This window comes from Lagenorhynchus albirostris, chromosome 3 (assembly GCF_949774975.1).
Source record: "Lagenorhynchus albirostris chromosome 3, mLagAlb1.1, whole genome shotgun sequence".
Classification (NCBI taxonomy): Eukaryota; Metazoa; Chordata; class Mammalia; order Artiodactyla; family Delphinidae; genus Lagenorhynchus; species Lagenorhynchus albirostris.
In genome coordinates, this window is record NC_083097.1 from 163,671,201 (window position 1) to 163,809,248 (window position 138,048).

At 49.2% G+C, this 138,048-nt stretch overlaps 1 protein-coding gene across 22 annotated transcripts; it reads right to left on the bottom strand.

The window, feature by feature from the left end:
- Positions 1-2,927: 2,927 nt before the first annotated feature.
- Positions 2,928-90,328, bottom strand: SMARCA4 (SWI/SNF related, matrix associated, actin dependent regulator of chromatin, subfamily a, member 4). Of its 22 annotated transcripts, none has more exons than XM_060145128.1 (37): positions 90,172-90,322; positions 75,115-75,364; positions 73,163-73,295; positions 71,773-72,165; positions 71,386-71,484; positions 70,516-70,774; positions 68,222-68,348; positions 66,980-67,312; positions 65,603-65,776; positions 64,219-64,386; positions 64,077-64,127; positions 59,123-59,253; positions 58,879-58,936; positions 50,860-50,981; positions 48,533-48,683; positions 47,026-47,189; positions 41,263-41,329; positions 40,132-40,242; positions 38,136-38,378; positions 37,603-37,725; positions 36,621-36,734; positions 35,798-35,905; positions 34,598-34,684; positions 33,769-33,815; positions 32,515-32,681; positions 29,635-29,798; positions 26,385-26,612; positions 26,035-26,133; positions 25,700-25,777; positions 24,700-24,918; positions 20,284-20,340; positions 19,526-19,779; positions 7,056-7,164; positions 6,688-6,789; positions 5,878-6,010; positions 5,544-5,686; positions 2,928-3,439 (listed from the first exon to the last, which is right to left on the bottom strand). In XM_060145128.1, exons 2-37 carry the CDS (start codon positions 75,334-75,336, stop codon positions 3,407-3,409), a joined length of 5,271 nt encoding a protein of 1,756 aa, XP_060001111.1. In that variant the 5' UTR covers positions 75,337-75,364; positions 90,172-90,322; the 3' UTR covers positions 2,928-3,406. The 22 variants fall into 22 exon arrangements, 21 of the variants coding, with proteins under 21 accessions (XP_060001111.1, XP_060001112.1, XP_060001118.1 ...); XM_060145129.1 differs by having other exon boundaries at positions 7,056-7,161; positions 75,115-75,367; positions 90,172-90,321; XM_060145135.1 differs by having other exon boundaries at positions 67,139-67,312; positions 75,115-75,367; positions 90,172-90,320.
- Positions 90,329-138,048: the final 47,720 nt, after the last annotated feature.

The following is a 138,048-nucleotide window of genomic DNA, read 5'->3' on the forward strand; positions in this document are numbered from 1 at the left end:
GAAAAAACAGAAATGCCCAAAGAAATAAGAAACCTCCGTGAGCATCGTTTGGCTTCTCATCTCCTAGTGGGCTCAGAGAGGTGCAGAGAACTGCCCAAAGTCACATAGCCTGGACGTGGCAGGCTATGGATTCAAACCCACGACCACCCAATGTGGGAGGAAGGCAAGTGGGGCTTGACAACCACTGGTTCTAGGACTGGCTGTGCAGGCTTGGGCAAATGTTTCCCTTCCCTGTGCCTCAGTTTTCTCATCTGAAAACTGGGGCTAACCACCTCAAAGTATGCAGTGAGCGAGTGGTGTGCCCACAACTTTAGCTGGGCACATAGGCACCAGAAGATAGGCTGCATTTCTCAGCTTCCTGTGCAGCTAGGTGTGGCCACTTGACTATGTTGTAGCCAACGAGCACTTAAGAGAGAGTGAAGTGTCAGTTTCCAGAGAGGATCTCCCTCCCCTTGCCTCCTTGTTGATGGCTGGAATGTGGAATGGATAGATGGAGCACCAGCACCCATCTTGGGCCATGAGGTGATGCTGGACATAGGGGTGGCAAGTACTAAAGCAACAAGACAGAGAAGGAGCTGTTCTCCAACACTGAGGCACCAACTCCAGACTTTGACATGAGAGCGGTATGAACTCATGGCAAATATTATTTTGGATTTTGCTGCCATCTATTCACCAACAAACTATGTCAGACAAACACTTTTCTCCTACTCAAATTTCACATATACTTTTTGCCCCCTCAAGGGACACATTTTTAAATTGGCCTCAGTCTAAATACCGTGAAATCAAGGTGAGCTGCTTTTCTGTAAACATTAAAATAAATTCAAATTTGTTAAAATGAAGTCAAAGCCATTCACACACAAAAATGTGGACTTTCAAAATGACATGAGTATCTTGGCAAATCCACTCCATAAAAGCAACCTTAAAACTAGACAGAGTTGTCAAAAACAACCATTTCAGGATTCTGGAGATTAATCAAAGGCATTTGACAAATTAAGAAGAATTTACTCAAAAATAATTACTGAATGGCAAGGTACGAGCAGTGGGAGGTAATGGTTTTTTTTGGCCTCCCAGCTCCTATTGGACTGGACAAGCCATGAATATCACTGCTGGAGGGGGCTGACTAGGAGCCAAGTAACACCTCAGGCCACTGGGCAAATTGGAAACAGCAGGGATCTCAGGGTGGAATGAATGGGGAAGGCCAAGGCCTCCTAACTAGCTGAGGTTGAGATGCTGGCTGCAGATGGGTAACGTGCACACCAGGCTGCACAAGAGACGGAGGGAGCCCCGTCAACCCAGCTGCTCAGCAGGAGGCCGTGTGCACATGCTGAGAAGATGCAAGAGGGACGGCAGGAAGCAAAGGCAGGTCTGGCTTGCAAACTGCCCGAGCACGGGCCCCTGGCACAGGGCCTCACTGACTCAGGGGTTTGAGCACAACCTCTGTGCCATCACTGGCTGACCCGAAGCTAGGCCGACCCAGGGGTGACTCCAACAGGGAGTCAGCTTAAAGATAATGAAAAACAATAACTTTCAAACATGGAGCAGAGACATAAACAGCTGCACACAGTGGGGGAGAGAGACCCTACAGAGTCAGCTCAGCAATAACTAAAACAAAACAAAACAAAAATGCCACCAGGGGCTTCCCTGGTGGCGCAGTGGTTGAGTCCGCCTGCCGATGCAGGGGATAGGGCTTCGTGCCCCGGTCTGGGAAGATCCCACATGCCGCGGAGCGGCTGGGCCTGTGAGCCATGGCCGCTGAGCCTGCGCGTCCGGAGCCTGTGCTCCGCAACGGGAGAGGCCGCAACAGCGAGAGGCCCGCATACCGCAAAAAAAAAAAAAAAAAAGAAAAAGAAAAAAAAATGTTCAAAGAATTAAAGTGAACAGTGTTTGAAGAATTAAAGGCAAATATGATGACAATGACTCGCAAATACAAGATCTTAATGAAGAGACAAAAACTACAGAACCCAAAGTAAGTTCTGGACTTGGGAGCTCTCCTTGATCACCTGGGCTCCCACAATGCCCTGGGATTCCCGTGTCATGGCTCTGACTGCTGTGTGGCACCTGCCGTTTTTTTCCAAAATATATTTATTTATGGCTGCTTTGGGTCTTTGTTGCTGCACGCGGGCTTTCTCTAGTTGCGGCGAGCGGGGGCTACTCTTCGTTGTGGTGCACGGGCTTCTCATTGTGGTGGCTTCTCTTGTTGCGGAGCACGGGCTCTAGGCGTGTGGGCTTCAGTAGTTGCAGCACGTGGGCTCAGTAGTTGTGGCTTGCAGGCTCTAGAGCACAGGCTCAGTAGCTGTGGTGCATGGGCTTAGCTGCTCCACGGCATGTGGGATCTTCCCGGACCAGGGCTCAAACCCGTGTCCCTGGCATTGGCAGGTGGATTTTTTCTTTTTTTCTTTAAGTGTCTTTTTTTTAACATCTTTATTGGAGTATAATTGCTTTACATTGTTGTGTTAGTTTCTGCTGTATAACAAAGTGAATCAGCCATACGTATACATATATCCCCATATCCCCTCCCTCTGGCAGGTGGATTCTTAACCACTGCGCCACCAGGGAAGTCCTGCACCTGCCTGTTTATGTGACTGTCTCCCCAACCCCACCTTAGCTGCAGAGGGGAAGGGACTGAGCTGTTTGCTCCCTGCATGACAGGGTAGGCTTGAACACATGATGGAGAATGGCAGTGGTAAGGGAGCCAGAGCCCAGGCTTGCAGTCAGATGGTGTGAGGCCTGGGCAAGGTGTTTGCCTTTGCGTGGGCTTCAGTGTCCTCCCCTGTGAAATGGGACCCCTGGGATCTGGTGATGGGAGGACAGGGGCCCGGATATGGTGAGGCCCCACACGGGGCCCCAGGGCCTCACAGCGCTTGGAGTGGCAGCGGACATTCACCACCACCCCAGGAGCCGGGAATGAGTCCACCAGAAGGCAAGACTTTTGTTGTAGGTTTAATTTATTACTGTTTGACATCCAGTGACACTGACATACCCCCGCCGGGCCTATGGACCCCTGGCCCTGGCGAGTCTGACCTGTCCAATAAAATACAGTACGAGGAGTGGACGGCTACACACATGCATCCACAGCTTAAACTACAGTGATTCCAAACTGCGGCCGAAACAGTACTGCCAGGGAAGGAAAAGAAAAACAGGTGTCGCGTGTTCCCCAATTCATAATTCTTTTTTTTTTTTTTCTCATTTTAAACAGTTAATGCTGTTACCAACGCTACTGATGCCAGGACAGGGCCAGACACAAACAGTCCTACATCTTCTTTGCTGTATAAATATGGAAGATTTTTGTTTATACAGTTTATCCCAAGTCTGAAACTACATCTGCTGCTACCCGTTACTGCTAAGGGCTACACCATCTCAGATCTGGAACGAGCGGCTCGGGGTTGAGACTCTGGAATGTCGGGACTCAGTCTTCCTCGCTGCCACTTCCTGAGCGGTCCTGGAGGGGGGACAGGAGGAGAAAGCGTGAGTCAGCCCCGCCCTCAGGAGCACCCCGACTGGCGCTGACCTCAGCTTTAGATGCACTCAACCACCAGTGCAGGCAGCAGAACCGCTCTGCCCTGCAGGGAGCGGGCAGCACTGGCTCCACGAGGCTGGGTGCGGACTGGCCTTTGCCCTCATCCCCTGCTGCCATGGCCACACCGTGACGTCACCGTTCTCCCACAGACTGTCCCCTGTGTCCACATCGACTCTTCCTCGGGACGTGGGAGGCTTGCTGGGCCTTCCCTGCTCTGTCCCACTGCTGTCTGCCTGTCCCTGTGCCCTTGACTTGCGGCTTTATTTTTGTGGGCATGCCACGCAGCTTGCGGGATCTTAGTTCTCTGACCAGGGATGGAACCCGGGCCCACAGCAGTTACAGCGCCAAGTCTTCACCACTGGACCGACAGGGAATTCCCCTGACCTGTGGCTTTAAAACCACCTTGGCGATTCCTGACCACGTAAAATCTCTGCTCTCCTGTATAAACGTTTTAAACAGCTTGGCAAGGGCCACAGAAGCCCTGCTGGGTCCAGACGGGCAGATGGGGAGCTTTACAGCTCAGACCCTCCTCTCCAGAAACAAGGGCCGCCACTCCCGTGTTCACAATGTCATTAACGTCCCCATAAGACCATGGATGTCTATGGTCAGATTTATTCTGAGGCACCTGGGTTTTTTTTTCCTAATTAATTCATTTATTTATTTTTGGCTGTGTTGGGTCTTCATTGCTGCACGCGGGCTTTCTCTGGTCGCAGTGAACAGGGGCTTCTCATCGCAGTGGCTTCTCTTGTGGCAGGGCACAGGCTCTAGGCACGCGGGCTTCAGTAGTTGTGGCTCGTGGGCTCTAGAGCGCAGGCTCAGCACTTGTGACGCATGGGCTTAGTTGCTCTGCGGCACGTGGGATCTTCCCAGACCACGGCTCGAACCCGTGTCCCCTGCACTGACAGGCGGATTCTTCACCACTGCACCACCAGGGAAGTCCGAAGGCACCTGGTTTTGCTGCTATTGCAAATAGCTACACAAGAAAACTAACGAGGGACTTTCCTGGTGGTCCAGTGGTTAAGACTCCTCATTTCCAGTGCGGGGGGCCCAGGTTCCATCCCTGGTCGGGGAACTAGATCCCACATGCATGCTGCAACCAAGAGTTCGCATGCTACAACTAAGGAGGCTGCGTGCTGCAACTAAGACCTGGTGCAACCAAATAAATAAATATTTTAAAAAAGAGAAAAAGACTAACAACAACAAAATGGTGCTTGTCAGGCTGTTCTGGGAGCCAGGCCCCGTGTAATCGACTTGACCTCCGTGCTTTGTAGAAGTGGAGACAGGCTCATAAGTGAAGTGAAATGCCCAGGCCCTACAGCAGGGAAGGGCCTGGCATCCGGGCTAGAGCCAGAGGGCAAAGCTTATTTAAACCCAGCCAGTGGGTCTGCTCGTGCCCCCACGCCCATGAAAGTGTCCAGGCTTGATGCTCCTGTGGCTCTTCCCTGGTGTGCGAGGGACTGCAGCCTGTGCCAGGGGGACCATCACCGAGGCACCGCTCACAGCCCCGTTCACAGGGTCTGCTGCACAATGTTTTTATGACTGTGGATTATGGGAACTTTTGTTTTTTGCTTGCTTTTTCTTAACCCACTACCATGGTTTAGAAATCCTTCTAGACAGGCCGGAACAGAGCCACAAGCAGAGACCTGGGGTGCAGGGCGTGTGCCCCGTGCAGTGAGGACACCACGGCAGTCCTGGTGGCTGGAGGGCCCTGTGCTGTGGGCATGGGGACCCGCTGGCGGCACCTCCGATCTCACCGCCTCCCGCCCCAACACTGCCGGCCCGAGCTCGGCAGCCCTGGTGCCCTGGGTTGGCAGCTCTGCAGGCTGCTGCAGCAGGAACAGGCTGGGATGCCCCACCTGAAGCTCACCAGCTCCAAGAGCACTGCTTGTAGGGCTGCGTGGGCTTGGACTTGAGTCCCAGGCCATATAAGGCTGAGCCTCGGTCTCCGCATCTGGGGACCAGGGGCCAGCACGTGGCACGGCGCAGACGTGCAGCGACCCGCCTGCCCGGGCCCCGCAGGCTTTACCTCGTCCTGCTCCTCCTCACTGTCGTCGTCGCTCACCACCGGCTTGGCCCTGGAGCCACGGCTCGGCCGCCGCCGGCCGCCCTTGAGCCGGTCCTGGGCCTTCTCCTTCCGGCCCAGCTTGATCTTCACTTTGACCGAGCGAGCTGGGGTGGGCACCAGGAGGAAAGAAGATGTGAGCGCGGGAGAGCATGGCACCTCGGAGCCAGGGGCGTCTGGGAGCCGTGCGGGCTTCGGGTCCCCTCAGGTGGGTGTGACCCCATCCCCGCCTTCCCCCACCCCGGGGATGGGCTGCAGCCCCGCCCCAACGCGCCCCCCCTCCCCCGCCCAGACTCACACTCCGACTCCGAGCCTTCCTCCTCGCCCTCCTCTTCTTCCTCACTCTCCTCCCCTTCACTGTCTTCCTCCTTCTCGATTTTCTGCCGCACGCTGGTGAAGACCGACTGGAGGACGATGGAGTCTTCGTAGATCTGGGCGGAAACACACGGGGCTCAGGTGTGGGGCCTGCTGGGGAGCTCCCCACCCGCTGGGCCCCAGTCCTGGCAGAGGGACAGCTCAATAATCCTTTCTCAGCTGGTGCCCCAGAGACCACCGGGTTGATGAAGGGGCCCCAGACAAAAGGTCCGGTGTGTTCGTTCAGAAATAACCACACGTTCCTCCCTCCCTTTGAAGAATTGCACCGAGCGCGTTTTTAAAGGCTCTGAGGGGGTCTGCCGTAACATTAGAAACGCGTACCCCTCGCTGAAGCCAGCATCTCCCCCAAATACATGACTATCAGGCCTCTTTTCCGAGAGGCACCCATCCCGACACTTAAGGAAACTGCTAGGCTAATAAGGCTGTGTGTGTACACGAATTGCATCCCAGGATGGGACACAGCACAGGATTCCTTTCAAGAGAGTCCCCGAGGGAATTCAAAACAGATTCCGAGATGTACGCAGACTGTTCCCAGGGTCACCGTGGATGGATGGCACCGAGTCTACTTCCTCTTTTTAGTTTGTTTTTATTTTCTGCTATTTTTTCAGTAATACACACACATTGCTTCTGTAATGAGTAAAACAGCCCAAGTTGGAGGGAGTCTTTTTTAAAACCAGTCACTTCCCGGGCGGGGGGCTGAGGGGCGTGTCACCCGGGGCTGGGGGCTGCTCACCAGGGAGCCCTCCAGGTTGAAGGTCTGCGCGTTCTGGCACAGCAGCATCACGTCCTTCTCTAGGTCGTTGAGGCTGCGGTACTTGTGGCTGCGGATGCGCTCCTGTGGGCGGGAGAAGCGGCCTTACCTCTGGACCCCCTCGCACCCGGCGTCCCTCTGCCTGACGAGGTCATGGCTGAACCCCCAGGCTCTGTGCAGACGGGGAGGCCCAGCTGTGGCTGCCGGGGGCGGGGGGCGCCCGTCACATCCTCAGGACCCCTACGTCCAACGCCTGGCTCCCTGCCTGGGGGGGCCCGAGGCCCAGGCTCGGAATCCCCCAAACGCCGACGTGGCACGTCCTTCTCCCCGCACACTCGACACGGGGTTACCTTTATCTTCTTGAAGTCCACAGGCTTGCGGATGAGCTCGTAGTACTCAGGCAGCTCCTTGCGGGACGGCAGCTGGATGAACACCTCGCTGAGCTGACGTCCACTACTACTGCAAGGAGGGACACGGGGGCGTCACTCACAGGCCCTGCCTGCCGGGGAGCCCTCACCCCCTGCCCGGCGCCCCCCCACCAGGTCACTCCCCCATTGCTTGAGGACAGAGCCGGTGAGAAATTCAAAGCTGACTTGGGAATTATTTCCCGTACCTGTGCTGTCTTGTGAGTTCTGGAACATTCCTGAGGGGCAGCCATGCAGAGAGGCCCCTGATGCATTTGAATCGAGGCTCCGAACTCACCCAACTTCCTCCCATCTCCCCTCCCCCACCCCAGCCCTGGAGGAAACAGCATCACGTGCCACATGCAGCGAAAGCCTTGGCACTTGAAAGAGGGAGAAGAGCCCTGATTATTTGTTTACGACGCAAAAACCAGTTTGCTCACGTTGGGAGCATCAAGTGCCCGCACCTTCAGACGCCAGTTTCCCAAGCACACTGTGCACCTCTCACAGGCGGCACTTACGAGCGGCGAACTTCAGAGAATCTGGCCAAAACCCAAGGAGAGATGCCCCCCCGGCAAGATGCTAATGGATGACAAAAGCTGTTTTCTAGTCTTTTCCAACGAGAAGGTGCTTGCTTTGCACAAGGGAGCAGAGGAAAGACGTGCCGTGAGTGGCCATGAGATGAGGAACCCGAGCACTGGGACGCCAGGCTGTGCCACCCCCGTGCCCGGCTATGCTGGGGCCAGGAGCTCCGAGGTAACATCCTCCCAGTGCCTGGACGAGGAGGGGGCGAACAGAGAGACATCCACCCTCAGCCTCCCTTCAGCCTCCAGCGTGGCGACGCTGTCTCCTGGCAACGCCAGTTTTAGACCCGCTAAATTAACGCTGCAGCCCACAAACAGGCTTGTATGTGGTGCTAGGGCCATGGGCTCCGTGCTCACCCGTGGCATCCACACAGGTGGCCTGGCCTCGGGGTGTGCGTGGCCCTTCAGGGAGCTCAGGAAGCGGGACTCCAGCGCCATGATATAGAGGGAAATTCCAGAGCAAAACCCTCACAAACCTCTGGGGAAATCGCGTCCTTGAGGAATAAAAGGCCCACCTGGCCCGAGAACTGTTGTCTGGTGCCACGTGCTGAGGGCAGAGGGCCTGGCACTGGTCGTGTGTGAGGGAGGGGCAGGGCGCCAGGGTCACGGGGGACTTTTAAAACCGCCCTCTCTGACGGTGAAGACCTCTTGAAAAGCCACTGCCATAAGATTTTCGTTGCCAAAGTGCTGAGAAGTCATTTTTAATCCTTAGAAGTCCCCTGGAGAGCGCCCCCCTCCGCCCCCCCGACCAGGGGCTGGTGCGGCCTTCCAGGCTCGCTCACCGGCGCCCCCCTCCTCGGGGCTGCTTGGCTCTCCAGGATGGGCTGCCCGTGACCTCCGACGTCAGCGCCCCTCTCCACCTGCTCAGTCACCTCAGAATCACCGAAGCGGCTGCTCCCCCAGGGAACCCCGGCTCCCACCCTCACCTCCGCATAAATGTCATCTTCCCGATACCTCGTAATAACACGGACGACTGAGATGACACGTAAAGGCACAAACCTTCAGTGCTTGCTCCTGTGAGCCTCCCTGACCTCCAGCACCTGGCCGAGCTTGGCCTCCTCTTGAATTTGAGGTTACGGGATCCCACAGGGTGAGCCCCCAGGCCTGGCCTCCCCGCTCACCACTGTCGGTGAGACATGCCTCCTGCCTTGTGAGACTTGCTCTGAAGAAGTTTCTGCCAGGCAGAATTGCTGGAACTCCACCTCTGGCTCTGCTCTGCGTCCGGCCGCCTGGCAGCGGTGGGCACGCGAATGAAGGAGCCTGAGAGAATCCTGCTGCCGTCAGGATCGGCCCTGTGACCCCAATTCAGACACAAAGAAAGGAAGCACCCACCATGGCCCTAGTGCCTCCAGCCTGGCCTGTCACCTGGTTTTTGGTAACACTAGCAGTGGTGGCTGCTGTTACATACGACAGTGACGTTATTTTCCAGCCTCTAGATGTCAGTTCCCACAGCAGGGATTTTCTTCTACCTCGTTCACTGCCCTGTCCCCATCACATCGGGACACGAGACACAGAGGGGCTCAGAGTGACTAGGGCCTTGCCTGGAGCTCCAATTCCTCCCACATCTAGCCCAGAGGTCATTTCTTACTGAACGAGGTTTGTGACCATGCGGTGGGGGAGGCCTTATCTAGTTTTCTAAGTCCTTCTCCTTAGAGCCCGAAGAGCCCTGGTTGGGACCCTTATTATTTAACCTGCCCAGATGGTCTCCTCCCTACGGGAATGTGCCCTCCGCCACACCAACTCAGGGTTCTGGTGGGGCTGCCCGTCACTGAGTCCCCACCTCTCCCCACAAGACTATGGCGCGACCAAGCACAGCTCCTCAGCCGTCTGGTCTCAGTGACTGGTCCAGGCAAGAGCCTGGGACGCAGCCAGCCAATAAGAGCCCTTCCCTGGTCCTTTTTACCAGGAGCTGGGGAAGCAGAGGTCTTTTTTCTTGGTGTGTGAGGCCTTGAGGACGGTGCCCAGAGCTGTGTTTCACCACAGGGTTAAGGGGAGAGGTGGCAGGTGGCTCTGGGTCCTGAAAGCTAGACTTCACTAACTCCTCCATGGCCTCCAAGCCAAAGGAACCCCTGTTCTGCTTGCGGGGCTTACACCTGAGTTCCTGATACATAGAGCCCCAAAGTCTAAATGGACACATCCTTTGATGTGTCCTTGAAACAAAAAGATAACATGCGAAGGAGAAACAAAGAATCAGACGAGACAAAAAGCAAAACAAACAAAGCAAACAAAAAAACAGACCCAAACCCCTGAACAGGACAGAACCACAGACTCTCAGCATCTAAGAGGTCATCCGTCGATATCCCATTCGAACAGACGGAGAAACCAGAGAGGTTATGAGAGCTGGCCCAGACACAGAAAATTGGTGGCAGGCAGGACCTGAGCACAGGTGCCCTAGGCTAAGTCAGGGGTCTCTCTCATCCTTTCCCATATACTTCTAGAATCTTTTTGTTGTTGTTGTCGTCCTTTTTTTGGGGGGGGCGCACTGTGTGGTTTGCGGGATCTTAGTTCCCCAACCAGGTATCGAACCCGGGCCCTTGGCAGTGAGAGCGTGGAGCCCTAATCACTGGACCGCCAGGGAATTCCCCCCATGTACTGTTCTAAATCAAGGGTCAGCAAACTTCGTCTATGAACAGCGAGTATAAATGTTATAGGCTGGGCTTCCCTGGTGGCGCAGTGGTTGAGAGTCCGCCTGCCGATGCAGGGGACACAGGTTCGTGCCCCGGTCCGAGAAGATCCCACATGCTGCGGAGTGGCTGGGCCCGTGAACCGCGGCTGCTGAGCCTGTGCGTCCGGAGCCTGTGCTCCACAACGGGAGAGGCCACAACAGTGAGAGGCCCGCGTACCACACACACACACACAAAAAAAAAGTTATAGGCTTTGTGGGCCATACCACCTGTTACAACTACTCAACTCTGCCATCGTTGCACCAAAGTGGACACAGAGAACATGTAGGCCAACAGAGTTTGGCTGTATTCCTCATTTATAAGAAACAAAATCTGATTTTCATATAATTTTACATCATGAAATAGTATTCTTCTTTTGATTCTCTCAAACTCATCTAAAAAAAATTCTTAATTCACAGACTATACACATACAAGTCGTGGGCCATATCTATAGTTTTGCTAGTTTGCAAATTTGGTTTGTTGACCCCTGGTATGAATCCTGAAAATAACAGAAAGAATGTATTGGGGATGATAACATACTGCTTGATGCCTTCCATTCCTCACCCTTTGACCAGGGCAGACATTGCAAATGGATCAGAGCACTATCTCTTGAGCCCTGATAGCCTCAGGCAGGCAGAAGCAATCAACTGAAGATAGTACTCAAGACAGATCCTAGTTGCCTCCTCCCCAGTCCCTCAGCCCCCCTCTCCTTCCTAGAGTGCAGTTCAGACCCTCTTCCCATGACACCTCTTGATAACATCTTCTCACCCTGGGACTATTTTCTCTTTTGACTCTTAGTGAACTGAGCCAGCAAGGGTCCTGGATATGAGGTCAGGATTTTAAAAATTGACTTAGCAGCAGAACATTTATCTGAAACAGAATCTCAGATTATGTGTATGTACACCATTCATGAAATTTGAAAATGATACAATGAAACACATTAAAGAGGTATTAGTACAAAATTACTTTCCAGGTTCAATTTTTTGACCCATTACAAAGTCAAGGATATCTGGAGAATTAGAAAAGTGAGAAGTCTGGGGCAGATCCACTTACAAATATTTACTAAGAGCCTCCACCTGCCAGGCATCCACCCTTAAAAGATCAATCTCAGTGTCAGATTTATGGCTGTGTGGTACAGAAAAACTCCTGACTCATGCACGAGTGAAAGGAAATGATATTCACCAAGGAACCTGCCAACAAGGAAGGTCTGTAGGCTGCCTGCCCTGCACTCTCAGCACACTCTTCCAACAAAGAGGGAGGGTGGGGAAGCTTTACTGCAGGGTCCACATGCTGAGGGCTGGACTGGCTGTAGGTCACAAAGCTGATTAAGAATCTCATGAGCCAAAATTTCTAATGAACTGATTATTTTACAGAAGCCAATGACACACCTGGGGGCTCATGTTTCTTAATACAGTTCAATGATGAAATCCAAATCTCATTTTAAAGAAAACCTGACCACCCCACCCCCACCCCCGCTAAGCTGGATTTGAAACCCCTTAGTGTGAAACCCTCATTCTGGAGAAGAGGGTCACACGGCAAGCAGCAGAAGCCGGATCATAATCCAGCCTGGCTCTCAGGGGTGGCATCTACTCCAAGTGTACGTTCCAGCTTCCCCAGGCTGACCTGAACGCCACGAGAGCCAGTGCTGTGCTCTGCCGTGGCAGCTGCTCAGGGACGTTAGCTGCGGGTGACGAGCACCGTTCATGGCACTTCACAGAACATTTCTCAGGACCAGGGAGAAGATGAAAATGAGAGGCACAGCAAGCCCAGGAGCTGTGGCCAGGGGTGGGCGGAGCTGGTCATGTGAGTGCAGGGAGGCCCAAGGCCACTCTGCAGGGCTGAGTGACCTCGGTCTTGAGGAGCGTGCTTCCTGTTTGGAGCCCCCATGTTACCATCCGCTCTGAGCACCGAGCGGCGCCAAGGCAGAGAGGCCTCAAGCTCCTTCTCAGGTGGCAGGGTCTGCAGGATGGCCACCCTGGGAGCTACGGGTGCTGGGGATCCCTGGACTGCTGGGACCAAGGGGCTGCGGTGTGTCTGGGGGTCGGCGGGTGGGGAAACCGTGCTGCCACCGTCCGGGACCCACAGACCCACTTCCACACCTCCCCGGAGGCCCCCGCAGACACTCTCTCTTCCCTCCTCCTAAATTTTAATCTTAGTTAAATTACATTTTTAATTTAGTTTCTGAGTTTCACCTCAGAAGTTTGACACCTCTCTATCTGCCTTTCAATCCTTTTATCTAGCTGTCTCCTGGCTTCCTTTTAAATTTTACCTGTGTTTTGATAATTTCTCATTTATTTGACCTTGACTTTGGACCTTTTTATTCATCCTTTCCCCCTCATTTTTTTCCCCCGGTTGTCTGGAATTTTCCATTTTACACCTCCTGCCTTACCTGTTTATCCTATTCTGATATTTTCACGAATGTTCCTCTACTGCTTCCTGAGTACAGAAGAAACACATGCCTGCTGAAATGCTCTGAGCACTTCACAGGGTCTCACAGGGGATTCCGAGGTGGGCAGAGGAACGGGAGGGGCAGGCTGCCACCTGCTCACCCAAATCTACTTGTTTCTGGAGTCCAGGTATCTATCTGTACCTGTCCTGTTTTAAGCTTTTATGTAATTCTACTTTTAAGACCCTTAAAATTAGAACCCTGTTTTTTGTTGTTGTTTTGGCGTGCTCTGTCTCCACCATGGCGATTAGCAGCAGGGAGTGAAGCAGGGGGATGGAATCGGCTTGACTAACTGGGCAGGTGGGCTTCTTCCCGCAAATTCCGTGGCAGGCTCAGAACCTCAGCACGGCTCAGCGAGGCCACCTGGGCTAAGCCTCCCGTGGCTTTGAGCCCCACTCGGCTAGCAGCCTGGCCTGTGCCCACGCTCAGGCGGGCCCGGGGATTAATGATGGGGATCAGCACTGTTCTCAAGACATCTCACCTCGGCGCCTCTCACGCCAGGCTCTGGACTCGGGGCTGAGCAGACAGCGCTGACCCCACAGGCGGAGGGCCGCCTCTTGCCCTGCAGTGCCCATTCCAAGCTTGGGCTCCCGATGAAGGGCCAGTGCACCCTTCCAAAGGCCGAGGCAGGAGAAGCCTGAGGCCTCCCTGCCCTGTCAGGAAAGGGCTCCCAGACCCGCCCACCCTCCACCCTCTCCCTTCTCCCCAGAGGCCTGTTCTGAAGGGCCTGCAGCCAACCGAGGTGCCCTCTCCTAGAGAATGTTTCTGCCTGACAACCTGCCCTGGAGCCTGTTACACTGCCCCGGTTTTTCTTGCCAATCAAAGCACAACCTTGCAACTGAAGAGCCACCTGCTTTTTGATTCTAATCAAGGTGATGCAGGGTTCCTGCAAGGGCAGAGGGCAAGTGCTGATGGGGTTTGGGCAGTGGCCACCAGGCCTGGCTGAAGCTGCCACCGTGGATGTGGTGGGGCCCTTCGTCACTCACAGTGGATCTGGCATTGATCCCAGGTCTCTGTGACACTCAAACCCTATGGTCCTTACAGGGCTGCTGCCTCCTGGTAAGAGGACAGGAGAAGGGGACCCAGAGGGTCCACCTAGTGGGGCTCAGCCCTGGGAGGCTTAGCCTGGGCGGCCTGTACTCAACACCAACTTTCTGAACCATCTGGAAATAACTTATGAGTATCTCCTAAAAACAAAGATGTTCTCTTCCACCACCCAGGCTCGATGATCAAATTCAGGCAGCTTGGTGCCGATGGGCCTCCACTGTCCAACGCACAGTCTTTACAGCAGTGACAACTCTGCCCTGCAGCAGTTAACGGTCAAGCTCTACACATCAGCCAGCGGGGCACAGAAGGGGCTCTGTGGGGTCCTCTGGAGCCTGTCCCCCGAGGTGGCGCCTTCCAGAAGATGCACTTCTCTGAAGCCATCCTAAAGGCGCCACAGGATGCGCCCTGGAGCACACACCTGCTGACTGGCACTTGGAGACGGTGCCTAAATGCCTCGGCCACCAGCTGCTGAACCCCTCCGAAGGACCAGGGGAGAAGACAGCCACCGGCAGCACACGCAGCTCCGCGACAAATCCCAACCTGACCCTGCAGCCTAACTTACTGGTGCGCTTAGATATTTTAAAGTGAAAATCCCTACTTCCAGCTTAATTCCTTAATTCTGGTTTCACTTCTGGCTGTTAACCCGAGGGTTCCTCTGTGCAGCTTCGGGATTTCCAACCACCAAGGAGGAGGCACCCTGCGAGGCCCTGCGTGTGGGATTGGCCTCCGGGCCCCTGCATGCGCAGTTCCTTGGCCTGTGATGCTCCTTCCCCTCCTCTTCCCTGGTGGGCCCCTGCTTTTCCTCAGGCTCTGCTTATGTGGCACTCCTCCCGGAGGCCATGCTGGACCCCAAGGTTGCCTGTGCCAGCCCTCAGTTGCGTTAAACTGCAGACTCTTCCAGCGTTTTCCCACCGTGACCCCAAGGAAGGACATGTATTTTCACCGCCACCCAGCAGAGGGTCGCAGCTGCGAAGGCTGGAGACCTCACAACTTGAGGGAGGGCCACTCACAGGGTGCACTGGGGCCTCGGGAGGGGTGGGCCTGGCAGCCCTGAATCTGAACACACATGAAAGACGCAAAAGCTTCCAAATCAGGACATTACCTGCGTGCAGATCAGGATGTACATGCAAAGGTTCTATCAAACACGACGGCACTGGTATTTTAACACCACTGGGGTGGGGGGTGGGGGGGTAGGGATCTTGAAATCAACACTCAGTAGCAACATTTGGAGTGGTGCAAATTGGGGGCGGGACAGCCCTGCTCAGACTCAGCAGCAGAGGCATGGCCGAGCCGCTTCTCTCTGGAGTCACTGCTTCGAGGTGCAACCCCACTCCCACCATGGTCACTGGGGGCAGGAAGAGCAGCGCCACGGCCCCTGCTCAGCAAGGCGGGCTCCCCACTCCGAATCCAAACGCTGGCGATGTCCTGTAATCAGTCTTTGGTGTCCAGGAAGAACCAAGCTGTAACAATAAGTTCTCTCCTCAGGATCCACATTTAATTCAAGTACAGAGTTTAGCTAATCACAGGGTTCTAGCAAGCAAATGGGATTTTTAAATCCAAAGCTTCATTTTCTCTTCTGGAAAGGAGCAATCGGAAGTCTGAGACAAGAAAGTGCACGTCAAGCTACCTCTGGTTTTGTTCCAATCCTGTTCTCCTTGGCGTGGTGGCCAGTCCCTCAGAACCTTCCAGGTACGTGACAGCTGTGTCATAAAGAATTTAACCTGGCCCAAAGAAAGGTCTGGCCTTTGCCCTTGGCTCCTGGGAGGCCATGTCTCTGTCCTTGAATGTCCCGCCTGGTGGGGTACCTTTGTTTAGCTGGGGGCCTTTGGCACAGTCTAAGTGTGATTCCAGGCAGGGGCGTCGGGTCAAGCAGCATCGGTTCAACCACAGAGGGACTGGAGACTGGGCAGCCACGTGGGAGGTCGGCCGGGTATACTGACCAAGTTCAAGGCTAGACACCAAGGCTTCCCAGACTGGCAATGCTCTGTGCGCATCTTCTCGTAATGTTGCCAGGAAAGTCACTGTGGCCCGGTGATTCCACGGGGAGGACGCTGCTCCCTGCGCCTCTCCCCTCGGCTGGTTTTAATCTGTGTCCTTTCGCTGTAATAAACCATAACTGTGAGTACACCAGCTTTCAGAGAGTGCTGAGAGTCCTTCTAGGGAAATTATCGAGACTGAGGGTGGTCTTGGGGACCCTGAACTCTGCAGTTGTTGTCAGAAGACAGCGTGGTCTACAGACTGTGCCTAACCCTACAGCTGCATGAACCATATTGTAGTTTTCCCCATGGTTTCAAATTCTTATGTTTTGATAAGAATGTCAAAAATGTCCATTAAGTAGGTCAAGTTTGTACCCAAACATCATCTCTGAAAGCATTTTCCATGAAGCAACGTTTCAACCAGGATGATGTGACTATTTTCCTGAGTTTACGTGCCTTGTTTGATCTCTTCCTGTGTGGCCACCAGCAAACCAGCGAGTGGAAGGCCCTGCTCCAACTGAGAACCAAACGTTTCTCAAAGCCAGCGTGTAGGAGGCTTCCTGGAATGGTCATATTCTCCATCCCACTTGTAACTCCTTTGCAGTTCTCCCCAGTCTAACGTCGAACTCCCCGTCCAGTGGGGCCATTGTTCCAGGAGGACGTGAGGTTAAGCATACGCCATGCTTCAAGCCCTCCCCGGAGGCACCACCACGTGGGTCTGACAGACCTGGGAGCTCAGCTCTGTGACTGCAGTGTCAGGGCTCTCATCAGGCTGGATCTCAGAATCCCTACCAGGATCTTGGTGTCCTGACACAGGCCAGTCTTGACAAGATGTCCCTGAACCCTAAAAGCTAGTTTTAATTCATTGCCCGATTTATCACCCAATCTTGCATGGGCCTGGGAGAACAGCTGTTTGCAGCAGCCAGGGGAGCCAGCTTCTCTTCTGTCACGTGACCTTCAGCTAAGCACAGTGCCTTTTCTCTAAGTCATAGGATGACTAAGAAAGTGGACTGACACTTGACATACTTTTAGTTTGAAAATATCCAAGGCCTTATTGAGTGCAGGGTGCCGATTTCAAGTGTCTACTATTTTTAAACCGAGGTGTAACCTACTACAGGAAAGTCCGCACATCTTTATCTTAGGTGTACAGCCTGGCGAAGGTTTTCATGTGCAGACCAAGATCCCAACGTCCCAGGAGGCTCCCTGGCGTCCCATCCCTGTCAATTCCAACTTGGGGTAACCACTGATCCATGCTCATCACCGTCGGTCAGCTTAACTTCCTATAACTGGAAGCATACGACAGGTACTTTTCTGTGTCTGGCTTCTCTCACTCAACAGAGTGTAAGATTCTCCCAGGGAGTGGTAGCTTGTCTGTTCTCGTGGCTGTTAGAATTCTGTTCTTCGACTAGGCCACTGTGGACGTGTTCTCCTGTGGGTGGACACTGGGCTGTTTCCTTTAGGGGAGTCGTGATCAAAGCTGCTATGGATGCACCTGTACATGTCTTCTGGTGGATGTATGCATTCAGGACTAGGACGGGAGTGGCTGGGTCAGAAGCGTTATCTGTGTGTCGAGCTTCAGAAGATACTGCCCAGAGCCACATGCTCCCATGAGCAGGGTGTGAGGTGCTACTGCTCCACGTCCTTGGTGGTACTAAAAGGAACTTTTAACACTTCTGGTGTGTGTGAGGAGGCACCTCACGCTCATTTTATTGTGCATTTCCTTCTTGTTATGACGTCGATGTGGTGATCCCGAGCACCTTTTCACACGTTGATTGGTCACTGGGGTATCTTCTTCTGGGAGGTGTCTGTTCATGCCTTTTGCCCATTTTAAAATTGAATTTTCTTTTCCTAGTCTGTGGCAATTTTCACCATCTTCATGAGGGTGTCCTTCGATGAACAAATGTTCTTAATTTGAGTGAAGTCTAACTTGTGAGTCTTTTATGGCCAGTGGCGTTTCTGTCCTACTGAAGAAATCTATGCCTCCTTTAAGGACATGAAAATTTTTTCCCATGTTGTACCTTTCACATTTATGGGTTTTTAAAAAAAGATTTATTGAAATATAGTTGATTTACATCACGTTTATGTCTGTAATCCATTTCAAATTAATATATGTGTATGGCGTGAGGAGGGGTCAATATTCATCTTCTCCGTATGGATGGATATCCCAGTGATCAGCATGACTTTTTGGAAAGTCCATCCTTCCCCACTGACCTTCAAGGGTCTTCTTCATTTTGACAATGTTAAGGTTCCCTTGCAAGAATACTATTAGGAAGAAAACATCAGGGTCTATTATTTTCATTGGATTTTTGCACATTCCATATTACAAATAATTGTTGGTCTACTTTTTTCTTTGTGGAATTGGCCTCAAAGGTGAAGTTTGCAAATGAGTTCAATATTTTGTTCTCAATACTGACACAAGGAACTTCCCTTGTGGCGCAATGGTTAAGAATCCGCCTGCCAATGCAGGGGACACGGGTTTGAGCGCTGGTCGGGGAAGATCCCACATGCCGTGAAGCGACTAAGCCCATGTGCCACAACTACTGAGCCTGTGCTCTAGAGCCTGCGAGCCACAACTACTGAAGCCCGTGTGCAGCCAAAAATAAAATTAATTAATTAAAAAACCCCAATATACACTTAAAAAAACCCCAAAAAACACTGACACAAAATGTAATATTTTTAGGCCTAGCAGTTGAACTTAAATATGCCTCTTTTCCACTTCATCATTTGTTTCTCTTCCAATAATAAAGGATTCTTTTTAAAGAGCAATTTGTATCCTTTTTTGGGTACTATAACCATCACCACCCCCTGAAATCACAGGCTTGGTAACAGTTTCTCCAAATGATACACCATGGGCTCATGCCTTGACACTATTCCCTCAGACAGATTAAATTCTCCCCTACTTTGCTTGTGACTGACTGCAGAGCATTACTATGAATTCAAGTCGTAAAACCCTCCCGTTACGGGGACAGCCTCATCGATCTGCATATAGCAGAAAGTGGAACAAGACACTGGGGGGCGGAAGGATGCCCCTGGCTGCCCTGTGCAGCTCCACACGACCCACCCTGCGCTGGCAGGATGGGCACAAGTCTCCTAGGAGGGCCGCGGGAGAGCCATTATTTTCTTCTTCTTACTTACGTAGTACTCATGATCCACAAATGGATCTACAAAGCAGAAAGCATGCATTGTCCTGTGGTTGGCGTGTCTGTGAGGGCAGGGGCCCCAGTGCCTAGGGGGAGCCTGGTCTATGTCTTCTCCACAAGCGGCTGACCTGTGAATGGCCCAGGGAGACCATAGCCAGGCAGGGTGGGGGACTGTCTACAGAAGGAAAACCACTGGCTCTCTGCTCCAGCCACAGGCGCCTCCTCACCACGGTCCACCAGCCACGTGATCGGCCTCCATCACAGCACAGACCCCCTTCTCCCACACTCACTCTGCCACTCGCCTCGAACCCGCCGGCCACCTCCTGGACCCCTTGTCCCCAGATCTGCCCTTCACAGGGCCCCTCTTGAACGTCGCCTCCCCTGCCCTCTCACCACGGCTGACGCTGCCTGTCTGCCCTCTTCCAGGACGTTAATGTCACGTCCCACGAGGACAAAGGCTCCGAGACAGAGATTCGACCTGAGTTTGTGGAGTGACTGCCCGGGCAGCGGGCTCGCCGGCCCCTCCCAGACGCCCCCGCCCGCCCGCTCCGCCCCCCGCTTACCTGTCCTTGTACTTGATCACAGCGTCCACGATCTTCTTCATCTTCTTGGTGAGGTTGGGCGGGTTGGGGGAGAGCTTCTCGGCAGGCGGCCGGCCACGCTTCTTCTGCTTCTTGCTCTCGTCGTCCTTGTCGCGGCTGCGGGTGCTGGTGGTCGGGGTGGAGGGGCCGGCATCGCTGTCCCTCTTGCGCTTCCGCGATGATTTCTTCTGCCGGACCTCCTCTTCGATCTCCTCCAGCGTGCCCTCCTCGATGGCCTTCAGGGTCAATAGTGGTAAAAATAGGACAGCCAGCACCGAGGTCGACAAGCAGAGGCCGCGGCGCAAACCCGGGGGCCTGCCTGGGGTGGGACGCATGCTGGGGCTCTGGATGGGCTCCGAGGGCACGGGGGCCGTGAGGGCCAGCTCTGTCTCCCCGATGCCAGCCCACCCAAGCCAGTTCTTCGCAGATAAATGGCGTATGTTACAAATTTAAGTGTCACAGCCTCACTGTGCGAAGCCTGAAGAGTGGGCTCCTGTAAACCCTCCACCCAGAGTGACCCCGTCAACACTTCTGCTCTAGACCATGTTCCATGTTTTTAAAAAACTGTGGTAAGATACACATAACATAAAGTCAGCCGCTTCAAACACTGTCAAGTATGCAGTTCAGTGGCCCTGGGAACGCTCCTGCTGTGCAGCCGTCCCCACCCTCCACCTGTAGGATGTCCCACCTTCCCACGCACATGTGCACAATCGAGGCAGCACCGGGATCGAGCCACATACCACATCACGACTCATCTTTTTGCTTATTATGTCCTGGATATACTTCCTCTCGTTTTTCTGCAACATAATTTTTAATGCCTATTTAATAGTATTTCCTTGTAAAATGGGCCTTAACTTAACTTCCTCTGTAGTTGGGCATTTAGGTTCTTTCCAGTTTTGCAAGAATGGGTGGGTGGGCTATTCTAAGTACCGTCATAACTGACATTTGTCTTTCTTTTAGATAGATTCCTGAAAGTGAAACCGCTGGGTTGAAGAACACGAACGTGAGTGTTAACTTTAAAATAGTTCCGACGTATTAATTCTCAACGATAATAACTAACTTGCATGTTTTAGCCGTGAACACAAAGTGATGGGAAGCCAGGTTTCTACGGGGGCTTGGAATCAGAAACGGGAGTGGGGCCTGGACCCAAACGGATGCACTGGTTATTCATCTCAGTTACCAGCTGCATCTGAGTGCAGGTACAGGGCCAGGCACTGAACACAGCCCCTCATGGAGGGGAGACAGTAATACACAGCCCACAAACATGGTGACAAGTGTGCCGAGTGCCAAGAAGGAGGGTAAGAAGTGCTCTGAGAATGGTGGAGCAGATGTGTCCTGGTCAGGGTTTGGGAGAGCTTCCCAGAGGTGGGCACTTAAGATCTGAAGGGTCAGGGTGGTGGAAGGAGGCATCCACCATCCATGTCATCTTATGGGGTAATAGGGTTTTTGCAGATGTAATAGGTTAAGAATAGAGATGAGATCATACTACATTAGCATGGGCTCAAATCCAAGGAGTCAGAAAAGGCCGTAAGAGAGACACTGCGGACATCCATGTGAAGGCGGAGGCAGAGACTGGAGTGATGTGGCCACAAGCCAAGGAATACTGGGGCCACCGAAAGCTGGAAGAGGCAAGGAAGCAGCCTTCAGAGGGAACATGGTCCTGCTGACACATAGATTTCAGACTCCTAGCCTCCAGAACTGTGAGAGAATAAATTCCTATTGTGTTAAGCCACCAAGTTTGTGGTAATTGTTACAGCAGTCCCAGGAATCTAATACTGGGGTCTCTGGTCCTGTGCCCTAGACATGCAGGTCAGCCCAGAAGGGCAAGAGCCAAGTACATTCTACAGGGTTTGGGTACATATGGCATCAGAGTGGCTGCCAGAGAAGTGGTGCGAATTACATGTCCACCACTAAGACAGAGGAGTGCCTGATTTGAGTAAATATCTCTTTTATTAATGTAAATTTTATTGAGTATGATATATTAAAAAAATGGCAAGTGCTCAAATGGGAAAGAATAGACTTTTCAACAATGGTGCTGGGACAACCAGATAGCCACATGCAAAAGAATGAAGTTGGACCCTGACCTCACGCCATACGCAAAAATTAACTCAAAAACGATCAACGGTGGACTTCCCTGGTGGCGCAGTGGTTAAGATCCTCCTGCCAGTGCAGGGGACATGGGTTTGAGCCCTGGCCCGGGAAGATCCCACATGCCACGGAGCAACTAAGCCCGCGCACCACAATTACTGAGCCTGCGCTCTAGAGCCCAGGAGCCACAACTACTGAGCCTGTGTGCCACAACTACCGAAGCCCGCGTGCCTAGAGCCCATGCTCCACAACAGAGAAGCCACCGCAATGAGAAGCCCGCGCACCGTAAGAGTCCAACTAGAGAAAGCCCGTGAGCAGCAATGAAGACCCAACGCAGCCAAAAATAAATAAATAATTAAGAAAAAAAAAGGATCACGGATCTACATGTAAGAGCTGAGACTCTAAAACTCTTGAAAGGAAACACAGGGGTAAATCTTTGTGACCATCAATTGGCAATGGATTCTCAGGCATGCTACCAAGGCACAGGCGAAAAGAGACAAACAAATAAATTTGACTTCATCAAAATTTTAAAAATCTGTGCTTCAAAGGACAGTATCAAGAAAGTGAAAAACAGGGGCTTCCCTGGTGGTGCAGTGGTTAAGAATCCACCTGCCGATGCGGGGGACACAGGTTCGAGCCCTGGTTTGGGAAGATCCCACATGCCACGGAGCAACTAAGCCCGTGCGCCACAACTACTAAGCCTGAGCTCTAAAGCCCGCGAGCCATGACTACTGAGCCCGTGAGACACAACTACTGAAGCCCACGCACCTAGAGCCCGTGCTCTGCAACAAGAGAAGCCACTGCAATGAGAAGCCCACGCACCGCAAGGAAGAGTGGTCCCCGCTCACTGCAACTAGAGAAAGCCTGTGCGCAGCAACGAAGACCCGATGCAGCCAAAAAACAATGAATAAATAAAATAAATAAAATTTAAAAATATGTAAAAAAAAAGTGAAAAGCAAAGACAAAAACCACCCCACGGAATAGGAGAAAATATTTGCAAATCATATATCTGATAAAAGACTTTAAAGAAGATCTACAAATGGCCAAATAGTACGTGAAAAGGTGCCCAACACCATTAGCGCCACCACCACCCTCCCACCCCACCGGAAGCAATTCAAAACCACAATAAGATACCACTGCACACCCACTAGGATGGCTAGAATCAAAAGGCAAATAGAAAGTTATCAGCGAGGACCTGGAGAAACTGGAACCCTTCCGTGCTGCTGGTGGGAATGTAAAATAGTGCAGCCACTTTGGAAAACAGTTTTCGTTCCTCAAAAGGTTAAACAGAGAATTACCATTTGATCCACTCCTAGATACACACCCCAGAGAAATCAAAACATATGTCCTCACAAAACTTGTACACAAATGTTCACCACTGCATTATGCACAATAGCTAAAAAGTGGAAACAACTCCACGGTCCATCAACTAATGACTAGATAAACAAGTGTTGTATATTCTTATAATGGAACATTATCCAACCACAAAAAGAATGAAGTCCTGATATATGCTAGAACCTGGATGAATCTTGAAAATATTTTGCTAAGTGAAGAAACCCAGACATCAAAGGATCATATAATGCATTTCATTTATAGAAAAAAATTTTTAGGCAAAATTTTTTTTGCCTAAAAAATTTTAGGCAAAATTATTGAAACAGAAAAGTTGTTTAGCGGATGTCAAAGGCTAGGGGGAATAAAGGGATGGGAAGATAGCTAAAGAGAAAACAGTTTCTTTGGGGTGAGAATGTAGTAAGCTTCATTTGTGGTGATAGTTTCAGAACTCTGTGAATATACCAAAAATCACTGAACTGTACATCTTACACGGGTAAAGTTATTCCTCAAAGAAAGGGAGGAGGGAGAAAGAAATGCGCACCGACTATCATCATTAGCGTGTGGGCAGCTACTTTTTAAAGGGCACCCATTGTCTCAGTAATGCCGGGCTGGCAAAGGCCCCACGCGAGCCGTTTGGGACTGTGGTTGGTACGACGTTCCTTCATCCAAGGTTCTCTTCTGGGCCCTGGAGCCCTGGGCTGACGGCAGAGAATGAGACACACACATCCTCCCCCCCCCCCCCCCCGCCCCCGGCCCACCCGAGGTTCGGTGGTTCCTGGCATGTTTCAACAGCTCCCTCTGGTGCACAGCTCAGTGGGCGAGCTCGCAAGTCTGGGGTGTTCTGAGCTCCCAGGAGGGGACCAGGGCCACCTGGCCACATGGCTGAAAAAGCACTGGGGCTGCAGTTACTTAAGGGGAACCCCAGGGTGTGTGATAAGAGGCCTGGGGAGACAGCTGCTCATTCCAGGGTGTGGCGCTCAGCAGGGCGTAACCGAAAGCCGCCATCTGCCTTTCAGGAAGTGTTGTCTCAGGGACAACAACTCGAGGGTTGGACTCTTACTCATCACCTCTACACTCAGAACCCCTGGAGCAGGAATGGGGTCTGATTTGTCACTGTAACCCCAGTGCCAGGCCCCTGTGCAAATGTAGAGCGCCCTCGCTCGGGTGGGGTCGGGGGGCGGAATCAGGAGGACCAGCAGCCGCCCGCAGCCCTGACTCAGCTGTCGGCAGCTGCGAGGGCCGGGAGCCACCTGCTGAAAACAGGTGCTCGCATCACCTCCGTGAGCAGCTGGTGCCGGGAGCCTCGGGCGGGGGCTTCCTCCCTCTTCCCTCCCCACAGCTCCCAGGGGTGACGCAGGCAAAGGCGGGGCTGCCTGACCCCATCAGCAATCTCAACCATTTTGCAGGGTGACTTGACGATCCCCAATATATCCCTGGGTCCTCCGGTCAGCCCCATGCAAAGACTGGCAATATTTTGCTTAAACCTGACGCTGGAAGGGCCAACTCCACCCAGAAGTGGGTTTTGAGCAGCTCGGGAACCGCACAGGGGTGCCTTCCCGAGTTCCGTCAGGAGGAATTGAGTGAACCTGACCCCATGTGGGAAGGGTCGCTGTCGTGAGTGAAAACCGACCAAGAACGGCCGAAGGGTACTGCCCAGGATTCGGACGAAGGCCTCGATCCTGGCGGCCGAGCCCTGCGCTGCCCGAGCCCCGCCTGCGGCCCTCTCCGGCATGTACCTTGAGCCACTGCTTCTCGGTCAGCGAGTCGCTGTAGTCCACCTCCTTGCGATGGCGGGAGCCGCGGCCGAACATCTTCTCCTCCTCCTCCTCGCACGTCAGCCGCTCCACCTCTGCGTCGTCCTTGATGATCCACGAGGGGAGCTCATCCTCCTCCATCAGGCGTGGCTTCCGCTTGGGGTTGCGGGCCTCCTCGCGCCTGCGGTCCAGGTCCATGCGCTGTGGGGTGCGGGGCGGCAGGGACAGAGGGACAGGCGTCAGCACAGAGAGGACAGAGGAGATGGCCAGTGGGCACACGGAGGGGCACCCTGACCAGGGGCTGCTTCCCTGCCTCAGGACCATCGCTGCAGCGGTAGTTAAACAGCAACTTGGTCGTGCGGTGGCTGAGCTGGCTGGGCTGCCATGTCAGACCTTGGCTGGGGCTCTGCTTCAGGGGCAGAGAGAACTGGAAAGGACAGGAAGGTGGTGGAACGGGGGCTGAAATGGCGCAGCGGCTCCCCTGCCCCACTGAGGCGATACAGGCTCAGTGGAAGGCACAGGCCTGCTGGGGCCGAGGGCGCCCCCAATTCCCCCCGATTCCGTGCCCACGAGGGGCAACAGGGCATCTGAGACCGAGGCCCTCGCCAGTCCCTCAGTCTTGGACAGTGTGGCTCCCTCTGAAAGGGAGCCTCAAGGACAACAGGCATTGGCCAGACGGAGGGCCATAAACTGGAGCAGGGCTGGGCGTGTACGTGTGTCCTGCCATCCCTATGACACACTTAGGAGGCCACAGAACAAAAATGGGTCAGTTAGGAGCCATGGAGGGGCCACCCTGAGGGCTGCCCCCGGCCCCGTTACCCGCTGGGGATGCCACTGTCACAGACCTTTTGCTCTGTTCGGTGTCAGCAGGGAAGGGGGCGGTGTGTGTGTGTGTGTGTGTGAGCTCCACTGCACATGGTTCACACAGGCGGGGAACCAAGCCCCTGAGGGTGCGCGGGGCCCGAGTGCCTGCGGCGCTCACCATGAACAGGTCGAACTCTTCCTCATGCCGGGCAATCATCTGGTTCACCGTCTCGTCGTCAGGCACCTCGTCTTCTTCCTACAAGATGTCACACGTTTAGTTGGAGTGCGGGGAGGCCGGGGTGGGAGGCGGCCGGGCTCGGAGGCGAGCGGCGGCGGTCCATGGGAAATGAGCTGGCGGTCCCAGTCCGGCTGCGGTGGATGGGGACCCACACGGCAGCGAGAGACGCACACGCACACGCACACGCACGCTCCGTGGGATCAGGGCCCTTGCTGGCCATCTCAGCCGAGAAGCCGAGGATTGAATGGGCATGGAGACTGAACTACCCCTCTCACCTTTAGAGGTGGCTCCTCCAAGTCGGGGTTGACGCCCGCTGGCGGAGGGGCAGTGTGGGCGAAGCTGGCACTGCCGCTGCCCGTGCTGCAGTGTCTGCTCTGTGGATAAATAGAGGACTTCAGTCTCCAGGGCTGTCAATCCGGCATCTTTCACCAGCAGTTTAGAAAAAAAAAACCACTTCAAAGAAAAAGCAAGTACTCATCCTCTTTCCTTTCAGCCCACACTCCCTTTACTCCAAAGGGATGCAAAAAAAATAAGAGTGCAAAAAAGGTAAAAAAACAAAAATGAAAGCCGCTCATGCGTCCACCACTCACGCCGGGGAGGGGGTCGGGGCTGGCGCTGCCCTCACCTCGTCCTGCTCCTCGTGCTCGAGGATGGCCTGGAGGAAAGCGCGCCTCTCGTGGCTGGAGGACTTCTGGTCGAACATGCCGGCCTGGATCACCTTCTGGTCGACGTTGAGCTTGTACTTGGCCGCAGCCAGGATCTTCTCTTCCACGCTGTTGACCGTGCAGAGGCGGAGCACACGCACCTCGTTCTGCTGCCCGATGCGGTGGGCACGGTCCTGCGCTTGCAGGTCCTGGGGAGAGAGATGCCGGTCAGTCCCAAACAAGCTCTTTAAATCGTTAAGGGACGGTGGATCACTGGATGCCACTGGGAAAGGCAGGGGTCTTCCAATTCTCGGGCGCCCGCCTGGCTGTTCTGCCCGCCACAGCCAGAAGCTGCACAGGCCAGAAGCTCAGGAACAAGACCTGGAGCCCGTGCCAGGATGACTTGACCCCAAATTCCTGCAGAAGCGTCACTTTCTACCTTCACTGGGATTTGACGGATACTCAGGAAGAAACCGTGGTTGTAGAGGGCCACCCCAGGGGGTTATACCCCAGCAGCTCCTCTCACAGCTGCACAGGGCCCCTTGGATGCCCCGGGCAGGGCCTGGCTTGGCGTGGCTGTATCACAGCGAGGGCACTGTTCACAGAATGACGCCAAAGCTGGGCAGCACCACGTTGATGCCTGGTTTGATTGGAGGCCCTGCCACGCAAGCCAGGCCCAGGCCCCACCTCTCGGAGCCTCAGGATCCACTCTGCTGACACCAGCCCGTCTCGTGGCTATCGTGTGTGAGAGGAGCCAACGGGCATCGGGTGCTCAGGCCAGTGCCTGTTGTGGAGCAAGCGCCCATAAAGTGGCAGGTATGGCGCCAACGCTGTATCATCACGCCCAGCGTAGACCCAGGAGGGGCTACGAGATCCTGTGTCTGGGGCCTGCAGCCGTGTGGGGCTGACCTCCAGATCTGCACCTCATGGGGGCAGCAGAGGCCACACCTGGTGGGAACAGGCGTGCTTTGTGTCCACGGTTCGTACCCTCAACCCTGCCCCGCAGCTCAGCCAGCGTGATTCCTGGCTCTGCAATGTGCTTCATGACCTCTGATGCCCCCCGGGTGTGGAGGAGGACAGGGCTCCACGGGGATCTCTCCCCTCGACAGCCTGTGGGTGGGGGAAGCACACTCGGACCACCTCTCAGGAAACAGGCCGGTCATCGAGGTCCGGGCAGCAGCCACACCCCAGGCTGGCGCAGCAACCATCCCAGGCACTCGTCTGTCAGGCGCCCGTGGTTTACACACCGATAACCAGCTCTGCTGGGCTGTGGAGAAGGGCTCGCTCGCACCGTCAACAGGAGTGAAAGCTGCAGCAGCCTGCTGGAGGCCACTGTGGCAGAACCAACCAGAACGTGAAGGGACAGGCCTGTGGACCGAGCAATCCCACCTCTCAGGCTTGGCCTGGCTGGTGCCCCAAGACAGGGACAAGGTTCCCCAAGGGGAACAGAAAACCCGGACGTCTGCCAACTGGGATTTGAGTCAAAAATCCTGGGGCCGGGCTTCCCTGGTGGCGCAGTGGTTGAGAGTCCGCCTGCCAACGCAGGGGACGCGGGTTCGTTCCCCGGTCCAGGAAGATCCCACGTGCTGTGGAGTGGCTGGGCCCATGAGCCATGGCCACTGAGCCTGCGCGTCCGGAGCCCGTGCTCCGCAACGGGAGAGGCCACAGCAGTGAGAGGCCCGCATACCGCAAAAAAAAAAAAAAAAAAAAAAAATCCCGGGGCCACCATATGCCAAGATAGCTGGCTGCTGAGGAAGCGGCTGGGGAGAGTCCCCATGTGCTTGCATGGAGACATGAACACACCAGCTGCTGGCGGGAAGAGACACGTGCTGGAACATGCCGTGTTCATGTCAAAGCCAGAATATATGTGTGTACACGGGTAGATGCTGGCTCAGAGAAGAGCGGGGTTGGTGGGGAAGGGGAAAAATGGACTCTTTAATTTGTTACTGTCACTTATTGGTATTTGCATTTGAAAAAATTACTACTTTTATAGTAAGACGCAAGAGGTAAATACTTACTTTAAAGCTACTGTACCAGGGCTTCCCTGGAGGCTCAGCTGTTAAGAATCTGCCTGCCAGTGCAGGGGACATGGGTTCAAGCCCTGGTCCGGGAAGATCCCGGAGGTGCCGCGGAGGAACTAAGCCCGTGTGCCGCAACTACTGAGCCTGTGCTCTAGAGCCCACGAGCCACAACTACTGAGCCCACATGCCACAACTACTGAAGCCCGTGCGCCTAGAGCCCATGTTCTGAAACAAAGAGAAGCCACCACAACAAGTAGCCTGCACACTACAAGGAAGAGTAGCCCCCTGCTCGCTGCAACTAGAGAAAGCCCACACGCAGCAACAAAGACCCAACGCAGCCAAAAAATAAATAAATAAATTTATAAACAAACAAACGAACAAAAAACTACTGCATCTATAAAATACCACATCCCTGTTATCTACAGGCACGGAGCCCTGTGCAGGGTATGTGGATAAGAAACAAGGGCAGCAGTGCACAGAGCACAAAAAGTACGCCCCAGTGTGGTTTTAAGAGGCGCCAGCATGAGAGCTGGGCCAGAACATGGCCAGGAAGGACCTGCATGACTAAAACAGTGACCATTACTGCCAGCTGATAGGACTGGGGCATCTTCCACTTTCTTTGCACATTTACGCGACACCAGAATTCTTTTTGTTTTTTTGGCTGTGCCATGTGGCTTGTGGGATCTTAGTTCCCTGACCAGGGATTGAACCCAGGCCCTCTGCAGTGAGAGCGCAGAGTCCTAACCACCCGACCACCAGGGAATTCCCAGGATTATTATTTTTTTTTTTTTCCGGTACGCGGGCCTCTCACTGTTGTGGCCTCTCCCATTGCGGAGCACAGGCTCCAGACGCGCAGGCTCAGCGGCCATGGCTCACGGGCCTAGCCGCTCCGCGGCATGTGGGATCTTCCCGGACCGGGGCACGAACCCGTGTCCCCTGCATCGGCAGGCGGACTCTCAACCACTGCGCCACCAGGGAAGCCCAGGATTATTTTTTTTTAAATAACAACGGAACATGAATTTTTTCATAATCAGAGCAAAAAACTAGTTTCTTTTTGAGAAACAGAGGAAAGTAACTGCTCTCTGGGCTTCTCTCCAGGGGCCTCCGGGACTCCAGGAGAATGTCAAGAGGCCAGCGGACACTCATGCTAGTGGGCATGGTCTCCCTGAGGCTTCGAGCCCCTCCCCCTAGGGGGCCTGAGAGCTGTTACCTGGTGGGGGTTCCAGTCACTGTCGAATATGATAACAGTGTCGGCTGACTGGAGGTTCAGACCCAGCCCCCCAGCCCGGGTGCTGAGCAGGAAGATGAAGTACTCGGAGCCGGGCTCGTTGAAGGTCTTCAGCAGCATGCCCCGGTCCTCCGCTTTAGTGGTTCCTGCCGGCGGGTGGGGAGAGCAGGGTTATTAGCAAGGTGACCGTGGCGGGTGGAGGGGGGGCGGGCGGTGGTGCAGAGGAGACAGAGGAACACCTACATCAGGGAGCAGGTATAGAGTCCACAGCCGTCCAACTCGGGCCACCCAAGCCATGGACACTCGCTCAACACGTGGCCATGAGTGGTGACTGGCGAACAACTCAGATTTACGGTGACACTACTGACCGCCAGTCCTCCCACCCCAGGAGAAGAAAACGAGCCCCAATGGGCCTCCGGTGTCTCCTCCGTGTAAATCGGGGCTGCTGTGGGAACTAAGTGGGCAGGTGCTGGAGCACAGTGCCCGGCACCCAGCAGACACCCAGGCAATGGGGCTGCCCAGTGAGTCGCCACCACCTGCCCTGCCCAGCTGTCCAGGCGGTGGGGGGAGACACTGCAGCAACACTGTTAACGCCGTGCCCCCAAACCCACGTGGGGTTTCCAGGCGGGCAGACGGGGCTGCTATGGTATCGAACAACTGGCCAGAGGGCTGGCGCCTGCCTCCATCCTACTGTGATGGGTTTTCTCCATTCACAAAGGGAATCATCTACAGGCGAGCACACGGGGGGCTTACAATGGAGACTTGTTTCCCTCTGGGCAGGATGGCTCCCCTCTCCATGGAGCCACAGGGACTAATGTGATGGCCCAGGACATGATCCTCAGCACCGTGATGCTCAGAGGGGCATCTAAGCTCCTCGGGCTACGGCCAGCCTGGGGAGCAGAGGTGCCTCTGGGGAAATCAGGTGTCATTCTTGGTGTTGCTTCCAGCCACTCTCCTACACGTCACAATGAACAGCATGGAGGCCTGATGCCCACTGGTGCCTGGGCTGCCCCAGTTCCAAGGAGGGGCTGAGGCAGGCCCAGGTGGAGGGGCCGATCCCAGATGCCCGGCCTGCACCCTCACTCTCGGCATTCTGAGAGCAGAAGGTTCCACTCCACGTGTCACCGAGCCCCCACCGTTGCCGTTCTTCTTTTTCCTTCTGGCTGCACTGTGTGACACGCGGGACTTTAGTTCCCCGACCATGGATTGACCCTGGGCCCCCTGCAGTGGAAGAGCGGAGTCCTAACCACTGGACTGCCAGGGAATTCCCCCCCTTTGCCTTTCTTTCCCAGAGCTTCTGCTCATGTGGCAGTGACCACATGAGGTACCCAGAGATGCAGCCACAGCCAAGCAAACAAAAGTCCTCATCCTAGATAGAGGACTCTCATCATGGAGGAAAAAAAAAGGGGGGGCGGGCAAATGGATGGGCGCTGGGGTGGGTGGGAACACACTCTTCACGTTTGGCCTGTCCTCTAGGGGGCGGGGCAGTGACACAGACAAGGAGTAGCGCTCATGAAGGCTCAGCCCCTGAAGGACAGAGAGGCCACTGGGGAGGCCAGCACACAGAGGGAGGGGCGAGGTGAGCCTGGCCACGCAGGCCTTCCAAGCCATGGGAAGCACCTGAAGGAGGGAGGTTTGAGGGAGGACCTGACCACAGCTGTGTTTGTAAAGGTCGCCCTGGACAGAATTCCAAGAACAGGCCGAAGGAAGGCAAGACGGGGATGCAGCAAAGGTTCTGGGTGGGAGTGGGGAGGGCAGAGACCGACAGACAGATCCGCCCAGCAACCTCGTGTCTGAAAAAAACAACAGTTCCACAAGATGTACCGTGAAAGACACAATGGGGGCAAAAAGGTTTGGGGTGTTGGCCGTGGATGCACATAGCAACGAGCTTAAATAAAGGCTCTGAGAAGTGTGGTTTATCCCACACTTCTTAACTGTGTTTACCCTGGAGGCCCCCAAGTTCATTTTTCTCGAGAGCCCCATTCACTCCATCTGACAGAGGGTGGGGGGCTCCCTCTAGGGTCTTCCCGGTCAGTTGACACGTGTCAGAGCACAGGTCCTGCACACTGTCAGCATCTCACTCAGCCCCCTCCTCCCCGGAGCTCCTGCGTGCTGGGAACAAGGCAGAAACAGGGCTTCTTATGAGTGCATGTGGTCACAGTCAGTGCTGTTCCCAGGGAACTCGCCGATATCACCCCTGCAGCATTGGTTTTCCTCCCTCCCTTCCTCCCTCCCTTTCCTGCTTCTCTCAGTGCTCACAGTTCCGGCATGAACGGGCCCGATTCCAGCTCCAGAGCCACCCAGGCGGTGGAGAGAAGAGCATGTTGCTCACAGCAGCCTAATGAAATTTCACCCCCAGACCCCTGGGGGAAAAGACAAGCTGCTTCTCTGTTCGGGACACTGAGCAGGTAGGTGGAAGGAAAGCCCGGAGGGGATGGCTAAGAATGAAGCCAAAATGGAGGACAAAGAGCCAGGAGCTCCAGAAAAGCCCCTCTTAACACTATCTGGGCACCTGGATCCAGCTGTGCCTGAAGCAACCCTTGAGGTTCAGTTATGTGAGTCTATCAAGACTTCCTTCTTTATGCCCACAGGATATGGGTTTCTGTCACTTCCCACCATAACAGGACCGTAGAGCAACCCTTAACCACTGGACTGGAAGCAGCGTTATGGTGCAAACACCATGAGCCTCACAATCAGGAGATCCAGCCATGATACTCCCAGGGCCCTCCCTCCCATTCCCGCAAGCCTGTGTCACTGAGTGAGCCGCTATGCCCACTCCTGCCGCTAGACCTAGAGAAGCTTTGGCAGCAGCGGATAACGAGGCCGCCCTTTAACAAACGTCTCTCTCCCGATTGTACTCACCATCGAGCCTGAGGTATTTAAAGCCGCGATACGCAAAATAGTCTTCCATGATCGTCATGAGGGAGGTCATCTGACAGAACAGCAGCACTTTATGGTTGGTGGCCCGGAGTTTGGGAAGAATTCGATCGAGCAGCTCAAATTTCCCCGAGGCTCGGTACAGGTCCAGCCTGCGGAGTGGAGGGGGTGGGGAAGGACACACACACCACATGAACCACAGCGCCCTGCAGGCAGGTCAAGGAGGACGTGCGCTCCCATGCCCAGGCTACCTGAGCCGGCCTAGGCAGGCTGGCCACCAGGCTCGGGGGCACACAAGTGCTTCCATGGCAGACTACCCCCGTGCCCGCCCCTGCCCCCCTCCCCCCACCAAAGTTTCAGCAAAGCCATTTCAACCCAACTAAAATAAACTTGGTCATGAAATTACTGACCAGCTTGGATACTTGTAAGAGCGAAAGAAGGTGCTATTTATTAGTAAAGATCCTGGGACAATGGGCATGGACAGGGGCTGCCCCGGGAAGCCAGGCCTCCTGTTTAAGAACTTTCCAAGAGCAGAGGCTCCCAGTGGAGAGTGCCCACACTGCACCACACACAGGGCTAAGGGCCACTGCAACTTCTGTCATTCGCTCCTGGTTTATAGATGTGGAAACTGAGGCTGGGGGACAGTGTGACACGGCTGCTGACCTGCCAGGGCCGGGCTCAAACCCAGGTCTGTGGGACCCCATTATGCAATTTGGTATAAAGAACTACACAGCTAAAGAACCTTTTGCCCTTCCATTCGGTGCCTCTGCTCTAGGAAATAGTTTACTATCCCAGAGAAATAATGGTGGCTTTAGGGTTAAGAATGTTTTAACGGTGAAACCTTGAGGCAGCATTTGTGTCCCAACACCAGGGCTGAACGATGCCTGGGCTGAGCTTTATAAACAACGCTGGAGAAAACACCCCCAGAGCAAGGTGCGTGGCGCACTGTATAAAGAGTATCCCTCTGTTGGTGGGCAGAGTTTAGAGTCAGAGTGGTTAAGAAAGCTGTCACAGGTCACAGAGCCCAGAGGTGGGGCCTGGAAGCCAGGTGTGGTCACCTCTCCAAGTGGAGAATTTTTATTCTCTTCTTTGGGTTCATCTATGTTTTCAAAGTTTTCTGCCAGGAATATACTGCCTTTGAAATCAGACAAGTATAACAACAGAAATAAAGCCAACCGAAGAGAGAGAGACTGGCACACAGATGGTCTGCCCACCCCGTTAAGCTAGGAAGATTCTCACCCTTGGACGATGCCACCGGTAAATCCCAGGTGCTCGGAAAAGGACTCCTGCGATGGAATGAGAGGCGGGTCAATGCGGGGCAGGAAAAGACGGCCAGGCCCCATGCCTCCGAGCCCTCCCACCCATGCTCAGCGATCGCCCACGGTGGCCCCACAGATGCTGAACACAGCTTTTCTATCCCACTGACACCCCTTCCGTCATGACCTAACATTCTTAACCACGGAAAGGAGCACGCGAGGACGGCGCGCGCCTGAGACCGCACCTGGTGAGCTGAAATGGAAGCCCAGGGGCCTCTGGCATGACCCCGGAACTTTATGCCAGAATGTACGGACATATGTGTGCTTTTCAGAAGCAAGCATCCAGACTCTCAAGGGTACTGGGGCCCAGAGCCGTCAGGAAGAGGGACGCTGCTCTCCATGCTCTGCCCAGGATGGCCCCACGTGTCACCGAGTGGGGAAGGCTAGTAACCAACAAGCAGAGGCAGCACAACCCCACCGCGGGGGAAACGACTCCAGAGAACAGCCTCCGAAGGCTTTGGCGGTTACCTGAGGTGGGATTTTCATTTCTCTTGCATATTTCCCTACAGTTTGGATTCTTTACAATATATAAGCTCTTGCAAACAAAAAAATCCATAAAAAGGCAAATGTACAAGCATCATCTAGTCTAAACCTTACAAGCTCTTTTTCTCTAAAGTTGCCAGAGAGAAGTGAACTAGCTCTGTCTAGGGGCTAGGCGCAGACAGACCCCTCTGAGAGCAGGGCCCTGTGCAGGGCTGAGGCCCACGAGCTCCGGGTACCGCTGGGCCTGCCGCCCCGGCCCTGGGCCTCACCTCGATGTGCTGGAACATGTACGGGTGGTTGCAGATCTTCCTCAGCTGCATGATGGTGTTCATCAGGGTCTTGGTGCCACCTTTGCCCTGAGGAGGCAGAAGAGAGGCTCCCAGATCGGTCTTGTCCCGGGGTGGGGTGGGGTGGGGTTGGGGGAGGAGGCGTGGAAGAAGGACGTGAGAGGAGCTGTGGCTTGTGGCAGAGGAGACGGGGCGTGTGCAGCTGGCTCCTGTCGGGGCTCAGAGGCCTGAAGCCAGCAAGAAGCCAGCGCTGGGGCAAGCGGAGACCCCCTGGCACCCTGGAGGGTGGAGGGTGGAGGGTGAGGAGGGGCCGGCGGGACGCAGGGGAAATGTGACTGGCAAAGAGCTGAGGGTGGATCACAAACACTTTGTGAGGCCAGCTCTGTGGGCACTGGGGGGAGTCCCCGGGGCGGGGCTGCAGCCAGACGGCTTAGGAAGATCTCTGGCTACAGGGTGAAGGAAGGATGCCGGGGTGGGTGCCGTGGGCCAAGAAGAAAACCAGGAAACAGGGTGCTGCAACAGCTCGGGTAAGAAAGGGCCCAAACGAAACATCTGGAAGAGAAAATGGGGTGGCAGGGCCAAGCCCGAGGCCGCGGTGGCAGAAGCAAGGGATCTGGGAGGACAGCTGCAGTCCTGGTGAGGGGAGCAGGGGCGGGGGAGCCCAGGTCCTCAGAGGGGCCGGAAGGCAGCAGCCTGCCTAGCTCCCACCTCCCCACCGTAAACTAACGTCACCCCAACGCCACGTAATGACGAGGGAAACGGGCTCAGTGGCCCTGGCCGTCGAGGCTCTTTCCCAGCTGGGAAGGTGGGACTCCCTAGAATATTCTAACGGCTGGGGTCCGTGCTGGGCCCCCCACTTCCGACTGATGCATCCACGGGAGAGAGCACTTCATGAGCAGAGGACCCCAGGCTGCTGACTGGGAGGCTCGGGGGCCTCCCTGGAAACGGGCCATCAGCCTCTGCCCCCTCAGCCTTATGGACTGGACCCATCCACACCAGCTGTGATTTAAACCAGGCCCAGTCAACACCCTCGGGACCACGGCCAGATGGGGCCTCGGCCACGACTATCACCTCCGAGGAGGCGAGAGCCTGCTGCTTACAGTGTGCAAAAGCCCCGCACCCAGTGGCCCCCCAGTGCGCCTGCTGTGGACACCCGGGGGGGAAGGGGGGCCCCGGGCCAACCTTCTTATCCTTTTCAGAGCCATCGGTGAGCAGCACCCCCTTGGCCTGCATGTGCCGGTAAAGCACGCGCTGCAGCGCGGACATGTCGCACTTGATGACGTACTCCACCTGCAGGGCACACACCGCCGTCAGCCGGAACTGGAGCCGAGGGTCCCGGAGCCCAACGCCCAGCCTGGGCCCGTCTCTGATCGCCCAGCCTCTCAGAGGCATCCTGGGCCCTGGACTGTGTGCTCTGATCAGGGCACACAGGGGTGACCGTGAGGAAACCCCATACCCAGGGGGACGAGGCGAGATGGGATGTGGCAGATGCACCAGGGCAGAGAAATGTGGGGGGCTTCCTGGGCCAGATGGGGCAACTCGACTACCTTCCAAAGGCCTGCCCACAGCCGGCCAAGAAACAAAGTGCAAATGTGACTGGGGGGGGCGACTGGCCAGGGACCCCAAGCCCACCCAGGGGAAAGGGGAGGGGGCCCTGGGGGGACTTAGTACTCTAACTTAGCACACCTGCCTTCCACTTGAGAGACCCAGTGAGGGAGAGTCGCCAACCCCAGGCGGGATCGACTCCTGAATGCCGAGGCAAGACCAGGGCCAGGCCTGGGACCCAGGGGAGCCACCTGACTGGGCCCACCCCAGGGAGGCCCCCTGGACGATGCCGCACTGGGACTTCCGCTCAAAACAAACATGGTACGTGGAATTCCCTGGTAGTCCGGTGGAGGACTCGGCACTTCCACTACCGGGACGCCAGGGTTCGATCCCTCGTCAGGGAACTAAGATCCCACAAGCTGTACAGCGTGGCCAAAAAGAAAAAAACTAAACGTGGTACCTTTTCAGGTAACTGAGCCTCGACTTCCTTCTTGAGCCGCCGGAGCAGGAAGGGCCGCAGCACTTTGTGGAGACGACGGATGATGAGAATGGTTTCCTCCTCGTTCAGGTCCACCTGGCAGCCCCAACAAGACATGACAACCAAGCGTTACCTCCAAAGGAGGGGACAGGGATGCAGCGAAGGGCCATCTGGAGTCACCCTGTGCTCAGCACCTCCTCTTCAGACTACCCTAAGCTTCACAGGAGCCTAGCAGGGCAACCTCTTCCTCTGAAAAACTGCAAGGATCTAAGACCTTCCATGGAGGTCCTGGGACACGGAAGCCAAGGCCCCAGGGCACCATGAAACACAGCAGCATGCTGCATCGCTTCCCCAAGAGTAACAAACCCACGTGCCTGGAATCCTGCCAACACATCCAAACGAGATCCAGACAGCACTGCGGGGGCCACGCGGATAGAGCGTGTGGTGTAACTGGGGGGTGCTCCAAGAGGGCTCTGTCACTGGAAGCCCAAATCAACTCTCATTTTGGCCTGGGTGGGGACGGACGGAAAGAAATGCTGCTCTCCCAGGGGACCTGCTACTCTGATAAAAATGTGAATTAAAAAAATTTTTTTAAGTGAAAACATGACATCTGAACTTTTCTTCTCTGGGTCCCTTTGGGCAGAGCTTTTGCTCAACTTGAAAATACGTGAAACCAGAGTATTTGTTCCTCAGCTCTTGGAGGAGGCGGTCCCTGGGAATCTGAAAACTGGGGGCTCCTTTATTATGAGATCCTTGGAAAGGCCTCAGTTTCTCCTTCAGGAGGGCTTCTGCCTCAGCCGGTACCAAGGAGGCGGGATGATGCTGACAGAGGCCCCCCTGTAAGAGCTGAGGAACAGCTGTCCCAGACTTGCCTCAGGAAAATCCGCTAACTGGGAACGAGTGAGCTGGGGCACGGCTGCCGTGGGCGGTGACGCTCAACGTTAAGCCCTGCGATCGTGCCCACCTCCTCGGTCATCAGGCTCAGGCCGCTGACCTCCTTCAACAGAAAACGCGGCGGCCACAGACACACCAACGCCACTCCCAGCCACGCAGACATTGAGAGACACTGGCCACAACCCACAGCCGTCTTTAAAAACAAAAGGGACAGAATCTGACCATGTTACTCCTTTCACTGAAACCATCCAAGCTACCCGCTGCCCTCAGGGTGAAAATTAAACTCTCCTCAGGCCCTCCAGCTGCACCTTCACACCTCAGGGCCATATTCCTTGCTGTCCCCTCCCTGTGCCTGGGACACAGGGTCAGGGAAGCCCCAAGCATCCCCTGGGATTTCTCTGCCCTTCTCCTCTGGGGTCCCTTGGTGCCAGGGCTGCCCTGTGCTTTGCTGGGCCGGCTGTGGTGGGCACTCAACCCACAACGACCCAGGGAAGCCAGCTGGGCCGGGACCATCAACTTGGAGGGTCCTCGGAGCTGCTTGTGGCCGAGGCTCATGGCTCCCCACTCCACCCCCCACCACCACGTGGCTGGTTGCACACCCACCTTTTCCCCGGTCATGGCAAAGGGCGCATTGAACCACTGCTCAAAGGTGCTGCAGCTCTTGAAGATGGTGGGCAGCAGGAAGTTGAGGAGCGCCCAGAGCTCAGGGAGCTTGTTCTGCAGCGGCGTGCCCGTCAGCAGCAGGCGGCGGGGGGCCACGTAGTGCGTGTTGAGGACCTGCGTCAGCTTGCAGTGGTGGTTCTTCATGCGGTGGCCTTCGTCCACAATCATGTACTTCCAGCGGATCTGCGGGCCGAGAGCAGGAGGTCAGGGGAGGACAGGCAGCGGCGCTGCCCACCTGGGTGAGGACCTCACGGCCATTAGGCAAGAAGGCTCTGGTCAGAACGGCCTGCTGAGCTGGAGAACGTGAGCACAACAGCCCCTGATAAGGGATCAGCTCACACCGCAGCCCCTGTAAAGCAGGGGGTGAAGACGGACACGCGGACAGCGAGACACGGCTGTGACCTGCGACTGGGTGAACAAATCCAGGGGCAGAAAAGTACTTTGGTTTCCCAAGAAAGTTATGTATGCTAGTACATGACACAGAAAAACACCCCAAATAACAACCCCCCTGCTGATCAGAGGCCCTCAGGGGTGGGGTCTTCAGGGGACTTGGTTCAGCAACGGGTGCATTTCCAATCAGTAGGCGGCAGCTCTAAGGCAGGAGCAGCACAGGTGGGTTCAGATGGGGGCCCCGGCTGCGCCCCAGAGCCTGTCAGTGGCCACACGGCTGGTGGACACAGGTTAGATGTCGATTCTAACCATGAGTGTGAGTCTGCGGGCAGGAGCCGCAGGTGTAAATCCCTATTTACATGTGACTGTGACGAGCTTCAGAGCCACTCTGGCTTTGGCTTCTTTGGCACGGCCTGGCTGAGGAACTGCCCATCAGGTGTCCCAGACGAAAAGGGCAGAACCGACTGGGGTGGGGCCTAGCAGCCACTTCCCACGAGGAACCCCCATGGCAGGGGGTTTACGTTAATTAAAGCCACGGTCAGACAAACACAGGATTTTCAGAGCCCCGTTCTCATGCTTGGGATGGGCCTGGCTTTGTACTGGGTCAGAAGGGTGAGGCTACACACTGGACACCAGCTCCCTGGGCCCCAGTTTCCTCATCCGTAGCTCAGAGATGCACATCAAGCACCAAATGTCATCAGTACGACCAAAGCCGACAGGTGTGGTAACACGTAAACATCTCCTCCATCCACTGGGTCAAAAACTCCACCACTTGACTTAATCCCCTACACGGTTAGTGAGGCCAGATGCAGCACCTTCTGGCTTGACCCCTTCCCAAACCGGGAAAAGAGCTTTTTGTAGGCGAGGGATGGTGCCTGTCTCCTATCTGGGTCATGGTTTATTCTTGGTAATTCCCTGATGGCCCAACTAGAGCTGCCTTCACAACTGTGTCAGCTAAGAGGCTGCCCCGCGTGCACAGCCCCCACTGAATGCGCCAACCCAGCGGTCCAAGGCTGAGAGAACACACAGGACATCAGAGTGCTTGGACCTGGATACCAAATCCCTCCTGCTTCGTGGGCCGCTTTCCTGTAGGCTGTGGTAGGGAGACATGGCCACCAGGGAGGGAGGTCTGAGGCCTCTAGAGACAGGCGGAGACAAGGGGGGCCTCACCACAGCCCTGCCAGGGACACGGCAGGCAAGACAGGTGGGTCGAGAGTCACCGCGTGTGACCAGGCTCTTCGGGCAGAAGGCCCGAGAGGAGCCAGTCCACATGTTGCGCAGACGCAGCCAGTCTCTGGACGTGGCCCAGGGCCAGCCTGGGGACAGATGGTCGGAGAGGCAAGCCCAAGGTCACCTCGACCGGGGCTGTTCGCACACAGAGCAGCTGTCTTTTTACACATATGTGGGGGAATCACTGAGAAATGTCTTCGGGGGCTTTGAGAAGATGGGAAGCGTGACACACTTGCGACAATCCTGGGCTGGATCACGGGCTCCCTGACAGCACGCGACGGCCTGGGCTGGCTTGTTTTACAGGCAGACACGCTACCTTTGCAAGGATGTGCTTGTCTTTAATGATGTACTCGTAGGTCGTCAGCAAGACGTTGAACTTGCCGCTCCGGAGCTGGGGAACGAAAGCACGTCTGGCTGCTGGAGAGCCCTGTGAGGGAGAGAAGACACGAGCGCCTCAGCCTCTGGGCCTCGGGTCCTGGCCCCTCACGCCGGCAAGGGCAGAGGGCCAAGTGTGGGGAGCGGAGAGAGGAGTGTGGGTCCTGGGCGGCCCGGGCCCCTGGGAGGCTTGCTGCCTGCACCTCCATCGGCCTCACTCCTGATGGTCAACCAGCTCCGCTTCCCACACCCTCCTCTTCCCGGGTCCCCATCTCAGGCCTCCAGGCCTCCCACACAGGCGCAGACCGCTGTGATCACTCCCAAAGGGCAGCTCCAGACTCTTGCCGGTTAGCAAATCTGCCCCGTCCCTCCTGTTCGAAGCTAACGTTCCAGACAGAGCTGCACTCATTCCCATAAGCTCTTGCTAGCCGAACGACTTTTAGCTCCTCAAACGCACCAAGTTCTCCCCAGACACGCTGTCCCCTCTGCCGGGACCCGATTTTCCCCATCACGGGGCCAAGAGCCTCTCAGCACAGGGTGGCGAGCCTGGACCCGGTAGACCTGTGGCCAAGGGCACAACGGGGCTCTGCCACTGAGTGGCTGTGTGAGGCCCTCTCTGCCTCTCTCCCCACGAGGACAAGAGGCACATTTAGTCCCCACTTCACAGGAGAACTGATCTAGGGGTGGCACTCAGAGCAGGCCTGCACGGGGCCCACGTGTCCTGGTGTCCCCTGTCACACAGCAGCCCACGGTGGACACTCGCTAAGTCATCCCACGTGAATGGGTTTTAACCAAAGCTCGGCAAGAATAATGAAATCTTCAGGTGAATGCGTTAATGTCACCACATTCCACAAACTGAGTCCATAACTTCAGGTAAAAAAGAAGCATCACTCCTCGAAATAAAGTGATCCAAACCCTGTGTTAATGGCAGGATCCCATGTGTATAACATAAGAAGACGCGCACATGCACACGTGCATCCTGTCATTAATGCAAGTTGATGCCCCTCTTCACCCACACGTATCCCCTGTTCGCCCACCCTGCCCATGCCCACCTCCTCAGGGGGCGACGTACCTTGTAGGACACCTTCACCACCGAGGGGGCCCACTTGTCAAATTCGTATGCCCAGTTGGACAGCGTTCTGGTGGAAACAAGGAAGGGAGAGTCAAGGTCTAGTTCTGTTGCCAGCAACTGTCCAACAGATGCCCACGAGGAAGTGAAGCTGATGTGTGTGTGACCCTCAGAGCTGGCCGGGTAATGGGCCATCTGAGGGAAGGAGGGGATGGTGCCCCAGGTGGAAGACACAGGGACACACAAAGGCGTGGTGGTGGGTATAGGGTCAGCCTCCGCCAGGGCAGCCGGAGAGGGCCAGGACCAGGAGCTGGACCCTGGAGATCAGTTCTCTGTCACCGCTGTGTGGCCACAGGCCCCTGTGAGAACACACCACAAGCTGCAGACCTGCTGCTCAGAAAAACGCAGATTCACGGTGCCTCATTTCAGGCTCAGGACGCTGGGGGTGGGGTGCGGGAGTCATGCCACGGAGGCCGGGGCTACAGGAGACACCACCGAGTCGCAGTGCCAGGTCAAAATGAAGCTGGCAGCCACTGAAGGTTCCTGCCCGGTAAGAGGCAGAATGAGGATGGGAGGCAGGCGAGACCAAGCCAGGCCCGGGCAGAAGACTGCAGGAGGGGGAGTGCAGGAGGACTCGAGGCCAGGAAGAGGGGGGACAGACAGAGATGGGCAGTGAGCGGACATGGGGGCGGGTGAGGAGGGACAAGTCACCCCCGACTATAAGAGAGAACCTCAGGAGAGGGTGACAGCGACAGTAAAGCCAAGTTCAGAGCGGGTGGGCTCTCGGGGAAATACTGGGACACAGAGTCTTCGGTGGGGGAGGGAACTCACTCAGACAGTCTAGACCAGGGGGTTCGTAAAGACAGGATGCAAAAGCCAAGTGGAAGGGACTGCTCGCGGCTCACCCAGCTCCTCCCTGCAAGCTCCACTGAGGAGCTCCCCCAGCAGCCAGGGCCAACCAGGTGGGCACAGTCTGAGCCAATGAGATGGAAGCTTAAGTCGCTGGGCTGAAAGTCAGGGAAAGGTCTTGAAGGAGGGTGGAGGCCCCGCCCATCATTCTGGGAACCCAGAGGAGATGATGGAGGCAGCGTGGCCATCCTGCAACCAAGAGGGTAAAGGCCTAGGGGCAGGAGTCACGTGCTAAGGATTACTGAGCAGAAAACTGCAGGAGCCTGGGTCCTGGAAGCTTGAAGCCACCTGGCTGTGGGCTTCCCCTTACTGAGGGATCAGCAAGGTTGCCCTGGTTCGGTCACCGAGGTCTGGTTCCTATTGCAGGGAGCAATAGGGGAAGGTCGGGGCACTGAGAGAGAGAGAAGCCAAGGGCCAAAGCCTGGGGTGGGGGAGGGGCATCTGCAGAGCAGGAGAAGAGCTGAGGGAGAGTCGGGAGCGGAAGTTAAGGAGACAGGCCAGAGTCAGGGGTTAAGAGGGAGGCAGGACAAGCAAACTCATGGCAGAGAACAGCACGCCCCAGCAGGTGGACGGGACAGCGGGACACTCACAGTCTGAAAATATCCCCCAGGGCACAGGTGGCTCCTGGAGATGACACTCAACAGCCTGGGCCCCGGTCTGGGTAGCACAAGGGTGAAAAGGGCTGAAGATCAACACACGGGATAACTTCACTGAACGGAATGGGGGAATGCAGCCAACTTAAATGACCTTGGAAAAGATGTTTTGGCTGGAAACTGTAAGTCTAAGGACAAAAGGAAATGGATCTCTAGTTAGCAAGGTTGTTCCTCACAGGCTAAGTATTCTGAAAGCACTGTACACGCACACTGGGAACGAACACACGGGTAAGGAGAAAGGCTAGAATGAGCCCTGTGGTCCCGGCTGAGTCAAAGACAGCAGTATGGTCACACTTAACAGAGACACAGATGACCAGACGCAAATCATGTCAGCACGTGTGCACTAGGGTCAGTACACGTACGTATACTTCCTAGCACTGCACACTGAGAGGGCCTAGAAGCAATGACGCCCCAGAAGCAAGGAGCACACCCAGCACCCACGTCTTGGTTTCTAAGACCATTTTCTAATAAGGGAAACCAGGGCTTCTTGGAGAAATGGCTGGTTCTAGGCCTGGGAGGGAAATGTACCAGCTGAGCCTGGAGCGTCTTTGGGTGCCAAAAAGCAAAGACGTGCTCAAAAACCCCACAATGATGGGAGCATGTCAAAGGAACAGAGCAGCCAACTGAGAGAGCTCCCAATGGCCAAGGCTGGAATGATTTGAGCAACAAAATAAACTAGTATTGGAGTTTAACCCAAAGTATAAAATAAATATCCAGGAGTCCATATTGATATAAATGATTGAATACATTCACAATTGGGGGGAGAAGAAAGAAATCTTCCACACAGGAAAACTCCAAAAAATTTATGTAGGGATTTCACCTTCAAGGAGGTAGCTCTTAATTGCCCACCTATTATTTGTGGGCTGAACTTAGTCCCTTTTTTCCAGAATACAGTATGGAAGGGGTAAAAAAGAGTAACTTCACAGTGGAGACACCTGACACACACTACCTCAGCCCGGTGATCAAGGTCAACCTCAAGAGTGAAAAGACATGTAGACAGTAACTGCCCCCCCCCTTGTGAGGTGATAAGACACGTGCTTCACTTCTGGTCTTCGTCCCGAAACCCACCATCCCATTTAAGGATGAAAAAATCACCAAACAGATCCAGGCTGAGGTACATCCTACAAAACACCCGACCAGTTCTCCTCAAAACCATCAAGGTCACCAAAATTACACCAAGTCTGAGGAATGGTCACAGACCAGAAAAGATTGAGGAGATGTAAAGGCTAAATGTCATATGGGAGAATTCCCTGGTGGCGCAGTGGATAAGACTCCGTGCTCCCAATGCAGGGGGCCGGGGTTCGATCCTTGGTCAGGGAACTAGATCCCACATGCATGCCACAACTAAGGAGCTTGCGTGCCAAAACTAAGGAGCCCTGGAGCCGCAATTAAGGAGCCCGCCTGCTGCAACTAAGACCCGGTATGTATGTATGTATTTATGTATGAATGAATGAATAAATAAATGTATGTATGTATGTATGTATGTCAGTCACATGGGATCCTGGAATTGAAAATGGAAATCAGGGCAAAACTAGAGAAATCCACATAAAGTTTACTTAATAGTAATGTGTTTAATTACTAGTAATGTTCCAGTGCTGATTCCTCACTTGTGACGAATGTAACACGGTCACGTAAGATGTGATCAACCACAGGGGGAACCTGGGGAGAGTATACGGGGGCTCTGAGTACGACCTTTTCAACTTTTCTGTAAATCTGATACTATTCTAAAGTAAACAACCACAATGCAATGACAGAGACGTGCTGAAAGGACACAGGGACGGATCTGAAGCGTCTCCCTGGGCCAAATCTGGGACAATTTAAGCAAAGTAAATAACAATAGTGTCCACAAGACAATTCTTCTATGAAGAATTACACCATTAAACAATTAAAGAAGGGAGAAGAGACAGCTCTTCCTTGTAGTGGAATTCCAACACCTGTAGAAGGAATGCCGGAAAGAGAAAACCAGTACTCGGCACTTTCCAGAGTGATCATTTCAGGTGAGACTCCTCTGACAGATGCTGAAATTACGGGGGAAAGTTATGATGAGAAATGGTATATTCATATAGCTTCTAAGTGCCTTCTCACAAGTTACTTATAAATTACAAAGGAAAACTCTTAGGTTTATGTGGGGAAACCCGCAGCCACCACGTAAGGAAAGACCAAAGCGATACTCTCCTGTCACGGAGCCCCTGGGCTTGTGCCTCCCGATGTGAGGCCCCAAGAAGGGCACAGCACCCACCCTGGAGTTTCTCGCCAGAATTCCAGAAAGAAGACACATCACACAAACCCAATCTGAGGGACAGTCTACCAAATGCCTGGTCAGGATTCAAGTGTCAAGATCATGAAGGACAAAGATGGACTCAGGAACTGTCACAGACACGACATGACAGACACACGGCAACAAAAGGCAAAGTGGGATCCTGGACCAGAAAAAGGCCTTTAGTGGGGAAGTGTACAACATCTGAATAGAGTCTCTAGATTCGTTACCAGTTAACAATGATTTGTTAAATCATTGTTACTATCCTGGTGTTGAAACTGTCCTAAGGTTATGTGAGATGCAGGAGGCCGGGTGAAAGGTATATAGGAACTCTTTACACTACTTCTGCAGTTGTTTGTAAGTCTGAAATCATTTCAAAATGAAAATTTAAGAATGACAAACCCAGGCTGCAGAGCAGCACGCTGGACAGAGCTATTCCAGTGGAGATGAAGTCACGCCTGGGAGGCTAAACAGAAGGGAAGGGACTTGAGTAAGTGGAGGGCAGGGAGTCAGCGCACAGGCAAGGGCAGCGGGAAGCAGAGAAGCAGCTGGGCCTGACCACGGCCTGGGACCTTCCGCTGCATCGTGGAAACAGTTCCCGCTCCATGAAGATCTGTTCCTGCCAAGGCAGCCAGATTTACACCGCCATGAGGGACAGAAGGCAGAAGGAGGAAATCAACTTCTCGAGATGAATTCTGGGAGGGTTCTGGGGCCCCCAGCGGTGGGTGCGTGGCCTCTGGAGGCCTGGCCTCCTTACAGGTAGGAGGGCATGTTCCCATGGGCTGAGGGCTGAGTACTCGGTTTCCCATCCTCCCCCTCGACAGCTGACTTGAGGCAGACATGGTTCCCCCTGAGTGCTGGGCCGACGGTAAAGGGGGTTCCCCTTCAGGGCCAAGCCAAGTGTACACTCAGAGGCCTGGCCACATCAGAGCAGACCATCCCCCAGGCCCATGACTGGACTGTTGCCTAACATGTGACCTGAACTGGGTCAATGACAGCCATTCCTGGGACTTCTGGAAAAAACCTGGGAACAGGAGAACCATTATGTGACACATGCGGAGCTGGGAAGAGGGATGCCCAGATGGCCTGAGGAATCCTGGCCCCTGGAAGGGTGCCTGCTGGGAGGAAAAGACCAACGGTACCAAGAGGTGGCTAGTGAGAGAGCCTCCTCTGGACGCCGTTTGGGTATCCAGATGCCACCTGAGCGTCTGTGGTGCCTGGACCAGGCTGGGATGCGATCGACAAGGCTCGGTGCCCCAGCAGTAAGTGGACAGTGTCTGCACAAATGGTTCCACTCCACATTTCTAGTGGGCAGTTATCTGACTCCCGTGACAACCTTGTGTGGAATTTGCTCATTGTGGGGCCTGAAGAGGACACCAAGGACATCCTGTGAGAGCTGCCCCAACAGGAATCATGGACGGGCACTCCATCACCTGCCCTTCTATCCTGAGCCTCGACACGAGAGGCAGGTGGCTATGGGCTGAGTTGTGTCCCCCCCCAAATTTGTATGTTGACATCTTCATGCCCAGCACCCCAGAACGTGACTATATTTGGAAATAGAGTCTTTAAAGAGATAATGAAGTAAAAACACGGTCAATGGGGCAAGCCCTAATCCATGACTGGTATAACTTTGTTGTAAGAAGAGGAAATTAGGGCACAGACACACATAGAAGGAAGGCAGTGTGAAGACACAGGGAGAAGATGGACATCCACAAGGCCAGGAGAGAGGCCTAGGGAGAAACCAGCCCTGCTGACACCTTGTTCTCAGACTTGTGGCCTCCTGGGAAATAGTTCCTATTGTTTAAGCCACCCAGGCTGTGGTCCTTCGTGAGGGTGGCCCAAGCAAGCTAACACACAGGCATCTGAGCCCAGGCCGGGCTGCTAGTGACCTCGGGCGGTGGGGCCTTCCCATTGGGCACTCCTGGCACCTGGGGTGGGCACACTCACGAGAGAGGTACTATGATGAGGAAGGGCCCGTTGATCCGCTTGTGCTCCATGAGGTACGTGATGAGAGCGATGGTCTGGATGGTCTTCCCCAGGCCCATCTCATCAGCCAGGATGCCATTCAGGTTGTTGTTGTACAGGGACACCAGCCACTCCAAGCCTTTGATCTGCAAGGAAAAGCGGCCAGGACTGAAGCCCAGGTTGGGTTCGGGGGTGTTCCCCGCGCTTCGGAGACTCACAAGTTCTGCCCCAGCCAGGGACCTCCTGCGGCCGTCTTCACTTGGTATTTTGCTCTGAGTCAGCCCACTCCTTTCCCACTCAGCCTCATCCTCAGCAATCCTGTCTCTGAAATCACAGGGTTGCTGTGCTAATGAGAGATGTATATGAAATGTCCTTTCTGGGCGCACATTTAAACAGCTAAGCTTCTCACTGTTACAGTGTCCGTCTGTCACTGCCTGACACCAAGCCACACAGCACATCGGGAGCAACCTGCCCTCAACCGTGTGACACTGGATTCAGGAGAGCGTTGGGGTTTCAGGGGAACTTGGTGAGGAGTCCACCACATGACTAACAACTGCCTCAACAGCATTTCAAGATTAACTGAAAGGTTTCCAAAGCTTGTGAAGCTTTCTGAAACACAGTCAGTTAGAGAGAATATTGTCTTCAGGGAAAATCTGGAAATTTTCATAACAGATTAAGCAAGTTAAGTCTTGGCCATGTTCTGATTTCTCTGATTACACTGGTCTCTGGAAAGTTCCACTGGCCACAGGATTCACCTTTGGCACTTGATATCAGCACGGATATCAGCACCAGCTGCCTCTTGGGAGCTTACAGGTGAGCCTGGGATATGGGGCCACAGGAGAAGAGATTTTTACTATAAGCAGCTCCATTTCTTGGCTGTTCCAGGCCAGACCCTGACAAAGAGCTTCAGAGGCGTCATCACTTCACCCTCAGAGGCTGGCAGGAGGGGCTGCTGCCCCATTTCCCAGAAGGAAGGACCGAGTCTAGGGCTGCTAACCTCTCCTGCCTTGCTGCCTCATGCTGCACAGAGCTCTAGGAAATATGTACTGAGCACCCATGGGCCCACACCTGGGTCCCATTCTGGCTCGGCCATTCCCAAACTGTGTGATTTTGAGGAATCGCTGTACCTCTCTGTTCCTCAGTTGTCCCTCCAACCACCCCCCCTTCCCATGAAATTCGGAGGACCGCAGCACCTACTTCAGAGTGGCTGAGGGAATTCAGATGCTAACAGCCTATAAAATGCTCCTATTCTTCTTGGCACATATCAAGCACCCAGCAGATACAGATTTATTGCAACATTTCATTTCCTCTTGGTCAGACCATGAAGCTGCTTTACAGATGAGGAGACTGAGGCTCAGAGGGGAAGAGCAAGTTGCCCAAAGACCAAGAGTGGACCGTGAACTCAGGTCTGCCTGCCTTCAGCAGCCACCCACGACCCGGAAACCCCTCTGCCGAGACTGCTATGTGGACACGGCCCCCTCCAACCTACCTGGTACTGCTTGAGGACGCCGTTGACCATGAGCGCCGACTGCTTATCCACCCTCTCGGTGACGGCGTGGGCCACGGCATAATAGGACTGCAGGCCACGAGCGAGGGCCTGCGACACGCCATACTCGTCATCAACATCTTGCTTGGCGTTCCTGGGAGCAAGATCAAAGGGCCGTGTGAAGACACACATTCCTACTTGTGACAATGTGCTTCTGACACAAACCTCCACAGAGCAGCTTTATGGCCTGAGCCGGAAGATAAGCCAAAGAGCAGCCGCACAGTCTGAGGACAGGCAAGGCAGCAAACACTAATCCAGGTGGGCCCAAGACTAGACTTCTGGGTGCCATGGGAATCAAGTCACTGTCACACCACAGAAGGAATGTTACTTTTAGCCAGAGGCTGGTCACATGGCCCACCCTCCCTACCCGGAGTTCAAGAGTCTAAAGGGAAAATGTACACTCAACAGCCTTGCACAAACCAGAATCATTCATACTTAGGCTGTTTTGTAATCTAATCTAGAATTCTTCAATTAAAAAAACCTCTTTTTATAATTTTATTTTATTTTTTTGGCCGCACCACGAGGCTTGCAGGATCTTAGTTCCCCAACGAGGGATCAAACCCAGGCTCCTGGCAGTGAAAGTGTAGAGTCCTAACCACTGGACCGCAGGGGAACTCCCTGGAATTCTTTTAAAAAATGACTTTAAACTATTTACATTTTATTAATGTGAGAGATATATGTGATCCAACTATCATATTGTTTTATGCTGTGTTTTGTTTTTATATCTTCTTACAAATCCTGCACAGTGAGCTGGGTTTTCCTAGCTTAGAGGGTTTTTTCCTATATATTTCTGATGGATTCAAAAGACTGTATGTTTGGGCTTCCCTGGTGGCGCAGTGGTTGAGAGTCCGCCTGCCGATGCAGGGGACACGGTTCGTGCCCCGGTCTGGGAAGATCCCACATGCCGCGGAGCGGCTGGGCCCGTGAGCCATGGCCGCTGAGCCTGCATGTCCGGAGCCTGTGCTCCGTAACGGGAGAGGGCACAACAGTGAGAGGCCCGCATACCGCATATGGTTCCCTTCATACCTAGTGCTTATGTAATACATAATGCTCTCAATGCTCTATTTAAGAGTATTCATTAACTCTGTCCTGTAAGCCACAATAAAATTGGTATGTTAATTGTAACTGTGCTTACAACGGCAAAGGATGAGAAATAACCTAAACGACCACCGCCAGACTCAGGCCACAACGTGAGACCGTGACAGGGATGCCATGACAGGATGGCCAGATGTGGAGGAGTGAGACACCCTGTGTGCACAGACATAGGAGCAAGGGGCAGAACACTGTGCCCCAGATACACTCGTGCAAATGAAACAAAACACAGATACATGTCATGCTTACTGATGCATAAAATATGTGTGGAAGACACGCGATGCTGGAAGCAGTTTCTTCCAGGGAGGAGATGGGGAGGGCTGCGGCTGAAGCACAAGCATGAAGCGGCCTTCCGTGGTAAACCCGACTATCTCTTTTTTATTTATTTATTTTTTATTTGTTTATTTTATTTTTGGCTGTGTTGGGTCTTCATTGCTGCGTGCAGGCTTTCTGTAGTTGCAGCGAGTGGGGGCTACTCCCCGTTGCGGTGTGCGGGCTTCTCACTGCGGTGGCCTCCCCCGTTGCGGAGCATGGGCTCTAGGCGCATGGGCTTCAGTAATTGTGGCAGGCGGGGTCAGTAGTTGTGGCCCACGGGCTCTAGAGCGCAGGCTCAGTAATTGTGGCCCACGGGCCCAGCTGCTCCGCGGCACGTGGGAACCTCCCAGACCAGGGAATCGAACCCACATCCCCTGCATCGGCAGGCAGATTCCCAACCACTGCACCACCAGGGAAGCCCCCCGACTATCTCTTTGTTGGTTTTCTTTTTTTTCTTGTGGTACGCGGGCCTCTCACTGTTGTGGCCTCTCCCGTTGTGGAGCACAGGCTCCAGACGCGCAGGCCCAGCGGCCATGGCTCACGGGCCCAGCCGCTCCGCGGCCTGTGGGATCCTCCAGGACCGGGGCACGAACCCGTGTCCCCCACATCGGCAGGCGGACTCTCAACCACTGCGCCACCAGGGAAGCCCCCAACTATCTCTTAAACACAGGATGAGCCACGTGAATGGATGGAACGTCATTCGACCCCTACAAACATCAGTGACATCTGAAGTAAGTCAATCCGGTGTTTGTGGTCCCACAGCGGCTGCCGGCTGGACAGTGCTGTCCGGGGAGAAGCTGGGATTCTAACAGCTTCTGCCGGTGCCACCTCGCGGGAAGCTGGTGGAGGGAGGGATGCCTTACTCAATGATGTGCCGGGCGTCCACCTCGGAGACGTCGTCGCTGTCTGGATCTGGAATCTTCTTCTTGTCCTCCACGGGCAGGGCGGGAGGCTGTGCTGGCTGTGGCTGCTCCTCCTCCTCCTCCTACCAAGAGACAAGCCAGTTCACCTCAGGTCACCCCAGAGTGATGCTTTTACAACCCACGTGCCCTCTTCCTACCAATCCCAAAACATGTCACGCTTTTTATTTGCACATTCTTTTAATTGCTCAGTATATGATTTTTAGTTTTCTTAGCAGAGTCCAGACACTTCTTTTTAAGGACCTCTCAGGGTATGCTGTACTTCTGTTGCACCGAGTCCCCCGTACACAATGCTTACTACTAAAACAGCTTTTCCCTTCTCTTGGATTTCCTAGGTATTAAACATTTTATAGGTAACCTTCAATATTTATTGCTCTTGATTTACTTTCAGCTTTACTGACATGGCCAAAATGTCTAAAATATGTCAAATAAGACTGATGATAAGGCATCATCGTTTACTAAGAGGTTTTCTATAAATCTGTATATTAAGTATGAGTGTCGTGTTTCATTAAAAGGATTTTCCAACATTTACTGAGCAGATAATAAAGGGGATTTTGTATGACATACTGAAAAAACACACACAAATACATTTCCCAATATTAAACCATCCTTGTATTCCTGTATAAATCACACAAAATGTGTGTGTATAATGGAACTGCTATAAAACTAAAAAAGAAAAAGTATCTGTCATTAACCTGTCAAATTATTCCAGTCAAAACCCAGTGGGATTTCCTTTGGAGCATGCAAAATAATTTTATAGATCATTTGGAATAATGAACAGGTAATGACAGCACAAACATTTTGGTCAAAAAAATCATAACCGGTAAGACTTATCCTACTTGATATTACCATGCTGGGAATTAAAATAGGAATGGGAAGCCTGGCTAATTCCAATTAAAGGGGTCAGCAAATTTTCCCCTCAAAAAGTGACTTTAGGGGCTTCCCTGGTGGCTCAGTGGTTAAGAATCCGCCTGCCAGTGCAGGGGACACAGGTTCGAGCCCTGGTCCGGGAAGATCCCACGTGCCACGGAGCAACTAAGCCCGTGCGCCACAACTACTGAAGCCTGCGCACGTAGAGCCTGTGCTCTGCAACAAAGAGTAGCCCCCGCTCGCCGCAACTAGAGAAAACCCACGTGCAGCAATGAAGACCCAACGCGGCCAAAAATAAATAAATAAATAAATTTATTTTAAAAAAAAGAATTCCCCTAGTCCTCCTGGGGAGTAGGTGGGGAGAAAGGTGGGGCTGCTTGACAGCCCTGCCTGAGGTCTGACTTATATTTAAAAAAAAAAAAAAAAAAAGTGGCTTTAAAGCTGGACAAAAGTAGCACAGGCAACCATTTCAGAGCCCTAGGAGTCTGAGAAGCATTAACACTGAGAAAACTGCCGAGCCTTGGGCAAGAAGAGTGGGAGTTTGTGGAGTTCTTACTTGGGGGTGCTTTCATCTCTCCTACCCTCAGCTCCCAGTTCTGATGTGCAAGTTCTCCCAGGGTGGGCAAGCCACGAGGCCTGGCAGCTGAGGCTGATGGGAACTTAGTCATTTTGTAGCAGTGGACGATGCCCAGGCCAGCATTACTGTCAGTGGAGGTGAGGACCTCAGCCATGGGTGGGGAAAGCATATTACTGGCTGAGGGCTGTGCACATGCACAGAGGAAACGAGAAAGGGAGAAAGGGCCCAGCAGAAAGTAAAAGCCAGGGTGGGCTTGAAAATGGCCCAAACTTGGAATGTGTTCTTCTACACACACTGATCCACTGGCTGGAGAAAGAAGCCTTACTGGTTCAAGGTGTTTGAGTACAAACTCTCCCCAATCACTGGAAGACTACTAAGTTATGAAGAAACACAACCCACTCCTAGAGAGCCAGGATTAAAACTAAAAATGAGAAAAAAACAAAAACAATAAACTGAGCAGAGACACCAAAGGCAGCACACACCCTGGGAAAACATTCCACAGATTCAGCCTAGATAATTTACTAAACAAACAAAAACACCAAAAAGAACGCACAGGGGTGGAAGTCAGAATCCAGAGTGGTTAAAATAGCCTTCCACTAAACATTCATTACAAGACAAACAAAAAGGAGGAGAATGGGATACGAACTCAGGGGAAAAGACAGTCGGTTGAGCCTGTCTCTGTTCCTAGATGTTGGACTTAGCATACAATCATACAAGCAGCTATTACTATATATGTGTTCAAAGCTATTGTAAATATGTTCAAAGAAATAAAGGAAACCATCTTTAAGTAGAATGTATCAACAAATACAGTCTCAATAGAAGACAGAAATGATAAACTTCCCAAATTTGATGAAAAACATGACTCTACCAAGCCAAGAATCTGAACAAACACTAACGAGAATAAACACAAAGAGGGAGTTCACAAACTTCTAAAACCCAAAGGCAAAGAGAAAATCTTGGAAGCAAGAAAGAGAAAATGAACCATCATGTACAAAGGAGCATCCATATAATTAGTAGCTAGACTTTCATCTGAAACAGGAGACCAGAAAGTAGAGGAATGACATATTCAAAAGGAAAAAGACTGTCAACAAAGAATTCTATGTCCAGCTACACTATCTTTGAAAATGAAAGCTAAAGAAATACATTCCCAGAAAAACAAAGGCTGAGAGAATCTGTTGCTAGCATACATGCCTTATAATAAATGGTAAAAGAAATCTTTCAATATATTCAATATCTTGCAATAACCTGTAATGGAAAAGAATCTGAAAAAGAATACACATACACACACACACGTCTAACTGAACTGCTTTGCTGTACACCTGAAACTAACACAACATTGTAAATTATACTTTGATTTTAAAAAATGGTTTAAAAAAGAAGTCTTTCAAGCTGAAAGGAAATGATACGTGATAGTAAATTGAATCCATAAGGAGAAATAAAAAACATCAGAAATGGTAAATGCATGTATCAATATAAAAGACTATAAACATATTTTCCCTTATTTCTTCTTTTCCAACTTCTTTAGACTAAGTCATAAGATTATATCAGGTATTAATTAGAAGACTGTATTGTTGGGTTTATAACATATATAGATGTAACATATGTGACAATAACAGCACAAAGGAAGAAGAACAAATGGAGCTAAGCTAGAACAAAATTTCCATATTTTACCAGAATGCAGTTAGTATTAACCTGAAGCATATCATCATAAATTAAGATGCATATCATAATCCCTGGAGCAACTACAAAGAAAATAACTTTAAAAATATAGTAAGAATTTGTACTTCCCTGGTGGCGCAGTGGTTAAGAATCCACCTGCCAATGCAGGGGACACAGATTGCAGCCCTGGTCCAGGATGATCCCACATGCCGCAGAGCAATTAGGCCCGTGCGCCATGACTACTGAGCCTGTGAGCCACAACTGCTGAGCCCACGTGCCACAACTGCTGAAGCCCACGTGCCTAAATTCCGTGCTCCACCACAAGAGAGACCAGTGCAATGAGAGGCCCATGCACTGCAACGAAGAGTACCCCCACTTGCCACAACTAGAGAAAGCCCCTGCTCACCGCAACTGGAGAAAGCCCCCATGCAGCAATGAAGACCCAATGCAGCCAATAAATTAATTAATTAAATTTTAAAGATTAATTTAAATTAAAAAAAAAATCAGGGACTTCCCTGTTGGAGCAGTGGTTAAGAATCCGCCTGCCAGTGCAGGAGACACGGGTACAAGCCCTAGTCAGGGAAGATCCCACACGCCGGGGAGCAACTAAGCCCTTGAGCCACAACTACTGAGGCCACGTGCCACAACTACTGAAGCCCACGCCCCTAGAGCCTGTGCTCTGCAACAAGAGAAGCCACCGCAATGAGAAGCCTGCGCACCACAACGAAGAGTAGCCCCCACTCACTGCAACTAGAGAAAGACTGCACGCAGCAACGAAGACCAAACACAGCCAAAAATAAAAATTAATAAATAAATTTTTAAAAAATCAAATGATCAACTTAATAGAAAAAGTATGAGATAAAATCTAGCTCACACGTGCTAAAAACTCTCAATAAACTAGGAAAAGAAGAGGATTTACTCAACCTGATAAAGGGCATCCATGAAAAATCTACAGCTAACACCAAACAATAGTGACAGACTAACTGCATAACCCTTAAGATCGAAAACAAACTAAGGATATCTGCTCTAGACACTTCTATTCAACACTGTACTGGAGGATCTAGCCAGTGCAATAAGGCAAGAGAAGGAAATTAAAGATTAAAGGCACACAGAGGGGAAAGGAAGAAGTATTGAAGAATTATGGTTATTTATGAATGACATAATCCTGCATGTGAAAATCCTAAGGAATCAAACAAACAAAAAACCCTATTGGAATTACCAATATGAGTTCAGCAAGTGCACAGAACACGAGATTAACATTTTAAAAATATACATATAAAATTGTATTTCCACGTAATAGCAACAACACATCAAAAAATAAAATCAAGGAAACAATTCTATTCATAGTAGCAGAAAAGGAATAAAATATTTAAGAATAAATTTAACAACAAAAAAAGCAAAACCTATACTCTGAAAACTACAAATCATTGCTAAGAGAAATTAAAGATGATCAAAATAAATAGAGAGACATCTCATGTTCATGGACTGGAAAACTAAATATTGTTAGGACGTGATTCTCCCAAAACTGATCTCTATATTCAACATAATCTCAATAAAAATCCCAGCAAGCCTTTTTGTAGTAACTGATGAGCTGATCCTAAAGTGTATATGGGAATGCAAAGTACCTAGAATAGCCAATAGAGCAAACAAGCAAATAACACTACCTGATTTCAAAACTTGTAATACAAGACAGTGTGGTAGTGGCACAAACAGACATACTAATCAACAGGAAAACACTGAGCATCAGAAACAAACCCTTAATTTTATGGTCAACTGATTTCCCACAAAGTTACCAAGACTATTCATGGGAGAAAGAACAGTCTGTTCATCAACTGGTGCTGGGTAAGAAGGTTATCCATAGCAAAAAAAACCCCACAAAAAACAAACTTAGACCTGTACCTCAAACCATACACAGAAATCAACTCAATTATGACCCTAAATGTGAGAGCTTAAATATAAAACTTCTAAAAGAAAACATAAGAGAAAAACTTTTGTGACTTCAAACAGCTCTTAGATACAACACCAAAGGCACAATTCATATAAGAAAAAACCGATAAATGGATTTCATCAAAATGAAGTATTTCTGCATTTCAAAAGACAACACTGAGGGAAAAGAAAAGCAAACAGACTGGGAGAAGATGTCTGCAAGCTACATATCTGAACAGGGACACATATCAAGAATATATAAAGAATTCTTAGGACTCACTGATGAGATAACAAACAACCGAATTAAAAATGGGCAAAAGATTTCAATAGATTTTCACCAAAGAAGATATTTGAATGGTGCATAAACATTTGAAAAGATGCTCAACATCATTATTTACTAGGAAAATGCAAAGTAAAACCACAAGATACCACTACACACCCACAAGGATGGCTATATAATGTAAAAAACAGATAACGCCAAGCGTTGACAAGGATATGGAGAAACTGGAACCTGTGAAAAGGTACAACTACTTCAGGCAACAGTTTGTCAATTCCTTAAAAAGTTAAACATAAACTTACCATATGACCCAGCAATGCCACTCCTAAGTATCTACCCAAGAGGAATGAAAACGTATGTCCACACAAGGACATGTATGTGAACGTTCACAGCAATGTTATTCATAATAGCAGAAAATGGAAAAAAACACAAATGCCCACCCATTGGTGTATGGATAAACAAAGTGTGGTATATCTATACAATGGAACATGACTCAGGAATAAAACGAACTTTTTTTTTAAGACCTTAACTTTTATTAATGGTTTCTCCACTTATTTTTAAAATGTTTTTTAACTGAGATAGAAATTACTTAGAGTAAAATGTACATATCTAATCAAAAATTTTGATAAGTTGAGATTGATATGTTTGGAAATATGCATATAAGGGTTAAATCTACACCTTCAAAGCATAGAATATTTTCTTTTTTTTTGCTTTTCCATTATGGTTTATTACAGGATATTAAATATAGTTTCCTAAGTGTAGGACCTTGCTGCTAAGTAGTGCTGTTATGAACAGAGGGATGCATGTATCTCTTTGAATTATAGTTTTGTCCAGATAAATGCCCAGGAGTGGGATTGCTGGATCATATGGCAACTCTATTTTTAGTTTTTTGAGGAAACTCCATACTATTCTCTACAGTGGCTGTACCAGTTTACATTCCCACCAGCAGCATAGGAGGGTTCCCTTCTCTCCACACCCTCTCCAGCATTTGTTATTTGTAGACTTTTTAATGATGGCCATTCTGACCGGTGTGAGGTGGTACCTCATTGTAGCTTTGATTTGCATTTCTCTAATAATTAGCGATGTAAAACAAACTTTTGGTGTACAGACAACATGGATGAAAATCAAAAACACGCCACGTAAAATAAGCCAGACACAAGATACTACATGTTGTATAATTCCATTTATGTGAAATTCCGGAAATGGCAAATCTATAGAGACAGAGCAGACCAGTGGTTTCCTGGGGCTGGAGGAGTTAGCAAGAACAAACTGTAAATGGGTGAGATGTCATTTGGGGTGACAGAAACGTTCTAAAGCTGGTGTAGAGTAATGATTGCACAACTCTATAAATTCACTAAAAAATCACTGAATTGTACTCTTACTGTGGGTGCATTTTACATATGTAAATTATATCTCCATAAAGCTGTTTAAAAAATTACAACAAAATGTTACTGGTCTAAGAATTATTAGAACTTTAAAAGAACCTGAACAGTACATCAACTATACCTCAATTTAAAAAAATATTAAATTAAATAAAAACCAGAAACATAAATTATAAAAGAAAAAAGAAAAAGAAACTGAACATGTGACCCTAAAAAGACACCAGTGTGTCTTTAATATTAGTTTTTTTTAAATATCACAGATCAACGGGGAAGGGATGGACTAACAGTATACCAACTGGCTTAACGCTACTACTGGGAAGGGGGAAAAAGGGCGCCATCTCAAGCCCTACACAAAATAAATTCCAGATGACCTGAAGAGGTAAGAGGACAAACCAAAAGAAAGATATAGGTGAACACCAAGCTGATTTCAGGCTGGGGTAAATACATAAAGAACACTTAAAAATCCAGTAAAAAAACACAACTGATTAGAAATGGGCAAATGGAGCAAACCATTCACAGAAGAAATCTAAATAGTAACACCTGGAAAAATGTTCAACCTTAATAAGCAAATATCTGCCCATTAAAATTCCCTTTTTAAAATCTTATGGAGGTGGCCAAAGCTTTTTAAAAGCCTTGTAAGACACTCTTACCCCAGCTGAAGGGGGAGTGCAGGACAGCACCCTTCTGGATGCTAACTGTGGAAAACAAGCCCTGCTTTCGGACACTGCATCCCCGGGCTCCCTCTGAGTCACCCTTCCCGAGGAGGCCACCCAGGACAGACAGAGGAACAAGGCTCTCATCAGAGCTTTGTCAACCAGCAAACATTCAAAAATCACCATAACGTGGAATAATTAAATGATTTAGAGAACATACACAATAAATGCGACCATCTGTAACATTGCCAAAGAATAGATTACAAGGGGCCAACATGTATGTGATTTCATGCTCACTACTTCATACCAATATTTTCTGGAGGGGAGAGCTGTTTGGGCGCCTGAAATGTGGCCCGTACGACTGAGGACATATGAGTGAGGACATTTACATTTTACTTAATTAAGTGAAAGTGGAAACAGTCATGTGTGGCTAGAGGCTACGGTACTGGACAGCGCAGCGCTAAAGCACCAACTTTCAGCCTCACCCCCTGCCCGTGTGCCGATCTCCTGCCCCATTTGATGCCTGGCTGGAGCGGGAGAGGATCACTGTGCCTGCTGTGGGTAGAGGTCACACCACACAGCACTGTGGGCCTCGACAGCCAGGAAATGAACTCTTACCTCCTCCTCTTCTTCTGAGCCACTCTCTTCACTATCAGATCTTGGAGCTACTTCATACCTAAAAAAAAAAAAAAATCAGCATTTTAATATAAATCTCCCTAGAGCCAGCATGATTCACTTTCCTTAGCAAATTGGCCTGTTTCCAAATGTAAGCAGGATCACCCCCAGCTGCCAGCTCCCCTGGAATGAGGCCGACCGTTGACTCAGGATCCTGGCTGCCTCTGGAACACGAAGCCCCACTCACCCCGGGTTCATTTCCAGCCAGGCCTCCAGCTGCCCTGCTTTGGGTGCGTCTGTGCCCGTGAGGATCTTCCCACTCTCCACGTGGATCACTTTCACCGGAAGGTCGCTCATTTGGCTGGTCTCATCCAGAGGCTGAAAAAGTCACACGTGTGACTTGAGGTTCCGTAGAGTCTATACCTTCGGTGCCCCGCTAACCATGGCCAACTGGAGAAGTGCCCTCCCAACTCCAGGTCCAGAAAACAGCTCACCAATGTGACCAGTGGTTGTGGAGATGGGTTAGCTGCATATTAACCATTCAGTAAAAAAATATATATATAACCCATTGACGACAGTTGTTTCTTGGAAGGAACTGATATCCACGTTTTAATTTTCAAATAAGGTAACATATAGTTCAAATTCAAGAGTATAGAGTGTGTACTCTCCCTCCCTATCCCCCTGCCCAACAGTTTCTCTTCACAGGCGCCCACCAGCATCATTTTCTCGTGTGTTCTCCCAGATCAATTCCACACATAAGGAACACGGACTTACGTACTCCTTCCTTTTTTACCCAAGTGACTATGCTATTCCCATTTTTCTGGTCCTTGAGTTATTCAATTTATATTGTATTTGTAGACTGCAACAAGGGTCCTCATTCTTTTCTGTTAAACAGCTAACTAGAATATTTGAAAAATAAAACTTCCTTGTAGCAACAAATACGGAATTCCTCAATTTCCTGAGATATCAACTTGGGATGAAGTTTTCCCCTTCATCAGCTCCTTCACATTTCCTGGTGAAAACCTTCAGGACGAGGATGAGGATGGAAACCTTTGTTTGCATCTACCAGGAACTTATACCTCCCACGCCTCCCTCCATCAACACTGACCCACAGCAGAGATTAGTCTCCATGCAGGTTAAAATCTCACCCTTAAAGTGGCCCACCATGAAGCGGAACAGAAACCCCACGCCCCACGAATGAGCTCTGCAGGCTGCCTCAATCAGTGACTTTCACCCCTGAGTCCTTCCTGAGAGCGGTTATGGTGCTGATGCCGGGATGTCCCCACACCCAGAATCCTGACAGAACTGCTCTGGGGGGAGGCTTGGGCCTCTCTGGTTTTCAAAAGCTCCCCAGCTGATTCTGACGTTCAGCCAAGGCTGCGAACCACTGGCTGAGAACAAGGACAATCAGCAGCCATCATCAAGTGATGGTTCCCGTTACTAAACAGGATGAGCAGCTGCAGTGATTCCCCAACAGAATTCCCCGAGTCACGCTTTCCTGTGATGTGACTTCCCCCTTGAAAGCCACAAATGGCCGTGTGAAGGCTTAGCACTGTAGTAAAATGCCAGCCCACATTTCTCTTAAAAAATTCAACTTAACGTTTCAAATAAAATCACGTGAAATAAGAATATTATTTGAGTTAATCACTATAGTCATTCATTTCTGGGAATCAGGCCAACAGGAAAAAGTGTGCCATCTGCTACGGACTGGACTGTGTCCCCTCCAAAATTCATATGCCCAAGTCCCAGCTCTCCAATGTCAGTGTATTTGGAGATGGGGCCCTTGGTGGGTAATTAGGGTTAAATTAGGTCATATGGGTGGGGCCCTCAGGATGGCATTAGTGCCCCTATAAGAAGAAACACCAGAGCTTGCTCTCTCTCCCCCCATGTGAGGACACAGCCAGAAGGCAGCAGTCTACAAGCCGGGAAGAGAGTACTCAGCAGGAACCAACCTTGCTGCTCCTTGATCTCCAATTTCCAGCCTCCAGAACTATAAGAACATATATTTCTGCCGTTTACGCCATGCAGGCTACCAAAAAAAAAACAAAAACAAGAACAAAAACAACAAAAGGGACTTCCCTGGAGGTCCAGTGGTTAAGACTCTGCTTCCACTGCAGGGGGTGCGGGTTCAATCCCCGGTCGGGGAATTAAGATCCCATGTGCCATGTGGTTAAAAAAAAAAAAAAAAAAAGCCACACAGGCCATGGTGTTTTGTTATGGCAGCCCAGCTAAGAGAGCAAGGGGGCTCATTACAACAATGTGTGGGATAGAAAGAAAGGAAACAATGGAAATAGCCACCCATAGGGGAGGGGACATATGGTGGTCCATCAGAGCTGTTCAGTGCAGGATCTAACAGCTACAGATGGGAAGCAACTTAGATAGCTATCAATCTGAACGATGAAAGAGATCCTAGTACATCAATACAATAAAATGAAAGAACTAATTGCTTGATATGGAAAGTGGTCCAAGATACCTGCTACGCAGAAAAAGTCTTGCTATGTGTAGACTGACCCAAATGGTCCCAAAACAAAACAAAGAGAATATAAGCACAAAGGTTTCTGGAAAGATACAGAGAGAGACATCAACCAGGGATCAACGTGCATGCTTGTGAGAGAACAGGCACCATGGGCGCTTCTACTTTTCATGTTATCATTACATTTACGTTTCATGTTATCATTACCATTTTATTCCCAGAAGTATTACATTTATAAGTCAGAGAAGCAAGCACTAGCCACCTCTCTAATACGGTGGCATTAGAAAGAGTCAGGTAAGTGTACATGAGCTAACTTGGAAAGACTCAGATACAATACCAGGCGGGGAAAAGAAAACCACCTGGAGACACAGGTACGGAAAAGGTCCCAGAGCAAACACACCGAAGGTTACTCAGGTTTCTCTCTGGGAAGGGGGACTGAGGAGGGGTTGGAGGAGGTGGTAAAGGCCACACCTTGCATTCACACCTCACTATGCAGCCTTCTTTCACACTAGTGTGTTAACCGAGAGGAGGCGGACAAGAGTGCCGTGGAAAAGACTCAAAGACTCGTGTGTGGGGACAGCAACCCCTCTCTGAGTGGGCCTCACTGCACGGTTCTGACTTTTGGAACCAGGCTAGTATTTCACATCCTAAATAAAGAAATGAGGAGTAAATAAATAAAACCAACAAGCGTTGGGGGGAGCCTCACTAACGGGGGCACAAGGGGAGAACTAATCTTCTGAATGCAGTATCTGGAGCACGTACTTTCAACTTCAGACAAACACTGACCTCTAGCTAGGAGGTTTCTTTCTTTTTATTTTTTTATAAATTTATTTATTTATTTATTTTTAGCTGCACTGGGTCTTCGTTGCTGCATACATGCCTTCTCTAGTTGCAGGGAGCAGGGGCTACTCTTCGTTGCGGTGCACGGGCTTCTCACTGTAGTGGCTTCTCTTGTTGTGGAGCATGGGCTCTAGGTGCACGAGCTTCAGTAGCTGTGGCATGTAGCCTTAGCAGTTGTGGCTCAAGGGCTCTAGAGCGCAGGCTCAGTAGTTGTGGTGTACAGGCTTAGTTGCTCCGCAGCATGTGGGATCTTCCCAGACCAGGGCTCGAACCCGTGTCCCCTGCACTGGCAGGCGGATTCTTAACCACTGTGCCACCAGGGAAGCCCCTAGCTACGAGGTTTCTTTTGCAGAGGGGTACATGTTAGCCATTCTGAATGTACTTCCTGCACAGTCTAGGACTGAGGAAATGAGGGCCTATCTCGTGGCAGACGGGGGTCAGGTTTTGGGCTATTATAAGGTGGACAGGGAGAAGGAGAAAAAGAACCCCGTGGTACTGGATTAGAATTGGAAGTATCAGTGTGACCTCAGTATTTTTAATACTACAATAACTAGTTAATATATATAACTAGCAAGGTGGATGTGTGTGCATACACACATCTGTTTCCTAGATCTGTCCACTGAGAGGGCCCAGAAGCAATGACAACTCAGTAGCAACGAAAACATCTAGATCATGGTTTCCAAATATTCTTCTCTGATTAAAGGAATCAGGGCTCCTTGGAGAAATGACCGAGTCCAGGACTCGGGCAGAGAAAGCAGAAGATGAGCCTGGGCCATTTTCGTGTGCAAGGAAGTCAGAAACCCCTCAAAGAACGATGGGGACACATCAAAAGCAGGCAGAAGCCAATGTGAAGGGGTTCCTACTGGTCCAAAATGGAACAATTTGAGTATCAAAATACATAATAATAGTGCAGGATTAAACTAAGTAAATCCATTAAACTAAATAAGAATCCATGAGTCAGTACCAAGGGTTGCCAAACTATGAACAAGCCAAATAAAAAAGAAGGGAAGGCTTTTCCTTCCTGCAGAAAGTCAACTAATAAATGCAGAAGAAAAGACAAGGGAAAAAAACATCACCATTTTGTAACCATTATGGCAAAAACTGATACAGGCAAAGACAACAGATGATGAAACAGCCGATGAAAGTTTGAGGAATCACGTTATCTTTACATAGTCTGAGTATCTCTGCACAAGGTACTTAATCTTTACAGCTGGAGACACCTTGGCGGCCACCAAAAGGTCAATATCACCAGTGGGGGAAGAAATCTACGCCACACACTCCTGATATGACGCACAGAGAAGGACCCGGCGTCACTTCAGGGTTTTCTGTTGCTGTGAAGGACACTGGAGGGTCAATTGTGAAACCTTAACAAGGGCTGTGAATTAGATCACGGTATTGCGTCAATGTTCATTTCCTGGTTTTGATCACTGTACAGTTGTGGAAAAGAACAGCCTTGCTTTTAGGATGTACACATTGAAACACACAGAGGGGTAAAAAGCCCTCACATGTGCATCTGACCCTCGAATGGTTTAAGAAAAAATAATGACACGTGAAAAGTGGGAATCTGGGTGAAGAGTATGCAGGAACTCTCTGCACTGTTCTTAACCTCTCCTGTGAGCCTGAAACTTTAAAGGGAAAACTGAGAAATAAATAACAGCACGTGCATAGAAAAAGCTCTGGAAGGAAACGCACCCAGTAGTAAACAATATTCTCTCTGGGCAGTGGGAGCGAGGAAGGGTGGAGTGTGGCAGGGGACCTATGTGGATTTTTACCATTGTCATATACTTTTATAATTTCAAAGGGAAAAAAAAATTTTTTTAAGGATGAAGTAGACCTAACCTCTGGGGCTGGGCTGGCATTTCCACAGAAGAAACCCCTGGTTCCTCACCTCGCCATCAGGTCCGATTGCAGGTGTCTGTCCTTCAGCGTTTTCTGCCTTCTGGAAGGAAAGAGAGAGACAGTCACCCCCCCGACCGGGGAGGCCGAGTCACACGCGCACACAGCCGCTCCAGTCCCACTGAGGGGCGCACCTTCTTTTTCTTCTTCTTCTTCTTCTCCTTGGCGACCTGGGCGGCCTTGTGCTGCCGCACCAGCTCCGTGAGGTTAGCCACGTACTCGTCCGTCTGCTGCAGGAGGTAGGCCAGGCGCTTGTCCTTCTTCTGGTCGATGAGCTTGCGGTACCCTTCCTCGTCCTCGGCCTGCAGAAGCGTGCGGTTATGGCGCGTGCCCGTGACACATTCGTCCACCAGCACCCAGGGCGGGCAAACCAGACTCAAGGAGCCCGCGGGGCTGCAGTTAACCAGCAGCCGGACCCACATTTAGGGAGCACTGAGCTCACACCCGGGGCTGTGCTATATTCACACCTTTCACATAACTACTGACTCCCCTTCAGAACTTCCCCAGTTCCCACCCCGGGCCAGGCTCCTTGGGGACCTGCTGGACAGACATGGTCCTGCCAAGGGCCATTTAAAAGCTCTGTCTCCTATGTCCACAAACACACCCAAATCCCAACCCTTCTCTCCACCTGGTCCGAGCCACTGCTCTCCCACAGACCGTCTGCCCCGGCTTTCTGAGAACACATCGGATGATGTCACCCACCCCCACCACCGCCATCCCAGCTTACAGCCTCCCTCGGCTCCCCATCATGGTCAGAATTAAATCCAAAGCCCTCCCCGTGGCCTGCAAGGCCCCGCGTGGCTGCCTCCGGGACTCCAACCTCACTCTGCCCCCACGCCACGCTGTTCCAGGGGCCACTGGCTGAGCCTCACACACGGCTTCTTCCCGCCTCGGGCCTTTGCCCTCAGCTCCTTTGCCGGGAGGTGCTTCCCCTGGATCTCCGCATTCATGGGTCACACCCACCCTGCCCATAACACCCAGTCAATCCCCACTCCCTGGCCCTGCTTTGTTCTCCTCAGTGCGCTTTTCACCACCCAAAACTATCTTGTCTGTCTCGCTTGGGCATCTGTCTCTCTAGGGCCAGCACGAGCCCCACCAAGGGCAGGGACTCTCCTTCGTACTAACGTGGCCCTGTCCACTCAGCAGTGCCTGTCAATATCGGCCCGGTCAGAGAACCCTCCACGAATAATACATGGTCAGACGGGAAGGGTGGGGTGGGAGGTCAGGCTCACACCATCGGCGGCTCCTCCACCGGGAGGGGTGCCACCTCCACCTTCCAGAGAGCACAGAGCAGCCAGTTAACCAGCTGAGGTCACGCGGTCACCGATGGTCAGTGAGTGGGCAAAGGTCTGGAGTCAGGTCTTTCGGACTCCCAAACCCAAGCCCTTTCTTTCTCTGTCCTGCCTCCAACTCTGAGCACCAAAATGCCCCGGCGTAACCCTGGGCGGCTGATCTGCCCCCATGCCTGCAACACCCAGCACCGCGTGAAGGGACCCGGGTCATGATGGCCAACTGTACCATTAGCCTCCGCATTCTCTCCTTCTCGATTCTTTCATTCTCCTTCTTCTGTTCCCGCTCAGTGTTGGCGTGGTATGTGGCCACCGCCTTCGTGAGTTTCTGGATTTTGCCTGTGACCGACCTGTGATATTCTTTGAAATCCTTGGCGTGCTGAAGAATGCTGTTGAGGTATTCCTGCAGGACGCACACAGAAGAGCAGACTGACTATGGGACAGGAGTTGCCGTGGTGTCACCCCAAGTGAGACGAAACTTTAAAGGGGGCCTGGTGAAAGCCAAGGGGACGCAACCAAAACGATACCGAGACACTGTCTGCCTACGAGGCCCAACATTCTCTGCGTGGACTGTGTGGTGAAAAGGGACCCCCCTCTCATGCACAGCAGACGGGGCAAATGCCCTGGCTGAGACAACCTGGCAGTGTCTGCCATCCGCTGCAAAATGCACCCGCCCTCCCACCAAATCATTCACTGCTAGCGATTTATTTTAAGGAAAATAGCAGAGATTGGCCCCAAAACTCAAGGACAATAATGCCTATCCCAGTGTTACTTTTAAAACTGGAAAGCTGAGAGTACACTGCATGTCCCCAAACAGGGAAACAGTTTCATAAATCACGGGATGCTGGGCACACTGAGATGGACTACAACACATATGTTAAAATCATGCTTCAATAATACTTTAAACAGCTCAATGTGCATATATATATATTTTTAAAGGCAGCTGTTTAACTTTTGATTACTATATGTATATAAACAAAAAAGGTCAGAATGATATACCAAGATATTAACAGTAGTTAACACTGAATATTGACTTCTCTGTTATTTTAAACTATGCCAGTAACAGACACTGTTTGGAGGCAAACTTTAGAAAACATAAATGAATGAACAAACAGAATCACCCCAAATCCTACTTGAGTAGAGATTTTGGTTTCCTTGACGGATCTTGTATCAACCTCAGTCAGATCACTGACTGAGGACCCTCCATGGTTTAGGACCCTCCGTGGCTCCCACCTCACTCACAGCACAAGCCCAAGTCATCCTCCCGCCCCACAGGGCCCTGCACGCTCTGCCCATCACCTCCCCATTCTCACCTCCTCCCACCCTCCCCCTCGCTCACCCCACTCTGACTATACTGGGTCATTGTTTTTCACAGAACACTGAGGCATACTCCCCTCTGTCTGCAAAGAGCCTCGTCCACACGTCGGTGTAGCTCCTCCCTCGGGGCTCTGCTCAGACCTCACATCCTCAGGGAGACCGTCCCTGAGTCGACCGTCCTATATAAAGGGCTCCTCCATCACTCCCTATCCCCGCTTCATGTCTCCTTACACCCTATTAACTCCCAACGTGTTATACGTGCGTTTGATTATGACCCACCTTTCCGTACCGTTTGGTTTTTGTCCACTGAAGTATTCTTAGTGCCTAGGATACTCTTATAATGAACAGAAAAGAGACTCGGACATCGTGTTGAGAGGAAAACCAAGACTCGACAGTGCAGAGCTGACGACTCAGGCACACGGTCAAGCCTGCGGCCGCGGGGACACACCTGGTGCTTCTGCCGGCGCTTGCGCTCCTGCTCTATCTTCTGTTGCTTCTCCAGCTTCTCAGTGATGCGGGCCTCGCGCAGGGACTGCCGCTTACTGCGCTTGTAGGCCTTGGCGTTGAGGGCCGTCTCGAGGGCCGTGTCCCTCCTCATGCACACCACCACCTCCTGCCGCAGCTTCGGGAAGGAAGAGGAGAAACTGGCGACGGGCACAATTTGGTAACATCCATGCAACACGCGCACCTCCGTATCGCAAGCCAGGCAGCAAGGAGGACCCGTGAGCACAAACGCGTGCATGGGGAGAACCTGTGGTGGATGCCCGCGGGCGGGGCACGCACAGGGTAGGAGACAGCTGCTTCCGGACATCCAGCAGACAGCCCTATGCTCAGGCCTTCAGGTCTCCAGCTTTGCCCTCCCTCAACCACAAACAAACTTCCTTATTGGTCGTTCAAAAGTAAAGGACCCTTAGAAATTAGACCCATCTAGGGACTTCCCTGGCGGTCCAGTGGCCAAGACTCTGCGCTCCCTATGCAGGGGACACGGGTTTGATCCCTGGTCGGGGAACTAAGACCCCACATGCTGCACAGCATGGCCAAATAAAATAAAATTTAAAAAAAAAAGAAAGAAATAGACCCATCTAAGTACACTGCTTCAAGCTAGCCACTGCCACCTTAGGGAAGGCCCACACTTATTCATCCCAATGTCCCTCCACTGGGCAGGACATGGAAAGGAAGTGAGCCAACAAGTGTGCTTGGGCACTGCGACTTTGGTTTTGTAAGATTTTTTTGATGTGGACCATTTTTAAAGTCTTTATTGAATTTGTTACAATACTGCTTCTGCTTTTTAAGTTTCCGTTTTTTGGCCGAGAGGCATGTGGGATCTTAGCTCCCTGACCAGAGATCGAACCTGCACTCCCTGCATTGTAAGGCGAAGTCTTAACCACTGGACCACTAGGGAAGTCCTGGCACAGCGGCTTTAATGGTCAGGGTACATTTAGTAACTGCCCAGTGAGCGGCTCTTTAATCTAAGCATCAAGGCTGGCAGAAAGAGTCTCCTCTGAAAGCAAAGGCCTGCGCCTGCGCCCACCTGCCTCTGGAAGTTCAGCAGCCTCAGGGCCTTGAGCTCGATGGTTGCTTTGGTTCGCAAATCCCCGGCCAGGGACCCGGGAAGGTTTTCAAGTTCCTGAATTCGGTGAGCGATGCGAGCCTGCAGCCTAGGGCGCAAAGACAAAAAAAAGACAGGTGATGAGAGGTCTCACCTGTTTACAAGGAACCCATCTGTTCCCTTTCTTTGAAGGTGGAGCCTCAGAAGTATCCATCCCTCAAGGGAAGCCGATATGAATCATAAGACAAGAGATGGCTGAGAAAAGGATGCCCCACAACACAGACTACATACAGGAGGGCAGCCACAGAAGTCTCGGGAGCCACTGCAAACCGGAAACCTGACAGGGCGCAGCTGGTTTCTGGCATTTCAGCAGTGGGAGCCAGCCTCTGGAGTCAGGCGGGCCAGGGTCTCCATCCCAGCCCTGGGAATCTACTTAGCCCATGAGCCTCAGCGTCCTCAGCTATGAAGTGGGGAGACCCCTCAGAGCAACCCTACAGGCTTGGTCTGAAGTTCAAATGGGATAATCTCCTTACTCAGTCTTTCACACACTTATTGAGCACCTATTGTGTGCCAGGGACCATTCCAGGTGAAGGGATTCAGCACTAAACAAGACTAACAAGGCTGTTTGTTGCTCTCATGGAGCTCACAGCATTATCAGGATGACAGGCCATAAAGGAGTTAAAAAATTAAGTATCTATGGTAATTCCGGAGAAGGACTTTGAGGAGGGTCCTGGAGGGGAGGGGTGGGGGGGGCAGGGCCTCCATAAGGTGGGGACCTTGGCAATAAAGCTTAAATAACCACAAAGAGTCATGCAGAGCATGTGCAAAGTCCCTGGGGCAGGAACAAGTCTAACCTGTTCAACAGAAAGAGGAACCGGGACAGTCAGGTAGATGAGGACAGAGCACTGGGCAGGGGCTAAAGAGAAAAGGGTTACTCAATGGATAATGGGAAACCAGTTTTAACCCAGGAAAAGATCTAATATAAATTAACTGTAAAAAGAGAATTCAAACTGCTGTGTGGGAAACACTGCACAGGGAAGGATGGGAGCAGGGAGGCCAGGGAGGAGGTGTAGACCAGATGGCAGGGTGAACAGCATTGGGGGAAGGGAGCTGAGAGAGTTCACCAGACACCGAGGATGAGGGAGTACAAGCCAGGGTCAAGGAGCCGAAGGGTCCATGGTCCATTCAGCTGCTGCATGAGAAGAGAGAGAGAAGGGAAAGCTGGGGGGCATAAGGCCATGTGGACAGGCCATCTTTAAGCCGTCCAGATGGAGCAGGCGGGGAGGTGCCTGGGTACAGGGGCTGGAGCTCCAGGGCACGTCACAGCTGGAGATGCACTCCGGAGACAGTCACTGGCACAGATTTACTGATGCAGCTGGGGATTTACGGTGAACAAGGCACAGCCCCCTCCCCTAAGGGAGCTGACATTTACCAAGGGAGGCCAGCCCTGAACAGGTTATAAATGCAGTGGAGAAACAGGGGAGCACAGGTGCTCAGGGAGTGAATCTCAGGCGCCCCCAGCAGTGTGGGACAGGGTGATACAGACCTACTGTGCACCAGGCATTTCACACAGCGCCCGGCGCTCAGGAGGCCTTGGCAAAGCGACCAACAACTACTTATGTTTGAGGAACATCCACCGCAAAGCTTGCCAGGTGGCTTTTTGAGTGCGGATGAGCCAAAAGTTGGATAATACACTTGTGTTGGAGAGGTGAAACAGCACTTTCACTCCAACACATACAATCTCCATGGAGGGCAGTTTTGCAGAACTGATGAAATTTCCACGTGCACGTAAATCCCCTGCACCTGAACTATGCCGTGTTCACAAATATATTCTGACATAAATGCACACATGTGAATTGAGAAATATGCAAGTGTAGTTACTACTGCATCGTTTTACCGAAAGATGAGAGACCACCTAAACGTCCCTCCGGGTAAGACACTGGCTAAATAAGTCACAGTAGAGCCACCAGGCAGAATGTGTCCAGAAAAAAGAAGAGCTTATTTTGTACAAATAGGGGATGATCCCTAAGATATTTTGCTAAGGGAGGAACAGTGCACATGTCAGGTACCATTTGGGGACCACACAGCCACTTGTACCCATCTGCCTGTATACATACTCGATTTCTCTGGAAGGATACACACTGACCCAGAGAACTGGGAGGCTGGGGACAGAGGCAGGAGGGTGATCTCTGGCTGCATACCCCAAAGGCCTTTAGAAGTGTGAACCACAACAACGCGTGACCTGGGGGGGGCGGGGGGGGCGGCAGCACCCTCACCTGTACTCCCGCTCCTGCAGGATCTCCACGGGGTCCAGGCCCCGCGGCTTCTGGATGGGGGTGATGCGGCTCTGCTTCTGGTGCAGCGGCACCATGGGAGCGGGCTGGGCCGGCTGCCCTGGCGACTGTGTCTGGGGCGGCATCACGGGGGAGGCAGCAGGAGGGACGGCGGGGGGCGCAGGCGAGGGGCGACCCGTTGGCTGCGGGGGGATGAGCTTCTGAGGTGTGCTTGTGGGGGCAGCAGCATTCGCCATGGGTCCTGGGGGGAGTCAAGAAGCAGGGCACAGCGTTGCGTTCCGAGTCCATTCCAGGTGAAGATGACAAACCTGCTGGGCGTTTACCGCCCTGGGGTCTAACTCGTCCCCAAGGCTGACAAGGCCTGGGCAGCTCCCCGTAACCCCCACCTCTCACTGCCACACCACTCCTCGCCCATGGGGCTCGCTTCCTCTTCCTCCTCCAGATCTCAGCCTGCTGGCCCCTTCCCCAAAGCCCCCTACTGGTCCAAGTGCCGAGTCTGGGTGTGATCTTGCTATGCTGTGGCCTCACAGGAGCAGCAGTTGCCTGCCTTTCATCCACCCCAGCTCCAACGGAATCCTATTTAAGCGATTAGCCCTTCAATGCCCATCACTGAACCTCAGGGCCTGTGAGGATGGGGAATGAGTCCATTGTATCCACTGCTTTGACCTAACAGATGTGACCTTCAAATAAGTACTAACTACATTATACACAGAACACAGGGGAGACAGAACCCCGAGCTGCCCTGCCATCCTGCCTGCCTCTCTCTGACCGGGCTCATCTCAGGGTCTGCATGATGCAAACTTGACATGGGAGTCAGGGCACACACATGTCACCAGAACAGAGGGAACTTACCTTCAGGCCAGGGCTTGGGAGGCCCTCCAGGGGGCTGGCCGGGCATCCCGGGGGGCACACCTGAGGGTCCTGGAGGGGGCATGTTGGGCCCTCCCATACCTGCATGCAGGGAGAAACGGACAAGAGGATAAAACGCGTCCTGTGTTTCTCCCTGCACCTGCCTCCCTGGGCAGCCCTGGCTCCAGGGGACACACCCAACAACAAGCCCCTCACTGTGGGCACCAGGGGAGAAAGGGGGCAGCTGGAGAAACAACATTTATCACGACAGCAACCCTGCTGTCGGGGAAGCTGATGGGCGGCAGAGTCCAGATCTGCCCAACACTGATGCCCACACTCCTGTCAGTTTGCTCTGAGACCCCTCCCTACCCTGAGGGCCATGGGCCTTACCGTGAGGCCTGCTGTAATTTGGAGGTGCTGGTCCAGGACCGGGGCCGGGCCCGGGGCCAGGTCCTGTTGCGGACACAGAGGGTGGAGGTAGTGTTGGCATCTGCTGCTGCATCCCGGGCATCGGCCGCTTCCCCTGCACCGCCATCTGCAGGTGGTCAGGGAGGGGCTGCCCCCGGGCCAGCATCTTGTAGGCCATGATCTGAGCTCTGAGCTGGTGCAGCTGGTTCTGGTTAAAGGGGGTCGGGCCCCGGTTCTGCTGCCCCAAAGCCTGGGGGTCAGCACCATCCAGCGGGGCGCCTCCAGGCCCGGACGACATCTGCGGGCCTGAGGCCGGGCCGCTGGCTGGAACCGGACTGGAGGCGTGCTCGGAGCCACCCAGGGGCGAGGGGTAACCTGCGGGGAAACGTGGATCCGAGCGGTCACTCGGCAGCACATGTCCAGTAATTTTTAAGGCAGAGACGGGAACCCTTGCCTGCTTACACTGGCCCCTACCCTGAGATTTCGTTCTCGTGATTACACGGACCCCTACCCTGAGATTTCGTTCTCGTGATTACACGGGCCTCTACCCTGAGGTTTCGTTCTCATGATTCAAACAAGAGGCACCCAGAGGGCACACGCTCGCAGCTTGGTTGGCAGCCTGCACAGCTGGTTTGGTTCAGCCCATCTTTCAGTAACCTGCCAACGATTAAAGCTGAGATGTCACACAGATCCGGGCTTTCTCTGGGCCTGCCCCCTGCCCCTCGGCTTGGCCAGGCCCACTCCTCTCACTTCCGTTACCTGCGGAGCCCCTGAGCTTCCCACCCCGTGAGAGGAAGCCATGTACCCCATCGCTTCTCAAACTTCCCTGTTCAGAAAAGTACCTGTAGGGCTTGTTAAAGCTGAGCCCGGGCCCCCTCCTGAGATTCTGACTCAGCAGGCCTGGAGCAGGGCAGAGCCCAGGAGTCTGCATTTCTTCTTTTTTTATTTTTCGGCTGTGCCATGCGGCTTGCGGGATCTTAGTTCCCCGACCAGGGATCGAACCCAGCGCCCCGGCAGTGGAAGCACCAAGTCCTAACCACTGGACCGTCAGGGAAATCCCAGGAGTCTGCGTTGGGTGGCACCAGAGCGGCTATCCCGAGGAGCCCATCCTGCCCAGGGCTTGTCTAACACCCAGCGCTGGACACAGTTCTGTCCCACCAGTATCCGCTCTCCTGGGGCTGCTATAAGAAAAGACGCCCTGAACAGGGCACCAGACAAGCCCAAGCTAAACAGCCCTCTGTGGCAGGGTCTCCCATGAGGCTCAACTGCCCTAGGTCCTCTGAATCCATGCACGGGTGATCCAATTAGGAAAATGACCTCGGGACTTCCAGAGGGCAACAAACATGAAGAAAGAAAAGAAAGGAAACCATACCTTGGGAGTGCTGGTCCATGGGACTTGGCGGGGGCCCCATCCCGGCGTGGCCGCCCGACCGCATCCCCATCCCCTTCATCTGGTTGTAGCGGGGGTCGTCCGACATGCCCTTCTCGTGCATGGACTCCATTGGCTACGAGAGTGGACAACAGGGCAGGATCAGCAAGGCGGGAAGGGAAGAGGCTGCACAGAAAGGCGCTGAATGAGAGGACTTCAATATCACTAACAATGCCCATCCAAAGTCGCCATGGCATTTACTGAACCACCAACATGACCAAGTGGCTTAGGTCCAAGACATGGTCCTAACATCTACTTGGGTGTCAAGGCAGGTGCATGAAATAATGCCACCCAGGGAACCTGCAGATTGGTGGTCTAGAGGCAAGGGGACAGCTGGACTAGGACATCAGGGAGAGGGTGACGACACAGTTTCAGACAGCCAAAATCTCACAAGGAAAGGACACACATAGCTCCCGGTCAGGAGCAGTTTTAGCTGGGATACCAAGCTCCCTGTTTATCGTCACAAGACGACCTTGTGACCACAAGTCTTTGGATGGGGGACCCTCTTGCCTGGGAGACTGTAAATCAGAGAGACGGGCAATAACTCCTGCCCATGAAGTATGGTAACAGTATGTCAAATGTCCTCACTGATCCGAGATTGGCCTCCCACCTGCTAGCTGGGAGGGAGGCTGTCTGCAGCATCGTTCTGCCCCTCCGCGGAGGCTCGATCAGATCCTGGTGGGACAGAAACACACATTTTCCCTCCTGATGCTCAGCACTGAGCACTCCCCCTACGGAATGGCTGGGAAAGGGGACATTTTCCGAGACCCTTCCAGGCCCTCTGTAGGCCCAGTTAATGCAAACATCCAGCTCTCCGGTCTAATAGCTGGCCCAGCAAAGTCAGCTACAGCTCAGTGTGTGCCGTGAGAGGAGGACGAGAGGGCACCGGGCCAGGAGCACGAGGGCCAGCTTCACAAGCAGAAGAAGCAGGGGGCCCTCGGGATGCTGAGCAGAACCCTGGGTGGGGCCCACCCTCTGCTCCTTCTTCCCTGGTTTGGTGGAGCTGACTGATGGGCTCGCCTCCCCCAGAGCAGGAGCTCTGTGCAGGCAGATGAAGGGCACCACCGGACCTCAGCTCCTAGGCCAGACACATGGCAGGCGTCTGACAAACATGGGTCAAGTGTCCAGGAGGAAGAAACAAGATGGTCGAGAGGGAAAAGGAGATGGTGCTAGAGGAGAAGCTGGCCTCAGTCAGCGTGTGTGCGGGGGGTGGGGGGATGGGGGTAGATCACCAACAGCTTCCCAAGAGGGAAGTGACAAGACAGATACTGTATCGAAGTTGACAGAAATATATGGGGGATGGGGAGGGCAGGGAGGGGAAGGGGTCACTGCACTGTGTGGGAGGTCAGCGATGTGGCACATGCCTGAGGGGTTGGGAGGGCCGGAGGGGAGAGATGGCTCTGCCACCAACTCACTGAGTGACCATCTCTCTGAGACCTTACTTCCTCGTCTGCAAAATGGGCAAAATACTATCCATAAGAGGGTATTTCCTCATTTCCTTCAACCACTGCCCAGGAATGCAAAGACAGGGAGCAACCATTTGTGTTAAAAGAGGTTTTTTTTCATCTCACTGGCAAAAGCACCACTGATCAACTCAGGTACGTGGTGAAGACAATGGCACCCGAGTACAGGATCAAGTGGGGACAAAGGGCACCTGCTGCTGTGCTCCGTGAGTTACCCGGGTGAGCCGAGCAGCCTGAGTGGAGGAAACCATGGGCTGTAAGCCATCTTTTAGGATTTGGACATTCTTAATTCACTACTAAAACGACGGGTGTGAGAGACACAGGGTGGGGTGGCTGCCGGCCCACAGTGGAGGCCAGGGTGTGCTGCTGCTCCCCTCCCGTCTCTGATCGTGCGGACCCAGCTGGTGGGGCAGCAGGCCCAGGGCTCCCTACCTTGTGCATCTGGTGCATGTTGTCCTGAGGGTACCCTCCAGGCCCCTGGGTCGGGATGGGGTGTCCTGCTGAGGGAGGCCCTGGGCTGGGCCCCATCATGCTGTGGGCGGAGCCGGGTGAGGGACCTGGGCTAGGGCCCAACATGGCTCCAGGGGAGGGGCCCGGGCCCGGGGAAGGGCCTGGCCGAGGAGTTCCGCCCAGGGGTGGGTCTGGAGTGGACATCTTCACGGGAGCTGCGGACAGTGGTCTCCTGCTGGAAGAAAGTCCCAGTCAGTGTGGGGGTCACAGCCATCGGCTGGGTGGGTCAAGGACGATCACACACAGTCATGTCAGAGCACCCATCTGACAGGGAGCTGGCACCTTGGATGGGCACCCCCAGTGCCCCAGTCCTTTCTCTTCCATTCCTCTCCGAGGAGGTGATACATCAGGCACCCAAAATCAGATCAAAGTCCCCCGAGGAAGGGGTGGGACTCAGGAGGTGGGGACACCAGGTGATACTGCCTCACTTCCCCTGGTATCTTTCTGATTACAACAGAGAGGACATCTCAGGGCAGTGCTGACACACCCTTCACATCACTCCAACACTTGCTCATCTTCCTATTTAAGAAAAAAGAAGAACGTGACTAAGGCTCAAAGCCTTTGCTGGCAACAGCATCTGACGGGACCTTCGTAAATTCAACTAAAACACATATTCATAGCAAGTAATGCTGGTTTCCACTTAAGGCAGTGAGACCAAGTTTCCTTTAAAATACATGAATTTAAGTTTTAAAAGTGGGCTCTTTTAAAGAGAAATATTACAGAACTAATGGCACTCTGATACGTCAAATACTTCAAAAGTGATATTCAAGTGCTGTAAACTAAAAATTGAGGCCCGGAACTATGACCCCAAGCCTCCACAAGATCCAAAACTCAGGTAACAAAATAGCCAATGACATTGGCAAGTTATGACGGCTACGATTGGTCTGTGAGCTGATAAATTTTATAAGTGCTCCCTACAGTAAGGGTTGTTTTCAGGGAACCCTCAATCTGTCATGACTGACTGTAAGGAGTAATACATTCTCAGTGCTGAAATCTGGAAAACATAAAAAGAATACAGAAACTTAAAATTACCCACCGTCCTACCAGACACAGAGGTGAAGTGCTTGCTGGCCCTGCAGAGATCAAGAAGCAGCCCTGCCCTCCTTACCCCTCCCGCCCAGCAGGGTGGGGTGAGGGGGTACGTGTGGGGAGAGAGGGCTGCAGCTCCCCAGAGACCCCCAGAGCTGTGGCGATGGAGCCCTCTCAGGATGGACAGCTGACTGGTGCTCCCGCTGGGACCCGGCCACACTCCAGAGGCCTTCGAGGCTATTCCACACACAGACACTCGCTCTACAGAATTACTCAGCACATTCTAGGCCAGCTTTCTCTTCAGAGAATCATACCTACGACCCTTTTCATCATTTAACAGTCTTCAAGACACAAATTCTAGCAGTTCCACCAAGTTCCCTGGTCCTGATGCATCCTGAGTTATTTAAAAGCCTCTCTTTTTTTTTTTTTTTAAACTGGAGTATAGATGATTTACAATGTCGTGTTACTTGCTGCTGTACAGCAAAGTGAATCAGTTGTACATATACATATACCCACTGTTTTTTAGATTTTTTTCCCATATGGGCCATTACAGAGTACTGAGTAGAGTTCCCTGTGCTCTAAAGTAGGTCCTTATTAATTATCAAAAGCCCCTCTCTTGTTGGCATGCCACAAATCTACTTTTGTTTCTGTGGACTTTTTGGTTTGGGGAATGAATCTTTTTGCCCCTAAGCTCTACTGGGCTCTCCTGATTCTAAGGATAAATCTTGAAAACGTACAGGAACATTTTTAATTCTCTTGATTCAAAAAAAAAAAAGTCTTCGTTTGAAAGGTGGGGGTATATCTTCCTGGATAACAGATCAAAAGCCCGAACTTCTTCAGTCCAGTTTCATGACTAAATAACTGGAATAGAGAGGGTCAGAAATCTTGGCAGAGCCAGGACCAGCAGCTGTCACCCCTGCCTGCTGGTGAACACACCTGACCGTATGAGAAAACACTCCTCCATCCTCCCGGCATCCCTGATCTCCTCCAAAGCTCAAGAAGCCTCAGTGCTGGACCTTAAATACACCTAACAGGAGTGCTGGAGAACTGACATGTGCTCACAATCCCTTCCACATAAATCCAAAACCCAACACGCTCAAGGAAAAAAATCAAACTTAAAAAAAAAATAAATTCGAGACAAATTCATTTGGAAGCAAACCTGACCTGATTCAAAAAGACCTGTACTCAGAAAATTCTAAAACTCTGATGAAAGAAACTGAAGAAACACAAACAGATGGAAAGTTACACGGTGTTCATGGATTGGAAGAATCAGTGTTGTTAAAATGACCAAATTACCCAAGGCAATCTACAGATTCAGTGTAATCCCTATCAAGATACCCACGGCATTTTTTACAGAACTAGAACAAATAATTCTAAAATTTGTAGGGAAACACAAAAGACCCTGAATTACCAAAGCAATCCTGAGAAAGAAGAACAGGGCTGGAGGTATCATGCTCCCTGACTTCAGACTATACTACTAAGCCAGAGTAATCAAACGAGTATGGCACTGGCACAGAAACAGACACAGATCAATGGAATAGAATAGAGAGCCCAGAAATAAATCCACACATTTATGGTCAATTAATCTACAACAAAGGAGACAAGAATATATGCAGAAAAGACACATGCACCCAAATGTTCATAGCAGTATTATTTACAGTAGCCAAGATATGGAAGCAACCTAAGTATCCAGCCACAGATGAATGGATAAAGATGTGGTGTGTGTGTATCTATGTATATATATATACACACATACATATATACAATAGAATATTACTCAGCCATAATAAAAGAATGAAATATTGCCATTTGCAACATGGATGGACCTGAAGGGTATAATGCTTAGTCAAATACGTCAGAGAAAGACAAATACTCTGTTGTCACTTATATATGGAATCTAAAAATACAACAAATGAATACAACAAAACAGAAACAGACTCACAGATATAGAGAACTAATGGTGACCAGTGGGGAGACAGGAGAGGGAGGGGCAAAATGGCAGTAGAGGATGAGGAGGTACAAACTACTATGTACAAAATAAATAATCTATAAGGATATATTGTACAGCATAAGGAATACAGCCAATATTTTATGATAACTTTAAATGGAGTATAATGTACAAAAACGTTTGAATCACATCGTACACCTGAAACTAACATAATATTGTAAATCAACTATACCTCAATTAAAAAAAAAATTTGACCTGATTCAGCTCCATGTGAATATTCACACATTCTGTCGCACAAACAGGATGCTGTTTGCCCTGCCACGTGACAGCGGTCTGTGCCCTGTATCTCGTTTGCTAAAATGCTGATTCTAGAGTTGGAAACCTCTGGTCCAGGGGTTTGTCTACAGGGCGGATGCACCAGCAGTCACACTTCCCAAGTGGGCAGCCGAGTGATATGGATGTGGCCATGGCTGGACTGAGGACGATGGCTCCTCGGGGCTCCCTTCTGGGCCCTTTGTGTCCACAGGCCCTCTCTTCGGGTCCACAGAGCACTGCTGAGGCGGGAAGAGGGACAATAGTCCTGCACTTCCTTAAGGAACCTGTGGCACCTGGCAGCTCATGGTTTCTTTCTCACCTGGAGGTCTCCACTCGAAGTCAAGCCAACTGAAACTGACAGCAAAATAAAATCCACACCACCTCCTATCTAAAGACAGACGAACCGATGTGCCTCTGGAAAGACAGCTCTTCCCAAGGTCCCTCTAGGAATTAACTGCCTCCTCTCACAGCACCACTAACGTCATCGGCGACACAAAGCAGCTCACCAAAGACACAGGAGGGCAGCGAAAAATACTTTCATGCCCGAGTATGGCAACCTTCGCCTTCAAGAAGCATGGGCTTTCACAAAACCCTTTTTAAATTGCATTTCCTTCAGAAGCTGCCACCTCTGAAGGGTCAGGTTGCAATGAAACAGGTAACTGCTCGGAGCCACCGTCAGCAAACTCGTTTCTGGACTTGAAAGCTCAGACACACGTGGAAACGACAGTAAAGGAGATCCAAAAAGTGCAGACACAATGCAAAACCATCCTGAGTGGCAAAGCAGGTAGGGTTCCATCAAAAGCCCCACCAGGGGCTGGTGCTTGTGCCACGTGTGGACACAGGAGGGCAGTCCTACAGCATAGTGGTGGAGAGAACAGAAAAATGGAACTGGGGAGCGGCTCTCAGGTGCTTGGTGTAGTACTGAGGAGGGGCATCTTGAGTTCTGGCATACCTAAAGTGCCCTGATGGTAGGTATACAGCTGGATGAATCCTAGATCAGACACAGCACTTCCAACATTTCAGAAGGGGCCTTTGCCGGTGAAACTCCTGTTCTGACTTTCTCACTGTAGGTTAGTTTCGCCTGTTACTGAACTCAATCTGAAAACAGGGTCAGGGACTTCCCTGGCGGTCCAGTGGTTAGGACTCTGCACTTCCTTTGCAGGGGGTGCAAGTCTGATCCCTGGTCAGAGAACTAAGATCCCACATGCCGTGCAGCATGGCCAAAAAAAAAAAGGAGAAAGAAAAGAAAAGAGGGTCATATAGTTTACTTATGCTCATCGCTAGGTCTGGGAGGGGCATCCATGCAGTTGGATGCTATTGTCAATTCTCCTGTTCCCGGATGTTGTGCTCCCAGGTTTTAGCACACATAAAGCTGCTGTGAACAATGTCATTTGGTGGACGTGGGCACTCGTTTTCCTTGTGTGTCCAGGAGGGGAACTGCTGGTCATGAGGGAGGCATAACTTTACCTTGGCAGATACTGTCAGTTTTCCAAATCAGCATGACAATCACATACACTGCCCTCCCTGCAGCAGCTGGGTGAGCGTTCCAGCTCCTCTAAATCAACTCTTGGTGCTGTCAGTCTTTTTAATTTGTAACCGTTCTGGTGAGTGTATAATCGTACCTTATTCCAGTTTTAATTTGCATTTCCCTTGTGACTAATAGTGTTGCACCTTTCCATATGCTCACTGGCCACCAAGAGATCCACTTTTGTACAGGCTCTAAGCTCTCACTAACATTTTATTGGGGATATGTAGTTGCTATTACTGTCTCCCAGAGATGAAGAGAAGTTCTTAATTTTAATGATGTTCAATGTATCAAGTCTGTTCTTTTATGGTCAATGGTTTTGGGGTCCTGTTTAAGAAATCTTTGTCTACCTGTGACAATAAGAAATAATATATTTGGTCTCTGCCTTCAGTTCCTGACAGAGTTCCTAAAACCTGTGTAATTTCCTAAGTGATAGGGGTGATAAGAGCATCTTACACAGAGCTCCAAAATCCCTTAGAATTTCCTCCGTGATAGGAGTGTCCTTTGCTCTAATGAGGCTACTCTAGGTGGGCTCCTGGATGGCTTCAGGATGGGGGCTGGTCGTCAGAAAGATCAAACCATGGCTAGAAGCTTAGAACCTTCACCCCCACCCCACCCAATCCTCCGGTGAGGGGAGAGGGGCTGCAGATTGAGTTAATCGATCATGGTTACGTGATGAAGCACCACAAAACCCCTAAACTATGGCGTTCAGAGAGCTTCTGGGTTGGTGAACACATTCACGTGCCAAGAGGGTGGTGCACCCCAACTTCATGGGGACAGAAGCTCCTGTGCTCCGGACCTTTCCAGACCTCACCCTATGTATCTCTTCTTCTGGCTGTTCATCCGTATCCTTTATAAACTGGTAAACATAAGTGTCTTCTTGAGTTTTGTGAGTTGTTACAGCAAATTATCAAACCTTATGAGGGGGTCATGGGAATCCACGTTTGTAACCAAGTTGGACAGAAGTGTGGATAACCTTGGGACCCACTACTTGCGACTGGCATCTGAAGTGGGGGGCAGTCTTGTGGGACTGAACCCTTAACCTGTGAGGTCTGCACCAACTCTGGGTAGTTAGTGTCAGAATTGAATTGAACTGTAGGACACCCTGTTGGTGTCCACAGGAACTTGCAGAATTGGTTGGTGTGGAAAACCCACGTTTGGTGTCAGAAGTACTGTGACACTTTACTACCTCAAGATCATGGAGATAGAGAAAGGGAAAGAGTATTTTAAAGTCCAGGGGGATTGTGACTTGTTCCCGCCTCCTAGTGGTTTACAATTATTGAGGACTAATCAGTCACAAAGAAAGTGCAGGGAGTTAAGATCCAGTCAGAGAGGGGAGGGAAAGGAGTGGTCCCATTAGGTAATAAGGACAGGAATTTATTTCCTCACTGAGCCTGCCCCACCACCCTACGAGGAAGGACTACCAGACAGAGGGGTCCCTGAGGCTCACAGGCCACCCAGGGGGTCAATGGAAGAGCTGGAGTCACAAGCCCAAGGCCATAGTAGACCTCAGACTCTGAGCGTGGACTCTGCCACCTGCCAATGGCACAACACCGGACTCCCTGAGCCTGTTTCCTCTCTGCAGACTAGGGCTGAGACCAGTCCCTCCCTCAGGGGTCACTAGCTGTGTCACACAACCTAACACACACCAGGCACATACCAGCAGCAAGTGCTACCACGCTGCTGGTGAAATCAGCCATTAGCGCTCCGGACGCACGGCACTCAGGACAACAGGCTCACTTCCCTCCTCGGGAAGTAGAGGTTGCACAAGGCAGCTCTGCTGACCTGGAGGAGCAGCAGCTACCTGAACGCCAGCACAGACTTGGTGCAAATGAGGACCAGCTGTCAAAAGTGACCGCAGTCCAGCCTGACAGTCAATGAATAGGATTTGGGCTACAAACTCTCCCTTACCTTTTTAGCTCCCACTGCACAAAGGAGCTGTTCTTAGCCATCATCAAGCCAGCCCTTCCTGAGGTGCGGGGCTGGGCCTGGCCCTGCTGAGAGCCAGAGAGGGTGTGGGACGGGATACCAATGTGCTCCTACGCAGCGGGGGCCAGACAAATTCAGCCAGGAATTTCAGAAGAGAGGTAAGATCTGAGGGCAAGGAACACCCCTCTCCCCAAACCCCTTCTTCCCTCATCACCAAACACCCCTGCCCTCCTCATACAGGAAACTAAAGATCTGGCATTTCCAGCAAAGCCCTTGGGTCCCCTAGGTCACCCTCAAGGCTGCCTCAGGGGGTTTCAGGTGGCTTTCTGGTGCTGCCTGGACTCCCGCAACAAGTCCCTCTCTGACAACTCACTTGGTGTCTGGGCTGGAAGAGGTGGGGCAACTTTGCACAACACAGAAATCCATCTCAAACCAGACAGACAACCCAAACCTAAGCAGGCGAGAAAAGCGAAGGACAAGGGGATGCAGGGGCCAAAATGGCAAAGCCACTAGCACGTGTGTGTCTGGGAGCCTCATTGAGATGTGTGTGGCCCGAGGGGCAGGTGTATTTGGGGGCTCCATGAGCGGGGAACGGAACCTGGGATTCTGGGCAGGTAGCCCGAAGGCATGTGACAGAAAATAAATATGCTCCAGGGCCAGAACCAAAAAGCTGAAAACTAAAGACAGTTCAGGAGGCTGTGAGATGAAAACAGACTCCCAGGTTCCTGGGGCCAAAGGGTCTGGAAGGGTACTCAGCCATTTCACCTCAATTTCTCTGAGAAGCCCCCCAACTGCCGAACAACCAGAACTGCCCACAGTCCATGCTGTACAAGTCAAGGCATCATTAAAAATGAATGCGGGACACGGTACACGTGGACACAGAGGATGGTCCAAAATGAAGCAGGGGAACAAGGCATCGTCAAAGTTAGGGGTGCTTGGCCCGAACCCCACTTTGCTAAGAAGAACAATTTCTGCACATTAATCCGAGCACAGAAGCCAGAAAACATGTACCAAACTGCCTGTGGCTCTCTCTGGAGGTGTCTGTTGGGGAACTTACACTTTCCACATCACAGATTTCTGGAGTTTTTCTTTGTGTGTTTGTTTTAACTATTACTTTTGTAAACAGATTTTTAAAAAACACTTTTTAAGAAAAAAAAAAAAGTCCTGGATCAGAAAAAATACCTGGGAAATAAACACCCAGAAAAGATGCCCCAGGAAGTGCCTTTGTGGAAATAAAGGAGGAAGATGAAAGGATCTGGGGACTGTGTTATTTTCCACCCACTTCCAACTACACCAAAATCACTATGCTGACATTCAAATGCGGAACCAGACCTGCTTAAGGATCAGAGGTCTGGTTTCTTCTTTCGTACCACTCTTAGCGTTTCTCTTAGAAATAAAAAAGGACCGTGGTGGCCGGCCACTGTGGCAGGACAGGCTGCCAACAGGCGATCGGGACCCTCTGAAATCTGCTTGCTGAGATCATGGGTTGGCTTTTTTTTTTTTCCATCTTGCCTAAAAACCAGCTTTATATTTAAGTTTGGTCCCAGGATGGCTGCTATTTTGTTTTTTGGGGCATGGAGAAATTTGTTCGAAGACACATTTCAGCAGCAGTGACACTGCAGTCAAGTCATGACCCGGCGCTCAGACAGTACAAGGTGGCCATGCGGGATGGCTTCAGCAGAGTCAGCCCCATCCGTCACATTTAAACTACAAAATGAGATTTCCACCTACCCCATCCCCACCCCCGCCACACTCCACGACTAAGAAAACCCTCCACACCTGACCTGACGGTGTGGGGTGCACTAGTCCTCGAACCTGCAAGGATGTGCAGGGCGGGGGGCACCTGTGGTTTTAAGGACCTCGTGGAAATGGCTTATTCCTGAGACCCTGGGAAGCTGGCTGTTCTGTGGCATTTCCCTTGCAATATAATTAAGTAGCAAAACCTTGCCCTACATTTAAAAGGGAATGCATTTGAGAACCAAAAAACCATGTCGCGATGATAAATTACAATGTCTTCTCAGTTCTACCTCAGAGGTACACATGCCAAATTGCTACCAAGTACTATTTTTAGCACTGGGAATTATATATCATTTTATTCATTGGAATCCTCCCCCCTGCCCTTTTTAAGTTTTTCATTCATCTGAAAACCACTGAAGAGTACCTCCCCATCTATAACATGGCAGGAGACATGAAGACAACCAGGCCAGCCCTCTGCCCTCGGGGAGTTCAAGCTCTAATCCAGCAGGGAGATAAACTGTCTATACTTCAAGAACACAAACGCTAGCCTATCTACACAGGTGCTTTACAAACTCTTTTTACCATGACCCAGACTCCAATGTGACCCAGCACAAACACGCATCAAGTAACCAAGACAAGCTGTACAGTTCTGTCCTGACCCTGCCCCCCCGTGAAACTTGGGTAGACTCTCCTTTTCTCTGTTAAGCCTGACCAAGCCCCACTGGATGGACATCATGACCCACCACTGGGTCTGCTGTGGGGCTTGCTCTGTATTCAACACTGAGCACGACGCGTGACCTGTGGAGAGGGCAGGAGAGAAGTCCCCCATGACAGGGACGCACAAAGTGCAAGTGTGGCCAAGAATAGGTGGGGAGGCGTGGCACCTATAACTGCCGAGTGTCACTCATGGCAGAGCCCCAGCCACCCCCAAATACTTAGGGAGAACAAACTCTGCGCTAAACAGGGTTCTAGGCACTGGCCATGCAGCAGAGAACAAAGTCCCTGCCTGGTGGGACGGACAACTGAGTGACAGAAACAAGCACACAAATAAATAAGACACAGTGTCACATAGTGGGTGGAAGTGCTATGAATAAAGTAGCAGGGTTAACAGTCAAGCTGATGGGAGGTGCGTTTCCACTCATGGTGGGTAGTGATGGGGACACATCTGAGCAGAGACCTGAAGTGAAATGGGAGCCAGTGGCTATGGACAGGCGGAGGGACCAGCAAGTGCAAAGGCACTGGGGTGCGACCCTGAAGGAGAAGAGCAGGCGAGAAGGGTGTGGCAGCAGATGAGGTCAGAGATGGGCAAAGAGGGCAGATCACAGGCCTCGAGGGCAGTGGTAAGGAAGTTGGAGTCTACCCTAGGTACAATGGGAAACTACTGGAATGTTCTGTGTAAGGCAGTGACATGGTCTGATGATGGTTTTAGAAGACTTTTCTGTACAAGCAGATGGAATGCATGTGAGAGAATGAGAGGAGACAGGGATGACCAAGGTGAACAGCAGGGCCTCAGCTAGCACATGCCATTTGAAGTATAAAGGGTGCCCCTTCCTTGGGGGCGACCAGCCCTGGAACCAGGCTTACTTTAGCAAAGCCCAGCCAGGCTGGATTTCAGCCCCAACTTGCATCCCCTTGGTTCACTACTGGCGACTGAGGTGCCAACTGGGGACTATGGGAGAAACAGGGGATTTTACGCTCAGAGAGGTTACGCTGTTTGCCCAAAATCACGTAGGAATAGAGTCCTGCCTACCTCAAGCCTGTCGGACTCTAATGCCTGAGTAACTGATTCAGGCTGAGAATCAGAAGATGGAGGAGGAGGAGGAGAGTCTGGAAGAGCACAAAGTGCAGCAAAGAGAAGCACTCCAAAGGCAGGAGCCTCCAGGGGGTGTTCCGAGGAGGTCGACGAGGGCGCTCAGCGCGCTAGCAGTCCAGGCTGTGGTCGATGTGTGCTCTGTGGTCATCAGGGCCAGAAGCAGCTCCCAGGGCACATCGAGGAGCCCCCTGTGCTTCAGCGTCACCATCAGGACAAGGAGACACCCACTGTGCCACTTTACTGGGACTTTCGGGGCAAGGTGGGGTGGTGCACATCAAACCCTGCCCCCTCAAGTCTCTCACTGTAACAGGTGAGGCAGCAACTGCCACTCGGCCACCTGCTTCCTGAACCAGCAGGGCGCAACCTGCCAGTGAAAGGAGAACTTAAACCACCCCAAGGAGCCATTTTAAAGCCCATCATCTTTTTTTTTTTTAATTTTATTGAAGAATAGTTGATATATAATGTCGTGTACAGCACATTAATATGTGTACATATTCTTTTTCGGATTCTTTTCCCTTATACGTTATTACAAAATACTGAGTACGGTCCTCTGTGCTATACAGTATAGGTCGTTGGGAAAGCCCATTCTCTTTATCACACTCCTGCGGGTGGTAAACTTCACACTGAGCGAAACTCAGACCGTTCCCAGTTACAAGTGTCCACACACAAAAATGAAGACATGGCCCTTGAGCAAAGTAACAGAATCCCAAAACGAAGCCCTGGAAACCAGTCTGGGTTTCTAGGAAGGGGCCAGCTACCTGTTTCCTAAAGAAAGCCCCTTCCCTGAGGGAACTGGATGCATCCCTTTCCTTCCCTCTGCCCTGTGAAATATGATCCAAGAGACCCAGCTACACCTGGTGCCTCCCGCAAGGTCCTTTCCCACACAGGAAGATGAGTGGAGGCCAAATTTCTCATGCCCATCAAATCCATATCCTGAAAAATTTGCATGCAGCTAACTGAAAACTCCAAGATATCACCGACCATATCAATGAGCTTAATATTTCTTAGGGATGACATCTGGAAGGTGATAGCAACAGCAACTCAGTTCTGATACAGTCACCCTCGGACATCTCCCTCCAATATTCCCGCCGCTGTTACTTCCCTTTTATAGTAGGTTTTGCGTATTCTTTTCATTTTAATTAAAAAAAAAAACCTCTCTCGGGCTTCCCCGGTGGCGCAGTGGTTGAGAGTCCGTCTGCCGATGCAGGGGACACGGGTTTGTGCCCCGGTTCGGGAAAATTCCACGTGCCGCAGAGCAGCTGGGCCCGTGAGCCATGGCCACTGAGCCTGCGCGTCCAGAGCCTGTGCTCCGCAACGGGAGAGGCCACAACAGTGAGAGGCCCGCATATCGCAAAAAACAAAACAAAACAAACAAAAAAAATCCTCTCTCTTCAGTGTTCCAATCAACGTTACAAGTTATGAGGAGATATATGAAATGCAAAACAAACACTTGATATTTTTTAAAACCCATGCCACCAGACACACTTCCCTCCTTCCAATGCTGTATGGTGAAACCTCAAAGCACACAATTTTTTAAGCACACAATTTCAAATTATTAAGGACAAAATGAAGGAGCTGATTCCTTTGCTACCACTTTGAAAACATACAGAACTATTAAAATGGGGCAAAAATCTGTTCTGTATCTCAACCCGCTAGGATGTTGTAGAGATCATAATATATGACAACGTCTACAAACTGTTTAGTCTTGTGTGTCAGGCATTGTCCTAAGCACTTAACGTTTGTCATCTGTCATTTTGTTGTTGTTTAGTCCTTGCAGCAATCCTACAAGTTCGGTACTATTACTGTCCCCCTTTGCAAATAAGGAGACAGGTAGGAGCGGAGGAGAACAAGGTCCTTGTCTGCCTGTTCCTGGCTGAACCCCCAGCCCCAAGCTGTGCCCGGCTCGTGGCAGGCACTCAATGCACGCTTGTTCACTATACGAATGGGGAATGCGTGGCTGGGCTACTTCTTGCACAACTGCAGGGGGCGCCATTCACGTTGTGCTCTGTCTCTGGTGAATGTGAACGCCCTCTGTGCCATGGTAGCCCTGACAGCCCAGGCCAAAATCTGCTGTCATGTCTGAGGACTTACAAGGTGCGAGGCACTGTCACCCCCACTGCCTTGAGGCACCAAGAGGGAAAGTGGCCAAGCCAGGAGTCAGACTTGGATGTTCGACCCGAGAACTCCTGGTGAAATATCCCTGGACCTCAGTTTCTTCACCTGCAGAATGTTCTCATGGGATATTCACCTAATACAACTAATCCTTCCCACTCTCCCACATCTGATAGACAGCTAGGACCTGAAGTTGGTCTAGGATTACCTCCCAATGTTTTGAGGGTCCACAAGGAGTAGCAAAGGTATATAAATAAATACGTGTTTTATGTTGGGGTGCTTTTCACTGACAGGAAGTTTGGAGACCACTGCACTGCACTGCACTACCCTACACAGAAGCTCTGATGAGGTCATCCCACCACCACCCCCAGCTCAAAAACCTGCAAGATCAACATCTCCTGAAGTGCTGGACACAAAATGATTTTAAGTGGCATGCAGAAGAACGTTTATTATTTTCATAATTGTGTATGCATTGATTTTAAAGAAAATTATAAAAATATATATAACCGGCACATCAAACCTGGGATTTCTGGGATACAGAATGACTCTAACTTATGTCTTCAGTTTTTTAAACAGTTAATTTACAAATACATACATATATAAACAATATTAACTCCAATAAATTGAGGGCTCATTACATGCTAGGCTCTGCAGTGTGTTGTCACTTCCCATACTACCTTTTCAACCCTCACAACAATTCTTTGAGGTGGTACCACTGTCATACCTGTTTCACAAGTGGGGGGACCTACTGGTAAGTGTCTTGCTTGAGGTCAAACTAGGATTTAGAGCTGGCTGTGAATCCAGGAGGTCTAATTCCAGAACTAGCACTCCACACCACCACCTCATATTAACCACCGCCCCACACACACCCTCATTGTTGGGGTAATGAGGTTTGGAAAACAATGGCCTGGAAAGTTTAAAAACAAAAACAAAAACAAAACCAGACCAGCAACAGCAACTAACATTTATTGCCTACAATCCCCCTTCAGTCGTCTGCCAAGCAGTTCACAAACATGTTCACTCAATCCTCCCGCATACCCTCCTCATTCATCCACAAAGGTTCACTGAGGACCTACTACGTGCTGGGCCCGGGGTACACTGCAGGAGATCAGGTAGACACAGCTGAGGGCTCTGATGGCCCTTGGAGAAAAAGAGATGTATAATTACAAACTGGGGTAACTGCTACACAAGAAAGGTTCAGGGTGATGCGCAAGTGTAGCAAAGGGGAGCGATGACTGGTCCCGGGTGGTCAAATACAGCCTGGACGTCCTCCCTGATCCTGAGTAAAGGCCCCCTCTTCCACGCAGCCTCCCTGATCTCCGGTTCCCATCACTCACTCCCCTGTGCATCCATCCACTGTGTTCCTCACACATGATAGGCCAAGGGGAGTTGTTCCCACATTTACCACCTGTTCCCCTACAGGCCTGGAGAGGCTCCTCAGGGCATCCAACCTCCAACCATCGAACACCCAGTAGGGACTCAACAAATATTGAACAATAAAGGAAGAGATTGTACTGAACAACAATAATAGTGCTTCCCTCTAGCCAAGAACCATTTTACAGGCCTTCACCAACTCCACTTGTGGCATTATTCCCATTTCACATACGAGGACACTAAGAGGTTCAGAGAGATTAAGCTATTTGCCTCACGTCACACAGCTAAGTGACCAGCAACGCCAGGAATCAAACTCAAATCCGGTCTGTCAATTAAAAGTGAAAACTTGTTTCAAATTCCTCGGAAGTGGCTCTCACGCTTATTCCCTACTTTCCCCAAGGATTCACTGCGCGGGGGGGAAAAATCAATACTAGTGTCTTCAAGACCGGCACAAAACACCCTCTCCTGAAAGATCCACGTTTTAAATAAAAGCCTTAATCTGGAAAATCAATTGAGAGGAAGGGAAAAGGATGCAAAACTAAAACAATGCTTTCAACGGCAGTTTCCCCAGTCCTTCCCCACTTGCTGCCGACCCCCGCTTCAGGGCAAACATTCTTAAGTCACTACTTGCGAGGGTTTAGGAGAGTTATTTACCTTTCCTTGAAAATCTAAAATGACGTGATTTTTTATAATAAAACTTTAGGTCGGCTAACCCAAGGGGGCTGCTAATGTTCGTGTCCAGGCGACGCTGGACACACCTGGGCTTTTTCCTACTGAGCTCCGACCGCAGCCTCGCCAAAAAGCAACATTCGAGTCGGACCCGTTACACGTAGCCAGAAAAGCCAGGACGGCTGGCTATTGTTGGAGCCCCGATGGGGGCCGGGCCCCTGGCCCGCCGACGGGGCTGCGAGCTTTGTCCTGCGACCCCGGCGAGAACGCGCGCGGAGGGCGCGCGGCCTCCACTTGGCCCGGGCCCCCACCCAACCGGCCCGCTCATACAGTAGCCGCCGCGGCCTCGCTGCACTGTGGCCTTCACCGCGCGCGCGGTGCCGGCCAGGCTTCTTGACCCTCGGGCGCCGCCGTACCCCGGCCCCAATCCGGGCGCCAGCGGCCCCCTCCACCCTCAGCGCCCTGGCTCCATTCAAACCGTCCTCCCAAGTCCCGCGCCGCGCTCACTCCGAGACCCGCGTTCCTTACCGGGAGTCGACGGCGCCGTCGCCTTCCCGGCGCCGCCCCCACCCCTCCGCGCGGGGCCGGGGGCAGAATGAGCGTCTCGTCTCTCCTCACGAAACAAAGAAGGCGCCGCCGCTGACGCCGAGCGAGGGTAAGCCTAGCGCGCGCGCCCGCCTCAGCCGCCCCCCCACGCCGCCCGCGCCCCCGCTGCGCGCGCACTCGTCACCTCCCCTCCCCCCACCACAGACAGCCTCTCCCGCTTCCGTCGCCGGCCCAGCCTCTTGCGCGTGCCCGCCCACCCTTCCGCTCCTAGCGCGCGTGCGCGCCCGCCCAGGGTGGGTTGGGGAAGGTGGGTGGGGCCAGAGAGACCTAGCGCGCCCGACGCACCTCCCCACGCTGTGCGGGACGGTCCTGCGCCTGCGCGCGGGGGTCTTCGTCCTCGGCACGCCGCGCGTCTCCACGCCGCCGGGCATGCGCAGAGCGGGTGGCACTGCGGCGGTTGTGGAGGCGGAGGTGGCTGGGGGAGGTTGGGGGATGGGGTGGCAGCGAGGTCTGAGGAGAAGGGGTAGCCGAGGGACCCTGAAACTCGTAAGTCAGGCCCCAAGGTCGTGCGTGAAGGCAGGTGGCGGACAGGCTGGACTGGGGACGAGCAGAGTCGACCCCTGGGCCAAGGGCGGACTTAGGAACCGTTTTCATCCCTGGTCGGAGGATGGCGGTGCCCGTCCGGCTTTGCCGAACGGGCACCGACCGTGGCTGCCTTTTCTGCAAAACCTACCTAGGGCTATTAATTGGATTAGCAGATATCTATTGACCTGCCCCAGGCTCAGGTGCTACGGAACCGAACAAAAATATCACCCGCTGTGGCGCTCACGGTCTAGTGGGAGAGGCGGGCGCGGGGCAAGAGAATTAAGTAACATACACTTTGTTGATATGGAGACAGGAAGGGTCGTGGGAGTTTTAAATGGGGCAGCTAAGGAAGGCCTCGCTGCGAAGACATTTGAGTCAACACATATAAAAGCAGTGACGGAGAGAGCCTTGTTCCGAGTGGGAAGACCCAGAGCCTGGAGGCGGCTTGGTCTCTTTATGTTTTCAAAGTATCTTCGAGTCTGTGTATGTCGCGTTTAGCTCCGCAACTGGACAGACGCTCCCCAAGGTCAAGTCCCAAAGCCCATGACTGTCCCTACCCCTGCTTCTCTCAGGCCGGCTCTTCCTCATTTTTCAGGTCTCAGCTGACTCATCACCTCCACTGGCCTTGCCTCCTTTTTGATCACTACCTCTTTTTTTTTTTTTTTTTTTTTTTGCGGTAAGCGGGCCTCTCACTGTTGTGGCCTCTCCCGTTGCGGAGCACAGGCTCCGGACGCGCAGGCTCAGCGGCCATGGCTCACGGGCCTAGCCGCTCCGCGGCATGTGGGATCTTCCCAGACCGGGGCACGAACCCGTGACCCCTGCATCGGCAGGCAGACTCTCAACCACTGCGCCACCAGGGAAGCCCGATCACTGCCTCTTTTTCCTTTCTTCCACAATTCTTGTGTACCCCTTTTATTGTCTGTCTCACTCAAATGACACGATGTTGTAAATTTTAGTCCCTAGTGAATACCCAGCATCTAGTGTGTTGCCCACCTCTGCCACATATCTGCTAGATACTTAAAAAAATTTTTTGTGATTGAAAGAATAATAGAGATTCTATTGAGTGTGTATCATAAGCTCTTTGGGCCTTTCCAAGCCCAAGGTGAGTCCCTTGCAGCATAGAGCAGCAGGCGAGGTCTTGGGCTGAAGCCAAAAAGACCTGAATTGAAAACCCGACTCCATTGTTAGTAGCTGGGGGATGCCAGGCAAGTTTACTGGACTCATCCACACTTCCTTTTCTTCACCTGTAAAATGCAAACAATAACAGCACTCACCTCCACAGGTTGGTTATGAGGAATCCTTGAAAGCAGGCCACCTGGAAGTTCTCAGAACCTTAGCTTGTCATGTTGGGTAGTGGACAGGAAATGGGCAAATGGAGTCTGGACTTTGGTCTCTCTCATACACTCAAGTAATATTTCTTAAGCGCCCTCAACATGCTAGACACTGAGCTGGTCATAGGCCTGCAGGCAGGGTTCCGGCCCTTGGAGCAGACAGTCCTTGAGTTCAGCTGACTGTCTCCCACATTGATCACACTAATACATGATAGGAGAGTCTAAGTGCAATGGTAGAAAAGCCCAGGGTGTGATGAGATCATAACATGGGGCCTTCCTGGGATTGAGGCGTCAGCTCGACCTCTCTGTATGCCAAGACCCTGAAGAGGGAAAAGAGCATGGGAACAGCTCCTGTGGCTGTGAGGGGGACGTCGGCAGTAGCTGGGCAAAGCAGGGCAGTAGCAAGGATCTCAAGTTTTTTCTGGAGCACAGTGTGAGGCAGTTGGAGGGCTTTAATCAGGAGAATCCCATGCTGCTCTGGCTGCAGGGTGGAGACTGGGCTGGCGGACAAGGAGCAAGGAGAGGAAGTGGGGAGCCCCCTTCAGGCCATTGCAGTGGCCCAGGGTAAAGAGGGTGTCTTCACATCTAGAGGTAGATGAAATTGGAGTTAGAATGGATAAACATGGAAGTGGGACTGAGGTGAAGAAGGAGGGCCCTGTGTGAACTCCAGCTTTCTCTGCAGCTGGGACACTGGGGACATGGACACTGGCAAGGAAGGATCAGAAGTCTTGTTTGGGGGGAATTCCCTGGCTGTCCAGTGGTTAGGACTCAGCACTTTTCATTGCAGTGGACTAGGTTAGTGGTTAGGACTCAGTGGTTAGTGGTTAGGACTCAGCACTTTTCATTGCAGTGGACTAGGTTCAATCCCTAGTCGGGGAACTAAGTTCCCCTGGTCGGGGAACTAAGATCCCACAAGAGCCATGCAGCAAGGCCAAAAAAGGAGTCCTGTTTTAAGGACAAGATATCTCTTAGGAATAATCCTATAGACCAGTGGCTTATGGCTGTACAGTGAGATCCCAGTTTAAGCAAAACTGATGCCTTTAGCACTATACTTCTGTCTGTGATACACTTTGAGTTAATTTTTGTATGTAGTATGAGGTAAGATTGAAGTTCATTGTTTTCCATAGGTATATGCAGTTGTTCCATGCTGTTTGCTTCCCCCTTTGAATTGCTTTGGTGCTTTTGTCAAAAATCAGTTGACTATTTGAGACAGAAAGTGTGAATCTATTTCCGAACTCTCTGTTCTGTTCATTAATCAATATGCCTCCCCTTAAGCTAAGACCACACTGTTTTGATTACTGTAGCTTTATAGTAAGTCTTGAAATCAAGTAGTACTCCAACTTTGTTCTTTTTTAAAATTGTTTTCGTTACTGTAGATCCTTTGCATTTCCATGTAAATTTTAGAATCAACTTGTAAATTTCTACCAAAAACAGTAACTTATCACGGTCATGGTTTGATTGGTATTGCACTGAATCTGTAGACCAGTTTGTGGAGAAGCACCATCTTCCAATCCATGAACATGGAGTATCTCTCTGTTTATTTAGGTCTTCTCTAATGTCCATTAAACTTGCTCTTTTCAGGCCTTTCCTAGTCCAGTGATATGACTCCTGTCCAGGTCACAGGGACTTACCTGTTGCTGAAGGCAGGAGTCAGTTCTCAGCTTCACCTTCCTAGGGCTGGTGGCCACAGTTGACACTTTCCCTCCTTAGAACAATTTCCTCACTTGGTTTCCAGGGCACCACACACTGCTAGGTTTCTTCCCACCCCATCATCAGCTCCTTTGTGTCTTCCTCCTCCTCACACTGATCTTTTAAGAATGACCTGCCATAAGACTCAGACCTTCATCCCCTATCTACATTCACCCCCTTGGCTTCCAGTCTTGTGACTTTACAAATTTTTCCAGGGGATTCCCTGGCAGTCCAATGGTTAGGACTCCATGCTTTCACTGCCCTGGCCCGGGTTCAATCTCTGGTCAGAGAGCTAAGATCCCACAAGCCGCATGGTGAGGAAAAAAAAATCATCTACATCCTAGGTATCTACCCAAAAGCATTGAAAGCAGGCACTTGAACAAATATTTGTAAATAAATGTTCATTACTACTGCACTATTCATAATACCCAAAAGGTTGGAACAGTCCAAATATCCATGAACAGAGGAATGGATAAACAAACTGTGCTGTATACATTCAATGAATATTTAGCCATGAAGTGAAGCGAAGTCCTATTATGTGCTACAGTCTGGATGAACCTTGAAAACATGCTAAGCAAATGAAGTCAGACACAAAAAGCGGCATATTGTATGAGTCTGTATATTTCAAATGTCTGAAATAGGCAAATCCATAGAGACAGAAAGCAGATTGCTAGGGGCTGGGGGTAAGAGGAGAGTAACTGCTTAATGGGTACAGGGTTTTATTTGGCGGATGATGAAAATATTTTGGAACTAGATAGAGATGATGCTTACACACTGTTGTGAATGTACTAAATATGACTAAATCATTCATCTTTAAGTGTTTAATTTTATATGAATCTCACATTAATTATTTTTAAATTTTATTATTTATTTATTTATTTTGGCTGTGCCAGGTCTTAGTTGTGGCATGCGGGATCTTTTTTTTTTTTTTTTTTTTTTTTTTTTTTGCGGTACGCAGGCCTCTCACTGTTGTGGCCTCTCCCGTTGCGGAGCACAGGCCCCGGACGCGCAGACTCAGTGGCCATGGCTCACGGGCCCAGCTGCTCCGCGGCATGTGGGATCTTCCCGGACCGGGGCACGAACCCACGTCCCCTGCATCTGCAGGCGGACTGTCAACCACTGTGCCACCAGGGAAGCCCTGGGATCTTTTTTTAGTTGCGACATGCGGGCTTCTTAGTTGTGGCCTGTGGGCTTCTTAGTTGCGGCATGCATGCGGGATCTAGTTCCCCCACTGGGGATCGAATCTGGGCCCCCTGCATTGGGAGCGTGGAGTCTTACCCACTGGACCACCAGGGAAGTCCCTCACTTTAATTTTTAAAAAATCTACATGCTAATGATTTCCAAATGTTTATCTCCTGTCTGGACCTGGAGCTCCAGAAAAGTGCCTCTCAGATACCACCATTTGGATATTTAATAGGAGTTAAAATGTTCAGTTCCATCATGTCCCTCTTTTGCTCAAAACCCTCCAATGGCTCCCATCTCACCAAGAATAAAAGGCAAAGACCATCACGAGAATGAGAAGACAAGCCACAGACTAGGAGGAAATATTTGAAAAGTCATCTGATAAAAGATTGTTATCCAGATATACAAAGAACTCTTAAAACTCCACAATAAGAAAATGAACAACCCAATTAAAAAACGAAGACCTGAACAGACACCTCACCAAAGAGGATACACAGATGGCAAATAAGCACATGAAAAGATGTTCAATATCATATGTCATCAAGGAATTGCAAATTAAAACAACAGTGAGATACCACTACACACCTATTAGAATGGGAGAAATCCAAAACTCTGAAAACACCAAATGCTGGTGAGGATGTGGAGCAACAGGAACTCTCATTCATTGCTGGTGGGAATGCAAAGTGGTTCAGCCACTGTGGAAGATAGTTTGGCCATTTCTTACAAAACTAAACATACTCTTACCATATGAACCAGCAATCATGCTCCTTGGTACTTACCCCAAGGAGTTGAAAACATGTCCACACAAAAACCTGTACCTGGATGTTTCTAGCAACCTTTTTTTTTTTTTTTGGCGTGTCACGGGGCATGCGGGATCTTAGTTCCCCAATCAGGAATTGAACCCGTGCCCCCTGCAGTGTAAGCGTGGAGTTTTAACCACTGGACCACCAGGGAAGTCCCTCTAGCAGCTTTATTCTTAACTGTCAAAACTTTGGAAGCAACCACGCTGTCCTTCAGTAGATGAATGGATAAATAAAGTGTGATACGTCCAGACAATGGAATATTAGCACTCAAAAGAAATGAGCTATCAAGACATGAAAAGACATAGAAGACCCTTAAATGCATATTACTGAGTAAAAGAAGCCCATCTGAAAAGGCTTATGTTTGTTCTGCATGATTCCAACTATGACATTCTGGAAAAGGCAAAATTATATAGACAGTAAAAGGATCAGTGGTTTCCAGGGATTTTAGGGGAAGGAGGGATGAATAGGCAGAGCCCAGAAGATTTTTACAGCAGTCTGTCTACTCTGTATGATACCACAATGGTGGATGCTTGTCATTATACATTTGTCCAAACGCCTAGAATGTACACCACCCAGAGTAAACCCTAATGTAAACTGTGGATGCTGGGTAATGATGATGCGTCCATTTAGGTTTATCAGTGGTAACAAAGGCGCCACTGATGGGGGGGGCGCTTTGATGGGGGGAGGCTGTCCATTTGTGGCACTCTGTGCCCCCCCCTCATTTTTCCTGGACGTGATAGCTCTGCCTATTGCAGGACAATGATGGCTATTCTAAACGCTAAGGAAAAAAAAACACAGAACTGTTTCAAGTACTCAAGACTGACTTACAAACCAACCAACCACCTGGCTGGAACCCTTGCTAGCAGGCATTCTTATAAAAGAAACTTTCGAGCCTCCTTATATTGCTGGAAACTCAGCTGTGCTCCAGACTAGAGCCTCCTTACCTATGCTATGGATTTTAAATTTATTTTCTCTTATTTCATGTACACTGCTTTTTTTGGTTACAGTGTATGATGGATGTGTATGAAAAAAAATGTATCTTTGGGAAAGCAATTACAGTTTGTTAATTTGAAAAAAATTTTTTTTATTGCACACTGCTTTTTAAAATAATTTATTTAACTAATAACTAGATTTTTATGAAAAGCATAAACTAGGTAGCACACCTTTAATACCAAACATGAAAATATATTTAACACTGAGCTTTACCAGTGGCTTTTGTACTTGATAAGATTACACATGAGACAGAGCTAGGGAGAGGGGAGCACTGTGCATGTTTAAAGCAAACATCAGCATGGCAATTTTAGTGACATATGTTGAAACGCTCTGTTTAACAGAGCCAGGTGCATGACTGATTCAGTATGGTGACATCTCTACCAAACAGTGTCTCGCATTGTGTGGTGCATGTACTCCTTTCCCTAGTGACATATGTTGAAATTCTGACGTGTATTTATCTCTAAATATGCTTAAATAAAACAGATGCAAAAAAAGGCACTCTGTGCCTTTTGCTCAATATTGCTGTGAACCTAAAACTGCTCTAAAAGATAAAGTTTACTTTTTTAAATTAATTTATTTATGGTTGCGTTGGGTCTTCGTTGCTCCGTTAGGGCTTTCTCTAGCTGCGGCAAGCGGGGCTACTCTTTGTTGCGGTGTGCAGGGCTTCTCATTGCGCTGGCTTCCCTTGTTGCGGAGCATGGGCTTTACGCGCGCAGGCTCAGTAGTTGTGGCTTGCGGGCTTTAGAGCGCAGGCTCAGTAGTTAATACCACACGGGCTTAGCTGCTCCGCAGCATGTGGGATCTTCCCAGACCAGGACTTGAACCCATGTCCCCTGCATTGATAGGTAGATTCTTAACCACTGTGCCACCAGGGAAGTCCAAGATAAAGTTTATTTTTTAAATGTAAACACATTTAAAAGACCAAAGTCAGTCATCACAGGGACCTGCAGGCCTGTGAGAAATCCAGGCTGACTGCATCGCCTACTGCCCTTCTCCTGGCTCATTCCCCTCCCACCACTGGCCTCCTCACTCGCTATTCTTCAAACCTGGCACATTCCTGCCCCAGAGTTTTTGCCCGTGTGCTCCCAACCCATGCATGGCTCTGTCTCCCAGAGGATACCGGTAATGTTACAGACGCCTCCACCTTGCATTCCCAGTTGATTTTTCTCCACGGTACTCATCCCCCATGCTGAAACATAAACTTTGTGTCTGTCTCCACCACCCATGCATCCCAGCACCTAGCACAGTGCCAAATGCCTGGTGCACGAAAGAGAGAGTGAAGGAGTACTCCCGGGTGACTCCTTGCTGCCGGTTTACGAGATGCTTCCCGAGGCGTCAGTATTACACTCCCGGCTTCTCAGATGCCAGTGGGGAGAATGACTCGAGCCCTGGACTGAAGTCACAGCTTTAGGCTCTGCCCTTCATCTCCTGTGTCCAGGTCCCAGTCACCCTCCCCATCTGCTGCCTGGCACAATGATAGCTGCCCCTCCTGCCTTCCCCGGTGGGAAGGAGAGTGCCAGGTGTGGAGGGAAGGGTAGGAATGCAAAGAGGTGTATAAAAGTCCAGATGTTTGCAGCATCACTCCTCACGCGGTGAAAATACAATTCCCAGTTGGTCTTAGCAGTCTCGGAGTCTGTGCGTTCACGTCTACATCCTCTGGTATCTGCTGCCTTATTAGGCAGGAGTTTCTCACGTGGCTCAGAGGATGTGTCAGGGTTCTCTAGAATCAATATGATGTTGGATGTACATATATATACATCCTATTCTGTTTCTCTGGAGAAATGGAATATATATACATATATAGAGAAAGAGAACACACACACACGTATATGTATATTTACATTTATGCAGATAAAGAGAGAAAGATGTTTATTTTAAGGAATTGGCTCACATGACTATAGGGGCTGGCAAGTCCAAAGCCTAATCTGTAGGGCAGGCCAGTAGCTGGAAATTCAGGGAATAGAGGATGTCTCAGTGTTGAGTCTGAATTCTACAGGGCAGCAGGCTGGAAACTCAGGCAGGGTTTCTGTACTACAGTCTTGAGAATTTCTTCATTGGGAATCCTCATTCTTTGCTCTTATGTCGGATTGGATGAGGCCTATCCACATGATGGAGGGTGACCAGCTTGACTCAACATCCTCAGTATGATTTAAACATTAATCTCATCTATGAAAATCTCCACAGCAACATCTAAGCTGGTGTTCAACCAAACAGCTAAGCACCATGTGCCAAATTGACACCTAAAATGAACCATTGCAGAGAAAATGAACTTCTCTCTTTTGACTCAACATCAAGGGCTTGAAATAAAATGCTTACGCACGTCCAGCAGGTGAAAATGTGAAATGCGTCCTCTTCAGTTGCCATAGTAAAGTGAGTACTTTTTGAGTAATCTCTTCAGATCTTCCTTAGGCGTGAAACTGCTTATTTATTAACCAAACATATATTTATTCCTCAAACATGACCTCCTGTCCTGAAAAATGGGCATCACAAGAAAACTATTTCCCCACATCAAGCAGTGAGATGCGTTGTGCAGAGAACAAGAAGCCATCCTTCCAAATTATAAACCCAGGGCAATAGATTTCTTTTAGCCGGAAGCCCGGGTTTTAACTCAGCTCAGCAAATGATCACCATATCATGTTACACTTGCACTAAATCATGTCACTTCCTGCAGCTACAGGGCAAAACCTAACTCCCCACATTTGTCATAATTCGATAGGTTTTTTATTCTAACTATAAATATGTCTAAAAGTGTTTTATTTTAGGTTGAATTTATTAAGCTCTTCTAAAACACTAGTTTGGAATTATTACACTTTGGACCTCCATCAAGAATAATCACAGTACATTTTTCACACACACATATACATATATAAGCCAAACATATGATTGGGGCTAGGCTTGATATATTTAGGCATTTCACCAAGGAGGATATCCAGATGGCAAATAGTGCGCGAAAAGATGTTTAGTGTCATTAGCCATTAAGGCAATGTAAATTAAGACCACAATGAGAAATCACTACACATCTATCAGAATGGCTAAAATAAGAATTAGTGGGCTTCCTGCTGGCACAGTGGTTAAGAATCCGCCTGCCAATGCAGGGGACAAGGGTTTGAGCCCTGGTCCGGGAAGATCCCACATGCTGCGGAGCAGCTAAGCCCGTGTGCCACAACTGCAGAGCCTGTGCTCTAGAGCCCGTGAGCCACAACTACTGAAGCCCACGAGCCTAGAGCCCATGCTCTGCAATGAGAGAAGCCACTGCAATGAAAAGCCCGTGCACCGCAACGAAGAGTAGCCCCCACTCGCTGCAGCTAGAGAAAGCCTGCTCAGCAAGGAAGACCCAAAGGAGCCAAAAAAATAAATAAAAATAATAAAGTTCCCTTTAAAAAAAAAAAAAGAAGAATTAGTGACAACATCGAATGCTGGCGAGGATGTGGAGAAACTGGAATACATTGGAATACACGTGGAATAATACATTGCAGGTGGGGATGTAAAATGGTACAGCCACTCTGGAAAACAGTTTGGCAGCCTCAGAAGAAACTAAACAGACCACTATCATATGACCCAGTAACTGTACTCCTAGGTCTTAATCCCAGAGAAATAAAAATGAATGTTCACGCAAAACCTGTGCATGAATATTCATAGCAGCTTTATCTGTAATAGCCCAAAACTGGGATCAACCCAGGCATCCTTCACACAGGTGACTGGGTAAACAAACTGTGGTCCATCTGTACCGTGGATGACTCCTCAGCAATTACAGAGAATGAGCTATTGATTCATTGGACAACCTGAATGAAGTAATGTCAGGGAATTATGCAGTCATGCTGAGAGAGAGAGAAAGCCATACTGTATGATTCCATTTATGTAACATTTTTGAAATGGCAACATTTTCGAGATGCAGGACAGATTATCAGTTGCCAGAGGAGGTGTGTGTGTGGTTATAAAAAGGCAGCACTAGGAATCCTTATGGTATTGAAACTGTTTCGTTTCTTGACTGTGGTGGTGGATATGCAAACCCACACAGGTGGTACAATTGAATGGAACCTAATACACACACAGGCACGCACACAAATGAGTACAAGCAAACCTGAGAAAATCTGAATAAGATCAGTGAACTGTATCCATGTCAATATCCTGTTATATCTCAATAAAGCTGGGGGGCAAGGGGGAGTAATGGGAAAAATATGTATTTCTCTCTCCAGGCTGTGATATTATACTATCATTTTGTATAAGATTACCACTGGGGACTTGAACAGATATTTGCACACCCATGTTCATAGCAGCGTTATTTACAACAGCCAAGATGTGGAAGCAGCCCAAGTGTCCATCAATCGATGACTGGATAAACAAAATGTCGTCCATCCATACAATGGAACATTATTCAGCATTAAAAAGGAATTCTGACATGCTACAATATGGATAAACCTTGAGGACATTATGCTCAGTGAAATAAGCCAGACACAAAAGAACAAATACTGTTATGATTCCACTTATATGAGGTATCAAGAACAGGCAAATTAATAGAGGTAGAAAGTGAATAGAGGTTACCAGGGGCTGGGGGAGGGGAAGGGGGATGGGGAGTGAGTGTTTAATAGGGACAGAGTTTCAGTCTGGGAGGATGAAAAAGTTCTGGACATGGGGTCTTCCCTGGTGGCGCAGTGGTTGAGAGTCCGCCTGCCGATGCAGGGGACACGGGTTCGTGCCCCGGTCCGGGAAGATCCCACATGCCGCGGAGCGGCTGGGCCCGTGAGCCATGGCTGCTGAGCCTGCACGTCCGGAGCCTGTGCTCCACAACGGGAGAGGCCACAACAGTGAGAGGCCCGCGTACCGTAAAAAAAAAAAAAAAAGTTCGGGAGATGGATGGTGGTGATCTTTGCACAACACTGTGGTTGAACTTAATGCCATTAATCTGTACACTTAAAATGGTAAATTTTTTGTTATGTGTATTTTACCACAGTTTTTTTTAGGTTTTATTTTAAAATAGCTTTATTGGGCTTCCCTGGTGTCGCAGTGGTTGAGAGTCCGCCTGCCGATGCATGGGACGCGGGTTCTTGCCCCGGTCCTGGAGGATCCCACATGCCGCGGAGCGGCTGGGCCCATGAGCCATGGCCACTGAGCCTGCGCGTCCAGAGCCTGTGCTCCGCAATGGGAGAGGCCACCACAGTGACAGGCCCGCGTAACATTAGAAAAAAAAAAAAGAAATTAACAGTGATACTTAACCGTGATACTACCATTTTAATTCTCAGGCTCCTTTTACATTTTACGCATTTTCCCCACAATATCCTTTATAACAAAAAAATTCAGTCCAGAATCACAGGTTTGGTTGTGCTGTCCCCAGCCTCCTTCAGTCTGGAACAGATTCTCAGTCTTCCCTGACTGCCCTGACACTTTAGAAAATTACAAACCAGCTACTTTGTAATCTGTCCCTCACTTTGACTTCATTGGATGTTTCCTCTTGATTAGATTCAGATTGTGATCCCATAGGTTTTGTTTAGTAATTTATTTATTTATTTTTGGCCGTGTTGGGTCTTCGTTTCTGTGCGAGGGCTTTCTCTAGTTGTGGCAAGCGGGGACCACTCTTCATCGCGGTGCGCGGGCCTCTGACTATTGCGGCCTCTCTTGTTGCGGAGCACGGGCTCCAGACACGCAGGCACAGTAGTTGTGGCTCTCACGGGCCTAGCTGCTCCACAGCATATGGGATCCTCCCAGACCAGGGCTCGAACCCGTGTCACCTGCATTAGCAGGCAGATTCTCAACCACTGCGCCACCAGGGAAGTCCATCCCATAGGTTTTGGATCGTCGTGTTTTCATTGTCATTTGTCTCTAGGTATTTTTTGATTTCCTCTTTGATTTCTTCAGTGATCGCTTGGTTATTTAGTAACATATTGTTTAGCCTCCGTGTGTTTGTGTTTTTTACGGTTTTTTTCCCCTGTAATAGATTTCTAATCTCATAGCATTGTGGTCAGAAAAGATGCTTGATATGATTTCAATTTTCTTAAATTTACTGAGGCTTGATTTGTGACCCAAGATGTGATCTATCCTGGAGAAGGTCCCATGCACACTTGAGAAGAAAGTGTAATCTGCTGTTTTTGGATGGAATGTCCTATACATATCAATTAAATCTATCTGGTCTATTGTGTCATTTAAAGCTTGTGTTTCCTTATGAATTTTCTGTTTGGATGATCTGTCCTTTGGTGTAAGTGAGGTGTTAAAGTCCCCCACTATTATTGTGTCACTGTCGATTTCCTCTTTTATAGCTGTTAGCAGTTGCTTTATGTATTGAGGTGCTCCTATGTTGGGTGCATATATATTTATAATTGTTATATCTTCTTCTTGGATTGATCCCTTGATCATTATGTAGTGTCCTTCCTTGTCTCTTGTAATAGTCTTTATTTTAAAGTCTATTTTACCTGATATGAGTATTGCTACTCCAGCTTTCTTTTGATTTCCATTTGCACGGAATAGCTTTTTCCATCCCCTCACTTTCAGTCTGTATGTGTCCCTAGGTCTGAAGTGGGTCTCTTTTAGACAGCATATATATGGGTCTTGTTTTTGTATCCATTCAGCAAGCCTGTGTCTTTCAGTTGGAGCATTTAATCCATTCATGTTTAAGGTAATTATCGATATGTGTATTCCTATTACCATTTTCTTAATTGTTTTAGTTTTGTTTTTGTAGGTCCTTTTCTTCTCTTGTGTTTCCCACTTAGAGAAGTTCCTTTAGCATTTGTTGTAGAGCTGGTTTGGTGGTGCTGAATTCTCTTAGCTTTTGCTTGTCTGTAAAGCTTTTGATTTCTCCATTGAATCTGAATGAGATCCTTGCTGGGTAGAGTAATCTTGGTTTTTCCCTTTCATCACTTTAAGTATATCATGCCACTCCCTTCTGGCTTGTAGAGTTTCTGCTGAGAAATCAGCTGTTAACCTTACGGGAGTTCCCTTGTATGTTATTTGTCATTTTTCCCTTACTGCTTTCAATAATTTTTCTTTGCCTTTAATTTTTGCCAATTTGATTACTATGTGTCTCGGTGTGTTTCTCCTTGGGTTTCTCCTGTATGGGACTCTCTGCACTTCCTGGACTTGGGTGGCTATTTCCTTTCCCATGTTAGGGAAGTTTTCGAGTATAATCTCTTCAAATATTTTCTCGGGTCCTTTCTCTCTCTCTTCTCCTTCTGGGACCCCTATAATGCGAATGTTGTTGCATTTAATGTTGTCCCAGAGGTCTCTTAGGCTGTCTTCATTTCTTTTCATTCTTTTTTCTTTATTCTGTTCCACAGCAGTGAATTCCACCATTCTGTCTTCCAGGTCACTTATCCGTTCTTCTGCCTCAGTTATTCTGTTATTGGTTCCTTCTAGTGTATTTTTCATTTCAATCATTGTATTGTTCATCTCTGTTTGTTTGTTCTTTAATTCTTCTAGGTCTTTGTTAAACGTTTCTTGCATCTTCTCGATCTTTGCCTCCATTCGTTTTCTGAGGTCCTGGATCATCTTCACTATCATTATTCTGAATTCTTTTTCTGGAAGGTTGCCTATCTTCACTTAATTTCATTGTTTATCTGGGGTTTTATCTTGTTCCTTCATCTGATACATAGCCCTCTGCCTTTTCATCTTGTCTATCTTTCTGTGAATGTGGTTTTTGTTCCACAGGCTGAAGGACTGTAGTTCTTCTTGCTTCTGCTGTCTGCCCTCTGGTGGATGAGGCTATCTAAGAGGCTTGTGGAAGTTTCCTGATGGGAGAGACTGGTGGTGGGTAGAGCTGGGTGTTGCTCTGGTGGGCAGAGCTCAGTAAAACTTTAAACTGCTTGTCTGCTGATGGGTGGGGCTGGGTCCCCTCCCTGTTGGTTGTTTGGCCTGAGGCGACCCAACACTGGAGCCTACCCGGGCTCTTTGGTGGGGCTAATAGCGGACTCTGGGAGGGCTCACGCCAAGGTGTACTTCCCAGAACTTCTGCTGCCAGTGTCCTTGTCCTCACGGTGAGACACAGCCACCCCGCACCTCTGCAGGAGACCCTCCAACACTAGCAGGTAGGTCTGGTTCAGTCTCCCGTGGGGTCACTGCTCCTTCCCCTGGGTCCCGATGCGCACACTACTTTGTGTGTGCCCTCCAAGAGCGGAGTCTCTGTTTCCCCCAGTCCTGTAGAAGTCCTGCAATCAAATCCCACTAGCCTTCAAAGTCTTCTTCTCTAGGAATTCCTCCTCCCGTTGCTGGATGCCCAGGTTTGGAAGCCTGACGTGGGGCTCAGAACCTTCACTCCAGTGGGTGGATTTCTGTGGTATAAGTGTTCTCCAGTTTGTGGGTCACCCACCCAGCAGTTATGGGATATGATTTTATTGTTATTGCGCCCCTCCTACCGTCTCATTGTGGCTTCTCCTTTGTCTTTGGATGTGGGGTATCTTTTTTGGTGAGTTCCAGTGTCTTCCTGTTGATGATTGTTCAGCAGTTAGTTGTGATTCCAGTGTTCTCACAAGAGGGAATGAGAGCACATCCTTCTACTCCGCCATCTTGAACCAATCTGGATGGACCTTATTATACTAAGTGAAGTAAGTCATACAGAGAAAGACAAATTATCATGTGATATTACTTATATGTGGAATCTAAAAAAGTGATACAAGTGAACTTATTTACAAAACAGAAACAGACTCACAGATAGAGAAAACAAACTTATGGTTACCAAAGGGGAAAGGTGAGGGGAAGGGATAAATTAGGAGGTTGGGATTGACATATACACTACTATCTATAAAATAGATAATCAACAAAGACCTATTGTATAGCACAGGGAACTCTACTCAATACTCTGTAATAACCTATATGGGAAAAGAATCTGAAAAAAGAATAGATGTTATGTATATGTATAATGGAATCACTTTGCTGTACACCTGAAACTAACACAACATTGTAAATCAGCTACACTCCAATAAAAAATAAAAATTCAAAAAAAACAAAAGCTTGTTGTGGGTCAAACGTCTGGGTAGGGGGTGGGCCCTCTCTAAGCACAGCTCTGGGCTGGTCCCTAGGAGGAGCTGTGATCCAGGAAGGCAGACGCTTACACCCTTTGGGGCTGAGTGCATGTATAAATATTACGTGTTTACTTTAAATAAACCCTTGAGTGGCTCAGAACGAGGCCCTGACTTTGTAAAGTGGCCCACAAGGCCCTGCCTATCCCCCCGCCGCTCCCCCCTTGCAAATCTTCCTCTACCTGCTTGGAAACAGCAGCCGTGCACATCCAACTGCAGGTCCCATTTTGTCCTTTTCTAGTCCCGCAGCCTTTGCCCACGATTCCTCAGCCTGAATGCTCTCTCTCTGCCTCTCTCCTTGGCTTCCTACACAAGGACTTGGCTTAGATTTAACTTCTGTCCCTGCCTGAGACTGGTTAGACATGCTTCCTCTGTTGGGAGGAATAGGGAGGCTTAGGAGGGAATCCTTTTTCAAAGGTGTTGAAAGGATGAGCTTAGCAAGCCAAAGGGTGTGTGCTAAAGGTAGGCGCCGTTAAAGGACCAGAAATTAATATTAGCAACAATAGCTAACACTTGCATAGCACTTCCTGGGTGCCAGCTGCTATTCTAAACCGTGAATATGTAAATTAAAATGTAGCAGGGCTTCCCTGGTGGTGCAGTGGTTGAGAGTCCACCTGCCGATGCAGGGGACACAGGTTCGTGCCCCGGTCCAGGAGGATCCCACATGCTGCGGAGCGGCTGGGCCCGTGAGCCATGGCCGCTGAGCCTGTGCATCCGGAGCCTATGCTCCGCAATGGGAGAGGCCACAACGGTGAGAGGCCCACGTACCCCGCCCCCCCAAAAAAAATGTAGTAGAAGTGCAAATTGGTACGACCATTTTGGAAGACCGTTTGGCAGTTTCTTACAAAACTAATCATACTCTTATCATCCAGCAATTGTGCTCTTAGGTATTTACCCAAATGCATTAAAAACTTAGGTCCATGCAGAAATCTGCCCATGAATGTTTCTAGCTGCTTTATTCGTAATTGCCAAAACTTGGAAGCAACCAAGATGTCCCTCGATAAACGAAAGGATAAACAAACTGTGGTAAATCCAGACAATGGAATATTAGCACTAAAGAAAAATAAGATCAAGCCACAAAAAGTCATGGGGGAAACTTAAATCTGTATTTCTGAGTGAAAAGAAGCCAATCTGTAATGGCTACATACTGTGTGATTCTAACTATATGACATTCTGGAAAAGGCAAAACCTGAGACAGTAAAAGGAGACCTCCCCCTCCCTGGGGTCTGGGGGGAAGGGTGGGAGGAAGAGGGAGAACACAAAGGACTTATAGGGCAGTGAAACCATTCTGTGTGATGCAGTAATGATGGATACATGTCATTAGACATTGGTCCAAACCCATAGACTGTGCAGCATAGGTTGATCCCTAATATAAACTGTGTACTCTGGGTGATGATGATGTGTCAGTGTAGGTGCAGCAATTGCAACAAATATACCACTCTGGTGGGGGATGTCGACAGTGGGGGAGGCTATGCATGTGGCGGGGGGGACCAGGGCTATAGGGGACATCTCTGTACTTTCTGCTCAATTTTGCTGTGAACCTAAAACTACCCTAAAAAATAAAGCCTATTAAAAAAGTAGAATATACAACATGAGTGATCCCTAATGTAAACCGTGAACTTTAGTTTATAGTAATGTATCCATATTGATTCAGTTGTAAACCAATTTCAATTGTAACAAATGTTTCACATTAATGCAAGATGTTAATAATTAGGGAAACTGGAAACTATGGGGTGGAGGGCAATTAGGGAAACTGGAAACTATGGGGTGGAGGACTGGTGGGGAGAGGAGATACATGGGAACTCCCTACTATTTGCTCAATTTTTTGTAAACCTAAAACTTCTCTAAAAAACAAAGTCTGTTCATTTAAAAACTGTACGTCCGTATCCATATATGTACATGACCTTCACCACACCCTTTGCTGCATCTCCTACCATTGCCCCCACGTTGTAGTTGGAACTGAGGCACAGAGAGGGTTAATAATCTATCCAAGGTCACCACTGTCCTGGCAGAGCTGGCCTAGTCACAGCCAGGCAGGTGGACTCTGGTGGTCGTGCCCTTAACCGCTGCTGCCAATGATGGGCGCAGAGGAAAATGCAGAGCTAGAGATAGGGGTGAGAGTTGGCTGCCTGCAGGTTATACACAGAGCCATAGAGGGGAGGGGAACCCTAGGTGACCATTGTCACCTGTGCTCAGTTGTCTGTGACAAACAGTGCCTGTGTTGCTTTATTTAGAAGATCTCATCTCACCTCCATAGTCAGGGTTCCCCTGGAGAAACAGAACCAATAGGATGTGTACATGGATAGAAAGAGATTTGCTGTGGACTGAATTGTGTTCCCCAAAATTCATGTTGAAACTCCTACCCCTAATGTGACTGTATTTGGAGATGGGCCTGCAAGGAGGTAATTAAGTTTAAATGCAGTCATAAGGGTGGGGCTCTGACATGATAGGATTAGTGTCCTTATAAGAACAGACACCAGAGAACAGTCTTAATCTGTCTCTCTGCGTCTCCATCTCCATCTCTATCTTTGCCATGTGAGCATACAGCAAGAAGGTGGCCGTCTATAAGCCAGGAAGAGAGCCCTCACTAGAAACTCCGTTGTCTGGCACCTCGATCTTGGGACTTCCCAGCATCCAAAACTGTGAAAAAAGTTTTTTTTCTGGGAATCCTCTGGTGGCACTTTCACTGCTGGGGGCCCAGGTTCAGTCCCTGGTCAGGGAACTAAAATCCCACAAGCTGTGTGGCGCAGCCAAAAAGAAAAAGAAAAAGAAAATTTTTATTCTGTTTTCGAGGTCACCTAGTTTATGGTGAGTTGGTATGACAGCATGAGCAGACTCCTTCAAGATTGATTTTAAGGAACTGGCTCAGGTGATTAAGAAGACTGGCAAGTTCAGAATCTGCAGGGTGGGCTGGCGGGCTGGGGACTCAGGAAGAGCTGATACTGCAGTTCCAGCCCGGAGGCTGTCTGCTGGCAGAATTCCCTCTTGCTTGGGGGTGGGGGTGGGAGTCAGTCTTTTGTTCTGTTCAGGCCTTCAGCTGATTAGAAAAGGCCCACCTGCGTTGTGAAGAGCAATCTGCTTTGCTCAAAGTCTATTGATTTCAATGTGAATCTCATCCAAAAACACCCTCACAGGAACATCCAGAATAGCGTTTGACCAAATGTCTGTGCACCACAGCCCTGCCAAGTTGACACATACAATTAACCATCACATCACCAAAATAGACTAGGAACACGTGGGCACCAGGACATAGTTTGCTGGACACCTTTGGTGTGGACATACAGACAGGTTCAATCACCATCCTCAGAGCTGGCAGAGAAGCTCTGTTTTCTCTACTTTGCCAGGGTGGAGCTGGCCACAGGGAGTGCAAACTGAAAACATCTACAATGTAGCATTTCACCCCCTTCTGTGGAAGAAAATAAGCAGGCGGTGTGTGTGTTGGGTTTTGGCCCGTGTCAGGGCCTTTTTCTCAAGGGTCTGTTAGAAGATGGTGTCAGGCAGGGGTTCTCGACCTCAGCGTCACTGTGGGTTGTCTTGTGCACTGTAGGGACTGTAGGGCGTTGAGCAGTGACCCTGGCATCCATCCATCAATGGTCAGTACCAAAGGCCAGAGCCCAGGCTCCCTCCCTGGTGCCACCTTGGGGCTCAGGGCTTTGTCTGATCTTCCCTGTAGAAGCTCCCTTGTGGCAGGGGGCCCAGTGTCCTGGGTTCCTGGTCTTTCTCTTCTTTTTGCTACTTCTCTGTGACTGAGCACCACGCAGCTGACTATCCTGCCGTCTGGCGGCCTCTCCAATGATGGTTGGCTTTGTGTGGGCCAGTGAAGGGAGATGGGGCGGGGTTTGCATCCCTCTCCTGTGGGTCCACTCTCCTCCATGTCCACTCTCTAGAACCACCCAGGTCCCCACCATCAGGACCCCATCAAGGGTAGGAAAGGGAGGCAGCAGCCTCAGCACCAGCAGGTCCCTTCAGCCTGCAGGTGGGGGTCCAGGATCGCGGAGGATCCTTCAGAAACATCTGTCTCCTTCCCTCCCCTCCCGTGGGTGCGAGTTCTAGGCTTGGAGCCCTACCACTGACAGATGTCTGTACACTGATTTGGGGACAGATTTGGGGACAGAGGCTGGGCCAACCTGAGGGTTGCGGTTGTCTCTACACGGTGGATGTGCAGACTTAGTCTATGAGACAAATTCAGTTATGAAAATTCAGTGGCTAGTATTTAATGCTGATCTACTATTATAAAGTACTCTCTATTTTTATGACTTCAGAGACTGCTATGTAATAAAGGACACCCTTCCTCCAGTCCAACATCCAGTTCCAGCCCCAGAGAGGAGGCAGATTGGCATAGTTGTCTGTTCTATAAGTTTACAGTGTCCAGAATCCTGTTTAAGGTTTTAGGATGCCCTCAATACTTTTTGAAATAAAAATTTTCCTAACTAAAAAATCCCCCCTCAGGGTTCTGACCACCAAAAAATATCTCCAGACATGATCAGATGTCCCTTGGAAGTAAAATCATCCCCCATGGAGAAGCACTGATTTAGGGACCTGATTTAGGGTAGCTTCTAAGCATCCTTTTACCTTCTCCTGTTTATAAGAGGATCACGGCCGAAATGATCGTCCCCCAGCCCTGGGGTCTGTGTAGACACACACACGTGGCCAGGGGAGCCTGCAGCGGGGCGTGGATGTGACAAAACCAGGTGGCTGTCCTGCCCGGCCCCCTTCCATCCACCTCCCCTTTGCCTCTCGTGTGTCGTCTCCTCCCTTTCTTCCACTGACCTCATTCTGCAGTGCAAATTAAGCCTGGGAGTGGCATCCGTGAGACTGTGGCAGAACAGGTTGTCCAACCGTGAACTGAAGAAACGAAACCCATCTCTGCCCAAGCTGGTGTTCCTCCAACATGGCCCACGCATGAGCTCTTGTCACCAGGTGACCCTGGGAAAGGCACCATGGGGTGGGCCTCAGTGGTGCTGCTTCTCCCGGAGAAGAGTTTCACTGTCCTGGGTTCATCTGGCTCTTACTTCTCCCTGGGGCTGCTTACCAGGTCTTTTAATGATTTTATAAACCCGAGACACACTTCCATGAAGGCAGAAGCAGCCTCTTAAAACTCAGCAGTGGGACTTCCCTGGTCCAGTGGCTAAGACTCTGCCCTCCCAATGCAGGCAGCCCGGGTCCGATCCCTGGTCTGGGAACTAGATCCCACATGCCACAACTAAGAGTTCACATGCCGCAACTAAAAAAAAAAGAAAAATGGTTCTGATGAACCTAGGGGCAAGACAGGAATAAAGACGCAGGTGTAGAGAATGGACTTGAGGACATGGCCGGGGGAGGGTAAGCTGGGAGGAAGTGGGAGATTAGCATTGACATATGTACACTACCAAATGTAAGACAGATAGTGGGAAGCAGCTGCATAGCACAGCGAGATCAGCTTGGTGCTTTGGGACCACCTAGAGGGGTGGGATAGGGAGGGTGGGAGGGAGGCCCAAGAGGGAGGGGATATGGGGATATATGTATATGTATAGCTGATTCACTTTGTTATACAGCAGAAACTAACACAACATTGTAAAGCAGATATACTCCAATAAAGATGTTAAAAAAACCCCAAAGATCCCACATCCCACAACGAAGAGCCCGCACGCATCAACAAAGATCCTGCGTGCCACAACTAAGACCCAGCGCAGCCAAATAAATAAATGATAGTTAAAAAAAAACAACAACTCAGGAGTAACTACCAGCTCGCACTATTGCGATGGCTACTATCAGAAAAATAATAATAACAAGTATTGGAGAGGATGCTGAGAAATTGGAACCCTTGTGCACTGTTGGTGGGAATGTAAAATGGTGCAGATGCTGTGGAAAACAGTATAGAGATCCCTTTAAAAATTAGAAATAGGGGCTTCCCTGGTGGCGCAGTGGTTGAGAGTCCGCCTGCTGATTCAGGGGACACGGGTTCGTGCCCCGGTCCGGGAAGATCCCACATGCTGCAGAGCGGCTGGGCCCGTGAGCCATGGCCGCTGGGCCTGCGCGTCCGGAGCCTGTTCTCCACAACGGGAGAGGCCACAGCAGTGAGAGGCCCGCGTACCACGAAAAAAAAAAAAAATTAGAAATAGAACTGCCATGTGATCCAGCAATCCCACTTCCAGGTATAGATCCAAAAGAATTGAAAGTAGGAACTCAAACAGATATTTGTACACCCATGGTCAGAGCAGCATTATTCATAATAGCCAAGAGGTGGAAGCAACCCTAACATCCATCCTCAGATGTACGTGGTCCATCCATACAATGGAATATTATTCAGCCTTCAAAAGGAAGGACCTTCTGACACCTGCTACACCATGGATGACATTATAAGTGCAAAAGGATAAATGCCATATGATTCCACATGGTATATGACGTCCCTAAAGCACAGTCAACTGCAGAGTCAGGAAGTACAAGGGTGGGGGTCAGGGGTTGAGGGAAGGGGTAGGGAGTGAGTGTTTAATGGGGACAGAGTTTCAGTTTTGCAAGACGAGAGTTCTGGAGATGGATAGTGGTGATGGCTGCACAGCAATGTGAATGTGCTTAATGCCACAGACTGTACCCTGAAAAAGGGTTCAGATGGTCAATTTTCTGTCATGCATACTTTACCTCAACTTTTTAAAAACCTCGTAAGTCGTAATAAATCCAAGCCATCCAGCTAATCTCTGATGAGCCCAGCCCAGATCCTCAGGTGCTGGCTGAGAGACAGTGTGAGAAGCCTCAGCCCAGGATAATTGAGACTTGATTCTGCTGGCTTATCCAGGCACCCTGGGGAACCCTGGAGATCGTTTTTATCTGATGGAGATCATGACCGCTGTGTTTATGGAAGGGACGTGCATGCCTCCATCACGATGCTCATTGTCTGCGCTTCTGAGATCAGTGCTGAAGCTCACAGGACAGGATGGAATTACAAAAGTGCCAGCCGGGCCCTGAGTCAGCGTGCACATGCGGTAATTACCGCTGGGAGACCTCGCTGGTGAGAGCCAGGGGAAGGAAAGCTGCGCCTTCAGTGGCTCCAAGGCTGGTTTTCCTTTTAACAGTCATCTGCTGGTCCCTTGGATGTGCTGTTATCAAGCATCTTGAAGTGGCCTGCTGTGCTCTACCAGACTCCCCTACATCCTGGACTTCGATTTTTTTCTCCATATTTAAAATTTCCCAAAGAATAAAGTGGAAGAAGCCATGGATTATATTTCTAGGGCAAGGTAAAGACAGCATTTCTTGCAATCAGAGCTTCTGGAATCTTCTTAGGCTAGAAGGACTAGCCTCAGTGGCTGCACTGACCTCAGCTGAAGTCCCGACCATGGTCCTCAAGGCCCCCTGCCCTCGCCTCCGCCAGTCCCCACCACTCACTCATTCCAGCCACACTGGCCTCCTCACTGCTCCTCCAGCCTGCCAGGCGCAGTCCTGCCACAGGGCCTTTGCACCTGCAGTCTTTCTGCCTGGAGCATTCTTTCCCCAGATATCCGCATCACTCCTCCCTCAGCTCCTTTATTTATTTTTATTTTTTAAATTTTTATTTTCGGCCGCTCTGCATGGCATGCGAGGTCTTAGTTCCCCCGACCAGGGACCGAACTCATGCCCCCTACAGTGGAAGTGTGGAGTCTTAACCACTGGACCACCAGGGAAGTCCCTCCCTCAGCTCCCATAGACCTTTGCTCCAGTCTCAACAACTCCTATCACCCTATTCAGTATTGCAACCCCTCCGTCAGCACTCAGCTCTCCCAGCCACCCTTCTCCATAGCACTTACCACTTTCTAACACACTCTCTGATTTCCTTATTTACTATGTCAATCATGTATTGACTGTGCCAACAGCCTCTGTCCTTCGTGCCCCCCCGCCAAGCAGAGTCTTTGTGTTGTTCACCAATGTATCCCGTGTGTCTGTAATAGTGCCTGGTGTGTAATAGGTGCTCAGCAAACACTAGTCAACTAAATGAATTCACCTGAACCACCGATAGGACCCTTTGGTTTAGAATTTGAAACGTGTTTACAGAGACGAATGACCAAAATGTGAATGATTTTTAATTATTTTAAAGTTAATACTTTACATTTAAAAAACACTAATAGGGAATTCCCTGGCAGTCAGCGGTTAGGACTCTGCGCTTTCACTGCCGAGGGCCCAGGTTTGATCCCTGGTCAGGGAACTAGGATCCCACAAGCCACACGCTGGGACCCAAAAAAAGCAAAATTAAATTAAATTAAATTAAAAATAAAAACTAGTAATAACAACCTTGTTTGTCCATCCAAAGCAGCTCCATCCCTCCGGGTGCTCAGGCCCACACTCGCAGAGTCAGCCTCACTGCCTGGCTTTCTCTCACCTCCCACATCCAATTAATCTGGTATTTGTAATTGATTCTACATTCAAATTGTGTCCTGTGATATTGTGATTTATAATAAGGACTATATATTTGGTCTTCATCCCCATTCCTGGCACAGAGCTCCTAAAACTCTTGGAATTTCCTAGGTGATAAGAACAATAAAGGTGTCTTGATAGTCCTAACAAGCGCTTTTCGACACACCTGAGTTTATGTTAATGAGGCGACTGTTGGAAAGTACCTGAGGATGGGAGCTCATTGACAGAACCAAACCTGTCTGGAACATTCAGTTCCAGAGGGGCTGGAGGTTGAATCAATCACCACTGACCAATGATTTCATCAATCACGCCTATGTGATGAAGCCTCCATAAAAACCCAAAAGGATGGGGTCCAGAGAGCTTCCAAGTTGGTGAACCAGACGCATCCATGTGCTGAGCCCCAAACTCCACAGGGACAGAAGCCCCTGCGTTCAACACCTCGCCCAGTGTATCTCTTCATCTGGCTGTCAACTTGGGTCCTTTCATAGCCTTTGTAGGAAACAAAGTAAATGTAAGTAAGTAAAATGTTTCTCTGAGTTCTGTGAGCCACTCTAGCAAATTAATCGAACCCAAGGAGGGGTCGTGGGTAACCTCTGATTTATAGCCAGTTGGTCAGAAGCACAGGTGACAACCTGAACTTGCGATTGGCATCAAAGAGACTGGGAGCCAGTCTCGTGGGACAGAGCCCTTACTTAACCTGTGGGTCTGATGCTATCTCCAGGTGGGGAATGGGGAGCAATATGGATCTTATTCTCAAAAAATGTGGTTATGGGACTTCCCTGGTGGTCCAGTGGTTAAGACTCCACACTCCCAATGCAGGGAGCCTGGGTTCGATCCCTGGTCAGGGAACTAGGTCCCACATGCTGCAACTAAATATCCCGCATGCAGCAACGAAGACCCTGCGTGTCTCAACTAAGACCTGGCACAGCCAAATAAATAAGTAAATATTAAAAAAAAAAAAGACTCCACACTGCCAATGCAGGGGGTGTGGGTTTGATCCCTGGTGGGGGAACTAAGATCCCGTGTGCCGCATGGCGCGGCCAAAAAAAATAATATTAAAATGGCACACTAGGGGAAATACCCATCAAACACCAAAGAAGACCGTAATGGAGGGATAAGAACAAAAAACATATAGGTCATGTATAAAAAAGTAGCCCAATGCATCTCACAGGAAATGTTTCTCCAGCATTGACCATGGCATTGACAATGGAGATTTAACATCGAGAAGTTTCTCTTGTCCTCAGGGATACATTATCCTCCAGACACATACATCTGCAACAATACACAGAGCTTATTGCCAACCTGGAAAGTATACCCAAGTCTCAGTGTTCAGAGCTTTTACTGGGGTTTCTTAGGTAGGAATCATTGATTGAATACTTACATGATCAAATTATTGCCCACATGGCTGAATCTCCAGCCCCCGTCCCCACCTCCCCTCGCTGGATATCGCGTGACACCGACCCTATCCATCTAATTACATGGTTGGTGTTTCTGGCGTGGACCCACCACGAGTCATCGAGTTAGCATAAACAATCCAGGGGCCCACCGTGAGTCACCAAGTTAGCTTAAACTGTCAAGTGTGTTCCGTCTAACACCATATACAAAAATAAACTCAAAATGGATTAAAAACCTAAACGTAAGACCAGATACTGTGAAACTCCTAGAGGAAAACATGGGCAGAACACTCTGACATAAATCACAGCAATATTTTTTTTTGATCCATCTCCTAGAGTAATGGAAATAAAAACAAAAATGAAAAAAATGAAAAAAAAATGAACAAATGGGACCTAATTAAACTTAAAAGCTTTTGCACAGCAAAGGAAACCATAAACAAGATGAAAAGACAACCGTCAGAATGGGAGAAAATATTTGCAAACGAAGCAACTGACAAGGGATTAATCTCCAAAATATATAAACAGCTCATACAGCTCAATATCAAAAAACAAACAACCCAGTCAAAAAATGGGCAGAAGACCTAAATAGACATTTCTCCAAAGAAGACATACAGATGGCCAAGAGGCACATGAAAAGATGCTCAACATCACTGATTATTAGAGAAATGCAAATCAAAACTGCAATGAGGTATCGCCTTACACTGGTCAGAATGGCTATCATCAAAAAATCTACAAACAATAAATGCTGGAGAGGGTGTGGAGAAAAGGGAACCCTCATACACTGTTTGTGGGAATGTGAATTGATACAGCCACTATGGAAAACATTATGGAGGTTCCTTAAAAAACTAAAAATAGAACTACCATATGACCCAGCAATCCCACTACTGGGCATATACCCTGAGAAAACCATAATTCAAAAAAACACACACACCCCAATGTTCATAGCAGCACTATTTACAATAGCCAGGACATGGAAACAACCTAAATATCTATCAACAGAGAAATGGATAAAGAAGATGTAGTACATGTATACAATGGAATATTACTCAGCCATAAAAAGGAATGAAATTGGGTCATTTGTAGTGATGTGAATGGACCTAGAGAGTGTCATATAGAGTGAAGTAAGTCAGAAAGAGAAAAGTAAATATCGTATAGTAACGCACATATGTGGAATCTAGAAAAATGCTATAGATGATCTTATTTGCAAAGCAGAAATAGAGACACAGATGTAGAGAACAAATGTATGGATACCAGGGGGGAAAGTGGTGGGGTGGAAGGAATTGGGAGACTGGGATTGACACATATACATTATTGATACTATGTATAAAATGGACAGCTAATGGGAACATACTGTATAGCACAGGGAACTCTACCTAATGCACTGTGATAACCTAAATGGGAGGGAAGTCCACAAGGGAGGGTATATCTGTATGTGTATGGCTGATTCCTTTTGTTGTGCAGTAGAGGCTAACACAACATTGTAAAGCAACCATGCTCCAATAAAAATTTAAAAAAAAAAAAAGCTTTTGCACAGCAAAGGAGTCCATAAACAAAATGAAAAGACAACCTACAGACTGGGAGAGAATATTTGCAAATGATGCTACCGACAAGGGATGGATTTCCAAAATATACAAACAACTCATGCAGCTCTATATCAAAAAAACAAACAATCCAATCAAAAAATGGGCAGAAGATCTAAATAGACATTTCTCCAAAAAAGACATACAGATGGCCAACAGGCAGATGGAAAGGTGCTCAATATCACTAATTATTAGAGAAATGCAAATCAAAACTACAGTGAGGTATCACTTCACATCAGTTAGAATGGCCATCATCAAAAAGTCTACAAATGATAAATGCTGGAGAGTCTGTGGAGAAAAGGGAACCCTCCTACACTGTTTGTGGGAATGTAAATTGGTGCAGCCACTATAGAGAACAGTATGGAGGTTCCTTAAAAAATTAAAAATAGAGTTACATTGTGATCCTGCAACCCCACTCCTGGGCATATATCTGGAGCAAACTCTAATTCGAAAAGATACATGCACCTCAATGTTCATGGCAGCACTATTCACAATAGCCAAGACATGGAAGCAACCTAAATGTTCATCAACAGATAAATGAATAAAGCTGTGGTATATATATACAGTGGAATATTACTCAACCATAAAGAAGGATGAAATGCCATTTGCAGCAACATGGATGGACCTAGATATTAAGTGAAGACAGAGAACGACAAATATCATATGATATCACTTATATGTGGAATCTTAAAAAATGATACAAAAGAACTTATTTACAAAACAGAAATAGACTTACAGATACGGAAAACAAACATGATTACCAAAGGGGATACCAGGATGCGAGGAGATAAATTAGGAGTTTGGGATTAACGTATACACACTAGTATATATAAAATAGATAAACAACAAGGACCTACTGTATAGCACAAGGAGCTATACTCAATATCTTGTAATAACTTATAATGGAAAAGAATCTGAAAGAGATTATATATATGTATAACTGAGTCACTTTGATGTACACTTGAAACTAACAGCAAAAACAGTGTGTTCCGAGGGGCTCTTGGAATAGCCAATACATCCTATCACTTAGAGAATCCCAAGGGTTTAGAGGTTACCTCCCAGGAGCTAGGACAGAGGCCAGACCTCTCTTTGGGTAATTCTTCACTATACAGTGTTACACTTCAATTTAAAATTTATCAAAATAATAACTCCGGACTTCTCTGGTGGTCCAGTGGTTAAGACTTCGCCCTTCCACTGCAGGAGGCGTGGGTTTGATCCCTGGTCAGGGAAGATCCCTCATGCTGCCTGCCGTGGCCAAAAAAACCAAACAAAAACCCCCAAACTCCACATGTAGTCCAATTGTAATAAAACTGTAGAATATCTAAAACAAAGAGATGACTTTCAGATCAGGTAGAATAAGAACAATTATACAGAGCGCTGACATTGTAGAAGCAGCACTGGAAACCAGAAGAGAAGGAATCATATCTTCAATAAGTAAACAAATTTTGGATTCTGAAAAACCAAAGTCAACTTTGCACTGAAAACAACTTTCAAGAACATAGTAAAAGGGACCTCCCTGGTGGTCCAGTGGTTAAGACTCCACACTGCCAAAGAAGGGGGCCCAGGTTCGATCCCTAGTCATGGAACTAGAGCCCGCACGCTGCAACTAAAAAGCCCACGCAGCCAAATGAATAAATATTAAATAAAAAAAAGAACATAGTAAAAGGCAGACATTTTCATTCAAATAAAAAGAGAGAGTTTGCCACTAGCAGACCTCCATAAAGGACGTTCTGGACTTCCCTGGCGGTCCAGTGGTTTAGATTCCCCACTTGCACTGCAGGACGCACAGGTTAGATCCCAGGTCGGGGAAACTAGGATCCCACATGCTGCGGGGCGCAGCCAAAAATAAATAAATAAAAAATAATAATTAAAAAAATAAAATGGTATAAGAAATTATAAGAAATTTTTTTAAAAAGGACATTCTTCAAGCAGAACAAAAAGTGATCTGAGAGGGAAGGACTGAGAACCAAAAAGGAATGTTGAGCAAAAAAAAAAAAGTGGTAACTGGATAAATCTAAACACATGTTGAATTGGTAACACTAATAATAATGTAATGTTTTTTTTTTGTTTTTTTGTTTTTTTTTTATGCGGTACGCGAGCCTCTCACTGCTGTGGCCTCTCCCGCCGCGGAGCGCAGGCTCTGGACGCGCAGACCCAGCAGCCACGGCTCACGGGCCCAGCTGCTTCGCAGCATGTGGGATCTTCCCAGACCGGGGCACGAACCCATGTCCCCTGCATCGGCAGGCGGACTCTCAACCACTGCGCCACCAGGGAAGTCCCTGTAATGTATTTTTGAAGTTGAAAATAAACAGTTTAGAACTATGTTTTTGATTAGTATGGTGGCCAGAGTTGAGCAGACGTTTCTCCAGCATAGAAGACAGACCAGGTCACTGATGTCTACATGTCAGGTCTGGGGACGTAACATGAGAAACCTGAATGTACAAATCCCTCTACAATCTCCCTGTGGTAAGTGTTCTGAAGGCAGAGTGTGTAGCAAGAAGGCAGAGCCTGAAAAGCTGTCCTTGGCTAGAAAGATGCTGCAGGTGACACACAGAGAAGGAGCTGGCCTTAAGGCAAAGGGTGGACCAGTGGGGCCTGGGGAGAGAAAGCCGGCCTCTCAGCACAGCTGGCTTCTGCGTACATGAAGAGTTTGAGCTTCCTGGGGATCACGTGTCAGAAGTGGTTTTGCAGCTGCCATCGGCCCTCCCCAGCAGCTGAACCTGTGTGTCCAGGTGCACTGGGCCCAGCCCAGGTGTGTGTATTTTCAGTTTTTAAAGAAGAAAGAAGTCATGCTACAGCACAGAAGATGGATGAGAACCAAGTTGAGCATCCCTGTCATCTCTGAAAACAAGTGGCTGGCGGTTATATAAGCTTAGATACTTTTCTGCCACCTTGAAATCATTTCCAATGTAAAAAATATTTCCTCAACAACACTAATCATTAGGGAAATGCAAATCTAAACGACAGTGAGATACTGCCCGACACGCATTAACATGTGGAGAGGGCTTCCCTGGAGGCGCGGTGGATAAGAATTTGCCTGCCAGTGCCGGGGACACGGGTTTGATCCCTGGTCTGGGAAGATTCCACATGCCGTGGAGCAACTAAGCCCATGAGCCACAACTACTGAGCCTGCGCTCTAGAGCCTACGAGCCACAACTACTGAACCCTGCGCACCTAGAGCCTGTGCTCCGCAACAAGAGAAGCCACTGCAATGAGAAGCCCGTGCACCACAACAAAGAGTAGCCCCTCTCACCGCAACTAGAGAAAGCCCGTGCGCAGCAACAAAGACCCAACACAGCCAAAAATAAATAAATTTTTAAAAAATATGATCTTTAAAAAAAATAAAAAGTAAAAAAAATTTAAAAAACATTTGTTTCACAGCAATTTCCAGACTAGGATACTGGTGAGATATGTTCTTTTTCTTCTTTTTTTTTTTTTTTTTGGCCACACCACATGGCATGCGGGATCTTAGTTCCCCAACCAGGGATGGAACCCGCGCCCCCTGTAGTGGCAGCGCGGGGTCTTAACCACTGGACTGCCAGGGAAATCCCGAGATATTATTAACTTAAGGTTTCACGCCTGCAGGTTTCCTGTGTTCTCCATTTAACCACCTGACCACTTAAAATCAAAGTGATTTTCCTCTCATTGGACATGTCAGCGCACCAGCTTGTAAGTCCCCCACAGCAATGGAAGGGTGGCCTTGATGCAGGTAGCCCTGGGGGTGAGGATTGCAGGGGGAAGCCACCAGGTTGAGGTTTTATTTTTTTAATATTTATTTGGTTGCACCGGGTCTTAGCAGGCGGGCCCCTTAGTTGCGGCTCACAGGCTCCTCAGTTGTGGCATGTGAACTCTTAGTTGCGGCATGCATGCGGGATCTAGTTCCCTGACCAGGGATCGAACCCGGGTCCCCTGCATTGGGAGCGTGGAGTCTTATCCACTGTGCCACCAGGGAAGTCCCCAGGTTGAGTATTTAATCCATCTTCACTGTGAACAAAAGACACCTCCTTCCTCCGGCTGCACTCGGAGACCCCCGCAGGTAAACCTGTTTCGGAAGTGACATGGCTGTGTGGCTGGAATGTTCTGTCCCTGCCTTCACTCTTCTTTAATTAAGTCCCTGACCCATGCCTCCATCTACCTACGCCATGATTTAAATTTTTAAAAAAATTATATGGTTTGTACACTTGTGCTTTCTTCATTCTGATTTTATGATAGTGAGACCTATCAGGAATCTACTCAAAACAGCTAGTCTAGCAACATCACTAGGATTAGAAGCTGATCTCGTCTCTCATTTCTTCTGTATGCATAGAAGTCATAGTATAATGGATAAAGGCACTTCACAGGAGACTTGGCTCTGTTTACTAGCCATGGGACCTTGGGCAAGTCATATAACCTCTATACATTATCTTCCTCATCTGTAGGGCGCTATTGGGTTAAAGTACGAATACTGTACTAGGAAATCTCTTGTACATATTATAATAGTTTAGTATACTGATTAATATTCAAAGCCTTTGTTACCATGAAAAATTAAACATCATAGAGTGTATTGTGGTTATGAAACTAAAGAATGTATGTAATACACTTTAAAGTTTTTTTAAACAGAAATGTTAAAACAAATTTGCAATGCTTAATTATTCTATATGTGTCTAAAAATTCAATAAACTACAATTTGTGAGCCATAAAAAAAAAAAAAGCCTGCAAATCTGAAGAAGGCAAAGCTGGCATGCAAATACATAGCACAATGGGCTTCATCCAGGTCATCTCCAAAGTCCCTTTCAGGCAAAATTCTCTGCCCAGAGGTTGCAGACCAGGGACTTCCCTGGCAGTCCAGTGGTTAAGACTCTGCACTCGCACTGCCAGGGGCACAGGTTCGATCCCTGGTCTGGGAACTAAGATCCCGAATACCACTCAGTGCTGCCAAACAAACAGAGGTTGCAGACACAAATATCAAAGGACAAACAGGAATGACCATGAGCTGAGAGCAAGCATCTGCCCTGCAGGAGCCCGTTCTCTTAAACCTTCCTTCATCAAACAGGGAGCTGGGTGCCGGAGGGTCCTTGCTTGCAGCTTGAGCTGCCAGGCCAGGTCCCGCACAAAATCGCCAGCTCCAGGCCATACAGCAGCTCATCCTTACCTTTAGCCTTGGCTGTACTCCTTTTGGGCAGCTCTGAGATCGCTCCGTTTTCAACAATTTCATATTCCTGATTTTTTTAAAAATTGTAATACATATAATATAAAATTTACCATCTTTTTTTTTTTTTTTTTGCGGTACGTGGGCTTCTCACCGCTGTGGCCTCTCCCGCTGCGGAGCACAGGCTCTGGACGCGCAGGCTCAGCAGCCATGGCTCACGGGCCCAGCCGCTCCGCAGCACGTGGGACCCTCATGGACCGGGGTACGAACCCGCGTCCCCTGCATCGGCAGGCAGACCCTCAACCACTGCGCCACCAGGGAAGCCCATCTTAACTATTTTTAAGTGTACAGTTCAGTCCTGTTAAGTATATTCACAATGTTGTGCAACCAACCTCCAGAACATTTTTGTTTTGCAAAAGTGTAACTCTCTCCACCTTAAACACTCACTCCCCATCCCCCTCCCCCAGCCCCTGGCACCCACTCTCCTACTTTCTGTCTCTGTGGATCTGACTCCTCTAGGGACCTCATATAAGTGGAAATGATACACTATTTGTCTTTTTGCATCTGGCTTATTTCACTGAGCATGATGTCCTCAAGGTTCATCCATGTTGTAGCGGGTGTCTGAATTTCTTTCCTTTTTGAGGCCCAATAATATTCCATTGTATGAAAATAAACTCAAAATGGATTAAAGAATTAAATGTAAGACTGGATACTATAAAACTCCTAGATGAAGACATAGGCAGAACACTCTTTGACATAAATCACAGCAATATCTTTTTGGATCTGTCTCCTAGAGTAATGGAAATAAAAAAAAATAAAAATAAATGGGACCTAATTAAACTTAAAAGCTTCTGCACAGCAAAGGAAACCATAAACAAAACAAAAAGCCTACAGAATGGGAGAAAATATTTGCATTTTCAAATGCAAGGGATTAATTTCCAAAATATACAAACAGCTCATACAGCTCAAAATCAAAAAACCCAATCAAAAAATGGGTAGAAGATCTAAATAGATATTTCTCCAAAGAAGACAGACAGATGGCCAACAGGCACATGAAAAAGCACTCAACATCGCTAATTATTAGAGAAATGCAAATCAAAACTACAAAGAGGTATCACGTCACTCTGCTCAGAATGGCCATCATCAAAAAGTCTAACAGATAATAAATGCTGGAGAGGGTGTGGAGAAAAAGGAACCCTCCTACACTGTTGTTGGGAATGTAAACTGGTACAGCCACTATGGAGAATGGTATGGAGGAGCCTTAAAAAAACTAAAAATAAGCCTACTGTATGATCCTGCAATCCCACTCCTGGGCATATATCTAGAGAAAACCATAATTTGAAAAGATACATGCACCCCAATGTTCACTGCAGCACTATTCACATTAGCCAAGACATGGAAGCAACCTAAATGTCCATCAACAGAGGAATGGATAAAGAAGATGTGGTACGTATATACAATGGAATACTACTCAGTCATAAAAAGGAACAAAATAATGCCATTTGCAGCAACATTGATGGACCTAGAGATTCTCATACTGAGTGAAGTAAGTCAGACAAAGACAAATATCATATGATATTGCTTATATGTGGAATCTAAAAAAAAGGCTAGAAGTGAACTTATCTACAAAACCAAAATAGAGTTACAGATGTAGAAAATAAACTTATGGTTACTGGGGGGAAAGGGGAGGGGAGGGATAAATTGGAAGATTGGGATTAACACATACATACTACTATATGTAATAATAAGGACCTGTACTGTATAGCACAGGGAACTCTACTTGATACTCTGTATGGGAATGGCCTATATGGCCTATATGGGAAAAGAATCTAAAAATGGCCTATATGGGAAAAGAATCTAAAAGAAAGTGGATATATGTATTTGTATAACAGATTTACTTTGCTGTATACCCAAAACTAACACAACATTGTGAATCAATTATACCCCAATAAAATTTTTTTAAAAAGATACATGCACCCCAAAGTTCATAACAGCACTATTCACAATAGCCAAGACATGGAAGCAACCTAAATGTACATAGACAGATGAATGAATAAAGAAGCTGTGGTATATATATACAATGGAATATTACTCAGCCATAAAAAAGAATGAAATAATGCCATTTGCAGCAACATGGGTGGACCTAGAGATTATCATACTAAATGAAGTAAGCCAGACAGAGAAAGACAAATATCATATGATATCACTTATATGTGGAATCTTAAAAAAAGAAAGAAAAAGAAAAAGATACAAATGAACTTGTTTACTAAACAGAAATAGACCCACAGACATGGAAAACAAACTAATGGTTACCAGAGGGGAAAGGGGAGGGAGGGATAAATTAGGAATTTGGGACTGACATATACACACTACTATATATAAAACAGATAACCAACAAGGACCTACCGTATAGCACAGGAAACTATACTTAATATTTTGTAATAACCTATAAGGGAAAAGAATCTGAAAAAGAATATATATATATATATATATATATATAACTGAATCACTGATCTGTACACCTGAAACTAACATGACATTGTAAATAAACTATAATTCAATAAAAATATATATATATTCCACTGTACGGATGGACCACCTTTTGTTTATCCAGTCATCTGTTTGATGGACACTAGGCTTGCTTCCACCTTTTGGCCACTGTGAATGTGGGTGTGCACATACCTGTTCAAGACCCTGCTTTCAATTATTTTGGTTCTATACCCAGAAGTGGAATTGCTGCATCACATAGTAATTCTATTTTTACTTTTTTGAGGATCCACCATACTATTTCCCATTGTGGCTGCACTATTTTCCATTCCCACCTACAGTCCACAAGTGTTTCAATTTCTCCACATCCTCAGCAAAGCTTGTTATTTTCTTTGTTGTTGTTTTCTTATACTAGCCATCCTGATGGGTGTGAGGTGACATCTCACTGTGGTCATCCTCCTGATATTTCAAAAGTGTTTTAACTCCATTTGTTCATTTAAATAGGTTTTATTACTTTTTTAGAACAGATTAGGGTTCATAGCAAAATTGAGCAGAAAGTTCCCTTATGTCCCCTGCTCTGTCCCCCCAGTCACACACACATGAGCTAGAACCTACTCCCAACTATCCCATGAACATCCTGCACCAGAGCAGTGTGTTGGTCACAATCCATGAATCTACATGGACACATCATGGTCACCCAGAGTCCAGCGTTTACAGTAGGGTTCACTCCTGGTGTTGTACATTGATGGATTCTGACAAACGTATCTCACCATAAGAGTATTGTTGGAGAGGAAGAAAATTTTCTCTACCTTTCTAGGCTGCTCTGAGAATTAAACTGACATGAGACAGATGAACAGGAGGAAATCAAACTCAGTTTAATAACACATATGCATGGGAGAGACCCAGGAAAACTGACTCAGTCACCAAAAGTGTTTTAACTCTGTAGCAGCTTTTATAGAACCCCCAAAGAGTAAGCCTTATAGGATTATTTCAACACCCAAATGGCTGTTTACAGAAGAAGTGGGGAGACTTTTCAGAGGACTGCTCCCTCATCAAGGCCACGGGTCAGAAACCCAGCTGGGAGAAATCAGAGCTGCAGATGTTACACGCACCTAAACCAAGAACAGTGGGGTCCCTGCAGGGGTGATGAGAACCTCCCAAAGGCAACTGTCCCCAGGTGGAGTCACACCCAACCTTCAGAGCACTCTGCCTACACTGAAATCAGTCCATGCTGGACTCAAACAGTGAAAAACTCTAAAAATTCTAGCATGAATAACATCTAGAAGAGCTGGGTTCTCAGAGCAACCCTCCTTGTTGGATTTTTTTTTAATTCAAAGGACTATGAGAATTACAAATAAATATTTTTCATTTAATTATTTGCCGTAAAGGGTTACAGCCACCTATGAAACTTGAGGACACAGTCCACCCAAGACCACCCCTCCTTTCTGATATCAACTGCAAGGTCGGGGTCCTCAAGACCACCATCAGGTTTGGTAATTTGCTGGAAAGACTCACAGAACTGACCTGAAGCTGTTATGCTCACAGTTATGGTTTATCACAGGGAAAGGATATAGATCAAAATCAGCCGAGGGAAGGAGGTGCATGGGGCAGAGTCCAGGAGAAGCACCAAGTGCACAGCCCCTAGCGCCCTCTCCCCATGGAGGCATCATTTCCTCTCCCGTCATCGATGTGTGATGAGGTACAGAGTATGGCCAACCATGGATGTTCACCTGGGCCTCAGGTTCAGAGTTTTTACTAAGGCTCCATTACGTGGCCGTGATTGATTGATTGGTTGGTAGCCCACAAGGTCGATCTTAGTCTACAGGTCCACTGATACCGTGTGACCCAAAGCCCCCACCTGAAATTACACCGTGGGTCTTTCTGGCCCCCAGCCTAAGTCACATCATAAGACTATCCATTGATTACATGAAATTCTAAAAATCTTAAAAAAAAAAAAAAAAGACTATCTATTGGACCCAAGGCCCCCAGGGAAACAAAGACACTTAGCGATTATCTCCAGGAGCTTGAGACAAAGGCCAGACCTCTTTGGGGGCAAAGTTAAACTCTTTACTACACAGGTTCCCAGTCTGTTTCCTCCAGAAAATGGTAAACTCCAGGAGGGCAGGACTAAAACTATCTTTGCTGCCTCTCAGTGCCAGGGATATTGTTGGATGCCAAGAGTGGAGACTATTTTAAAAATTAAAAAAAAAAAATTCTCTTTCAGTATTGAGGCATTTGGGTTATTTATCGTCAAGGGTCAGGGTGTGAATGCAAGGTGATGGCATTAGGAGGTGGGGCCTTTGGGAGTGATTAGGTCAGGAGGGTGGAGCCCCCGTGAATGGAAATAGTTGCCTTGTAAAAGAGACCCCGCAGAGCTTTCTCACCTTCTTTATGCTGTGTGTGGATTGGATGAGACATCCAATCCAGAAGAGAGCCCTCACGTTGTAAATGATGCTACTGTGAACACAGGTGTAGGGGAGACCCTGCTTTCAGTTCTTTTGCGAACATGCCCTGAAGTGGATTACATGGTAGTTCTGTTTTTAACAATTCGAGGGACTGCCATGCCGATTTCCATAGTGGTTGTCATCACATCTGTTTTTACTCTTATCTTCTAATTAGAGCAAGTGTTACTAGCTGCCACATATGCTAATGACAGAAAATTTACTTTGCGAAAATTCAGTACATGAAACAGTGAGCCCACTGAAATAAAACTAAAAATCTGCTCAAAAATCTAGGTGCAAAAGCATGTAGAGGGACTTCCCTGGTGGTCCAGTGGTTAAGAACCCGCCTTCCAATGCAGGGGACACAGGTTGGATCCCTGGTGGGGGAACTAAGATCCCACCTGCCACGGGGCAGCAAAGCCCGCACACCCTAGAGCCCGCGCGCCACAGCTAGAGAGCCTGCGCACTGCAACTACTAAGCCTGCACGCTCTGGAGCCTGTGCACCACAACTAGAGAGAAGCCCACTCACCACAATGAAAAATCCTGCATGCCACAAATGAGACCCAACGCGGCCAAATAAATAAATATTTAAAAAAGAAAACATATAGAGGCATAACCCCCAGCTGCTCTTGTTGATTTGTAGACCCACTGTGAACTTTCAAGGTGGGCTTTTTTGTTCTTTATCTTTCTTCTTTTGTTTATGCTTTAAAACAAATGGCACAAACATCTCTGCTTTATCAGGCAATTAATCTGGAACAAACCTTCAACAAAGGGTACATGGGAAGGTTTTTCTGGCATCCTCTCTGGCGATTTTGCATATTCCATCTTCACAGTGGTTCCAGGTGATATTCGTGGATCTGTTGGTAGAAACACAAACTAACACAGAATTTGTAGCAGCTGCATGTCCTTGGAGCTGCTGGCAAATTAATTTCTTCACACCCTTTTTGCCAGGATAATAGCTAGAATGATTGCAGCTAATAGCACCAGGCTCAGCTGTCTCTATGGTAATATTATACCCTATCAATGTCACTTGCATAACTCCAAGAACACGGTCCATAGCATCAGTCCCAGTCATCTCCATTGTAACATTGTACCCTATCAACATCACCTTCATCCCCCCAGGAACATGGCTGCCCAGGGACCAAGGCAGACCTGGGAGAGGAAAAGATACTGGTATATTTTAAATCTCCATTTAAACTATTTCCATCTCTGCAGATCAAGTATACAATGTTTTAAGAGCAGAAGGGCTCATAATGGTCTCAACTGTTTTGCAAGGTGGCATTTCAAAGCAGAGCTACATGGAGTAATGGCCTGAAACCCTACAGGTGAAGGGATATTCCAGTGACCACATGCTGAAGTGGAGCAGCCTCCAACCTATGGTCTGAAGAATAGAGACAATTAGGAATCTTGGTCTTTGAAAAAGATGTAGCATTATGATGGCAGGAAACCTAAATATAACCTATAGCCACTGGGACCTAATGCCTGACATCAGTAAGTGCCAATAATTGCTCAGTGAGTGGGTGGGATTTTCCATTTGTTGTCATTGTGAGGTCATTGTAGAGAAAGCCTTCTCTGCAGAATGTAAGGTGCAGGATGTAAATTCATTCATTTAACTACAGATAATGACTGTCTTAGTCTGCTCAGCCTACTAGAACAGAATACCATAGACTTCACAGTTATAAACAACAGAAATTTATTTCTCACAGTTCTGGAGGCTGAGAAGTCCAAGATCAAGGCTTCAGCAGATTTGATGGCTGGTGAGAGCTCACTTCCTGATTTATAGAGGGACATCTCACTGTGTCCTCTCACTGTGGTAGAAAAAGGGGGCAAGAGAGCTCCCTGAGTTCCCTTTATAAGGTCACAAGTCCCATTCCTGAGGATTCCAGCCTCATGACTTAATCACCTCCCAAACTCCCCACTTACTATACCATCACACTGGGGGTTAGCGTTTGCACATATGAATTGGGATGGAACAAGCATTCAGTCCATAACATGGACCGAGTGTGCACTACAGGCCAGGCACCAGGGAGGAAGTAGTGAACAAGAGAGACAGATCCCTGCTCCTTCAGACCTTCATCCAATGGGGGAAATGGACACAGAAAACATCACTGAATACTTGGGAGAGGGCTTCCCTGGTGGCGCAGTGGTTAAGAATCTGCCCCCAGATGAAGGGGACATGGTTAAGAATCTGTCCCCAGTGAAGGGGACATGGGTTCAAGCCCTGGCCCAGGAAGATCCCACATGCCGCGGAGCAACTAAGCCTGTGCACCACAACTACTGAGGCTGTGCTCTAGAGCCCGCGAGCCACAACTACTGACGCCCGAGCACCTAGAGCCCAGTGCTCCACAACAAAGAAAAGCCACCACAATGAGAAGCCTGCACACCACAACGAAGAGGAGTCACGGCTTGCTGCAACTAGAGAAAGCCCGCAAGCAGCAACGAAGACCCAATGCAGCCAAAATAAATAAATAAATAAATTTATGTTTTAAAAAAAAATACTTGGGAGAAAGACAAAGTAGAACAAGAGGCTAGAGAGGGATTTCAGCAGGGTGGTCAGGAGAAATCTTTTTAATAAGGTGATGTGGATCAAAGCCAAGATGAAGGGATGGAGCCAGGCAGGCATGTGGGGAAGAAAAGCTTTAAGGCTGAAGAAACAGGAAGTGCAAAGACCCTGAGGTATAACCAAGCCTGGGAAGAGCTAGGAACAGTGTGAGTAAGGAGGGAGAAGTCGAAGATGAACCAGGAGGGGTGTACAAGACAGTGTGAAGACTTTCATGGTTAACAGATAACCTATGTTGTCCTCATAGGCATTGGAAACCATTTAGCAAGTGTTGAGGGCTGAAGAAAAGGCCATCTTGTTTCCTCCTCCAATGTGGTATGTGCTAAAAATTAGTTACCTTAAATGCCTTCTGAACAAGATGGAGAGTTTTCTGTTTTTGTATTTTTATTTGGGGGGGCATGGTTAGGCTAAAGCACATGGTCTCACTTAACGCACGTCATCTTACAGGGTCTCCTGCCCCCTGGCCCCTGTATCCTCTTAGGTAACTAACCAAGAAGTCCCAGGGTGATGTGCTCCACAGAGGTGAACTAATGTAGAAGTCATGGCCAGGGCAAGGAGGGGCAATGGTTAAGACCTTGGACTTCAGCCAAACTACCCGGGTCTGATGAATTCAGGTCCTGCCACTTGCCTATAAATTGGGAACAAGGGGACAGCAAAAGTACCCGTATGAACAAAAAGAAAATATCAATAAAGAGATATAAAACCTAAAAAAAAGCCAGAAAAGAAATTCTAGTGCAGATTGGAGCCAGTAGAAAAAGAATCAGCATAAATGAAGATAGGACGATAGTAATTACTGAGTCTGAGTAACAGAGAGATAAAAGAGTGTGATGAAAAGTGAATGGAATCTTTTATTTTTCTAATTTTATTTTATTCTTTATACTTTGTTATTGTTCTCTCCTTTTGGCTTCTCCCCCCCTCCTTTTTTTTTTTCTTTTTTCTGTTGTGGTTTTATTTTACCTTGTTGCAGTTGTTTCAATTTATAGTTTTATTTTTCCTAATATATTTTTTATCTTTCTAATTTGATTTTGTTTTTTATTCTTTGATATTGTACTGCTTCTGTTTCTCTTTCTTTCTTTCATTTTTTTTTTTTTTTTTTTTTTTTAACTGTGCCATGAAGCTTGTGGGATCTTTGTTCCCAGGCCGGATGCCGGGCCCAAGCTCCTGTGGTGGGAGCTCCAAGTCCAAACCACTGGACTAACAGAGAACCTCAGACCCCAGGGAATATTAATCAGAGTGAGGCCCCCCAGAGGTCTTCATGTCAGCACCAAGACCCAGCTCTACCCAACTGCCTGCAAACTCCAGTGCTGGACATCTCAGGCCAAACAAGCAGTAAGAGAGGAACACAGCACCACCCATTAAAAACAAAAAACAGTCTGAGCCCTGGTTGGGGAGGATCCCACATGCCGCAAAGCAACTAGGCCCGTGCACCACAACTGCTGAGGGTGCGCTCTAGAGCCCACGAGCCACAACTAATGAAGCCTGCGTGCGTAGAGCCCGTGCTCCGCAACGGCAGAGGCCACCTCAGTGAGAAGCCCGTGCACCGCGGCAAAGAGTAGCCCTCCCCCCCACTGCAACTAGAGAGGGCCCGCGTGCAGTAACGGGGGCACAACTCAGCCAAAAATAAATAAAAGAATATAAATAAATTTATTTTTAAAAAAAAAGAGAAAGAAGAACAAAAAACCCCCAAAGTTAGCAGAAGGAAAGAAATCGTAAAGATCAGATCAGAAATAAATGAAAAAGAAATGAAAGAAACAATAGCAAAGATCAATAAAACTAAAAGCTGGTTCTTTGAGAAGATAAACAAAATTGATAAACCATTAGCTAGACTCATCAAGAAAAAAAGGGAGAAGACTCAAATCAACAGAATTAGAAATGAAAAAGAAGTAACAACTGACACTGCATAAATACAAAGAATCATGAGAGATTACTACAAGCAACTCTATGCCAATAAAATGGACAACCTGGAAGAAATGGACAAATTCTTAGAAAAGCACAACCTTCCAAGACTGAATCAGAAGAAATAGAAAATATAAACAGACCAATCACAAGCACTGAAATTGAAACTGTGATTAAAAATCTTCCAACAAACCAAAGCCCAGAACCAAATGGCTTCACAGGTGAATTTTATCAAACATTTAGAGGGCTTCCCTGGTGGCCCAGTGGTTGAGAGTCCGCTTGCCGATGCAGGGGACATGGGTTCGTGCCCTGGTCTGGGAAGATCCCACATGCCGCGGAGCGGCTGGGCCCGTGAGCCATGGCTGCTGAGCGTGTGCGTCCGGAGCCTGTGCTCCGCAACGGGAGAGGCCACAACAGTGAGAGGCCCGCGTACCGCCAAAAAAACAAAAAACATTTAGAGAAGAGCTAACACCCATCCTTCTCAAACTCTTCCAAAATATAGCAGTGGGAGGAACACTCCCAAACTCATCTACGAGGCCACCATCACCCTGATACCAAAACCAGACAAAGATGTCACAAAAAAGGAAAACTACAGGCCAATGTCTCTGATGAACATAGATGCAAAAATCCTCAATAAAATACTAGCAAACAGAATCCAACAGCACATTAAAAGGATCATACAACATGATCAGGTGGGGTTTATCCCAGGAATGCAAGGATTCCTCAATATACACGAATCAATCAATGTGATACACCATATTAACAAATTGAAGGATAAAAACCATATGATAATTTAAATAGATGCAGAAAAAGCTTTTGACAAAATTCAACACCTATTTATGATAAACACTCTCCAGAAAGTAAGCATAGAGGGAATCTACCTGAACATAATAAAGGCCATATAGGACAAACCCACAGCCAACATTGTTCTCAATGGTGAAAAACTGAAACCATTTCCTCTAAGATCAGGAACAAGACAAGGTTGCCCACTCTCACCACTATTATTCAACATAGTTTTGGAAGTGTTAGCCACAGCAATCAGAGAAGAAAAAGAAATAAAAGGAATCCAAATCGGAAAAGAAGAAGTAAAACTGTCACTGTTTGCAGTTGACATGATACAATACATAGAGAATCCTAAAGATACTACCAGAAAACTACTAGAGCTAATCAATGAATTTGGTAGAGTAGCAAGATACAAAATTAATGCACAGAAATCTCTTGCATTCCTATACACTAATGATGAAAAATCTGAAAGAGAAATTAGGGAAACACTCTCATTTACCATCGCAACAAAAAGAATAAAATACCTAGGAATAAACCTACCTAAGGAGACATAAGAGCTGTATGCAGAAAACTATAAGACACTGATGAAAAAAATTAGAGATGATACAAACAGATGGAGAGATACACCATGTTCTTGGATTGGAAGAATCAACATTGTGAAAATGACTACAGATTCAGTGCAATCCTTATCAAACTACCAATGGCATTTTTCACAGAACTAGAACAAAAAAATTCACAATTTGTGTGGAGACACAAAAGACCCCGAATAGCCAAGGCAATCTTGAGAAAGAAAAACGGAGCTGGAGGAATCAGGCTCCCTGACTTCAGACTATACTACAAAGCTACAGTAATCAAGACAGTATGGTACTGGCACAAAAACAGAAATATAGATCAATGGAACAGGATAGAAAGCCCAGAGATAAGCTCATGCACATATGGTCACCTTATCTTTGATAAAGGTGGCAAGAGTATACAATGGAGAAAAGACAACCTCTTCAATAAGTGGTGCTGGGAAAACTGGACAGCTATATGTAAAAGAATGAAATTAGAACACTCCCTAACACCATACACAAAAATAAACTCAAAATGGATTAAAGACCTAAATGTAACGCCAGACACTATAAAACTCTTAGAGGAAAACATAGGCAGAACACTCTATGACATAAATCACAGCAAGACGCTTTGTGACCCACCTCCTAGAGTAATGGAAATAAAAATAAAAATAAGCAAATGGGACCTAATGAAACTTAAAAGCTTCTGTACAGCAAAGGAAACCATAAAAAAGACGAAAAGGCAACCCTCAGAATGGGAGAAAATATTTGCAAACAAAGCAACTAACAAAGGATTAATCTCCAAAATATACAAGCAGCTCATGCAGCTCAATATCAGAAAAACAAACAACCCAATCCAAAAATGGGCAGAAGACCTAAACAGACATTTCTCCAAAGAAGAGAAATACAGATTGCCAACACACACATGAAAAGATGCTCAACATCACTAACCACTAGAGAAATGCAAATCAAAACTACAATGAGGTATGACCCCACACCAGTCAGAATGGCCATCATCAAAAAATCTACAAACAATAAATACTGGAAAGGATGTGGAGAAAAGGGAACCCTCCTGCACCGTTGGTGGGTATATAAATTGATACAGCCACTATGGAGAACAGTATGGAGGGTCCTTAAAAAACTACAAATAGAACTACCATATGACCCAGCAATCCCACTACTGGGCATATGCCCTGAGAAAACCATAATTCAAAAAAAGACATGTACCAAATTGTTCATTGCAGCACTATTTACAATAGCCAGGACATGGAAGCAAACAAAGTGTCCATTGACAGATGAATGGATAAAGAAGATGTGGCACATATATACAATGGAATATTACTGAGCCATAAAAAGAAACGAAATTGAGGTATTTGTAGTGAGGTGGATGGACCTAGAGTCTGTCATACAGAGTGACGTAAGTCAGAAAGAGAAAAACTACTACCATATGCTAACACATATATATGGAATTAATTTTAAAAAATGGTTCTAAAGAGCCCAGGGGCCGGACAGAAACGAAGACGCAGATGTAGAGAATGGACTTGAGGACATGGGGAGTGGGGAAGGGTAAGCTGGGATGAAGTGAGAGAGTGGCATGGACATATATACACTACCAAACGTAGAATAGCTAGTGGGAAGCAGCCGCATAGCACAGGGAGATCAGCTCAGTGCTTTGCGACCACCTAGAGGGGTGGGATAGGGAGGGTGGGAGGGAGATGCAAGAGGGAGGGGATATGTGGATATACGTATGCATATAGCTGATTCACTTTGTTATACAGCAGAAACTAACACAATATTGTAAAGCAATTATACTCCAATAATGATGTTAAAAATAAATGAATGGACCCTGGGGCTTCCCTGGTGGCACAGTGGATAAGAATCCGCCGGCCAATGCAGGGAACGCGGGTTCAATCCCTGGTCAGGGAAGATCCCATATGCCGCGGAGCAACTAAGCCCATGCGCCACAACTACTGAGGCTGTGCTCTAGAGCCCGAGAGCCACAACTACTGAGCCTGCGTGCTGCAACTACTGAAGCCCACATGCCTAGAGCCAGTGCTGCGCAACAAGAGAAGCCACCACAATGAGAAAGCCCGCACACCACAACGAAGAGTAGCCCTGCTCGCCGCAACTAGAGAAAGCCCGTGCGCAGCAACGAAGACCCAACACAGCAAAAAAAAAAAAAAAAAAAAGCCATATGGAGACATAAAGAGCCCAATAAAGGTAAATACATGGGCAATTATAAAAGCTATTGTTATTGTAATAATATTGTAAATAATGGTTTGTAACTCCACTATTTGCTTTCTATGTGATTTAAGAGATTGATACACTTTTTAAAAATAAATCAATTACTAGTCTAAAAGCCAGTTTATATATAATTTAAGAAACTAATGTACTTTAAAAATTATTTGTTGATGTTTTTGGTCACACTATGTATGCAGATACGATTTTGTGACAGCAACAACTGAAAAAAGTGGGATGGAGCTGTAAAGGAGCAGTTTGGTGTGTTATTGACGTTAAGCTGGTATAAATCCAAATTAGAGTGTTATAACTTTAGGATGTTGAATGCAATCCCATGGCAACCACAAAGAAAATAGCTGTAGAATATACACAAAAGGAAACGGGAGAGGCATTTAAACGTTTCACTTAAAAAAAAAAAAACTAAACAGAAGAAAACTGTAATGCAGGAAATGAGGGACAAAAAAGCTATACAGGGGCTTCCCTGGTGGCGCAGTGGTTGAGAGTCCGCCTGCTGATGCAGGGGACACGGGTTCGTGCCCCGGTCCGGGAAGATCCCACAAACCGCGGAGGGGCTGGGCCCGTGAGCCATGTCCGCTGAGCCTGCGCGTCCGGGGCCTGTGCTCCACAACGGGAGAGCCACAACAGTGAGAGGCCCGCGTACCAGAAAAAAAAAAAAAAAAAAGTTCCAGCTTCAGGAATTCCCTGGCGGTCCAGTGGTTAGGACTCCCCGCTTCCACTGCAGGGGGCACAGGTTCCACCCCTGGTCGAGGAACTAAAATCCCTCATGCCTTGAGACACCGATAAATAAATAAATAAATAATAAAAGTTCCAGCTTCACTCAAATTTTCATGGGAACACTTACATGGCTTTAAATGCATAATCGTCCCTCAATACGATTCAGTGTGTAATAAGTTATCATGAATTAATTAAAAACTTATTTGTAGGCATAAGATTCCTTATTCTGAGCCCTTAATAATACATTCTGAAAAAATTGATCTGTGTTTCTGGAACAGGCACTATCTTCCCTAAAGAGCCATAACTGAGAACACAGGGTGAAGACAAGGCACGCATCACCTGCCCTGAATCCACGCGGGGAACCCTGCACACACCCGGGAAGGCAGCTCTGTCTGCAGCCAGCAACAGCAGTTTAACGTAATCAATAGATAGAGGAACGGGGGGTGTCCCTCGGACCAAAGATTCCAAGCCATCACCCCTTCTGCTGGGCCCCTGATTTCTCATCCAACCAGATGCAAGCAGCCTTGGGCAAGGGGTTGCTGGCACTGCAGTCATGGGAAATCAGGCTCGGGGCTGCTTTTCCTCCCCCCTCCCCGCCCCCCAACAGCTAAGTTCATCTCTACAGAGGGCAGATCCAGCTGACTCTTCAGTTAACTTCTTTGGGGGAGAGATTCTGGACAAGCCCCCATAAATGCTCAATAAAGTACCACCCCTTCCCCGTCCCCTGTCATGCATCTAGTCATGAAACCTTGGTTTTTAATCCGAAGGAAACAAGTCCAACTTAATTTTTCCCACAAGTGGTTTCCAGATCAACCCTAGTTCAAGGAAAAGACCCGATCAACCCTAGCACAGGGAACAGTGGGGCTAGGACGGGGGAAATTGCTGGTGCCGTCCTGGTGAGAGAGAAGGGGGGATCTGGCGCCCTCTGGTGGTCACCACGCGCCACAACTCGTCCTGCTGTGCCGCTCCGTGGTGTCTGCCGTAACCTGCCCAGTCAGCTCTGAGGATGTCTTTCAATAGGTGAGCGGATACACACACGATGGTACATCCAGACAATGGCATATATTCAATGATAAAAATAAACGAGCCATGGTGGAGGGATGGATTGGGAGTTTGGGATAAGCAGATGCAAACTATTATGTAAAGAATGGATAAACAACAAGGTCCTACTGTGTAGCACAGGGAACTATATTCAATATCCTGTGATAAACCATAATGAAAAAGAATATGAAAAAGAATGTATTAGAATATATATTTGTAACTGAATCACTTTGCTGTACACCAGAAACTAACACAACATTGTAAATCAACTATACTTTTATATATATATATCTATATCTATATATATATATATATATCTGTTTGTAGGTTCATTAATTGTAACAAATGTTCCTGACTAAAGCAAAATGTTAATAATAGGGGAAACTACTGGGTGGGGGAACGGGGGCTGGCAGGGAGTCTGTGGAGACTTTCATTACTGTATGCTTAGTTTTTCTGTAAACCTAAAACTGAAGCCTATTAATTTTATTTAAAACAGCTTTATTGGGCTTCCCTGGTGGCGCAGTGGTTGAGAGGCCGCCTGCCGATGCAGGGGACACGGGTTCGTGCCCCGGTCCGGGAAGATCCCACGTGCCGCGGAGCGGCTGGGCCTGTGAGCCATGGCGGCTGAGCCTGCGCGTCCGGAGCCTGTGCTTCGCAACGGGAGAGGCCACAACAGTGAGAGGCCCACGTACCGCAAAAAAAAAAAATAAATAAATAAATAAATAAATAAACAGCTTTATTGAGGTACAGTTGACATACAGTAAACTGTGTATACTTAAGGTGCACAGTTTGATTCATTGTGACGTGTGTATATACCCATGAAGCATCTGTGACCCACACTCCCCTCTCCCTCCAGACAACCACTGATGTGCTCTCTGTCACTAAAACCGGCTGCGTTTTCTAGACTTTTAAATAGCTGGGAATCATCCACTATGTACCGTTTTCTTCCAGCTTCTTTCACTCCACCATGTTACTCAGACAGGTGGCAGCTTGGATCAGGAGTTGGTTTCTTTTCACTGCCACGTGGTATGCCCCTGCGGGGACATCCTCCCCTGTGTTCACGCATTCCCTGCGAGGG

Excerpts from the sequence above, each read along its gene's own strand:
- SMARCA4 (XM_060145128.1), bottom strand. The coding sequence starts at position 75,336 with ATGTCCACTCCAGACCCACCCCTGGGCGGAACTCCTCGGCCAGGCCCT. Across the intron at positions 38,379-40,131 it reads ACAAGCACATCCTTGCAAAG|ATCCGCTGGAAGTACATGAT; the intron begins GTAGCGTGTCTG and ends CTCGGCCCGCAG. Across the intron at positions 29,799-32,514 it reads TAAATACCTCAGGCTCGATG|GAACCACTAAAGCGGAGGAC; the intron begins GTGAGTACAATC and ends ACCCGCCGGCAG.